This window comes from Psittacula echo, assembly GCF_963264785.1.
Source record: "Psittacula echo genome assembly, chromosome: 7".
Taxonomy (NCBI): domain Eukaryota; kingdom Metazoa; phylum Chordata; class Aves; order Psittaciformes; family Psittacidae; genus Psittacula; species Psittacula echo.
In genome coordinates, this window is record NC_137740.1 from 53,862,702 (window position 1) to 53,968,475 (window position 105,774).

Below are 105,774 nucleotides of genomic sequence, written 5' to 3' on the forward strand. Positions count from 1 at the left end.
ACAATTCAGACTGGAAAAAATGGCAAATTTACAAATCTGGAAGAGAGACCATATTTTTTATACTATTTCTGTTCAAGTACAAGTTAAGGCTCCAGTTCATCTTGAAAACCTTCCCATCTGAAGCAATCACGGTTACTGACCAGTGAGTTTTGGAGCAATGGAACCAAACTGGCGTACTGGAGCTTATCAGTTGACTTACAATTGTGAAACTCAGTTCGGAAGAGAACAGGGTAACAATATGCTGTCCTCAAGAATGAGATGAAGTGCCTAATTCTTCAACGGCCTCCCCCTATAAGATCTGAAAACTAAACTGTTTGTGAAAGAAAGACAATGGGGAACAAAAGGAGAAATGAATTTGGTACAGATTTCCTACAAGTTCTATGTTGCTGAAATATGAGAATAAAAAAGATCTAAATATTAATGTGAACTTTTTATAGTTTCAGTTTATATTTACATGTAAGCAAGAAAACAAAAAAAGTAGTTTTGGTGCCATGCTTTTATTTAAATGAAAGGAAAAAACTACACTGTACCACATAAGTAGCAATGACAATATTTTACAGCACAGCATTTGAAAAAATATGGAAGCTATGCTCCATTGAAGTGGACAAGTAAGCACACAATACACTGTACATTTTTCAACAGTGCCCATTAAATCATAATTAAATAAGCTGAATTTGGCTTTAAACAGCCAAATAATAAAAACTAACAGTCATACTAACATAAAAAAAAGAAAAAAAATATTTCAGTAGCTATTATGACTGTTAGAATATGAAATTTCGCTCCAAAAACTTAAGACAAGAGTTTGGCAATTCAGTTGTAGCAACAATAATAATACCCCTGATGAAAGCACCAGTGTGTTCTGAAAAGGTCAGTGATAAATACTGGCCTTTATGGAAAGCTTTTTTTTTTTTTTTTTTTTTTCTTTTTTTTTAAACATGATCCCAACCAAAGATCCACTGGAATTAGAAAAGTTGCAGGCTTAAAAAGGAAAAGTGTGTCTAGCTTTACTTTTCCTGTGGTAAGTAAAACTTTATACTGCGAGCAATGAAATTTTCAACTGTGTTATACACATTCTACTTTTCGACATTGCACAAATCTTTAACCTGTTGACAAATGTAAATTCCATGATACATTCCGGTATATTTAAAATTACTCAGCGAGTACTCCTGTCATTTAAGCTCACTTTGATTAGATTGAAGCGTGTGTCTTTGTGGTGTTGCAAATCTTCAGTTTTAGAAATAAAAAGCCTCCAATGATAAAACTTCTTTTGAACTTGTTCACTGCACGTGTTTCACTTACTTCCAACCTCCTGGTCTCTTGAATCACTGTATATTGTACACAGTTTCATACTTTTATTCAGGATGTTCCTACTTAGTGTTTGTAGGAACTGTCTAACAGGCAGAATGTGCAAACCCTCTTCTCTCCTTTTTAATATTATTTATATCCTATATACATGATCTGTATACACTTCAAATATAAGAGTTACATATCCTGGTGATATACATGCAAACAGTAGGAATCAGCTAACCACAAATAGTTTTGAGCCACATACATATTAAACATGTATTTTAAAGTGTTTTTCTTTTTTTTTTTACAGTTTTAACAAATATACATAAATATAAGAACATAAATTACAGTAAAACTGACAGCATTTTTGAGAAAATGTTGATAACCAGATGCATTGATGCCTAAGGCCTTATAATAATTTAAAAAAAGTACTGTTCTAACCTGCTTAATGACATCTCATTCCTGTGCATCTTTTGTAGAAGTAAATGAGTACATCATCGTAGTGAGGCAGTTTCTCTCAAAGCAGTTTAATGAGAGAAATACGGACATAGTTTTAGTCTCCTCATGAAACAGAATGGATTACATACTTACAGCACAATACTGTCTTATGTTAATGTAGTTGTCACAACACTGAAACAGAACAGAATCACAAATCATTCAAGTCTTTTCCTGAGAATGAGATTTTTTTCCCCCAACAAATCCTCTGGTGTACACTGTGTACATTACAAAAACTGCCACAGATTTAAGGGAGGCTTCAAGTTTGTAGTTTCTGTTTGTTTTTAATTTTTCTCCCAGAACAGTGCTATGTTAAAAGCAAATTATAAGAGAAACAAACACTGAAACGGAGTAGTGATCTATAAAATAATCAAATACTGTTTTGAAATAAAATGCAGCCCTTGGTAAATAATACTGAAGTATGCCCTAGAGTTTGGTTTTGTAATTGGCCATATTATACCTTACTGAAATGTCATTTAGGCTTTTTTTGCCACATGTATTTAAAATCACTCAGTGTCACAAGACATTGGCTATTAGACCGTGTCAAGAAAACAATTTACTAGGACATACTGAAAATTCTCATCAGATGTACTTGTCTGCACGGTGGGTCTGAAGGCAGGAAGAACAGACAGTGGCCTGGATAGTAAAATCAATGGGAATAAGATAAACAACTTCTGAAATATCTGTGACTTAGTGAATTCTGTGATTCTTTTGAATATTTTTAGTGTTCTGTCAGGCAAACATCAGGGACCTAACTCACAACTTCTTATTCCTTCCCTGGAGAAGCCGTACCTGACCATGTGCTCGCTCTTCATCTGGAACAATGCAGAATAAAGCACATTTGCTTCAACTGTTTTAGAGGCCCACCAAATTTCTTACTTTACATTTTAATGCTATTGTGAACACACACATGGTCAGTCATTACATCTCAGATGGCAACTTACTGAAACAGGAATAACTGCATCACCGAACTATACCCTGAGTTGTTAAATAATTTATTTGAAGGAAGCTTCAAGCAGTTCAAAGGTTTTTCCTTTACTGTTTCGTCTATGAGCAAATCAGTATTATTTAATTGAAAAAGAATTGTAAATACTAAGGGGAATGTATCTTGATTTTGTTACAACATACAATAAGGATATTGCAGAACAGACCCATTCAGATGTTCTTCGGTGATACACAACTTCTCTTTTAGTCTCTACTGTAAGCCTGTATGCAAAGTTCAATGGTATTGAGAATATTAAGAAGTATTCTTTTAGTGAAAGAAAAAATATTTCAAGACAAGCACAAATACAAACATATAAGGCAACAGATGTAAAAAAAATGTAGTTTGAGTCACTAAAGAGGAACATTCAGTGCTTCAGTGTTTCTAATCAAAATACAGAGCGAATATACTCTGTATTAGCACATACAAATCTCCACACAAGTCAAACATTTCTGTAATCACCTAAGTGATAATCTTCTGCACTCCTAAACACTGTGTTTACATTCCAGTTGGACATGATAATAGAACTTGGGTGTCCAGTTTAAGTTCTAAGAGTCTTGTTGGCAACTAGAAATCTACTTCCTATAGGCAGTAAAGATGAAGTGCAAGTTTATCATAATTGTCTGAAGGAAATTTTTTCCCATCTACTATGCCTTGGTGGGTAGAAGTTTCTTAGGAGTTACTGGTCTCTTGGTTTGCCACAAATGGCTGTGAATGGTAATTGCATCAACACTGGCAGACAAAGTTTTGGCAGGTATGTGGCTAAATTGCTTCCTGTCAGAGTTGTATTTATACAGTCCCTCTATCATTTTCTTTGTGATAGATTTGGGACCTATTCCTGTTAATTTATTGATTTCTTCAGTATCAGGGCAGTATGTATACAGAGATCTGAACTGGCAGCCTGAATCCCGGAACAAGATTAAGAAGTTATTGGCATCGGATTTTTCCATTTCCTTTAAAAGAAAGAAAGAAAAAGATTCACAAAATGAATTTTGCATCGTCATTAGAAAACAACCAGAATCATTGGATTGGCATTTTGAATTTGCTTTCTACCAGAGCTGAAACTTGTCTGTAACTCTATCCACTCAAAGACCTTATTTTCAATTATTAGAATTTACTAAGCCTCCCCTACCTTGATTTTGGTAAGGCAGTTATCTTTCTCAGGCAAAACCTTATTTATTTAGACAATTTCACCTTGAGGTGTTTAGTTGCACCTCAAGGACAGACATCCTAGCTGATTTTTTTAGACCCAATAAAAATCCGTACATCAATTTCATCAAGCAGGTCTAATAGTTCCAGGTTTGGGAACAGTAAATTTAGATAAATCTAGATGTGCACGGAAGATCCTCCAGTGGCAAAATGAGATTTCAGACCTCCCTAAATCCATTCAAGTTTGGTCAAACCATAAGGTCAGTTGAGGTGTACTAAGCAAAAGTTCTTTATTAGATGAAATCTTCAGATTCCTATTCCACCCAACACAACTTCTTCTATATGGGTCATGTGCCCTGAACATGTACAGCTTCTGCCAAGTGAGGTATTCTGCATCCTAGAGTTAAGCATGACCTTTTAACAGCTGTTCTTTCCTGGGATTTCTGGGGGTTCTTATGCTCTCAGTTACTTGAACTAAAAAAGGCTGTCTTGATTTCTCACTTGTTATTTCCAAAAAGTAGCAGGAAAGACAGAGAAGGCAGCATCTAGACATGAATGCAGAAGAATCATGAAGAGAAGAAAGGGCAGGAAATACTGTTGTGAAATTTATTCCAGAAAAGAAATTAAATCCAGATTCCAAGTACCTGTATTCTTTGATGTATTTTATCTGTCAAATTTTTCTCAGTTGGTAAAAAGGAACAGTCCCATTACTGTCAATGCTCATACTCTCTGTTACTCCTTTTGCAGGGAAACATATTGGTCCCTGAGTTCTCACCCTTACAGTGTTTGTGTGTCTTCAGAAAGGTTTATACGAGGGTAAGAGAAAAGGCTGGAAGGCACCTTTTCTAGCAGAACTCTTGAATTTGTCCTACTGCTTGGAAACTGGAGAAAAGCCTAGGAGGGATGTATTTCAGTTCTTTCTGTTCACGCGTGAGCTATCCTATTGTTCTAAAGGTCCTAATCTGAGGAGCTCTGTCAGATGGGTACTTTTCATGTTAGGTAAAACAAGTATGTGAGCAAATTATAAAAATCCACATATTGAAGTTCCCACATTAAGCAAGCAGTAATGATTAATCAACATGTCAATTAATGCAACTTCCTATGCTGCATGTACAACACTATTGTTTGTACAGTACTAGAGAACCTCTCTGTCTACACAGGAAGCAAGGCACAGAAGTTACTTAAGCCTTTCACTAAGAGCTGGCATAACCTCAGAAGACTCCTTTCGATAACCGCATTTATACTTGAGTGCCTTCCTAATGCCTGACTATGGTTTAACTCAGGTGTTTATGCTTTTAGGGGAGTATATCCTTACCTCCAGTATCTTTTTCTTTTGACCTTCATTTACTTTTCCTGCCAAACAGCAATGTGCCAGCGCATTCTGAATTATATACTTATTGGATTTAGCACTGGGTTCTTTGAAGAGCTTTGGTCCTATGGAGGAAGAATGACAAATAAGCTAAGTTAATGAACAAGCCAACAAAGAGTTACTTGAAATGCTGTGAAGCATTTCTGGTATGGATCTTATGCATGCATGAAAAGACAAATATAGGAGTAAAATAGAATTAGACTAGAGACCACAAGTTTCACAAGCAAGTAAAATGTCATTCTTTCAACTGTTACTGAATTTGCTTACAAATGTGTCTTTCATTATTAAATCATCATTATCGGCAATCTTGGTAAATACATTTTCTCTCAGAGGGCCTTTTCTGTGAACAGTAAAATGTTTTGCATTTTCTAACTAACATTTCACTCATTCAGGAGGGAGCAAATTCTTTCATTTTCTCCACATACACTTGTGATTTCAAGGGTGAGAGGAGTAACAATGAAACTTGATGTGGTGCTTAGAGTTACTGTAGCCTATCCACCTTGTACTCCAGACATGTTTTACCCAAAACCAGGGATGAGATCTGGCCCGACACTGGCCAGATTGTTCTGTCTGTAAAGAGATTTGATTCATCTGATTGAAAAAGAAATCTCCTCTATTTTAACCTCTGAAAGATATGTGCAATTGTGTCAAGACCATTTAAAAATACCACCAAAAACATGTAAGTACAAATTTGAAGTCTTAGAAAGGAATATTATACATAAGCAATTACCAATTAAATTTTAGATAAAATCTCAGTTTGTCTAGGCTTTGAGGAAAAAAGCCTAGAATCAACACAAAATATCCATATGAAATCTGACTGAGTGAAGATATTAAAACGTGAAAAAAGCCTTCTGTTCAATTCCTACGGACTCCATATTCCTTCATTTAAAAATAAGCTCTACACAGTAGCTATTAAAAGATGATCTTCAGCAGTATGGGTCTTTATGAGAAAACTCAGCAAGACCACCAGGCAAAATCCTGCAATCTGTCCTGTAATTTAATTTCATACGCAAGTGGCACAAACTGACACAAACTGACTGAAGTTTCATGATTCAAAATTATGTAAGTACTTTCTGATGTTCAGAATGAACAATTTGTCCTCCCAGACTGTAGTAATTTCAGCAAAAAGGAGATAAGATTATTTTCAACACTAACATTTGCCAGCAGGCCTGTCCATCAAACCTGATCTCCCTAAAAGTTTATTGAAAACACCAACATTACTTTACTCTTTTATCAAACAATGAGATATTAGGTGGGCAAGAAACAGAGCTTTTGTTTTCATGCTGCAATTTGGTTTTTGCCTTTTGTAACTCTATTCTAAATTTAGCTTAAATTTCAACTGTTCTTGCCTTGCTGGAGTGCCCAGTGTTATGTGAGCCCAGTTGCTGTTTTGAGCCAAACTGCAGTTTATTCTGCTTAGTACAAATGCTACTGACTCAGTACTTTTATTTTGGATTTAAAATTTTAACCTTGTCTTGTTACCATCTTCACATTTCTATGAAAAGCCCTCAATCAAGTTTTATGAAACCAAAGATAATGAAAAACTTTTCATGCATAGAACCACTAACAGTCAGGTTCTTTTCTGAATATTGCTGCCCCTGACCTGTGTATTCTGTAGCAGAGGCGACTGAAGAAGTTGTAGACGCATTTTCCCAATCTTTTTCTCCATTACGACTACCACAGCGACTTGGAGATAAGAATCCTTCCACCGACTCAGACCTAAACATTAATTTTAAAGTCTATTAAAAAAATTACAACGTTCAGCATAGACGCCTTCTAATATGAAAGGAAAGCAAACTGTATTAAGGTAGAACACAATTATTTTGAAGTGTAGACTATAAACCTAAATGTACAATATTTACAGAAGAAATTAATGGATAACTGAGTTCATGTTCCATATAAAGTGTTTTGAGTGATGCAAGAAGTTGGTATTTACATGAGGTGGATGTTAGTAAATTTTTGGGTTACATCTGAGAAAAGAAACCTAATAGATGCTCTAAGCTGTGGAATATTATTACTAAGTGGGAATCTAGATTACGTTTACATTGGTACTAACAAAATAATGATATTTCATGTAGCAAACAAAGCAGTTCTTGATAGAATGATCAATGTGAAGTAAAAATTTAGTTCATTTATACTTACTACAACAACTGGCAGTGAGAACTGCTGTATTTAAGACAGCAAAACAATTTCCTTTCTATTTTTTGTTTTCACAAGCAGTAACTTCTGGTGCTGTAATTCTTCAGGCTGTGCTTGCACTCAAATGTGAGTAGTTACATTTAAAGGTCTAAGCAAGATTTACAAGTTACTCTTTAACTGTTACAGGATATTTAAACATTTTTTTGGATTGCAGCTACTGCAAAAGCCAGTCCAATTTGTAGCTTGGAAATGAAGACTTTTCTAAGTGAGAAAGCACTACCAGCACAGAATACGAAAAAAAAAGAGTAGTATTATAATAACATTTATATACATGCTAACTTCCAGTAACATCAGCAATAGATGAAAATTCAATCTTTTATATATCCTACACCTTTTTTGGGATTAGCATCTGCATGAAGGAGACTTCAAAGGTATCACTGAAATTCACTCAGTGTGATCATCAAAAGACAATTCTGATGCAACAAAAAGCTGATAGCATGGGTCTGGAAAGATACTGAAAATTCCTTCAACTCTGTTCCTTTCAGCAATTTGCACTGAATTTTATCGTATTTCAAAAGTCTCAACTCCCTAAATCAAATACAAGGTACTGTTCATTAGAAGCATAGTACAGCACTATACAACTAAGACTACATAGATAAGGGCCATCTCCTTTAAGTTCTGTGTAAGCTACATCAAGCCTTTTCTAATAGCTCATACAGTTGGAATAAATCCCCCTATCAGTTAAAACAGATAATTTTTAAGAGATCTTAAGACATTTGGATCATTTTGTTACAGTTTCTAATGTAATAACCAGTTCTCGAGTCAGTTCTCAAGACCTCCAGGAAATTGAAAAGTCAACTGAAACCAGCTGCAGGCATGTCACAGTTGATAAGTGATGCATATTGGCCATGAAAACATGATGTGATATTGTAACACAGAGTACTCCTTATCAAACTCCTTTTCCTAGTTTCCCTTTCTTCCCTAGTTCTTTCCTATAGATATAAAAAAGTATTCCCCTGAATGTAATTACATAGTTACACAGAAATAATAATTTTTGTCTGAATCATAAAATAGATTCTGGAAATAAAATTTAAAAAATTATCTTATTTTAATCTCTTCTTATTTAATTTCCATGTGGTTTGTAATGCAAACTAAATTTGGATGTTTGGGAAAGGCTGAAGTCCTAATGAACGTTTAATACTTCCCTGTGTGGCTGCTAAGGGGAAAAAAAACCCAGAAAAGAATGTTAAAATAAAGGAAAGAAGCTATGTAGCTGCACGTAGCATATAGGTTTAATGAAATATCCACAAGTTGAGACTTAAATTCAAGCAAGTGAAATTAAAGAGGCTGTGTGAATAGCATTTTGCTTTGACCTCATTTATAGCTGCTCAACTGGTTTACTGAGTAAAATTTGTAAAACAAATGATCACGGCTTGGTTACCTAATGCCTGACAGTGGATATTATCCATGTCTCAAATCAGGAAAACATACCTGTTCCTGGAGTACACAATATATACATGACCTCTTTAAAATTCAAGCTAGTTTTACATAGCTGATTATCAAATTTTATTAAATGAAACTGTTATTTTAGCTTTACCTTGGTGTTCTCTTGCCTGACTGCACACTCTCATTGTCCCCTGTATTCAGCGATGCCAATGAAAGACTAGATACTGAAAAAACACGATAAAGCTGTGAACCTGGATAAAAACAAAGTTAAGGTGTATAAACCTAAGCAAGTAGTAGAGTCTGTTCATTAGACCCAACACCAGCATCAGAAAGTCAGTAAGAGCTTTTATGTATAAGACTCTTACACCCATACATGATATACCTGCATGCATATGTGGTGCACTGCATCTAAACACTTGTGGACACCCAGCCATTTGCACCCACCTGGGATGGTCTCAAACTAAGCATTAACGTGAAGCATGGATGTAGGAATACTGGCACTATGCAAACTGAAGAATGCAATCAAAGTTAGTAAGTCCTCATGAAAGAGGGCTTAAGAGACTTAATTGAAAGCTTGGAATGGAGTCTTTGGAAGGTGTTAAGGAATACTGCAAAGTATACTGGAAGATGGAGGGAAGCAGCTAGAGAAAATACAGCAGAATAAAAAGGCTATACAATGCTGTAACAAAAAGGATCACTGAGAAGTCTGGTTACTTTTTCTCCACTTGTAGATGGGCAACATTTTTTCCAATCAATACTGCAGTAATGTGGTATCTTAAAGAAGGCCAAATTGTTCCATGCGATTAGGGCTACGTGCAGTAGCTGAGCGAGCAAAATAGAAAAACTGAAAATACAAAATTTACTTTTTATTTTCATTTTGCCTGCATCAAGTGGAAGTTTAAGTACTCTTACCTTACAATCACCATTTTATTAATTGATCTCTTATCTCCCAACTGTTATTCATTCTGAGCTCTACAGGTGTAAGAAGAGATTAGTGAACAATACATGGGTGTGCATGAAACTTGCAACACACATTAGTGCTTCCACTGGGTTTTCATACAGTTAACCTTTTTGTTTGTTGATATATGCATGCATGCATAGCAGGTAAGTGACATTCATCTTTTTGTTTCTATTGGCAGATTTTGCTTTCCAGTTTAGTCACGTGCAGCTTCAGCTTAGCACAAGACACTAATAAACGCACGTGCTTGTTAGTACCAAACCCCAAGCTGGTGTTTTAGCATGAACAGACTCTTTTTCCACATGAACATATGTTACCTGGTGGACCTTTGATTGGTGTCTTAGGTGATTCAATATGATCTCTGTGAATAGATTTTGGACGTGGCTTTTTTTGTTTGATTGAGAGGGAACGTGGCTTTATGACAGTGTCCATGTCTTCCATTAGCTTTAATTGTTTCCTTCTCATATATTCCTGTTTAATAAATTCCCGCCGTGCTCGTTCATCCTCCTTTTTCTGACGTTCTTCTTCTGTTTTTCGTCTAAAACAAAAAAATCACCAAGTAAATTCAGCAGTAGGAACTTTCCACATTAACAGTTTTAGCAGTGAGGACAACACAGGCATTGGATTTTTTTCAACTTTATAAACTCCTCAGACAGCAGTAAGCGGAACTTGCTTTTACGATTTTCAAATCGAAGTTTTTTGGCATACATTTACTAGTAGAATCAAAACCATGCTTATCAACTTGACTGCTGTGAGTAAGCATTTCGCATTTGTGCAGAAAGAAGCCCCAAGTGATTTGCTTTCCCTCAGAATAGAAAGTATAAGGCAGGGTAGCGCTTTGGGAACTTCACCCGGGCCAGCAGGACACATGCGTTGAGTGAGCTACAGACTGATGCCACCTGCTGATTTTGCAGGGCCAGCTGACATGTGTCTTCAGCTGAAATCCTCAGCACATCTGGATTAAGTATCTTGGATATTAAAATGCAATTTTTTGACAGAAAGTTACGTTTTTAACTAAAGCAGACATTTTTACATTCACTGCTACTGACCACGTGGATCAGGACATGTAGTTTTACCTTGTCTCTTCCTTCTTATGTTCTAGTTCGGCTTCCAGCTGCTGCTTTCGAAGCAGAGTCTCTCTTTCTCTTCTCAAACGCTTCTCCAACAATGCTGCTCTTTTCATTGCCATATCATTTTCTGCCTTTTGATCATCCTGGCAGCAACAGTATTTGAAGGAAAAGGACCCCAAAATATCAAGATCAAATTCAGCAACTGATTTTGCCAAGTCATTAGACACTTAATTCTATACACTGGGTTGCAATACCATAAGATACTTATGCAGTATTTGAAACAAGTTTATTTTAAAAGATTTCTCTTAAGATTATGAAAAACTTTTCATATAGGAATTTTTCCTTCTTAAGTCAAATATAAAATTCAGCTCCAATAGGAAAAAAATTATTAAGTGAAATATTTAAGTTTACAGTCAGATCCCACACTGCATAAACTCCTGTATCCAGCTTCGGAAGACTGTATCTGTATAGAGATGAAGGTAATTTATCACAAAAAGCAGTAACTATGTAACATATAGAAAAAATTTATGCTGACCAAGCCAGGTGTTATGTTAGAACTGAGGAATGCTTCCAGACAAGCAAGGCACATCTCAGATGTGCCTCAAGATTTTGAGGTATTCCAAGATGGAAAATTAGTGTTTGTCCATTACAGTTAAATGCACAATACAATGTGCATTATAGTTAAAAGCCTGTCAGAATGTAACTCTTCAGAAAGACAACAGGGAGTGCTCCCAAATACCAACTTCAAAAGGGAGTCTTGGAAGACTATACTTCCTTAGCCAGCCAAGAGAGGCAAAAAGGCTCTCCCAAGTGCAACTTGGAGACATACATACATTTTTTTAAATGTTGAATGTTATGTACTTCAAAAACTCGTAGTTAAGTTTGGGGGTAGGGTGGGGAAGTGACTGTGAGATGTGAGCATATTTGTTTAAGGTCACCAAAGCTTATGCTAAAAAGAAATCTTTCTTCATTCATCTTCATTCATTCAGCATTCATCTTCACAAAAAACTCCAAGCACTCTTCTCCAACTATGAATGGAAAGGGACACTCTGGCATGCTCAGAACTGCAGTACGGTAGAATCTCACTACTCTTATGATGTGAAATTAATCAAGTGCAAAGATATGCTTATACATTTAGAGTTGCAGACCTATCTGCTTTGACATCAATCGAAAATCATCACTGAAATCTTTATGTTAATTAAGAAGTTCCCTTTGAAAGGAAGCTTAATAGCAGACATACACATCCACTAATTCTCTTACCTTAAAAAAGAATCCACAACAGACTTTCTGGTCATCCTCAAATTGCTCTCTGTCACTCTCACCTTCATATTTCTCAACAGATACTTCATTTTTTTCTGGTGGCTTCAAATCCGATAAGGAAACTTCAATTAAGTTAGCTGTTTTGGGAGCTGGTGGTGGTAGAATTGGTTGGCTTAGCTGATCTTCATTTGGGGTGAGGCAGACCGTTTCTGTGATAGGCTGAGATAATACTTCAGAAACATTAGATTCAATAGGCTTAATCTCCTTTTCCTCCAAATTCTTTTCACACCGTTTCAGAAGTTTTGGTCCTTCTTCTTTTGCTACTTCTTCTGTAGATTTGACTTCCTTTGAAAGATTTCCCCTTAACTGAGGTTCACTTATTTGTTCACCATCGTCCCCAAAGCAAACAAATGATCTAGTTTGAATGGGAACCTGACTTGGAGAAAATCTCCTCAAACGGGGAAGACTATCCACAGATCGCGGGGCAGTCAAGGTACGATTGAGAGGTGTTATTTTCAGTTCATTTGGCCTAGGAGTCCTTTGCATTTTAATGTGAAAAGAGGCATTCTTCCTGTTGGAAGACTGTGGAGACTGATGTGTAGAGCGAGGAGATTCCTGTGAGAAAGGCGCAATGGGAGCTGGGGTTCCTGTTTGCCTTGATGAAGGCTTAAAGTCCCGAATCTGCTTCTGAGGAGAAGGCTGAGGAGGAGAAATAACCCAAGCCTGCTGCTCTCTCATCTGCATCAACATCTCCTGTTGAAGGGACAGACGTTGCATTTCTTGTTGCAAAAAGTGTAGGGAAGAGTTTAGTTTTTCAATAGACTTCGTATATTCTAAGATATCTCCTTCATTCAAGTTTTCTTCTGAGGGGCTTGCTAAACTCCATTGCTTTTCAGCATCCATAGGAGTAGCAGGAGATCTGAACCATTTGCTATGAGAGTTTTCAGGGGTTTCTTTAATTAATTCTGAAGTCTTACTAGTTTGCTCACCTGATTTTTGAGTTTCTTTGTCTTTCAACTGATTACTGTCAGTGAATACCTTCTCATCTTCAGCTCCTGCTGCTTCTTCTCGCAGAGGTGATACTCCATCACCTTTCTTTTTCACAACATTAAGAAATGCTGTTCTTCCCATCTTCTGACGCTGCTTCGTGAATGCAGCTTCAACTTTCTTCTTCTGTGCTTCAATGGCTCGCCTCTTTTCCTCTAGCTTCATCCTAAGATGTACCATTTCAGAAGCCAGTAACTGGGTAGTGTCTCTTCCTTGAGGAATAGATGCCTCCTCGGGAATATGAGTCCAAGCAACTACATGAGGGATGTTCAGCTCAGAACCTTCTGGTGTGGTTTTCTGAGAACTACTTCCACTGCTTCTACTATCTGTGTGATTCAACTTCCTGAATTTCTGCTCTGCAAAGCTAGTCATCTTAACCCCCGAACTTGAAGAAGCGCTGCTGCCTGCCTGTGATTTAGTACTTACTGAGCTGGGGCAGGGACTTAACTGATCTCTGTGACTGCTAGCTCGCATGTCGTAATCCTGGAGAAATTTAGATGGTTCTTCCATGTCAGAGTCCATGCTTACAGTATAATCTCTCAAAGAAGAATCCTCATCCATCGTCTCTGGAATATCTTCTGAAGGGACATGTATTCCAGTATCTACTTCTGTAGTGTCAGTCACAGGACTTAGAGCACCTTTTGTGTCTGTAATTATATCAGCAGTAGACTGATTTGGTTTAATGTTTGAATTCAAGATGCTCATTTCCTGATTGTGAAGAAAGAACCCATTTGTAATTTGGTCTGATGGGATAACTCTGGGAGATTTTTCAGTGTTATGAATTATCTGCAAAGCCTCTTCAATGCTTGGTGGCTCAATTCGATTGCCAAAATCATCCAGAACTGCCCTGTTTTGCAGAGCTCCATTTGGAAACCTGTAGTGGCTGCTCTCATTGGCATTTTTTTGATTTGTGTTAAGAGACTGATTGGCCCTTCTGTCCTTATGAGCTACTGTGCCCTTTTCCTCTTCAATATCTTGATTTTCCTCCTCTCCATTCACTGGTTTGAAGGACAGATTTTTTCTAGTATGTTTTGGCATGCGGTTGGTGTTTAGTGTAAGGCCTTCATTGCTCACAGATCTAGTAATTCCTTTGTTTGGAGTAGATACCGGAATGCTTTTTTCTTTGTCAAAAGAAATGTCAAATGAAACTCCATGCAGTGATGACCTAATAGAGAATAAAGAAACTAACTGAGCAACTCATGATTATTACTACTACTACTACTACTGAAACATTCATATTTGGGTTTAAAATTACTTTAAGACTATAGTATTAAAGGCACTGTTAGGTATACTATATTTGCCTATCTTCAAATACAATATAATAATTATACATATAAATACATATATTTGATAAATATAAATAGAATAAATAAAAATGCACATCAAAATGGAATATAACAACATTTTCTTCAGAGACAATACTTCTTATTACTTTGGAATAAATTCTGGGCATTTTAGGAAGATAGCACAGCAGATGAGAAGGAAGGTGTGAAGAGACGCAATTTACAGTTACTGAATAACCCATCACTATAACTCTTACCACTTTAACTTTCATTTACACCTGACAGATTATTTATGACCAGCCTAAACCCCAAAACATTCAGTGTGATCGTTATTACTATTCACAAAATAATACAAGCCCTGAGTTTGTCTTTACTGAGCTCATTAGGGATGTTACTCTTACCACTATTAGCTGATGGCAATTAGTAAATGTGAACATATTTACTGCCAACAATTCAAATACCTAATGCAAACAATTCAAATATATTGTGGCTGCCCCATCCCTGCAGTATTCAAGGCCAGGTTGGACGGGGCTTTGAGCAACCTGGACTAGTGGAAGGTGTTGCTGCCCATGGCAGGGGGTTCTAACTAGATGAGCTTTAAGGTCCCGTCTAACTCAAATCATTCTATGATCTCAACTATACCTCATTTCAATGTAAGAACTAGATGGTTTATTTCTGATTTTTTTTCCTGTTACTGAGTTCTTAATCCATGATACATTTTCTCTTTCTACTTCTTCAAGTCGCTTACAAGAACTCTTATTAGGGGATTCTGAAAATCCAAACTACTATGGAGCATTTATTACCATTTATGACAAATAAATAATATCTTTTTAACCAACTTGCACAGTAGGACTACTTACCTTTTTTCTTTGGGCCATGTCCCTACATACCCATCTACATAAGACATTGATGAGGACCTTCTGATGATTCCTAAGTGAAATTAAAATAGAACCCAAGGTAACTGCTATGAAAAATTATTTTAACATCACCTTCTGTTACTTTACCAAATTAGTTTGCTTCACTACTTAGAACACTGCAATGACAAAAAAGTGTTCCTATATTGAGATTACAAGTAGAACAACTGAGTCAATTTCATCCTGAATATATATTATACCCCTCATTCTTCAATGAATTTACTATTAAAATATACTACAAATACTTGTTGTAAGCCATATTCTACAAAATCAAAACAGAAGGGAAATTAAAAAAATCATGCACAACAGGTATGAACACAAACCTCCCATCCAAACTTTTCAGAGATTACAGAACTCATTCATTAGCCTCTCATGTGAAGCTTTCCCAGTAATTTCTGCATAAATGATGTTTGAATAAACATAAGCAAGATAGCAATTAACTCAGAAGACAGCACCTTGTCTCACTGCCTCTTCCACCCATTTTAAGTGGTTACCTGGAACAGACGAATGAGGCTGCTGGGGTGTATGCAGTTGGTGAGATGGTGTATAAGTTGGACTTTCCAATCTATAAAGCAAGAGACATTAACTTAGAAGTAATGCATCAAAAGCCACATTACAAAAGGACAACCAGACTTCATGTCCTGGATCAACACAAAACCAGATATATTTTTTGTGACAGGGAAGAAAGAGAGGTGTAATTCTCTCCTGGAAATATTCATTTATTCACTGAAAAGAGAATGCTGTAATTACTTTTAACTGGACCTACTGCAGATAGATCAAAAAGTCAAAAAGGTGTTTCTCCTACACAAGCAGCCATAGAGCACTATAGTTTTGTTAACATGTTGCCTCCCCATTTATTCCATGTGAACGCCATTATTAGAAGATTCTCATTTTTAGGTTTTATTTTAGCAAAAACCCCAAACATAAACATGATAAAAACGAGCCAGTTTCTGCTGACCTCGGAACTAAGTATCAGATGCAGGTAGTATCATATACTTTTCATGCACCTCCCTTTTCATTTGCTTAGTCTGAAAATCCTACTTAGTGTCTGGACTGCAATATGCAGTAGAAGTGGATAAAGGAGATTTTGTAACCGACGTGACTTTATAAATACAAACAATATATTAATTACCGAACCACTAATTACAAAGACTTCCTCTGTTTCTACTTACAACAGATACTTCTCTTTTTTTTTGCTTCATAGAGAAGGTCTGTAATACACTGTGTTAATCCTGAATAGGATTAACATGATTTCATGTTTCAATGAAGGTGCTTCTTCAAGAACAAAGACACATGCATAAAGATGCATGTATGTGTATGTAAAACACTTTTAAAGAAGCCAGACTTCACAAACACACTCAATTAAATCCTTTCATGTTTTCAGTTTTGCTCACTGAGTTGAAGAACACACTCCTTAAGTCTCTTTTTTAATCAGTAATTTTCAAACTATTTCTTTACTGCTTTTACAGTTTATATACAGTGTGCTGTAGGAATGTTTCTAAATATCTGTGGGAAGGATATTCTCATCAATTTAAGAAAAATACTCTTGTCTGACAATTACAAAAGCACCTTTCATAAGTACAGGTTAAATTACTCAAAATAGGTTCTCATAAATCCCTCATTTTTTGTGTTAATAACACTACACACTAGCTACATGACCTATATTTTAAATGGCATTTGAGATGTCTGTGGAGGTTTCAAAATCACAGATATATCTCTAAGTTATATTTAAAGAAAGGCATGCTTTCAAAATTTCATCCAGCAGCCTCTGAAAATTTACTACCACAAAGAAAATCTACATACTTCATTTTCTCTCAAGACATGACTGATTTTGGCACCATGACTGTGGTTCCATGGCAACCTCAGACATCCTAACTACTTGCCGCCACAGTCCCCCTCCCTCCTCTGCACTGGATCTGGATCTCCACCCAATCCTCTGAGTCATTTCAGCGAGCTAAACCAGCAGAAAAACACTCACTTTTTCCAGCAGTTAGTTTTTCCCTTTGTGCACTGAAATGACAGTGTCAGACACTCAAGGGGGCAGGAATGTGCAATTGAGACAAGGAGAAAGGCCAGGACCTGCAGGGAACAGGATCCTATAGGGAACCTGCAGCCTGTGTGTTAGATTCCTATCATCTGAGATAAACTTCTCAGGCCCCTCCTTTGTCCTACAGTGCAGTGAAGTATCATCAAGCTGAGTGAAGTACATTGGTTTATAAGGAAAGATATAGCTCTTTATATTACTCACGGCTTGCTCTCATAATACTCCAGCACAAAGCCATACCCATCACTTGTAAAGATGCTAAAACAGTGCTGTGATGAGGTAGTACAATATGCAAAACACCACCCATAAGGGATTCACCAGTGGTTTTACTGTATCTCAGGAAAGATGAGCAATATGACAAAACATGTTGGTGGCAACTTATAGACTTGATAGTTAAATTTGGAATGGTAATGGTACTAAGAAACATAAAGGGGTTTGTAAGTGTTTATGATTTGAATTCAGATGCTTATTGTAAAACTTCCAATCAGTCCTTTTCAGTTTAGAGGCCAAAAACCATCGGCACAGACAAAATGTACACATTTAGAGAAAAGGTAAATTTATTTGGATGAATTTGGTAAATTTATTTGGATGAATTTGGTATTATTATGTTACTGGCAGAATTTGTAAGAGCAAGGATAAATGCATAGTTAATGGCTTCAGCTGTGGGGATTTTTTTATGGTCAAGGCTACAGACAGACTTCTCTTGCATTGTCCAGTATTCATCAGCTAACTTCATTTACATTTAAAGAAAATCTTGTCCACAGTTCTCTACAGCACAAGTATGGCACAAAACTCTTCAGTTTATTTTGGCTTAAAGTGTAACTGACACACAATTTGCTGTCTTCATAGAACTTCTAAAAGATAAGCTACTTAAGCTTTGTTCATGAAGGGCTCTAAAAGGGGGACATCAGGTTGAAAGCCACATACAGTGATTTTTACTGGAAACCTTTCTTTGTTCTGTATGACAGTCACAGTTACAAGCTCTTTGTTGGACTGTATGCAGTGGCTCTGCAATTTCCAAACTGCCTTGGGAACCTCTGTTGCAAAAGACAGATTCAAAACTGTTTCTTACTCTTCTGGCTTTCAAGCTCTGTTTATACTTCAAAGGCTTTCTTCACCATGACAAAGAAAGATTAAAAAGAAGGCCTAACATGCAATTTCTGCCCTTTATCATAGGATTGTTTAGGTTGGAAAAATCCTTTAAGATCCAGTCCAACCATTAACCTGGCACTGCCAAGTCGACCACTACACTTGAACACCGCATCTACACATCTTTTAAATACCTCTAGGGATGGTGACTCCACCACTTCCCTGGGCAGCCTGTCCCAGTGCTTGACAGCCCTTTTGGTGAAGAAGCGTCCCCTAATATCCAATCTAAGCCTCTCCTGGAGCAGTTTGAGGCCATTTCCTCTTGTCCTATAGCTTAATATTTGGGAAAGAGACCAACCCCCACCTCATTACAACCTCCTTTCAGGTAGCTGTAGAGAGCAATAAGGCCTCCTTTGAGAAATGAATCAGAAGTATGATCAGCTAGAGAACACAAGAAAAACAGGATGTTTCTACATTGCTTCCAAATCTGTAACAGTAATACTAAAAATAATGTTTCACATATACTTATAAAAAAATACAAATAATGCAAAACATTTAATAAAACAGTTAGCTTTCCATTTTTGATGCTTACAACACTTGGGAAGTCCATCATAGCATAAGTCTATTTTTTCCTATTTGACCTACATGGTACTTAAGTAATGTTACCAGACCAAACTAAACTCATCACTCACTGGTTTTCTTACCATTATCTGTTCACTTTCTTCAGTTTTGGAAAATCTGCTGTGAATTGCAGAAAAATACTTCTTTCAGAGCAGACTTGGTCAGCAGCCCCACATGAAACTGAGGAGAAGGAGGCCATGTGACATGTGCTGAATGGTAAGGGTTATTTTGGAAAGTGGTAAGACAGCATGCTGTCCAAGTAGCAAATATGAACTGTACAAACATGAACATGTAGCCTGCCATGCAACGGGGCAGTGCAGGAAACAACTGAACTATAGCATCTTCCACAAAATTCTATAGATTGTTTGGTAATTCAACCCCTAAGCACTGCAAAAAGACAGCAAAACTAAATAAAAACCTGTGGGTTTTATGTGATTTGTGTGATTTGTGTGGTTTTTGTGTGATTCTGAATAGAAAGGATAAGATTGTGAAATAGTACTAGTGACATTACCTGGCTACAAAGTCAGAACCAGATCGGCCATCCACATAATTTCTTCTGTTAGCATTCAAGCTGTGAGCAGAAGCTGCATCTTTTGCAGGTTCAGCTGCCAGAAAGAACAAAGCTCAAGTTATTATAGTTCAGTATTCAGTTAAAATACATAGTAGAAAACCAGTCTGAAATAAATTGAAGCAATGATTTCCAAAGATTTAAGACTTTTGATTGGTTCAATTATTTAAATTAAAACCCAGTCACTTCCTTTCAGCTCTACCTCCTCCCAACTTCCCATATTGGCACTATTTAATGGAATGGAGAATGACAAAAATGACAAGAAAAGGGAAGACATAGAAAAAAACTGAAAAAGAGCAATAACATCAAAAACAAGCAATCCTTTTAGAAACAATAAATATGCTGCTTCTGGAAGAAATTTTTCTAATAATTTTTTTTCCCCAAAACTCTTAGACTGGCTTTTCAGCTAGACAATAGTACTTTGGTCATACCCTAAATCAGTTAGCAATACTTAGAAGATTTAAATCAGATCTCTATGTGCTATAAAGCATATAAATTAAAAAAGGTATAAAAGTCACATAATGAAAATCTCTTCCTAGGTCTTGGAGACACAGTCCCATCCCTACTGTATGAATGTTTAAGCTACCATGACTCTGGACTCATTAGCAGATGTGAAGATCTAACCTAGAGGTGGATTTTTAAGTTTGAGAAGTTACTGATGGAAGACTGTGCCTTTGTACTAAGGCACAAATGCAACTTTAAATTAACTACCTGTCTAGTTTCCCCAGATTTATATTCCTTTCTCTTGGTATCATTTCCTCAGCAATAAATTCTGTTCTTGGCTCCTTATTATATCTGTAATCCCTGTATAAGCATAAATGGATTCCAGGCTTATTAAGGTCAGGAAAATTTGCAAGTGATTATACCACAACAATTTATATGAGGTTTTGGTAATAGACAACAAAAGCTAATTATGATTTATGAGATGAGATGAAGATTAACACAAAGAAAGAGTACTTTGCTCCTTCTTTAAGGCGGTTGTACATTGCCAAATCCTGTTAACTAAAATATTCACTGTATTTGTGAACACAATGGCAATCTGTTCACATACATACAAAACCCATGGATGTTAAAATCAATCCTTAATTACCTTGAGGATGCACAACAACACGAGGCTGTACAAATGATGGCTTCACCACTTCAAACCACCAGAACAATTCTGCCATGAACACCATGTAGTTGCTCTACCAATTAAACAGAGAGAGAGAGAGAAATTCATATTAAAACACAATCTTGCAAATAAATAGACTAAGCAGCATTCTGGGTATGCCTTTGCATTTCATCCAGTTTAGAATCTCTTCTCCACTGATTTCTTAGAAAATGAGGTCAGTAAGTCTGATCTGCAGCACCAACAATCTAATACACATAACCTGACCAGATTTTAACTGGTTGGGTTGAAGTGTTTCATAATAAGCATATGCTCAGGCCTGATGTCTTGCAGGGCAGAGAGTACAGAATGGTTGGAAAAAGATGCTGTCAAACATATTATCCATTTCCACAAAAAAGAGAGTAGTGAAAAGCCCATTGTTTTGCAAGGCTAGGAATTAAATTTTCAGAGCTTTTTATCATGAAAAACTGTGGTTGCCCTTAGTTTCAGCGTAGGAATTGTGAATCTGATTTAGGCTTTTGTGTCAAGTATGTGCTTTTTGCCACATTTGTAAAGACTTCCCCAAATTTACAAGTCTTTAATGCAAAACAGCATTTAACACTACCAGCAGCAGCATTTGTTCAATGCAGGTCAGAAGGTGGTTTTAGCTCCAAAGATTTTTTGCACATTTAAAATTTTGTGGATGTATCTTCCTACTGTATTTTACATTACACAGCTATGAACCACAAGTGTGGTAGACACCAGATTTAAATCTGGGGAAGAAAAGGCGTAAAAGAAGAAACAACTGGGAATATGAACTGCAGCAATAAGAAGAATCAAGAGAGGAAAACCAGGCAGAAGCAGAAGTTTCTGCTGCAAGAGTATATAATAAGGAGTGAAATGAGTCCAGAAGGCTTGTTGACTGGCAGCTGAAGAATTCAGAGGCCAAATGATCACAGTCCTAAGATGTTGCATCCACATGGTTTAGTGCTACTTCCTATCTAGAATATCAACTGAGGAAGATCAGCGAGCAACCAGGCCTGAGCTGGCTCAAGCAGGTGCACAGACTTGACTTGTCAGTTTTACGAAGTCTGAAAACAATACAAGAAAAGAATACCAATGTCTACTTAAGCATTAAATTGAGAAACCATAATTAAACAACTTCATAAAAACAGTTTGTTTCAAACTGAATGAAGAGTTTCAAATGGCAGCAATGTCTCTTCTGGGTTTTGTGGCAACAAAGAAGTTAGAGCTGACTTAGAAAAATGTGAACAATTACCTAATTTCTTTCTTTTTAAACAAAGATAAGGAAAAATCTACTTATAAATAAAGGATATTAGTTGAGTACATAATATTTGCTGGTATGGGACAGAATTCTTAAACCCATTTACGATAAAGCCTGTGGCTTGCCCTGGTCTTCTCTACTTGCTCTGCCTTCTGCCATTGCTGAACAGTTGTGGGAAACAGTATCGAGTGCCTGGATGATGTTTGCTTTGAGCAAGGACAGCTGTAAGTTTAGTTTTAGTTTTATTTTATTATTTTTTTTTAATAGATTTGGCTTCCACATTTTCTGTACGACTCAAGATGATCTTCAGCAGCATAGACTTTGCTATTATAGATGTTAATAGAGCAATGTTTATACATATAAAACATTCTCATAGCAGAGCATGGGATATTTTCCTAATTTCCAGCCCTTTGTTAGCAATAAGACCTTCAACTTGTCTCCAAGAAAACCTTGCTGCAGATCAAGAATTGCATTTGGGCTCCTTAAATAAATGCAGAGTCTTTTTTAAATTAGTTAGAATTCACAAATAGTTTACTCATTCAATTTCACAGAAAGAAAGGTGTTGCAAAGAGACCAACACATCAACACGTTATTTTTTTTCTGAAGGATTTTAGAAGAATGAGGGCTATTAAATATCAGATATCAAGCTACAGAGTTGTAAGAGTGTAGTAAATGTTTTAGCTGACAGTTTTTTAACAAAGAACTTTAACAAAGAACTGGCCAGGTTGGATGGAGCCTTGGGTGGCATGGTTTAGTGTGAGGTGTCCCTGCCCATGGCAGGGGGGTTGGAACTAGATGATCTTAAGGTCCTTTCCAACCCTAACTATTCTATGATTCTAAAAATCAGACAAATTCTGAGGAAGTAAAGCCAGTGGTACACGGTTTCTACAGTAACTTTTTCTTTGTTCAACAAAAAATTTTCTGGTTGATTGAGGCGTATGTGGCTGCAAAGTCTAAGCCTTCTGCTGTCAATTCATCAGAGAAAAATCTAAGCAGAAAGATGACGCTTTTTGTGATGCATTAGGAAAAAGAAGAAAACTGCTTTGTATTTGGTGATGGACACATTAACTTTCCATTCTGTAACTACATAAATAGGCAAGAATGCTCATATTCAATGTTCAAACCTATATTCGAGCACACCTGGTGTGTGTCCACAAAGGATGTACTCAAAGACTGTATTGAGACTATGTGAGACTTTCATTTCAGACTTCTTTTGACAGCTTCCTTACGTTTTGAGTCTCTAAAATGTCAAATGCCATTGTCGCTGTAACTTTATTGCCTTAAAAATGCACACTCAAATCTTGGAGTGTGCCGAAATTATGAACAAAATGCTATTTTATTTCAGAAATACACCATAGGCATAGGGCTAAGAACAATTTTTTTTCTTCCTTTTTAAATAAAAAAAAATCACAACAGAAATACTTAGTAATAAATGAGATAACCTCAAATCTGTATCAGTAAATTGGAAAACTTTATTTTCAATATCTGACACTTTTGATTCAGATTTATTTTCTGAATATTTCTAAGGTAGATAAATATTTACTCCAGCAAAGGGTTACTCTTAAACTGAAAGCTGCTCAGACTCTTTAGTACATGGTGAGGAGATCAACCAGATGTTGCCATAGTTATTACATATAAGCTATAAATAGACGAGGAAAAACCCTGTCTCTGCTTATACAGCACAGAGTAACTGAATGAGGAAAAGTTCATAGCAAAATCTTTTCCACTGATTTCATCAAGAAGCAATTTACATGAAGAAAAAAATCAGATGTACTTCTCAGACAAAATATGATTTTTAATACTATTTTTGAGTATTACAATTTCTACAATTTCTTTTAGCATTTTCTGCTCCCCTTTCCTCCCCTCAAACTTCTAACTTGATTTTTTTTAACACAAAAAATGAATTATAAAATCTTCTAATCATAGCTTGTCCCCATCTGAAATAATATGGGTTTTAACACTCCAATTCTTATGTTTATGTTGAAATGCTGCTTTTAATAGTGTGACTGTTCTATGAAGGACTGAGACATTCCTTCTGAGATTATCTTCTACACAGTCTTGAGCTATTGCAGGACAGCTTGTTCTGCCAAAAATCACCTAAGCACTGTTTACTAAAGTAAAAAAATGAAGCTGTTGGTTGCATAGCAGCTTAGAACTGAGGCTGCTCTAGATGTTTGATGGTGAAACATCATGATAGAAACTGCATTTTCTCAAAAGTTATTATTAGTCAGAAAGGGATATTAATCATGGTGATCAAAGGCGAAGACTGACGATCAGTAACTTAATCTTTTGGAAAAGCTAGTTGTGTGTCTGTAGCAGTCCTGCTACCCAGGGCCAGAAAGAACATAGGTATTATTTCCACAGATTTTACCTTGATTATGCCAATAGAACTTCCAAAAGCTAATCATGATTATCACATGCACATATACACAAAAATACTCAGAGGCGTAACAGTATTTTCATAGTAGTAAAAGAAAAACCCTAAGCTCTGAACAGTTCAGATAGGCTCAAAAACACTTTACAGCAGATGGCAGACTTGCAGCTTTATAGGTGCTTTATTTGCTAACCATCCTGATTTATTTTTTCCAATTTGGTATGTGCAGACTGTTCATCGGATGCATGCAGTCAGCTTTACTACTGCTTACATTTTATGTATTCCATCTTCCGGTACTGTGCAATAAAAATCCTTCTGTTTAACTTGTTACCGAATTTTGGAAGGCTATTTTTTGGAAAACGAAACAAAACTAACTCCCATATTCTGAGTATAAAATCTGAAGTCATTACTTGTTTCTGTAACAAACAGATACCAGCCAGCTTGCTTTGTAAAATTTTATACAAAAAAGATGAGTTATTTTAATACATCTATTCCTCTTCCATAATTTTAAAATAATGATTAATTTTAAATCAAATGATCTAACAAAAATAGTACTTCCAATCTTGTCGCTTAAAATAATTTTTATCCCTTCTAATATTTATAGGTTCTAGATCTGCATGTTTATAGAATAGTAACTACAAGGTCATACATACAAATGATACAAATAATTTCTAATCAGGCTTGAATCCACTAAAATTAAACGCAAAAGCACCCACAGATGCTTGTAGAAATTTTCTTAAAATGAACAGAAATACACATTGTGAAATTTCTATCACAACGCACATTAAAATCTCGGTTCCGTAGGCCAGGAAAGTAAGTTATATCAAATGCAAATCCAGAGTTTCTATGTTATGGAATTGCCAACATAAATGGCATCAAGAGTCAAGAAAATTGGAGTGTTTTCAAACTATTCTTGACAAGGCCATATTACAGCTTTGTGTATGATCCCTGCACTACCAGTTTCTCATATCTCCTGCCACGAGTTAATAAATGCCACAGCAACTCAAGTTGAAAACTCCCGTATATCTTGTTTCAGACCAGAACAAAGAAGTGGGAAAACTGGTTGATTAACATAGGTGAAAGCAAACCATGCTGCTTCTCTTTAAATAATGAGTCAGGAACATTTGGTCCCTCTCAGGAGAGACATCTCCTCTACAGAACTGTTCCCTGGTTGAATCTTCCTCTTCATTCCTGATCCTGAATCCTTTTGAACCAGACAGATGGAAAACAAATCATGACTCCCACCATGCATACCTAACTGCCTCACCAAACACAGCCAGCTGCTCTCCCAGGTCCTTAAGGAATACATATGTATGCTTACAGGGACTTCAACTGTAAATTCAGACTTGGGTTAGCAGCCTGATTGCAGGGGCTTTTTTCATTGAGATGGGAGGGAAAGCTGCACATGTGTGGTTATCATTTAGCACTTAATTTCTAGGATTTATCTATATGATGAATCATATAAAAACTGAACACAGTTTTTCACATATCAGAGGATGTGATGCTGATTCCATCTTCGACTTATGTCATCTGTGAAGTCACCATCAACATTACATTGGAAAGTGCAAGTATTCAAAACTGCTCAAGTGCAATAAATATTTTCAGCATAAAACAATCCGTTAGATATTATATTCTCCTGTGCAGTTCAGCAGTGAGGGAGCAAAAAAAGGAAAAAGGAAGTTCAGGAACTAGCCTCTCCATCTTTGACAGTACATGTTTGTTCTGTCTGCTCTGGTCAGTAACACCTTGCAAAAATAAGGTACCTATTCCACATGCTTAGCTGTGGTTCTGCACAATTTAGAGTTTGGCTCACATTTAGGTCAGAGGAAAACCCTTCACAGACAAGAAACAGCAATCATCTCTCAGACTTGCTTCATTTCACACTCAGAAAGCTTTCATTCTGAACAAATGTGCCTTACGCATGAAACAGCAGCCAAAGACAGGGAGCATCCATCCTGTGACCACAGGACAGTACCTGTTACGTGCAGACAAAAGAGTACAAGACTCTATGCAAATACACACCTACAGAGACAAGTGAATACCTTCTGGGAGTTTCTAGACACATTTCCCAAAGCTACTAGTGGGCCAGTATGACCCCTTACTTCTGGGAGGCCACTGGGTTTGACCCTAGCCCAGTAAAAATTATTGACAGTGTGAACTGTGTGAGCAAATGAATGCACTGTTTGAATAGTTCTCTTATTAATAATGGATTCATTCTATTGATAATAGCCCTCGAATTACTAAATGGTGTTCTAATGTTGGTTGTGATCTGTGTCTCATCCTGACTCAATTTTGTGTCAGGGAAAAAAAAAAGTGTATGTGTACGTGTAGATTAAATGAGTAACACAAGTTTACGATCACTATTTAAAAAAAAACAAACCAAACCAAAATCCCCAAACCCACATGTTTTTGAAGGCTCAGCTAAAGGAACACCTAGAAAACACAACTTAACTGTGCGCCAATTGATTCAATGCCAAGTTCCTATGTGCGCTCTCAAATCATGGCAAACATCAAATGATTCAACCTGTCAGTATCCTCTTCGAATGTTAACCTCATAAATCACTTCCTAGACTCAGTTCTTAGATCTGAAATCTATGGTCCTACTGGAATAAACTAGCAGAGAATGATCTAAAAATACAAAAAGTTTAACCAAATACTGCCAAAGATGTGTTTTTCCTCTTACAGAAATACTTTCAACGTGCATCTCATGACAAACTGCACATATGAGATGGACTTTCTCTTCAGGGACCATAGATGTCCATTACAACACTCCTTCAGGAATTATAGATTCCATAAGACCTTTATTCAAACCAGAAATACTAAATACTACTACACTGCAATGCTAATAAACAGTTGGGCCAAAATAGTGAAGTAGTCTTAACCATTCTGCAGGGTGGTTTGTGCTTTCTGTAATAGCACTTCATGCAAGTTCTTCAATTTCTACAAACTTCTTCTTTGGATTGGCTGAACATGTGTGTGTCAACACATAATAAAACAGCTCTGTGAGTTCTATGCAATTTCCTATACGTAGGTGAAGAACAAGATATATAAAAAGAGAAAAATCTCATCTCAGGATAAAACTTCTTAAAAGAGAAGGGAAGAGGGAGGATCAGGTCAAAAAAGCACTCTGCACAACTGAGGAGAGATCCAAGATTTTCTATTTTTTCCTCTTGTTACGTATGCAGAGAGGATTCAGGAAATAATGTGATTATTTTTATGTAATCTCTCTTGACTTGTGTTTGCCTGTCTCAAAGGCAAACAACCAGGAACCAGTACGGTCCCTTGGTGGTGCCTCCAGCATCCATGGAATGTATTCAAGTATTTTTTCTTGAACCTTAGTAGCCCTGCCTTAGTAAACATCTTATGAAGAACTTCACTAATGTATTTTTGTCAGAGGAGAAGAAATAGGCAAGTGAGAAGCCAGAAAACTTACTTTCTGTTTCCTTTGATTACAACGCATTAAAGCTGTCTAGAAATCCAGACAAAGCCTATTTCTTCTCTGTGCTAAAGCACAACTAAGCAAACATTTTCATCTGCTGCAAAATCTGAGAGACTATATTAAAGGCTCTGGATGCTTAAATGAAGTTTTAAATTAATCTGACTTCATTTCTGTGCATTTTGATGGGAAAGCCCAAAAGCGGGCACAGTCACCTTGGTCAAGTCCTGCACTAAATTTCTGTATCTTGCAGTATCTACAACCCACCTTGAATTAATGTAACTGGACAGTGAAGTGTGCCAAGTGAAGAATGTAAGGTATGCACTTTCTGCTAGATCACTTTAAGAGAAAGAGGCTCTGCTCCCTTCCTTCTCAAGGACTAGCATCAAGTCAGGACACCCAGTGTAATTTCTAGGACCACACAAGGCACAGCACTGTAATTTGAAAACCTCAACTGCATTTTTTTCTTTTGAGGCTTTTCCCAGTAACATATCAGCAGTTTTGTTCTTTTTATTCTTTCTGTCACCACTATGACACATAGTAGACTTCTAAATGAAAGCATAGTGCCACCTACTGTGCTTATGGGTCTCCCTGAAAACAAATAGACATTTTTGTTGATGAATGAAGTTACCTGAAATAAAGACATATGCTTCTATAAATCCTAAAACTTGGTAGTATATATATATTGTAGATGGAGATAAAGGTGACTGCTACTAGCCAGTTTAATTCAGTGTATGCTACTTAAAATAGAAATTTACAATACAAGTTTTTTCAAAGTGACAATAAAATTCTTTGTAGAGCATGTACATTTATTAAAACTTACTCTAATCAGATGCATTGGAAAACTAAGAAAGAGCTCCTTTAACTACGATTTTATTTGGAAAGCAAATTAATTCTCAACACTGGAAAAACAGAGTTTAGCACTAGCCAAAATTTACGTGCCAAGCTTCAGAAGAAAAAATTGGCAGCTTTTCTTTGTGGCATTTACATCTAAATAAGTAACCACACCACAGCAACTTGTAAAAACATGATCACAAAAGGGCTTTCTCAGTTCCAGAAATACTCTAAAATATTGAAAACACTCTAAACCCCCTCTAAAAAGAGTGTTCAGAAACAGCAAAATTACTAAGTCAAACCATTGCTATAAAAATGGTATTATTAATTGTCATAAATGAGACTGGGGAATAATGAATTCTATTTATTCCATGTATCTGTAATCAGAGAGAAACAATCAAAATGCAGTGAAGGAGTCTTACTCAAGATCACTAAATATGGTTGTAGGACCATACGCTGGGAAACGACAAACAAGAGGCTGCACTAAAGTAGACATTTTACAAGTATGCAGGTAATCACTGAAATTAAAAAACACCAAAAGCTGATTGAAAGCTGTCACTACGCAACTTTGCATACACAATATAACAGCAACAGCTAAGTAGTCTAGACTGAAGTCCTACTGCCCTTACTTGCACTGTCAGCTCATTACTTAGTTGAAAAGGATTGGGTTCAACCCGACAGGAGACAAAGCTGCATTCAAGCTCTGGCCTCTGTGGCTCTGTTTCTGAGATAGCTATCAAAGCACTGAAATGGCCCAAATATCTAGAAACCAGTTACATCCCATCTGCAATGGATATGACTCCTCCATAAAAATAATATTTCATTCCGTAAAGGCAGGCCAACAAGAATCTTAAGCAAACAAAGGTTGTTTTATATAGAAGAAAGTCTTATAGAAACACAAGACCAAAAAATTAAACTTACAATTAAGCAAGAAATAATTTGATTACGCCTTGTCCTTTCACACAGGCTTAAAAATGATAGAATAAGCAAAATCAGGGTGGTTTTTCCCCCCCCCCTCTTTCTAGAGTGAAATCTTAGAATGACTGAAAACACTTGATTGCTTATTCAAACAACTGTAGTTCTTGGGATCGTGATCCTGCTGTGTTCCAGGCATAAACCCATTAGATTTTATAATGAAATTAACTCAGAAGTTTACATTTTCAGAAAAGTGAAAAAGAAGCTTTAAGGTTTAAAATCATAGTTACTGTGTACGCAGAAATGAGTAAGAAGGGTGAGTAGTAATTCCATAAACAACTCGTAAATATTCTGTCCTTTTGTTAAAGCTTTAATAAATTTAAACTAATGCAGATCACTATTACGTTAACAAATATATCACAGGTTACATTCTTTAGCTAAAAATGAAATTGTAAGAGACAAAACGTGAAATACTTTTGCAAATCAAAGGTTTTATAAATACTGTCCCAAGTGCTTTTTAAAAAATATTTCAGAACTACTAGAACAATGTAACTGCCAAACAAAACTGCAAGTTTTACTTGCTGCTGAAATTTGCATGTTGCATGCAATGCCACGCTTTTCCATATAGCAGAAGACCAAAAAAGACTAAATATATCATTAGCAAAACAGTCCTGCAGACACTGCTTGCAGTTTTACTTATCTATTTATTGGGGTTTTTTTACCTTTACTGAAGAAGCTGCATAGAGCATATCCTCAAGACTGAAATGGCAGCACTGGTTAAGGTATTCCTGGCAAAATTCTTGAATCAACTGTAGATTATACAGACTGTCAGCCAAAGACATTGTCTCTTTCAAACAAATATCTAAAAAGGAAGAACAGAAGCAAAGATTAGATATAGGTACAGATTTGCAAAAAGTGTTTTTTGCTTTGCTGGACTCTTGAGCATTTTCTGGATAAATTCAGACCTCTTGCCCCCAGGGCTTTTATTTTTCTATTTCAGAAACTTAAGAAATGATGAGTCTGTATTTTATCTTTGCAGTATTATATTTTTAGACATTTTTCTGAGCGTTAATATTTTTATCCCTTATTAACAAGTTGTTTTCTTTCCTGCTTTGCCTTTTATGAAAATGGGAGTTATGCTGTAACTTCTGCTATTCCCATATACTGAAAACCCATGTTTGATCACAATATAAATTTTTTTCAATTAGCTTTCCTATATCCTGCCCCTCTACTCTGCTCTCGTGAGACCTCACTTGGAGTATTGTGTACAGTTCTGGTGTTCTCAACATAAAAAAGACATGGAACTGTTAGAACAAGTCCAGAGGAGGGCCACGAGGGTGATCAGGGGACTGGAGCACCTCCCGTATGAAGACAGGCTGAGAAAGTTGGGGCTGTTCAGCCTGGAGAAGAGAAGGCTGCGTGGAGACCTCCTAGCAGCCTTCCAGTATCTGAAGGGGGCCTACAAGGATGCTGGGGAGGGACTCTTCATCAGGGACTGTAGTGACAGGACAAGGGGTAACAGGTTCAAACTGAAACAGGGGAAGTTTAGATTGGATATAAGGAAGAAATTCTTTACTGAGAGGGTGGTGAGGCACTGGAATGGGTTGCCCAGGGAAGGTGTGAATGCTCCATCCCTGGCAGTGTTCAAGGCCAGGTTGGATGAGGCCTTGGGTGACATGGTTTAGTGTGGGGTGTCCCTGCCCATGGCAGGGGGATTGGAACTAGATCATCTTAAGGTCCTTTCCAACCCTAACTATTCTATGATTCTATACAGCAACAGCAGTAGGAAATGTACTCTTTTCCACAAAGTTCTCTATACATGCTTGTTCCCTGTCTTTGCATAGACCTAAGAGTACAATTTAGTGCTATTAATCCCAAGTCTTCCCCCTAAAAAAAACCAGTATTTGATTTTGTGCATTTAGATGTTTGATATGAGATTATACAAGGATCATGAATTATCACTCTCTGTTTTAAAGTGCCATTTAAAGACAAGGAAGTGGTAGCAGTGAACAAGACTGGTGAAGTTATAAAGTAGTATTTGAATACTACTTTTGTCCAGCTAACCTCCTCCTGGTCTCTTTTTATGACTGCTTCTTGGAAAATTAAGTAGCTATAATTTTCTAGAAAAAAAAGACAGTCCTTGAAAAAAGGACAGAAGAAAATTACTGACCTTCCAGAGCATGCATCAGATTTTATTCCTAAAGCAACAGTGTATGACGGAACTCCACTTAAGTTTTAAACTGTTTAGGATAAAAGGTTTCTTCAGACTAGGAACCTACTTTGATGCTATCAGGATAAGCATTCCCATCCTGAGGATATCGGACATATTCCATCATCCCAACCCCACAGATGATGATCAACAGAAAAAAAAAAAAAGTTTGACTAAACTAACAAAATGGGATTAGGTTCAGTAATACTAAATGTGAAGTCATGCATTTTGATCTAACAAATTCTAATGTGATTCACTGGTTGCAAGTGATATAGAGTAGGAAGATACCATGTACTAGCCAATGTAAAGATGTTTATGACCTTTCAGCACCATGCAGCTATGAAAACCAGCAAACATGATGCTAAAATGTATCAGAAGATCTATTTCCAGAAGTGACAAAGAAGCACTGTACGAAGTAGTATTGAGATGCCAGCCTGGATTTCTGTGTACGATTATGACCACCCATATTCAAGGAAGATAAACTGAAACTGGACTAGTTGCAGAGAAGGACTACTGAGGATAATAATGAGAATGGAAATCCACCTCAGAACAGGAGACTGAAGAGGCTTGGTTCAGTAGCCAGGGCAAAACAAGAAAAAGAAAATATGTCATAAAGGTAGACATCAGATTAGAAGCTATTGAAGCCAAAGGGCACTGCTGGAAGAAAAACAAAAAGGTAGGTAGACAGGCTACAAGCACATTTGGGTAGGAAACCAGAGTAAGATTTAAAGCCATGTAAAAAACCATGGAACTCTGCAACAGTGGGTAAGAAAAGTACAGATTTTAAAGAGGTAGGCAATTTTAAAGTGGAACATTATAAACATGATAAATTCATGAAAGTGATCATATAATTTCATACAATAGCCAATTTCTTGACACACTGACATAGCAAGTCCTTTCTAATCCTGTATTCCTTGAAGGAAACCTAGATTTGAAAGTTAAATAAAGTCTTGATGAGAAGAAACACTCTATTTCAGACTACAAAGAACTCTAGGATTAATATTTTTTCTTTTTTGTTAATGCATTTTTATGCATTTTTGCATATGCATTTTTGTTAGCTGCCTTCCTCAGTTCCAACACAGAACCAAATCTCAGTGAAATTTAACATGCATCAAAAATTGTACTATTGAAATACAGGGAAAATGGGGAAAGTCTTTTTGAAAAGCTGCTAGCCACTTCAGAGTACCTCTGAATTTACTTCTGAGACAATGACAGGCACATTTATATATCTTTAGGGAAGATGTTGTCAGGACACCTAACAACAATATTAACACTAAAGTTCCAAAGACAACATATGCCTTGTCTGTTTAAAGTCAGATGCTGGAGCAATCTGCTGGTAAGTAGGTATGTGGTCATGAGAGGTATACAAGATCTTTCGGACTGTCCGTATTTTTAGCTATGCTTAAACAGTAAGAAGGAATTAGGTGTTAGCCTTATTCAACATCGAAGTTCTAATTCTTGCCTAATCACATACAACAGTATGTATTTGGCTACAACATTTATGTAAATTGAAAGTTATAGTTTTCAAAATTCACAAGCCTAAGAAGAATGGTGAATGCATGCATCTTGGCGTCTTTCATCTTCAACGCCTACTGCGCTGGAAGCTTCCTATAAAGCAGTTGTGTATATGAATTCCAATTTGAGTCCTTAGCAAGCTTTATGCTCTTGTTCGTATTCCTGGATTTCTCAGGATGCTTCTTTCTAAGTGTTCCCACGACATCAAAGGCATTATGGACAGAACACAGGAAGAAAATGATGGGTGTTAGCTGACAAGACATTTTATAACTACATGAGGCTCTCAGTTGCCAAGATAGGACTTTAACCAGGCCACTGAGCAAAAGAACAAGATGAAGCTGCTTATTCTCACAGACATCTGTTGTTACAGAACAGCACAACACCAATGCATACTAGACTGCACGTTTTTGTTTACTTTATAAATTATATAGTTAACTATCAGGTGAATTAAATGCCCTGAACAGAGAGCAACTATCAACCATGCAGTGCAACTATGCTGGGCTCGACTAACTCATTTTCCATGTTTTAAATCTGTAACTTCTCAGATTCACAAGAAAGCTTCAAGAATAAAAGTTTTCCAGGTGGTTTTAAGTTTCAGAGCACAAGGGCAAATATGTTGTGACAGTCAGATTCTATAATCATATAACCTACTATGTTTATATGAGTGTGATAACATAAGCACAACATGGAAGGACACTTTGGTTGCTTTTATTTAAATGTAAAAATAAATGGATACAAAGGTAGTATTAAACAAAACCACACTCAAATTTTGCTTCTTTTATATCACATTTAAGCACCTTTTTTCACATAATTATCAAACACAGACATTTAAACTTTCATGGACATAATTTTACAAGCATAGAGACACGTTAGACATACCCTCCAGTTTAACGATATCTGGACAGTAGAAGTGAATCAGAGCTGCTAGAGCACAACCATCTGTGCCATCTTTCAGCAGATTCTCCACCAATGGAATGCAGGGCAGCTGTTTAAGCAATGTCTGTTCCTTCCTGTAACGAGCCTACAATACAGAAAGAAAATACAGAAGAAATTCAGAGAGACAAAGACTCTGAAACATATGAAGAAACATTTATACTGTAGGTTTTATACCCTGTTAGTGGAAAAGCAGTATTCAAACAACTGAATATTCTCAGTGTTAAACCCCTTTAAACTGTTATGCCCCCTTGTGAATGGCAGAAATAATACCTAAAACGAAAGAAACCTATGCTAATATTGAGCCTCTCTTTCAAAACTACCGAATTTTGATGATCTCTGTATAGCACACTGAATTAAATAACATTTTAAACCTTATGTAACGTTCAATACTCATTGTTATACAATTAGAAATTATCTGTGTGTAAACACAGTGAGACAAATCCTTAGGTGGTGTAACTTCAGTTTACTGGCAAGTCAAATGACTCTGTGAACTTAACACACCTAAGAATCTTGCCCTCATCTCATTCATATGACAAATTCAGAAACTAGGAAATCTGATTCGATCAACTCCATTTTTATTACTGGCATTTGTACTATAAGTAGTCGTAAACATAGAGAAGCATTAATGGTCAAGTGTTATGACCATGCAGTGGCCTGTTATAAAATGAAAGCATTTGAAAACAACTTGGTGTATAAAGAGATCATTAGTCCAGAATACCATGATAGCGTTTATCTGTCAGTGAATATATTTTTCATGGGTTTCTTTTTTTTGGAGTGAGGAGAGCGAGGCTTACTTAAAAAAGATATTCATCTCTCTTTCACTTCTTCCTGGGAAAGCAAATGGAGGTGGAAGAAAGTGATAGAGATTTTAACTGGTTAATATAATTTCCTAAGATTTATTTTTAAAACAATACTGAAGGATTACTGTTGTATTCATATCACAGATGCCAAGAGTATTTCTAAGTTAATTTTACACTATTTTCATTCATCTATACGTAATAAACCGGAAGGCTTTGTGCAGAGACCCTGAAAAATCTTCATGGACTTTATTTTTCCCAGCAAAGCTGAAGCTGACAGTCCCTATCTCCTACTCTCCACCTTTTAGCTATGCTGGAGCACTGCTGATGGGGCTGCCTGGCAAGACCCTTGATGCAGCTTCTACATCTCTCTTCTCCTTTGTTTCAGCCGTGAATGAGTGAGCAGGGCTGGAGGTTTTACAAGTGAGAACTGTTTAAGCTAACTTTGCTGGTGAAAGTCTGTGGAACCACAGACTAACCCTGAAGGCTATACTTACTGTCACTGGATTTCTGTCAAGAATCACATGTGATTATCTCTAGTGCATGTCAGTGTCCTCTAACTGGCCCGAGAAGTACGAGTCTAACCTGGCAGCAGCAGACACATCAGTTCTAGAAAAATAAAGGGCTTGTATTTGGCCCACAGAACTTACATTTTACCCAATTAAAACTAAAAAAAAAAAAAAAACAAAAAAAAACAAAAAAAAAAAAAAAACACCAACCCTGAGAGTTAGTCTTTATTTCATACTTGTCACGTCCCGGTGCTTGCGTGTCAAGTATGCTGTATAAATATGAAAATGCCATTTTTGCATGCTATGGGAAATATTCACTGACACCAAACAAAATCATGTTAATGTCTCATGCATTATTAATTTTCCTTTCTCCACGTTAGTAATACTCCCTACTATTTCTAATGAAATAGACCAATTATCTTTGCAGTGAAAGTTTGTTCTTTTTCACTCTATGCCAATCCAATGCCCTACTGTAAGTTTCAAATACCAACCGAATATATCCAAGTACTTCCTCCTCAAAATGACTAAAATTAAGTCTAGGAAATATTATGTCATAAAACATACAGAATACAGATGGACTCAAACCATGGTCCAACAAGCCCTGTGTAATTTATATTATTTTGAATAGTGTCTTTTTATTGAGTATTCAAAAATATTAGAAATGGATAATACAGTGGTCTTGTACACTAAATCCTGTGAAAAAGTCTACTGCCACTTTAATGATGCTTTCACTGGCCTTATGAACAGTGCCTGCAGATGCTGGAAAGTGTGTCATATCATTAAAGTGATATGGTCTAAAGACCTAGAAAGAGAACTTAATTCATTGTAGAGAGTATGCCAGGCACGTTACTTCAAGAAAAATAAACCTATATAACCCAACATGCTACGTTCATTAGGGTGTAACAGGCATCATGTTTCAATTTGGTTGAAAAGATAAAAGTAGTTATACTGAAAAATAAAGAGACACTGGTAATGGCACTGCATTTTAAATAAACTTTTTGAAGAAACTCATCAGTTGCAATGTTTGCTACTAAATATGTATGCAATAACGCAAAAGATGAACCTCTACATTTATTATAAAGCTCTAGTGCTAACTGAAATATAAATGCTAACATAGACATCTTGTTTCTGAGATCCTAAACCACCCTGATTTAACATCTTTGAGCTTATTCCACTTATAACAAGTTTAGGTATAGTTGAGACACTTGGATATGAGCAAGGTCAGTTAAAGATGAACCAACAGCACACCAGCTACTCTGTCATAAGTGCTCATGTGTATTCTGAGTTAATCATTAATAATGAATGCTCTTATCCACTTACAATATAGTAGATAACATGTTATAAATTTACTTCTCAGAGTAAGTTTTCAGTTGTCTGTATGCTCACGAATATCTCAGTATGAAACACTTGCTCTACGTAAAAGGAAGAGATCAGAAGCCTGGCTGAACTGTTAGAGTAGCTTGAGCCACTGTCTTCCTACTATATTATCAGTAGCACTTGCGTTTCAACTGTATCTCCACTAAACTAACAAGCTCAAAGTAACTTCGAATTGCTTATGTACAACTGGCAGGCAAACTGTAGTTAGCTTTTCAACAGATGAAATATCTTCTATTTGGCATCATTTTTATGCAACAGAAGAGAATCATTAGAAAACTAATACTTTCAGCAAAAATAGAACAAAAACATATTCTGAAACTGCTTTGAAGTAGCACCTTATTTTGTGGGAATGATACAAAAAAATGTGCTTAAAATTGTGATCAGACAGTCCTTTTTTTGTGTTTTTGGTGGTTTTTTTTTCATTATTATCTCCTTTTAATTATGCTATCTTAACTAAAAAAAAAAACAAAATTCAGGGACTATACCGTGAAGAGCAGTGTATTTGTGTGTCACAACTGTAATAGATAGCACTACAGAGAAATTGCCCACATAGCATAAACTGTTTATGAATTTGAATACTGATTAGTCTGCTGAAGACAGTACTCTTATACCGGTTTTCCAGACACCAAGTAATTTATGTTACCTACATGCAACTGCCTTGTTATTTTTAATTCTTTTTGCAATGTATGAACAATCTTTTACCAGTTATGGCAACAAATACCTGAAGGATCGCTAGACCATTTATTTGGTAGTCCTTGAAGATAGATCAATATTAGTTCTTTGGAATTCAGACCAGAAGTATGCAATTCCGTATATACCTAAACATCTGACTACTTTGTTCCCAGCCAAACCTGTTAAAGTATAAACAGTCAGAATGCTTTCAGGGGTGAACTATCCGATGAGGAAAGCAACCCAAGGTGACACAGCACAGTGAACACAAACTTTATCATTGTTACAGACCTGAACAGTTACTTTTTATCACTTTTAGTATAGTCTCACTAAAAGTAGACTGCTTTGGGCTACTTTGTGTTGGGAGATATTAAGAGTAGTCTTGAATCAGATGATAAATAGGGCAATTCTAGAGAAATGGTGTGATGGTTGCATATAGTTTAATCAGAAAATTTCAGACTCCATGTGGCATAAACAGTCAAAAACTACTTCTGCAAGTCTCTTACAACAGAGAGTCAGTATCAAACAGCATATGTCTACTGAAAGCTTGATCATTTGACATTAGTTAATAACAGGCAGCACTGCCTTATACAAACACATGAAGAACCTGACTGCCTGAAAAGTAATTCCTTATCCAGCATCACATCTTACATTTATTTTGCACAGACTACCTTGCAAAATTAGCTCCTGAATTATGCACACCTTTGCAGAACAATCTCTTATAAAATTTTCTTGTAGAGACAAATGAAATGAATGACTAGACCAGCATGACATGGACAAAGCCGTTCCCAAAATAAGCTATTTGATCAAAGTGAAGCAGTTGGGCAAACTTACAGGAACCAGTTTCCAAAACCATTTGGTAGGAGACTTCAGAGGAAGCAGTAGAAAAAAGAATAAAAGCAAAAAGCAAAAAAAAAAAAAAAAGGAACATTTTATCAGATTTCATAAATTAATTTTACAAAGCAATTTTTTTTAACATTCTCAGTTTTATATAACAGTGATTTTTAATTTAATGGTAAGCATTCGTGCACTGTAGCCTCTGCGTAATGATCTAATTAGCAGAAATAACACTGGAGAAACGTCTGCAGTCTTCATAGATGAACGTTATAATTTTCCCACATGAACAGGTAAGATTGTCAGATGAATGCCATTTTACTTAATATTTTCACCCAGCTAATTGCACCCTACATATGCAATCTGACTGAAGAATTCATTTGAGACTTTAATCATGATATCACAAGTATCAAAATGAACTCCAACAGCACATATGGGAAAGCAGGGAAGCTAAAGCAATGGAAAAAAAGGTATAAACACACTGTAGTATACAGTACAATAAATTGCAGTGAAGTTTGCATTAGTTACTTCAAGCCAAACAGTTGTGTATAACATTCAACAATATTTTTTAAGAAAGCATATGACAGTTTTCAGAACAAGAAGAGGTGCAGGCAGTTATATTTTTGCAATAACAAATCACATTAGCATCAGCTGCATGACATGCAATGACCTGAAATGCAGATGGGGTTTTGGCTACTGGTAGAGAAATTATCAGAACAGATATATAAAAATCTAAACTCAAATGTGATAAAAAAAAATTGTAAATGAAAGTTTTGCAAATACGAAGTTTGACCTAAAAGCTTAATCCTAAGTACAATGAAGTCAGTGATTTTTTTCTGTAATGCTATACACTAATCTGGCATAATACTTTTACTATTAAGAAAAAACCATCATGTAACAGTATTACAAATACACATAGAAAACTTCAACACTGTTGATTTAATTGTAGAAATAAAAAAAATTACTAATGTGTAGAAAAGTGGTTCTTTTTGGGTTTTTCTTAAGAGAAATACTTTCTGGAAATGGTAAAAAAGTAGTTTTTTAGTATGGAAAAAACTGCTATGGAAGCTTATTATTTTACATAGTTGTCAAAATACTGGGCTTCTGAAAGCGCTTTAAAGCAAGCGTAGCAATGAACCAAGCTTTTATGTAAAAAAGCAAATGTACACAAAAGGGTGTGCATAGTAACACAACTATTCTCAACGTTATTCTCCTCCATTCAACTGGACTGTTACAGTGGAAAACCCCAAAGCCACTTAGAATGAGCTACAAAACGCACGTTCATGTGTGGCTGTAGACATTTATCCAATCTTTTACCGGTTTCTTGTCGCCTTACTGAAATATAGTCAATGTATGGACAAGTACATGAATTTGAGAACAAGCTGTCTTAACTCTCAAATGCAAATCAGGAATTCTAAAACATATCATAATGCAAGGTTTTACATAAATTGGGTGAGATCAGACCTGGGCTGCCTATTGTTCCCTGATAGAAGAATTGTTTGATTTATCAAGGTGAAGTGTATTTCATACCTGGACTCAAAAGGTCTGTCAATACCTATGTAATGGTAGGCTGAAGAACTACTCTTTGAAAAAAACCCCACATATTTGTTTCAATTCCAAAGACTAGCTCTCTGTAACAGTGCAAACTGAACTCAAAACTAGCAATTAAATATATATTTTTACTTGCCACTTGGCCGAAACTTGCTTCAAGAGGCTGAAACACTGAAGACAATGAAGTTTAAATTCAAACATACTGTAAGATTTATAAATACATACTTTGTAAATGCACTTGGAAAGAGATAAGGAAAAGCTGAAATCTTTTGGACAACATAAAGGGGATTCAATGGCTGCTGAACGGGCACTTCATGTCACCAGGAATAAACTTTTTATCCCTGGAACTTTTTAAAAAATTAGATATTATAAAATAGATCAAAGAATCCTGACAGACTTCTCAAAAAAAACCAAAAACCAAACCCCAAGCAATAAAAACCTGAAAAACCTAAACACAGAGCCCCCCAAAACCCACCAACACCCCCCCCTCAAAACAACAACAAAAACAACCCACAAAAGAATAAACAGTACTTCAGGTTGAGGGCTTACCGTTTTACAAGATTGTTTAATCCCCCTAATAAAGCATTTTAAACATGACTATTATAAATTTAGCTCCGTATAAATTCGTTCTATGACACAAAAAAATGATAGTCATGCCCTTCATTAAACACTTGTTTATGCTGTCTTCCTTGCACTATCATTTGTGTTCATGCAGCTGTGCATTAGTTGCATTAATTGGATCAAGCTGATCCTGCTGCAAACTTGTCTTTTTGACAGGTTAGCTTTTGCTAGCAGCGTGGATTTATGACACATTGAATTGGAAGTAGAACTATGGAGTTAGTGTTTTACCTTCACACAAGAAGTTGCACTGTTTAAACTATTAAAAAGACCCAACAACCCACATTTAAGGAATCCATGTCTTTGGATGAATACTCTTACATTTGTTTCTCTCACAAGATTTGCATAGATTTGGCTTAAATCACAAAAGCAGATGGAAAAGTTACAGGGTTTTGAGAAAGCTTCAACTACATTAACAATCAGTAGTTTAACCAGTGCAACCATACATTCACTGCATATTACTCAAGGGAAGCCTGAAAACCAAAATCTATTCACTACAAAACTTGAAATTCTAATTCTTAAAGAAGATGCAGAGACACTACCAGAGAAAGATGAGGTTACCACAAATCACGGGCTGATCAAGATCCACAGGGGACTACCTGGAACTAAAAATCATACATACTCCTTCCTCTCTTATCTTCTACAGAAAGCTAGTGGCAGAAGAAAGTGAAAGAAAACAAAAGAACATCTCATAATCCATTAATACTGGTTTTATCTATGCAGAAATAGAAAATCGGTGTATCTTATCAGTTTTGTCATCTATTCCATGTAAATAATGTTTACAATTTTTAGAAATGTAGAGATTTACTATTTAGTGCAAAAAGATAGTAAAGCATTAATTTGGCAGGCTTGAGGATAATGCTGAAATTATTTTTCACAACTGATAAATTGATGCATTTATGCCACAAGGAAATAACATAATTAAAAAGTTCACATATTAACTTTTGGTCACCTTTCAGGTATGCAACTTTGCTGCTTCTTGGCCAGAAACTAAAACTAAAGAAAAGCTTTCCCTAATAACTAGAATGACCCATTCTCCCCATGTTTGCTTGGCCGTGTCTGTAAATCAGCATAGGAGACATCCTTAAATTAAATTTAGTTCAGGTTCAAAGCCTGACCACACCTTAGAAATTCTGAAACTTAAATATCCAAAGGTGTTTGTTTGGCTAGAGCAGAAGGGAGACTGCAAAGTTTCTTTAATTTTAGGATGGAATCATCACTTTTTGCACTGTTATGTTGGTAACAAAGAACCTAAATTACAAATGAGAGCCCCAGCCTGGTGGAAGGATGGTGGAAGACAGAAAAGATGAATAAAGAAACATTCCAGTTCCCCTTCATGCCAAGTTTTAAAATAAAAATAGACGCAGCAGCTGGGAGTTCGAAAACATCAAAGAAAGAAAATAAAACAATTGAATTCAGATACTGAGAATTAAGCTACAACTGAAATATGAGCATAGAAATGCTATACTTAATATATAGAGGTATAATTTAATTTACCCATAAAAACGGAAAACCATGCAATATTACTACTTCAGCTAATATAAAGGCAGAATACAATCCCCCCTGATTAGTATCTGCTAATACTAATAACTAACCCAGGCATAGCATGAAATGAAGGAAAAAAAAAAAGGAAGAAAATCACACTAATTATTATTCAGATAAAATATAGACATATTTCAGCAATACCGACACCTGGCATAGGAATTTAGCTATAAATATTTCATGTATATGCTGATATATAAAAGCTAGGGTAAATTCCATAAAGTAACAGGACATATCACTGATTCTGAGCTATAAAAGGAAAAATGCATGGACTGATGCAGTATGAAGACAGATAATTAGGGAAAACCACCTGGGTATCTGGGAATAAATACTAGGAGATGCTTGACAGGAGCCACAAATGCATTTCTACATCAACCAACAGACTAGGGCTCTGATTGTGTTACAGCTTCACAATTCATACAAAAAGACTACAAATGCATATACCATTTTTATGTGAAATTTTTATTCCACTGTCTCCATTTATGGAATCAGAGGTACAGAATACACAAGTCTCAAGAGCTGTTTCAAGAATGTTGACTATAAAGATATAAACTAAAATTTATAAACTTTATAAACTAGAAATTTTATCTTGCTATTCCTAATATAAAATGCAAGCTATAAGGGAAAATAAACATTACTGAATGTTTACAAATACAGATAATTTTATGGCATTGCCCTGAATTTTCCCTTTGATATATATTTGTTTACCAAATTAAGACTCCCATGCACTCTGTATTTTAAAAACTATTCTCATATTTCAAAGTGACCTAAAAACCACACAAAACTTCCTAGTATTATTTTCAGGAAAAAGAAAAATCACTAGAGAACAGAGGACCACAGGTTATCTCCCTACCCCCCATTTACTTTGTTTTATCTTAATTTGAGAAATTAACTGGTCAATGATATCTTATTCTCCAGATTTCTATGCTATTATCACTACTGAACAAAGGTTAAATTTTCCATATAAAGATACAGGCAGTAGGGTCACACTAATATTGTGAAAAATACCATTTTCTTTTGCTGAGTCATGTACATACCAATTAGCCTTCAATTATTCTTTATATTTAAAAAGAAGCCACAAGTGGAAAGACATTTCTTGCATTTATACTTTTTGAAGCTGAGCTTCTAATCTAGCCAGGTAACCTGCAGCTCCTTCAGAGTAGCGTTCAAAAGGAGATAGATGCTTACATGAAAATAGACCAGGAAGGGAACTAGGATTACAGCTTTGCAGTAGCTAGGAAATTTGTTCTGTATTCAAGGGTAGGGGTAATACCAAAGAGGGTTCAAATTGATTACCAATTCCCCAATACTAATTATATCACAATAGGGTAAATGATCTCATTCTGAAGCAAGCATTTTAACATACTCTGGAACTGTATTATATCCTTCCGTGTTTTGATGGGTATAATGCTTTTTAATTAACTGAGTTCCACAAACAAAAGGAAAGAACATCCTGTTAGGAAAGAGTATCCAATGTAATCTGTTTTTATCGTATATATAAAACCTGTAATCAACCAGTATTTTGGATCATAGCCACAGCAATGCTTCCCATGATGCCACACACAGAATTTTCTTTTGAGATACATTCAATTCACAAGAAAAAAACATTAAAAATTATAAATAAAAATGCAGTGGTGTTTTTTTAATAAAAGATCTGACTACAGTTTTAATTAATTTGAAAGTATTAAATAACCTTAATACATTCCTTAGGACTAACATAAAAGATGTTTCCTTGCTATCAAATATTTATTTGTCAAAAAGGATAACTGGGAATAAAAAGTGCAACTTGACTTGTGTTACATTTAAATGGGTATATTCATGGAAACAATAAAATTAATAACAAAATGACAGAATACTAAAACTTTGCTTTCTTTCACATGCAGTCAAAAGTTCAATGTCTGCAAATGTATATTTACCTGTACATACTGCATGCACGTAGTTTTTGTTGACAGATGAAATGCTTATTCTTTTTTAAAGGATTTTAAGTCTTACTCCTACCTTTTGAACTCCTGCAGATTCTGCACCATGATGCTCTTTTAGTTTTTGTTCCTGTTCCATTATGTCTTTCAAATGCTCATTTACCTAGACACAAAACAGTTCATTCAGTGGTCTGTTCTAAGAAAGAAGCAGGAATTATAAGTTTCCAAAAGACCTATAAAACACCACCAACAACAACTGAAAACATGAAACAAATTTTTCAGGCTATAGCCCTGAAGACAAATCAGAAAACATCAGTTCAGATACAGTCTGGGGTCACTACTTGTTAGCTTTACATTGTACAAACTAACCTGCCCCTCATTATGTTTAATCATATTTGATTAACAGCACATCCTTGTTACTTGATTTGATTATGCAGTGAAGGTAGATCGCTCCAAGCAACATGTGTTTGAGTACAAACAGAATACCTTGCTTTTAAATCATGATAAATTACACAATGAGGTAACAACTCTCTGAGCCAAAGAGAATCTCAAGCAGCCACCGTCATGACATCTCAACATGACAATGATTGCTAAGATGTCATATGTAATGCGTACGATAGTGTTGTATTTAGACTTCCCACTTTTTTTGTTCATGTAACTTGTTTATTTCTGGAAACTTTGCTTTTTATTATCCCAACACAGCAGATGAAGGAACGCTCTATCAGACACAATCTTCATATACCTACGTACATACATACATATCCTACTCACTCATCTCTAACTGAACCATATAGACTACAAAGAAAAATCACAGCTTGCTTTTCCAGTACACATACCTTGTTTATCCAGTACATGACAGCATCTTCAATGTCATAAGGTAGATCTGTAGCTTGGAAGAAGGATGAATACTGCTGAGTGCATGCAATGACTTTCTCAACGCTGATCATCTCTACAGTGTATGCCATCATAAGAGTATCGATCATGGCCAAGTGAGCACTCTACAAAGAGAAGCAGCAATTGAAAACTACCTAATTAGTTTGCAAATCAAAAGATCACTTTCTTATGTGTCATTTCTGAACACAGCTAGAAGTTTTCCGTCTAGTTGTCAGCATTTGAATGAAAGACAAATGAAGACAAACAAACATAACAGATTTGAGAACGCAACACAGAGCACAAGGACATAAATTAAAAAAAAAAAAAAAAAGTTGATTGCAAATTATAAATAAATTCTGCAACAAAATTAACACCAAAACCAAAGAACTGGAAATGGAAAGAACAAGCAATTTTAATGATTCAAAAATTACTTCACTTTTAATCAAGCTGAAGAGATCTCTTAAACTTGCTACCTGAGTAAAAACAAAAAGCCCCTGTGTGATGAGTGTTATTAGTACTAGAAATAAAAGCTGAAACTGACTGGTAAACAACCTTCATCATCATGAAAATGCTGCATTAGTAAGTGGAAGTTGATCTGGTTTTAAAGGCATAATACAGGAAGAAGATGCAATTATACTAGTCTTGAGTAAAATCCCAACATGTTAGAAAGCATTAAGTTTTCTTCTAGTAAACTGATTGTGTTATGCAGATGCAGCTACACATGCACTAGTAGATTTAAAATAAGCAGATACTGATAAATAAAATACAGCTTCTGTTAAAAGAGGAGATATGTTTCTCGTAGTGTCACTATTGAAAAACAATGGCAATTTCACCATTTGCAATAATTAAAAACACCTCCCCAGAAGTGAAAAAGCCAAACCCAAAACGAAAACAACAGCAAAACAACGCAACAACAAAAAAAGAGGATGACAACCAGGATTTACATTAGATTCTCGTTACTGAATAAGAAAATAATGGCTGTGTGCAGAGGCAGTGCCTACAGCTAAACAGATTTGTTCCTGCTTCATGGTAAGAACAGCAACAGCGAAGTATTAAGCAACATCTCCCATGAACCAGAACAATTTCAAAAGACAGTATTTTTTTAAAACACTGCCTTTAAACAGCTCATGATGCAAAGATCCCAAACACTTAACACCATCACTTCAATTCTATTAACAAAATATTCATATAAACATCTCACAAGGTAGCTGTAACAGCCATGGCAACAGCAATGAACAACGTGAGCCACACAGCAATATGCTTTCTAATCATTATAGTTAAGGTAGTATATGCACAGCATTTATTCCACAACTCCCAGTAGGAAAAAGATGCACAGACCCAGCCTGTGCTGCCCTTAGTACTTGTACCACCAATGAAAGTGATGATGCTTGCCTCAGAAGCAAGCACCACACATTTAATTTTCTTTGTTTGACCAAAAATAAGAGCAATCATTTTATCTACTAAAGACATTTACAAAACTGTTCCTGAGCCAGCCTTCCTGGGATAAACTCATTCTCTTTGGACCCTGGATGTGACCCAAGTGCCACATCTGCCACACACCCCCATGTACGCTCCTAGCACAAGTAGCAGAGCTGGGCTGTGCCTCTTAACTCCTGCCACCAATGACCAGCTTATTCAAAATAAACTCTTTTCACCCAATCTATCTGCCTTATATATTTATTTACAGACCTTCAGTTGACAACTACTGATATGAGTTCTTATGTGCGAATAAAAGAAAGAGCTGGGGAGCTGGATTCTTGCCACCTAAAGTACTTAAGAAGGAAAAGACAGAGTATTGCCCTTCACCAGCCTCCTGAGGAACCTGCACCCCAGTGTGAAATATGACAGTTCTATACACAGAAAAGAGTCACTTCTTTGCTGGCCCAGCAATACAGTGCAGAGAAGGAATTCAGATAAGAGAATCACATTTACTACTAGTAAAGTCCTAAAACCTTGTGAGGGATTTCAGAGCTTGGGTGAAGCATACAAATCCGTGCAGTTTTACAGCAGTTTCCAGCTCAGATTGCTGCATCTTCAGAGTATCAAAAATGACTTAATTATTTTCTTTAAAATCCAGGCAGGATTCTCAAAAGGAGATTTTTTAAAAACTAGTAATAAAATGAAGAATCTGAGTCAACTTGCATTTATCACCCTGAGAAACAAACTGCAAACCTGCTATTTTTCAGTTAGAACCCCCCCCCATTTTATAAGTAATTTCATACTAAAAAAATTAAAAACTATTAACATCTATGGATTTCTCCCCTAGAAAACAGCAAGCAACCAATTGAGCACATGAGATAACTTATACTGAAAAAGTAGTTGTGGTTTTGTACTTTTTTTTAAGGAGGTACAACACAAGAGAGAAAAAACATTTAATTCCACAAACAACTCTGCTGGGTTTCTTCCAATTATTCTGCAAAGAGTCAGATAAACTGCATTCTTTTACATCTTTTAATTGACTAAGCTCAACAAGACAGACTAATTCAAAAACTGCACTACAAAAATAGTATCCCACTCTTCCAGATACAGGCGTTTATCAGCAGTAAATAGTACATAAAGATCCTATTTTTTGGTACATCTCTCATGGAACGGTGTATTTTAGATACAGCTAAAAAAGCAGAGGGAGAGGTCACTTTTACTAGTTGGATCCAGAGTCATGACTGAATTATATCACAAGGAAGCAACCAAGGGGATACTGAGGGGAAAACACAGATACTGTTCTGAGCTGGGCAGAAACTAGGATCAGCAGCTCAGCAATTTCTTTCTCTGGACAGGCCTGTAATACAGTGCCTGAAGGATCTCCCCTGGCGCTGCTGATGACTGGTACCAATATGGTACCCTAAATGCTGCCATTTCCTCCAAGATGTCAGAATTCTGATACGCAGCATAAAAAACCCCCAAGGCAGGATTTCACGCTGTCACACACCTCTCACATCCAGAACTGCAGCAAGGCACATTTGAATAAGGACACATAATTTTGAATATATATATATTTTAGAGAAATAATAATAAAAAAATCAGTAACATATAAAGTTACACAGAATAGGATACAAGCCCATTAGAGAAATATCTTAAGAAAAGAAAATCAACCTCAACACAGCAGTAGTAAACAGCACAGGAAGTAATACACTGTGTTATCACAAAGCTGTTATGCAGAGATTTGGTTTAATCCAATTAAAGAGAAATCTTTTATTTCTTTGCTCAGTACACTGCAATGGTGCAAAGTACTAAAGTCTTACATGGCACACCACAAAATGTAAAAGAAATAAAATGCCAAATGCTGGATTTTTAGAGGTACTTTATATTTCCTAAGACAAGCATGGCTTTGTCTTTCCCAGCTACACCCTGCACCCAACACAAGGGTTTTAATTTACTAATCTTTACAATCTCATGTAATTACTCGTTAGTTTCTGTCCTGTAATGTAGGTTACACAGCATTTAAGCAGCTTACTTAACTGTAGAAGAAAAATTATTCTGAGCACGACTGCTGATCTGTCTGCCTAATTTTGATTACAGAGGTTGCTCCACCTCCCTTGGAGGACTGCAAACAACTTCATTAAAAAGTGTACTAAGCAAAAGGTGTATATGTTACAGTACATGCAGAGACATACGGATAAATGCCACATATTATAGGCAGCTCTTACATTAATACTTACTACTTAGGACATTTCTCATATTCCATTAAACAATATTCAAGACAGGAATTCTCTTTTGACCTGCTCTCATAGACAACACCATTTTCCGCTATGGTACTTGAAGAAAGGGGCAGAAAGAAAACGGAGGATATAACTGTTATCCTTATGCTGAAATAAATGACTCTTGAGTCTTTTTCAGTTAAAGAAAAAGTCCCATAATTTCAGTATGCTTTGGAAAGATTTGATCTTTGATAGAATATGTAAACATGCATTTCTGTTCTTACTGAAGTTAGTCATGTTTCAGTAATTTATTTTTTTTAAGATTTTTTATGAAGAAATTTGGCCATACTAGAAAAAAAAAATAAATACGGGCCTTCACACCACTTCTCACTTGCACAGTAAGCACATATATTTCTAGCTAAATTCCCTGAAGACTTTGCCTACACTAGATCAGGCACTTAAGCAAAGAACAGAGATGAGATCCCTATAATTAGCTTGGTGTATATTTTTATCACCTTTGTATCAACGACTTTGCATGTTGATTACCTGCTGAAAAAAGGAGCTTTGGATCCAGATACTTCTCACAGTACAGTTGGAAACAGTAACTTGAAACAGTTACTTTGAGTTAACAGTAAGGTACAGATTAAATTTAATGGGCTTCATGAAACTTAGTCTGAAGATACTATATAAAAGTAAGCGTTAAGATTACAAATATGTTGACTGTTCCTAACAATAATTTATCCGTTAATGCTAACTTTAAGTAATACTTTTTAAATTAAACCCAAATTCCCATTATGTTCTGCCAGTATATGCTAGTTCTTAAATTAATGTGACATTTCCTTGTATGATTATTACCATAGATTGTTATCAAAACAGAGCAAAGATAACTAGAAAGAAACAAAGCAAGAAAAAAGAATACAATAATTAAAGACAGAGATCACCCCACAAAAACAGTCACAGAATTTGTAACTGCTAGAAGGTGCAGATCACATGGAATAACCATTACAGGACACATGCTTGAGGAGAAAAGGCAAGTAAAAACAGAGTTGTTGATATGCAAAATAAAAGAAAGACAGGAACAACAGGCAAGTAAGGGATTAAACATGCAGAACAATGCAGTTTAAGGAGGCTGAGTAGTCTTAGTCCCCAGGCACCCTTTCCCAAACACCCTCCCTTAGGTAATCCAAGTCTCATAATGAGATACCACCTAAATTCCAAATCTCAACTAAGAGTGGAAAATTGCAGAATTCCATCTCAGCGAAAGCACAGGCCAAGGCTTGATTCCACAGGGGGCGAGGAAGGAATTAATGAGCAGAGCCAATAGATGATTACTACAAGGTTCAAAGCTACTGCTTCATTTCATCAACATTCTTATGGTAAAACGAAGATCGTTCTGATATTATAAAGGAAACAACAGTTTAAAAGATTTCAATCAACAAAATGGAGCAGTCTGAAGTAGTCAGTTCCACCTTTTGTGATGATTTTTGGACTCAGTTCTTCTCTAGCCTCACAGAGTAGTTATGCCTTGCACAATTCTAAAATAACCTCAGTTGTCTAGTTATTCTTGTCCTGCAATGGAATGATCACATCGAATTACCTCCTTGCTGTATTTTCATGAAGAACAAGCGCTTGACTCTGATAAGATGCTTGTTCAGCAAGAACAGGCATTACTGAGTCATGCTCAACATATCGTAGCAGGTTCTGCAAGGTTTTTACCTTCAATATTTATTATAGCCATCTGTTTTTGATTAACTTTTAAAATTTTGTAATCAATTCTATAAATATATATAAAATTAAAAAAAGGATTTGTTAATGAGATACTTGCTTAGCTAAGCATTTTGACAGCACTTTTAAGTTCTTTTACCTAAGGTTTCTTCGTTATGCTTGCCAGGGAATTGAATAATTTGATCCATCCTAACTAAATACATAACAGAGATTCCCAGATTCCTTCTGAATTACATAACCAAGCGAGACCTTGCCCCACTCTAGGCCATAATGATACAAAATACCTGCATGACTTGCACAGGAATCAAAAACCAGCAAATGGTGCTAATCACATTAGTTTCATTTTGGCATATTTTATAGTTTCACACTACCCACTTGGGATTTTTTTCCCCCTTTTAAAATATATTGAATTACTCCAGAAGTTGGCCGCATCTTATTTAGTGGAAAAAGCAAGTGCCTAGTTAATGGCAAAGACCATGAAGGCACTTCAACGCCTTTATGCCAAGTGTCAAATGTTCAAACACATGACATTTCTAGTGGATTAAAGTAAAATGAGAAATTATTGAAAAATAAGTAATAACAAGATAATTATACACATTTAGATGAACAAATAGCACTGGCCTCAAACTTCCCAGATATTTTGTTTTTGAAGATAATTAAGGATTTTCCCAGGTCACACTATCAAATCCTGTCCTGAAAAACCAGAAACAAAAATCTCTTACAAAAAATTATATTCTGTTACATATGTGCACTGTCTCCCTGATCTTAGGCATTTAAACCAAGAACAAGCAGTAGATATAAAAAATATCATCAGAATTTCTTCTGTTACAACAATCTCCACCAATCTTTGACGAATACAGGAGTGGGAAAAGAGAAACAGGGTTCCATTTATAAACCAAGTGTATCCATATATAAATAAAAAATAGTTCCTTCTTCCTGACTCACTCACACCTGCATAGTAATGACATTGAAAGCAGTGGTTTAACTTCTCTGGCAGCTCAGCTAGAATACCTGCAGAGGCAGTTATCACCAACAAGTATCCAAGCCTGTCCTTCTCAAAACATCTGCTCCAGAAACACAGCCTTAGGAGAGGTGGAGAACTACCACTTCCTCATGGAGATGCAGGAGCAGTGACCAGACAAGCTGGGTTGCTACAGAATTTGAGGTGAAGAGTTCAGGTTTGAGGGATGTGCTATAAGTACATAACAAAGGAAGCTTGAAAGGGAGAGAGAAAAGAGCCTGAGGTCCCTCCCCCCCCCCAAAAAAAAAAAAAAAAGTAAGGCTGGGTATTAATTCATAGAGATGAGAGTGGAGGAGGAAACAGAGACATGTCTTCTCCAGTGCATGACTTGTCCTGGCACTGTGTCACAGTATGCTACAAGTCCCACTCATAAAGCCACTCAGAGCCACTGCTCAGTATGTTATCAGAGCAGACTAGTTTTGAAACTCCGCAACATAAGACTTCTGGTTAATCCTCTTCAAAGTTAAATATTGATGGCCATTTTTGAACAGCATTTTTTTGCTCAGATAACTGATAAAACATGCTTTATGACTAATCTACATTTCTGTTTTGCCTTTTTCTTAATAAGAATTTAGTTAGCTACTCTCACACTTTATCTCAGAGTCCTTATGAAGGATTAATGTAAAAGGATAATCTGGTGGAAGTCATACCATCAACTTGATATTACAACAATAATTTATGAGATTTTGCATAAAGTAATACAGATGATGATATTTTACATAATTCTCAACTTTTAACACATCTATTGCCAGTGACCTTGGGTTCTTATGAGCTAAATTCTAGTAATGAGCTCTTCAGCACATAGTACTAATAAAAAAGAGAAACATGATGCTTAAATTAGTACAATAGTACTAACAGTAAAATGTCCTGGTTTGTTCACATTATTGCGTTTGACACAACAGAGATTGGAAGGTTGATTACTCATTGCAAGGAAGGATGAGTCTGTTTGACGTGAAACACAACAAAGTTGTTACTTTCTAGTATTTGCTGGAGAGAAACTCATGAAATCTGACAGAAAGAGCTTAGAAACTTAGAAAAACTTGTATCAAGCCCCTTAACAAGGAGGTCCAACTAGCTCAGGTTTCAAGGACTTCTCCAGCACTTGAAATACCAGAGAATCCACAACCACTCTGGGCAATCACCTAATGCCTTCCATCACGTTTGAGTTAGCTGGTATTAGTACAAAATCCCACCTCATGGTAAAAAAATGGCTAAACTACAATGTAGAGAAAGACTCTATAGCTCTCACTTGCTTCAAATACCTAGATCTCAACATCACTATATTTGTATTGAGGTGTTTTGTTTTTTTTTTTTTCTAATAAAGTTAAACTCAGAATGCTGCTTTCCTGCAAGCAGAGAGATGAAGTTAGCTGTGGTTCCCTTATTTCTCAAACCACAAAAGGATCGAATTATGAATGGACATCTCCAACTAAATTCCAGGACTGTTTCCAAAAACCCTGCAACTCACAGAAAGCCCAGCTGAACACTGCAATTGCCATGCTCCTCTGATACAGTATAAATGCAGAACACCTTCACTACAAGCGTAGAAACATGCAGACTTTAATCTAACATAATTCAGCCTACCATATAAAGCCTAAGTTGTTGCAGGACCGTGTGAGAAACTGAAACCAAACAGGATGCTGTCTTTCAAAAGGGAGAAACAAGTGTGAGTTTCTACATGAAAAGCCAGTATAAAACATTCCTACATTTTCACCAGAAGAGGCTCCTTATAATTGTCATTCTGCTTTTCTATGTATACCCTTACGTGTCATGTTTCAATGTTTCATTATTAACATTGCGGTGAGATGGCTGCATCTGCACAGTTCTGGGACTGGCCTTCCAGGACAAGATTTTAATTCCTCCATTCTACTCAGTTTCCTCAGGAAATGTGCCTCCCAGCTGGAATGCATGTGAGAAACTTGGCAAGACGCAATACTGGAAATACAGACTTCAATTACTTGGGGAATGCATTTTAAGAACAACTTCTAAATATAAACAAGAGATTTGGGGTTTTGTTGCAAACACATCTCTGTTTGAGAGGTGACCACCCTTTTTGGTATAAATTCATATTTTTATTGTATGTTGGGGAAATGTATCTATTGTATGTTGGAGAAATGTATCATACATGGACAAAACACAAACAAAAAAAAAGTGTTGAAGCTAATGCCTCTGACTTGTAAACATCCAAGACCTAGGGACAACTTCATTCTGTCACATGCCAAATATTATCAACTTCTTATGAAGCTGCTCAAGAACCTATGAAATGTTTCTGTGATTTTTGTTAAACTAATAATGTACGAAAATCTATTCTCAGGACAGAAACATAAGAATCTCTCTTAGACTTAGCTCTCTTTGCTAGTCTAGGAGAATACAGGCTCAAGAACCCAAAACATGATGCCTGCTCATTCCAACATACTACCTTTAAAAAGAGGAAAACAAGCTTCAATTTTTGTATGAAGATATAATATGAAATCTTCCTGCATTTGCATATGAGCAGGCTCCTGGCAAATTTATTTGGTTTTTTTATTAACCATAAAAAAGGCAAAGAAATAAGGTCATCACACTCATTACTATAATGGCAATTACATTAAGAATAAGAGTTATTTGACCTTTTTCTCAAAGGTTTGAAGGAATATCACACTTATAGACTGTAACACAGCTCAACAAGACATGAGAGGGAAATTGACCTCATCAGACATTTTCTTCTAAAATAACAGCCAAGGTTAAAATTTCCCAGTGTCTTACTTAGATTAACTCTATCAGCAGCATTAAAGAAATTAAAACAGACACAAAATTATACTCATCACACAAAACCTGTTTTCCTATGGCTGTTAATGTAGTAAAACCTTGTAAGTGACAAGCTGCTAACTAACAGCATAACCAAATTAGACAGCCGACCAACATTTTTTTTTGTCTACTTATTAAAGGATTGTGACAGGCCAGCCACAACAGTGTCTACTAAACAAGGACATGAAGACATGGTCCACAGCAATGTTATAGTAGAAGTGCATTATGGTTGTTCGGATAAATATATTCAAATATTCAAAAGCCCTTCCACTTGTTAGGCTATTCTGGACTAAAAGCCAAGCTTTGAACCTATCTCAATCCTCTAAAGTAAGGTAGGGCTTCTTCAGAGAAAGACTCATGTATATGCACACACACACAGAGAACAATTATTTTACTGTAACAATTATTTTATATATAACTTTTAAAGAAAGAGCAATCCACACACCATCACAGAGATCATTCTGCTCTACCGAAAATCCTTCTTAACAGATGATTTGCACCCAGGGATGTTAACTTCATCCACTGCTGTAGATTTCTGCAGGACACCTGGCTGTAGCTCCCATCACTTAAAGCTTCTGGTAAGCATAGGGTCATATAGGCTATGTCCGCATCAGGAACTGCTGCAGATCAACAGGAGGAGATTGGTAGACAGAAAAGGGTTGTGCTGAGGACAGGATACCTACGATACAGGCTTCTGTTGTTGACCATCAATCCACTTTGAAAATAATCTGGAATTTTAGCAGTCTACTAGTAAGGCAAAGGACTGTCCTATCAGTTTTCACAAAAATGGGAAGGTGAATGAAATAGTAACTAAAGCTTTTCTTAAAAATTACTTTTGTGAAGGCATAAAAAATAGTTACAGATATGGTACCATCTTCAGGAAGTACATTTTCTTTCTGTTCAAAAATGAAAACGGTAACTAGCTTGCGGCCTACACCAGGACTAGAATGTTCTTTTCCAAAGAACTAAGAACTAGAGGCTGCTTCTCACTTAACTGGCAACCAAGGTAAAATGATGCCAGTTTTCATCCTTCACAAATACCTGTTTGCAAACTGATACATTTTATGGCATGAGAATGAAATGGAAAAGTCTCTTTTTTTTCCACCTCCCTTCAGTAATGAAATAACTGCCAGTTTTCTAAGTCTATTTAAAGATTAAAACAATAAACCAGACAGTCATGTTCTCGTTCCTCATGCCTTTTTGGTTCATAACGTTATTCCAGGAGGTGTTGCATGATGAATAGCTCTCAAAACAGTAAAGTCAGTTGCAGCAATAAACTATTCACGTTGTAATAAACAACTGTTTTCTTTGGTAAAAACATCACTCGTCCTTTTCTCCCCCAAATAAGCCAAGCGGAGTAAAGACGACATGGTGATAAATGGAACAAAACAGAGAGAACAGCTCAACAGAAAAAAACAATATAAAACATGAAAAATGGTTAACTCCTTTTGTTTTCAAAGTAATACATTCCAATGACTTAAGATGGTGATTACTAGATTGTAAGTATTTGTTGTGCTCCCATGAACAGGAGTAAATACCAATAGTATTATTTGAAACCTCTGCTACAAGCACAAGATACGCCAACGCATACTGTCCAGAAACCCCACAACCCCTTCTCATAATGATAAAACCTTTGCTTTAGCAAAAGGAATGACCCGCATGTATGAACCTCAACTATTAAATCACCTTGTTAACTGGAAAGTGGAGGGGAAATAAAGGGAGGAAAGGAATGGGTAAGTATTTTATAGCTGCCTTTGAATGACAGATTTGGAGACCACCAACTGTAAACATCAAGTCCCATCAGCAGTGACACATACTGCCATGGAAAGGTCAGTACAGACCCCATACAAGTGACAGGTAGGGGTGTAGTGGGTTTCATTGATTAACTACACAGTTTTGACAGTCAAGAGGGTACAACTACAGAACAAAAACCTTTGCTGGGCAGTTTGGGTGTGGAACATTTAATGGAAGTAAAACCAGGTTTTTTTTGGAAGAGCTGCAGAATAAGGTGGTGTGAATAGTAAGGACTGCAGAGCAACGATATCATGCCAGGCCAAAATCTGGGGAGAGGTATTGCTTTAAGAACTTAATTGATGGATTTTTTTGATTGGACTAAATAAAGCAGGAATTCTTGTTTCCTGATTCTTCTCAATGCCTTTTTTTTGCTCTGTGTTTTAAGGCTGGTTGTGGTTTGTTTTTTTCCTCTTTCTCCTCCCTCCCTTGTTCTCATTAAAATTATAAATTGACTGACATCTGTTCTTTCTTTTCAAGTATCCAAACTCTGTAATCCCATAAGGCTTAACTGGTGTAGACAATTAGTAAGAAACTTCTGCGAACTGTGTGCGAGGCAAATTGCTGGACATTTTAGCAACCAATTTAAAATCACCAGATTCAAATATGTTACATCAGAATTGAAGGCAGCATCTGTAACTTATGTTACCTAAATACCCAAAAAACTATTTACCTATCCTAAACAGCTGGCTGCCTGTACAGGCACGTCAATCTGTAGTATTTAAAAAAGTAAAAATCAATATTGTGAGAGTACAAGATATAATGGACCCTCTTAGAAAAACTGGTATATAATCCTCACTAAGAAAGGAATATTATAGCATATTTGCTGGTCACAGCTAACAGGCAGTATACATCACAGTACCTACCTGATCATCGAAAACTTAAGATAAATCTAATTCAGTAAGCAATTTTAGCAAAGAAAATTCTTACAGTACACATTATAGATATAAAAGACTGGGCAGAAGAACTTAGTCTGTGTTAAAAATTAGACCTTTTCAATATTTTGAAGCTTGCTTTATAACATAATTTAGACAATTTGGGGATTGCTTCATAATGTTAACTATTCTCAATATAGGAGTTATAACGGTAAGTTGAACTGTGGTTGCTCAGTTGGATTCTTACGTCTTAGTGTTTTCAATCAATGAGGATTTTTATTTACTTATTTCCTATACTTTTCGATTGCTGGCAAAAATAAATCTTATAGCCAGTAAGAAATACAAACATACGCCCCAAATATCATACACTTGAATGCCAAGTGATACCGATTTTGATGTTAATCAGTCCTTTGGTGAAATTGTCATTTGCAACATTTTCATGGTAATCGAAATTACACGATACAGCACAAGAAAGCGTCAAAAGTACCCTGATATTTATTTTTTGGTTTTTTTTGTTGCTATTCATTCCAAGCAGAATGAGCAAACAGATGATGTTACTCTGCAGAACACTTTTCAATTTATTTTTTGACCTCATCTTTGCTGCTCCAAATTATAAAGGATGCTCATTATAATTGCTATTCTTTGAGGTGGTTTCCATTTCAATTACAACATTTTGCAGTGTTATCAGTTGTATGTTCTATGTTACTGGAAACACATTACGAAGTGAACTATCATGTATAAAACCTCTTTGGCACAGGATTTTTCCCTACCATTCTTAACACTATCTACTTTCTTTTTCATTTTCTTTCTACTTTCATTTTCTTTTGCAAGTGCATTCTTAAAGTAGATACTGTTACTGTTGATAGCTTCTGTTACCAACTTTCCACTCTGTACATCAAGGCATAACCAAAACCTGCCAGAACATTCAAATGGTAGATTTTAATAAATGCAACCTGCATTAAAACTAAATTCGTGATTTGCAATTACTTTTCAAATCACTATTAACATGGACATACAGCTCACTGCATTCATGCTCAAACACAGAGTAGTTGCCATTTTGAGACATATTACTTAAAAACTATCATAAAAATTCTTTTCCAAGTTGTGTTGGGTATATATGCACACATAGCAAGCAAGGCAAAGAGGCACTACAGGGCTCCAAGAAACAACACAGGCTAGATGAATGCCAAGCCTACAAGAGAATGTACACGTTTTCTCGCTAAACAGAGGGCATTGTGATATTTTAGCTTCCAGTAATGTATACCTAGTATATTAAATGCAGCTACAGTGGATATAATTAAAGCTTTCTTTTACTATCCCACAGCAAATCAAAGGAATAGGTACAGAAGTGAGAGATCTCAGATTACTGAACAACTATTTCACAAATTTATAATTATTGACGGAGATCAATCACACATGCACCTATAGCATTACTTTAAGTATTAAGTTTCATTTCATAAAGACAATTTCAAATTTTCATATTGCTGCAAAGGAAAATTACAAGATAAAATCAAGCAAAATGAACTGATAAGAACATTCATATTAATACACACATCTTCTGCTGTGTCTGGCATTCTTTCTGTTCTCTTTGCACCTGGGTACAAAATAAATACTGGCCATCAAAAAGCATATGGTGTAACACTTGCTGTACAGTTCAGGTACTTCAAAATGAAGTATCAAATCCAAATCCCTTAATTTTGATTGTGGCTTTTGCAGATAAGAAAGTAGCTGTTCAAGTTACTCATTGAAAAAAACAAACAAAACAAAAAACAGTTTTGCACTTGCAGTGAACAAGCACACAGAAGTTGACCTGACCAGACACTACAGACGAAAGGAACATTAACATCTCTCACTCCTTTCTTCTTTGTGCTTTATCACTTGCAACTTCCTTGTACTATCCCAGGATGTGCTGTCACACAACAGGAAATATGCTTCCAGCACCATCCTTCACCCAAGCTAGAAAGCAGCAAATCAGGCTACGTGCTGGGACTTTACGGCTGTGGCAGGAAGCACTTCGAACAGAGTTTGCTGTTCAGATACCAATTTCCCATGTCCGCTGCAGAAAAGGCTGCAAGCTGGCTGGCAGCCAACTGAACCATATTGATCTATCAGACAGCTCTGACTTAATTATGAAATGAATCAAAGTAAAGAAAACGCATTATAATAGTGACTCTTTTAACTTTTTACTTAGATTCTACTTAAAATACTTTTATCATTTATTAACATGACCTTTACAATGGCTTTTGAATTAATCTCTAACTGACTATACTGGGTTCCTCTTCACAAACTATAAATTCTTTCGGCAATTCTAGGTGTATCAATGACAGAACACAAAAGTTATTTTGAATGCTGTCTTCATCTTTGGGTTTTGAACAAAAGTGAAAAGGATGTTACACTGTAGGATAGGCCATAGACTGGAAAAAATAGGTACTGGCCCTAGTAAAGGAAGCATGCAGTCACTAAAACACACTAATCTGAACAAGCTGATATAAAATCCAAGATTCCTTAACTTTCACCACTAAGTGTATGCAAAACACAATCTGCAGATGCTTCTCATCTATTAAATGATGTACAAGGCACATGACAGCCTACCACTCCATCAGTTACTGAATTATATAAAATAGTATAGATTCACACTGTGTCTACAAGTTTTGATGAAGGATGAAGTGCATGCTCATCTAACCCCTCGCACAGTGCACGTCAGCTGAACACTTCTCAGTGGAAGCCCTGAGCTGTGGACTTCATTTTCGTCTTGTTACTTCACAAAGTTAACCTTTGCTTAAACGTTTTGTGACTGAATTCTACTTGAAATTAGTGTAATACTATTAACTGGTATCAGTTATCAGTTTAATGTATTACTAGACTACCATTATGTAATAAAATTTAGAAAGTTCAATTATTATAATCCATAGTTCTCTTTAGTATTTTCCTGTTTTAATCTAAATGCGTTATTTTGCCTCCAGAAATTATGACAATAAGGTAAGAGATAATGGCAGGTCTAGCTGCCAACACATTAGCAACGTATTATTTTAATCTGTAAAGTAGTACCACGTACACTGATGCCATCACAAGAAGCAGAGGAGGAGAGGTGGGAGTTATGCAGTGGGAGAGAAAAAAATTGTCATCCTTCTGGAAAAAGATATTCCTGGCAATAGGTTTTATCACACCATGCCTACACATAGATCTGGAGGTCTCTGCTTTATTGGGGTTGTCACAGATTGATGGTGCCCTTTAGATAAAATAACTGAAGCACTTTCAGGAAGAAGCTCTACGCACTTGACTCTGGTTATCTTTTAGTTACAAAAGGAATAAAGTGGAAAAAGGTCAAGTTGGTCTGTGACAATGAAGCTTTGTGCATTGACGGCCTGTGTGTTTGGTCTCAGTAACTTCACTTCCTTTCCTACCCAGTCATCACTCTAAATTTCCCCAAAGATCCAGTTCCCATCTCAAACCCTTTGATCTCTCCCATTTTTACTCAGGCCTATATCTTCAAGGTTTGCCTTGAACTAACCTCAATATGCACTAGCTCAGGAATGAAGGTCATGAGAGCCTATCGCTGTTTGGTCTGCACTTCAGCCTTTGCTTTGGCAAAGGGGTGAATTTGACTCACCTTCAGTTCAGCAGATATCTCCAATAAGAGCTTGTACAAGAAAGAATTTGTTAAATAAATAACCAACAGAAGACAGATACAGGCCATCCTTAAGTGGAACAAAAGACAAAATCAAAATAACATTTGACTAGGATTACACTTGCAAAACCAGATCATCTTAAAATTCCTTTTCAAAGAAAGGTACAGAAGAAATGCAGAGAACAACAAATCTGCAGTGCATGCCTCCAGGAAAACTTAAAGGCAAATTTAGTTAGTGGTTATACAAAAATAATGGTATGGTTCCAGATAAAATAACTAGCAGGAAAAAAAATTCTAGATGGCTACAGTTGGGGTAAGAAAACAAAAGCAGCAATATGATAAAAAAATAATATACTTAGAAAAAATACAAAAATAGTCTTGCACAATTTCAACTTCAATTTAGCCATCAAGATGGTAGCCAAGATGAATATTCTCTAAAAGTAACTATGAACCAAGAGCTTTGTGCAGTAAAAAGCAATGTAACTGGCAGGAGAGACATTCAGTTATCGCCCCAGTGACTGCAGTACCTTCTTATGTGACACTAAGTGCTGGAAGGCTTTTGTGTTGCTGTCCAAGGTTTCAGCCTTAAAAAGATGGCTACTAGCTCAGTTCTTTGGTAACTGAGGACTCTCATAGTGTTTAAGGATAGGAAATCACAGCCTACAGAGAAACATCTTTCTTCTGTTATGAGTATAGTGACCTCCAAGCTGTTACTAGTATTTTTCACTTTATTCAAGAGAGTTCTAACTCCATCTTCTAAAGTGTTTATTAATTACTGATAGCCTTTAGGTTATCTGTAAGTCTGCCAATTTCATGTATAACCCAATCTTCATCTCAGAGTCTAGAGCAAATAGAGAAAAAATATTATATTTTTAAACTTACAAAAGGATGTAAAGACAAGCTTGCAGTGCATATTGAGCTATTCTTTCCATACCTAAGAACACTGGGAGCATTCCAAAAGACTAGAAGAAATGAAACAATGGATTATTCATTTTTTTTTAAAGTCAACAGAACACAAATAATTCAGGCCCCGCATCCTTCTTCTGATCTCATGCAAAATGATTTCAAAGGCAATAAGCTACTTGATATAGATACATACAAATGATTAATATAAAGATAATGGTAATTAAAACATGACTTTATAGAACATAAGACATTTTTTCAATTTATGAGTGTAACTGAAAAGTTTAAGACTGTTGTTATGAGTGCAAGGCATTTAACATGATACTAATACATTGTGATTAAATAGAATTTTTAATGCTAGATACAGTAAACTTTTCTATAATCTTGTTAACTAAGATGAAAACATAACTCTAAGCACAGAATCACCAATGAATATTTCCAAGAAAACTCATCCCTGTGGTGTAGCAGCCTGACGTTTCTTACTATTTTTACCAGTGACCTGGAAAGAAAACCTCACCGCTGATCAGGTTTAAAGAGAATGCAATTTATGGGTAAAGTAGCTAAGGAAGAAGATGAATCAGAGGAGTAGAGGGATCAGTTCTCCCTCTAAATTTGGGAGGGTAAGAAGAGAATCAAATCAGGCACATGGAAATGGAACCATCTTACCTGAAAAAAAAATTAAAAAAAGCAAGCTATAGTAATCAGAAAGGTACTATCTTCTCTAGTAGAGGAAAGGTTTAAAGTTGTTTAAGTAACCTAAAATAATTCACACTACAGCCATATGTACGATAGGAGCTTAATTGTGTTTAAGTCATTAAGACATTAGATCTTGTTAAAACAAGCAAGGCTGCATTATCCTTCTCCCTCCTCCATAATCAGTACAAGCCAATAATATCAAGCTACATGCAGCCTGTGACATAAGTTTTCAATTTCTCTATGTTCAGGGAACACCAGAGAATTTATCCCTCCATACCTAGAGGCATGCAGGTATTATTACTTTAATCTTTTTGTTTTGTTTTGTGGTTGAGAGTACTTAGGACTTCAGCAGGTTTGGTTTTTCCCCCCACAGCTTCGACTTGGAAAAATAAGAATTTTTAGGCATATGCATGTGCTGACTTAGAGAAAAGACAATTCAGGATGCTAACTAGCAATAAAGAGAACAAAAAAAATGTACTAGAGAGTACCCGGGGACACCCTTAACACCTTAGAAGACACTGGAATAATTTGACTGGTGCCATTATTGCCTAATTATTATACTAAAACTGATAGCAAGTTCAGCAAGTTAATTAATAGGGCAGGACTTCCAGCATCAGAATTTTCTTCTAACAGTTCTTTGCTAGTGCCTATACATACTTTTACAACAACTCCATCATTACCATACTATTTTGCTTTTTTTCTATTTGTTCTTGTTGCTGAAGAAAAATAATAAAAGAATTTGAAGAATCTATTTCTTTGCAGGTACCTATCTATTACACAAATTTTGCCATAAAGAAGGGCAGTCACACCATTTTTTATTTGTTTTACCAACATACACAAACACATCTTTACAGGAAACTTCTAAATATCATTAGACAGGTCTGGTTTTGCTTCTGGGAGTGGGGGAGTTAAGAAAAGGGTAAGGAAGGGAAAAAAAAAAAAAACAAAAACAAAACAAAAAAACCACACACACACACACAAAAAAAAGAGTAAAACCTGTTCAAAATTGTGAGCTGTAACGCCACGTAGTCCTGTATTCCACTTAAATTTTATTATGGTTTTGCACAGAGCAAAGGTGTTAATGTAACACAATGCTAAAAAGTGAATCAAGCTCCTTATAAAAGCTGGCTGCCTCCGCAAAACTGTACTACAGAAACATACCACACAGATTTACAGGATTCTTCCTATGTAATCGACAACTCTGACAAACGCTTTAAAGCATGGCCTTAAAAAAAGAAATCAAGCACAGGGTATTTTCCACCAAAGAAGATGTCACTAATATATAACATGTTCCATTTCAAAACAGAATCATAGAATCATAGAATAGTTAGGGTTGGAAAGGACCTTAAGATCATCTAGTTCCAACCCCCCTGCCATGGGCAGGGACACCCCCCACTAAACCATGTCACCCAAGGCCTCATCCAACCTGGCTTTGAACACTGCCAAGGATGGAGCATTCACAACCTCCCTGGGCAACCCATTCCAGTGCCTCACCACCCTCTCAGTAAAGAATTTCTTCCTTATATCCAGTCTAAACTTCCCCTGTTTAAGTTTTAACCCATTACCCTTTGTCCTGTCACTACAGCCCCTGATGAAGAATTCATCTCCAGCATCCTTGTAGGCCCCCTTCAGATACTGGAAGGCTGCTATGAGGTCTCCACTCAGCCTTCTCTTCTCCAGGCTGAACAGCCCCAACTTTCTCAGCCTATCTTCATACGGGAGGTGCTCCAGTCCCCTGATCATCCTCGTGGCCCTCCTCTGGACTTGTTCTAACAGTTCCACGTCCTCTTTATGTTGAGGACACCAGGACTGTACACAATACTCCATGAGAGCAGAGGGGCAGGATCACCTCCTTCGACCTGCTGGTCACACTCCTTTTGATGCAGCCCAGGATACAGTTGGCTTTCTGGGCTGTGACCACACACTGAAGCCGGCTCATGTTCATTTTCTCATCGACCAACACCCCCAAGTCCTTCTCTGCAGGGCTGCTCTGAATCTCTTCTCTGCCCAACCTGTAGCCGTGCCTGGGATTGCTCCGACCCAGGTGTAGGACCTTGTACTTGGCATGGTTAAACTTCATCAGGTTGGCATCAGCCCACCTCACAAATGTGTCGAGGTCCCTCTGGATGGCATCCCTTCCCTCCAGCGTATCAACTGAACCACACAGCTTGGTGTCATCAGCAAACTTGCTGAGGGGGCATTCAATCCCACTGTCCATGTCACCGACAAAGATGTTGAACAAGACCGGTCGCAACACCGATCCCTGAGGGACACCACTTGTTACTGGTCTTCAGCCGGACATCGAGCCCAATCAGTTGCCAGCACCTATAATAAATGCTTGGAGCGATGTAGAGATATTCCAGCCACTCCAGCCAATGAGCTGGCTTCATTTGGAGCTCGGCTCAGATGCCTCCATACAAACGCCCGTAGCATGGAGAACAAACAAGAGGAATTAGAGATGTGTGCACGTCTACTGGGGTATGATGTAATAGGCATCACAGAAACATGGTGGGATGGCTCCTACGACTGGAGTGCTGGAATGGAAGGTTACAGGCTCTTTAGAAAAGACAGGCCTGGCAGGCAGGGAGGGGGAGATGCTATTTATGTTATGGACAGGCTGGAGAGTATGGAACTCTGTCTGGGGACAGGTGAGCAGTTGACAGAGAGTTTGTGGGTCAGGATTAAAGGGAGAACAGCTATGGGGGACATTACTGTGGGGATCTGTTACAGACCGCCTGATCAAGAGGAGTCTGCGGATGAAGTGCTCTACAGACAGATAGGAACAGCCTCACGCTTGCAGGCCCTTGTTCTCATGGGGGACTTCAACCACCCTGATATCTGTTGGAGGGACTGTACGGCCCGGCACAAGCAATCCTGGAGGTTCCTCGATTGTGGAAAATAACTTCCTTCTGCAAGTAATAGAGGAGCCGACAAGGAGAGGTTCCATGCTCAACCTCATGCTCACCAACAGGGAAGGGCTCATTGGAAATGTGATGCTCCAGGGCAGCCTTGGGTGCAGCGATCACGAAATGGTCGAATTCAAGATCCTCAGGACAGTGAGACTGCCTTGGACGTCAGGAGAGCAGACTTTGGCCTCTTCAGGAACCTGCTTACTAAAGTTCCATGGGGTATAGCCCTAGAGGGCAGGGGGGCTCAAGACTGTTGGTTGTTATTCAAGGATCACCTGCTACAAGCTCAGGAGTGTTGAATCCCAACTAGAAGGAAGTGCAGCAGGAGGGCCAGGAGACCTCCTTGGATGGATAAGGAGCTGCTCAGGAAAATTCAAAGGAAAAAAGAGGCTGGAAGAAGGTGAAGCAGGGACAGGTGGCCTGGGAAGAATACAGGGATGTTGTCCGGGAAGCTAGGGACCAGGTTAGGAAAGATAAGGCCCAGTTAGAATTAAACTTGGCTAGGGATGTTAAGGATAACAGGAAGGGATTCTATAGGTATGTAGCGAATAAAAGACAGACTAGGGACAACGTAGGCCCCCTCCGGAAGATATCGGGAGAACTGGCTACCCTGGATTTGGAGAAAGCTGAGGTTCTTAGTGACTTCTTTGCCTCGGTCTTCACTGGCAAAGTCTCTGACTGTACCACCCAAGTCTTGGAAGGCAAACACAGAGACTGTGAGAATGAAGACCCTAGGCCCACTGTAGGAGAGGATCTGGTTCGAGACCATCTTAAAAACCTAAATGTACACAAGTCCATGGGACCTGACAAAAACCATCCACGGGTCCTGAAGGAGCTGGCAAATGAAGTTGCTAAGCCACTGGCCATCATATTTGAAAAATCATGGCAGTCAGGTGAAGTTCCCAAAGACTGGAAAAAGGGAAATATAATCCCCATTTTCAAGAAGGGGAAAAAGGATGACCCAGGGAATTACAGACCAGTCAGTCTCACCTCTGTGCCTGACAAAATCTTGGAGCAGATTCTTATGGAAGGCATGCTAAGGCACACAAAAAACAACAAGGTGGTTGGTGACAGCCAGCATGGCTTCACTAAGGGGAAATCCTGCCTGACCAGTTTGGTGGCCTTCTATGATGGGGCTATGAAACTAATGGACATAGGCAGAGCAGTTGAGGTCATCTACCTGGACTTGTGCAAAGCGTTTGACACTGTCCCACACGACATCCTTGTCTCTAAATTGGAGAGACATCAATTTGATGGGTGGACCACTCAGTGAATAAAGAACTGGCTGGATGGCTTATTATGATGGAGAAAACTCAGAAAAAAGTCTGTACTAACCTTCCACAACAGGGTGGAGAACACATAAGTATATCACTGATCAGGTGACACTATCTGACATCAGCCAGTGTAACCACTCACATGTGAGCATACAATGAATGCCATGCTGTCACAGCAGGGGCAGCTCACATACAGGTCTCTGTCAACTACAGGTACTAGTTAGCAAAAAAATGCACTAGTACCCGTTGCGCCCTACAAGCCCTGACAAGGTCCAGTTAGAATCCTGGGTCCAGCGTTCAGTACAAACTGTTAAGACAAACTGGCACCAAATGGAGGACATCTGGAATGAAGATAAGGTTTTGGAAAACAAGTGAGGGAGAGAAATCACCTGCCCACACATCAAAGGCTGCTGTAAAAAGGAAGGGAATAAACCTGTTCATGTTCATAGTACACAGAGGACAAAACAAAGGGCTGATACTGCAGAAAATATTTTAGAAGAAGGAGATGGCAGAGTTCTGACTGTTGATACGACAAAATAGAGCCCTCACTGCCCCCGAGTTCCAGAGATTCATTTTTAACCTGCCACTTCTTTATCAAACCAGTTTAAAGAAATTTCAATACACACTTCACATTGTACATCCTATTTTCATAAATGCTGTTAGGTATTCTAAATTGTGTTTCAAACATCCAACTTACAGTGTATAAAGAGCTCTTGCCATTTCAGTTTTCGGGAGATATCACCAGTCTTGACATCTCACTTATACAATCATCTAGCAGTAGCTAGAGATCCAGGTAAGTTATGATAAAGATAGCTTTCTCCAATTTACCAAAAAAATATTAAGTTGTAGGACATCTTCCTGACATAGACTTTTCTACTTCTCCACTGGTCTTAGATTCATGGTTCAGGAAAGCAAATATATGTTTTATACTGAGGAATATCCTTCCTAATGACTTTCTGATGGATGGTGAAAATCTAATAATCTTCCACATTTGTAGCAGACAGTCAATTTGTTAAACAGCCAATTTATAACTCGAATAGTTTAACAAGTTACCAGATAAGGTTTTAATACAAGCATCAAAATGTTTTATTTATATAGGACCAATTCTACTGCATTTTGCTTTGGGTAATTAGGAGATATTTCTGCAAGGTAATAAAAATTTCCTACTAGCTCATTGAAAACCTACCACTTCATATAAATGGTTCAAGTGGACTGCTATTTACTGCATTTCCCTAAGTGTCAAAGACCAGACATATAATGTAGACCTTGCAATACTTTGTTCATTCAACTTCAGGAAAAAAAAAAAAAAAAAAAAAAAAGATAATCCCATAATGTTGTTAAATTCCACAGTTCTTAAGAACAAAGATTTTAATGTTATGACGTACCCGCTGTGATGACAGACTGTGCTCTTTGCTGACAAATGAGGGCAGAGTGCCAGGCCTGTGTGTGCAGATTAACGAACGCACATTCGCAGTGTTCTTTTGTACTATACTGGAGCAGCTGCTGCATTATGGTGAGAACTATATTCCTTCAACAGCCAGTACAGTTTTGTCCCCTGGTTACTCTATGTACTACACAGAGCTGGTAGTGAAGCTCTCCCTTTGTTCACATGACAGACCCACACCTCCTGCTAAAAGCAGCTCACTATTTTCCATAATAGGAAGAAAGCAGTGCTCTTTAACTAAGTGACTCCCCACTACACCCATGCAAGAGTTTTAGCTTTCCCCTATACAGCAGAAGGGTATTAAGAAATATTTCTTAGTATAATTTAAATAAACTGATGAAGACATACTTTCTAGGTTGTCTGTGAAACAATGAATACATCTTTTTCTAAAGAGCATAGTTACTATACTCCAAAATACACTTAACCAAGCAGAAGTAAGACCATTCCTAAACATTTATTCGAATAACTTTTTTACATGAAGACATACAAAGAAAGTTCACACTAGCAAACCAACAGCCAAAATCTGAAACACATTAAACAGTTCCGTTGAAACAGGAAGAAAACGTTTGTAAACTGTGTTTAACAAAACAGTATTTCCTTTAAGGCTAAGGAAAATACTTCCTGATGTGTTTGACCATTTTCTACATAGTATCTGGCATTCTTCATAGACTTGAATTCATACTACCAATTTTCATAATTCATACCTCCTTTTAACTGGTTTTCCTTATTGGGCTTCAGGAGTCAGTATTTTTTGATCTGGTTTTCAGGTTGGGTTTAGTTTGTGTTGGTTTTTTTTTTTTTTAATCGTTTACTGTTGTTTTGGGGTTTTGTTTATTTTTATTTCAAGAACCATCACCATCCCGTTTCCCCCCCCCCCCCCCAGGTTAACAGCAGCATAAGAAAGAACACTAACTAAGAATACTATCAGAAGCTCTTTGGTTCAAAACTGTAGTTTACTCTAGGCAGAAGAATACCAACTATTTTTTTCAGCCCTCACAGCATCCCTTGTTCCTAATTAGCAAGGAAGTGAGTAAGACAGACAACTGTCAATAATGACACACTGCTTTATTTACTCATGAAAGGCATGAGACTTGACTTTGGGAGGTACTACCTTGTCTTGAGGTACACGTTCACTTTACTTCTTGTCATACCGTATCAACAGCAACAGTTTCGTTTATTTAGTATGTCATGTACCTCGATTGAAAGATGTGTTGCAATATTTTCATTTTAGTAAAACATTTATTAAATGTAACTGTCACAGTTTTACATTAAAATACACATAAGAAAAAGTTGCCATTTCTGAACACTGCCTACTATGTTAATATGGCAAAGGCAAATGTGAGGCCAGCTCTGTACAGCGCACAGATTTTAAGTCAGTTCTAAGACCACACTTTCAGTGCAATACAAGCAGCACAGCCTATTCAATAGCTCTGCACTGAAATGAATGCTGCAAGAGTTCTTAAAAAGAACAATCATATTTTGTTAATTTCCATGTAAGAATCCTTAGGGATACAAAACTGAAATGTCAGCCACATTGCTGGAACTCTGAATAAGGCCAGACCCCTACCTTGATTTCTGTAGTAAAATTAGGGATACAGGAAGAAAAAAAAAATTCCACAAAAATAAAAATTAAAGCTAGAGAAATATAAAAGACTTTTGGTTTTCTTTTGTGTTCAGAGTTACAAACATGAAAGCAATGGATAGGATCAATCTTTTATCAGAGTTGCTGGGAAGGAGCAGCAAAGAAACTGTGCTTTGTGTTCCCTACAACATAACTTGGGTGTCAGTAGCTCTGCTACCTCCCACATTAGTTGGAGCACTTGGTGCGCAGCTTGAGCAGACAACATTCCGTGAAAACCTGAAGGACGCTACAGAGGACTTTGTGGTTACAAAGGTCTTCCACAAATTCCTGAGACAGGTATCTACATTATCTTTTGGAGTTAGCTTCTACCTTTTTTTACAGACAGTCCTTGTTAAGCAGATTTCAAAACTGATCTTCTAAGAAAGGCTATTTTCTCCCACGAAAGATCTTTCTAATAAATAATGGTCTTTTACTGCCATTTTCTTTTCAGCTATTCATAATGATGATACTTATGAATAAAAGTAAGCATCAAGCCATTTAATTGTGTATTTTTATTTCATCTGTAGCTTCTTTTAACTGGCTTGGAGAAACACAGAAGTGACCCAATTTGACTGCAGTCAAGCCAATCATTTACACATGCCAAAGAATGGCATAGGTAGTACATATTCAGAGGTCAGTTTCAGAAAACAGTAAGGCCCAGACTAAGACATGCTTCAATCCCATAACAATTACAGAAATAATACAAACCATAGATAATCTGACTGTTTTGCACACACAAAATCCTAGACAAACAAACCATAGAACCCATCAACTCACTGCTGTTATTTACATGACACAAAGAAAAAGCATTTTCTAGGTACAAGACTAACATAATTAAAACCAAGCAGCTGGCTAAACAAAATCCCCAGGCTATGAGTCAACACAAGCTGCATGAAACAAACTAATAGAATACTAAGTTATAAGTTAAGATGGTAAGAGCAGAATAAATTTTCTGAAGAGTTATAGCAGTTACCATGGCCAAAAGCAGTTACCACTCCCTCACCTTGTGCATGAGGGAGCTTGGTTTTCATGTTACTGAATCGAACAGATGTTTGTGCAATGCTGACTAAAGTGTGATCTTATATCCAACACAAGACCAGCAAAACCACTGGATCATTGTTCTCAAGCAAATGAGAATCTTACAAGAAATGTGCGAAGAGAGGAGTCTAGGAGCTGAGCAAAAAGTACAGAACATCTAAAGATTACATTATCCCAGCCCCAAACCACAGCTGAATGGTTCTATGCAGCACATTACACTAAACTCAGCTTCTGTTTCCCCATTATATTTGCTTATTATATCAATCTTTTGTAAAACATACCACTATGCAAGATGCTTCAATATCATAAATCTGTTAATATTAGTTAAATTCTAATATTCTAGATTCTAACAAAGTATGGTATCTATGGGCTTAAGTCAAGTAACTGCAAATTCTTCTTACATGTCCTCATTAACAAGTGATTCACAATAGCACAGCAACGAAAACTTGTTATATCATGCCTAAAACAAAAAAAATAAAACACATTCTGCAGGGCAGAAGCCACATCTTCTCTTTGTTCTACGAAATGTTTAGTACACGTTTTGTTGCTTTACAGAGTTAAAGGAATTCCACAGCATGAAAATGCAGAGGCTGCAGCATGTAGCTGCAAGCTAACTGGGTCCTTCATCAAGGAGAAATAATCCACTGATGAGAGACACTGTCATTTCAAATGAATACAGTCTGTCAGAGACCAAAAGTTTGGACTGCAGGATGAGTTAACAACTCACTGTCTGCTATCTTATCCAGAAGGAGACCCAGATTCCAACTCTGTGTACAAAATCAGCACTATCAATCCCCCTTACTTTCATGTAAGTTTTGCTGACTATGACTAACTTAGCAACTAGTACTTTGCAACACAAAAGCAAAACTGGTGCAAAGGTCCCAGGAATCACCTCTACTCCCTCAGGGGATTCACTTCAACCAGCTCTACTCTAGTCTAGTGAAATACGTACACCTTGGCAAGTGGGCTGCATAACATGGATGCGATCCTAGATCCTGTCTTCCAGTTCACTGACTGAACAAAACAGTTTGTGGTTGCAAAGATGACTTGACAACACAAGCCAAAAGGGCAGTAACTGCGAGCAGTAGGGAAATCTGTCTCAAATGCACACTTCTGACCACCACTAAAAAGGTAATAGAGGCATGCCTAATTATAACTCAGTTATAACCCAGATTCACAAACTGCTAAGGACAGAATTACTGCCAGACTTTCCCACAGAAGACATCTTCAAGTAAGAAGGTAATTTGCAGCTAAATGGATAAACAATTTGGATGACAGCACACTACTTTTTATATTAAAACCTCATCCACATGAACTACATCTCAAAATTAGGGAGGCAGCAATATTTCATCCTACCAGCTATCATGGACATGGTGGGGGTTTGCTGGAACTTCTTATTCCCTTCACATCTTGGCTGACAATTATGGGATCATATGCAGGATTTAGAAGTTCTGGTTTTGGGGGTTTAGTTTTTTAAAGTACTATCACTAATCACTATACATGAGTGTAAATGGAAGGTAGCTGCTCACGTGGTTGACGTTTTTCCACAACAGTATTTTTCCAAATCAGAGTTTGAATTTTAACAGGAGTTACACTTTTTGATTGTGTTATTCTTAGTCCAGCTTCTATTTTTTTCCATGCAAAGAAATATTTAAAAGTATGGCATATTTTCATAGAGACAGTATTTATATACTCAGTAATCCCTAATCTTTTTCTAGTCACTAAATTTTAAGAACTGAATAAATAGTTTTACTTATATTTTTGCATCTTACCTTTCAAACTTTTAAAGCACCAGGTAATTCCTTTTGTACTCCTGATCTGAAGTATAATTTTCATCAGAAAAATATGCTGGTGCTTGGTTCAACACCATTTCAATTCCAAGCTCTAGACTATTTCTGCCTTGTTTAAAGTCTAAGCAGAGCCAAGACCATATAATATTCAACCTGGAGAGTAGTAATACGGTATTTGGTTCTTTTGCTCCCTTACCAAAAATAAGGGCAGCAGGATGATCCTATCAACTAAGATGACTTAATAAACACAGAATTACGTTTTAGTAGCTTGCAATACATGGAACACAGAAATAGAGATACTGCTGAATATTTCTGTAGTGTTATCACAAGATGCAATCTCTCAGGAACAGTTTCAATTACAAAGTTTTTAAATCAGAACAAGCCTAAAGGTTGACCTAGCTTTCAATTTCACCCATAAACCAAGCATAAGACACATGAACAATCCTAACCTAAGAAAGACTACACCAAACCAGACTCTACATGGACTTCCCTATCCCTATGAAAGGGAGGCTTTAACAGAAGCTTTTGTTCCTGTTACTGTGTGTTAATTTCATTAAATTCCTCTTTCCTAATCCCATTCCACTGGAGGAAACTTATTGTTACATATACATACACCTATGTATGTATACACACATACACACAAACACAAGAATTTGCAGCTTCACAAATTAGATACTAATGCAGACAAGTCAGTCATGACTAATAAGGAAATTGCCATCTATTCCAAGCCCAATGCATAAACAAACACATCCATTTCCTAGACTTTTCAAAGACTTCAAAATATAAGGTACTCCCTAAAAAAGCTTGTTATAGCTATCTAAGAAACAGAAAAAGCCAAGATTTAGCATGCCTGCTTTAATAAGTAATATATTTAATAATAATAAGTAATAATTTAATAATAAACACATGAAGTAAATCAACAGCCAATCAATAACCTGTAGTACAAGGAATTCCAAGTTTGTTGACCTTATCTACACACATTATAAAGCACAAGTAAAATTAAATCATTCCATACTCAAATCTCTTTCCATAGTTGGCTGTCATAATAAACTCACCCTTTCTTCAGCAATAGAAACACAGTATATCTGAGCAGATAATAGTAAATGTCCTCTAACACCAGCATCTCTCCCCTATTCATGGGGAAGTCAGGCTAGCAAAGACAAAGACTACCATACTATTTTTTATTACACTACTCAAAATTACACTGAACACAGGTTTAACACCATCTGGCCTACTAGAGGAACAAATGAGTTAATTACATATGCAACCTTTCTGTTCTGTGTATTTCAAAAAGAAAAAAAATCAAATGCTCTAAACATGCTCAGGATATACATTTTACTTTGTAAGACTTGTAGAAACTGTGACACATGGAAAAGTAGGAAAAATTACTGGAAGACATCAAGGGGATAATTTTAAGACTGGCAATATCGCAACAGCCAGATTTGAAGTTCTTTGTCAGCTTTGCTAATTGCATAAGGAAAAAGGTTGAAACTTCCCAACTGAAATGTAGCTCTGCTGCTAGGAACCTGCACAGGGATGTGAGCATGCCATGACAAATGAAAACTTTTGGGCTCAGAATATTAGTACTGAGACTACAGTTTCACAGCCATTCCTTTGGTAGCAATTGTTTTAGACACGGCTGCCCTTCTGCCCAAGCCAGTTTTATTTCCACTCCAGTGTTCCTTCCCCTTGTCACAGCCCAGCTGCTTGTGAGCTAACTCAACAGTATCACTCATCTGTTGCTGGTACTAGAACACAGACAAGTGATCTGGGCAGAGCAGGAATCTGGGTATGTCAATCTGCTACAACACTGATGCTCAAATAACTACTTGCTGGACTATTCCTAAACAATATGTCAAGGAAAGACACCAAAACCCATTCAAGCACAGAGGAAATACAAAACTGCTATTGAAATGCCTTTTAAGGAACATTAATTACTGAATTAAAAAGCAGAAAACCAAACTAGAGAATACTGACATATTTTTCTCCACTGACAACTCTGAAAGCAATGCCTCTTGCAACTGCTCTAGAAAGGGATCAAATAGGAAAACACTTCACGTTTATATATTTTCTATATAAAACACTGAACAATAAAAAGCTGAAAATTTTAAATACTTCAAATACAACTGAATATTATTCTGTCATACTGTTATTTTATAAACAATCACATGTAGCTATCCTTTTTACAGATTTTTTTTTTTTTAACTCCACTCTAAACAAAGAAGGAAATCCATCACTTAGGAGCTTAGTGATAAATCATTCATCCGTAGAACTAATGTTTTAATAAGCAGCTGTATAAAGCAAAGACATATTATTAAGACTCCATGAAAGAATATGCTGTTATGTGTTTTACATTGACTTAATACCTAACTGATGAATACTGAATGTTATTAATGTTATAATTGACTTCCCTATATCATCAAAACCTTTTTTTTTTTTTTGATTGTAACCGAAGATGTTTATAAGAAACAAAACCCCCCAAACTATTTTCTAACCACTTTTCCAACACAAATATTCAGTTACAGTCAGTTCCGTAAAACTGAAATCAAAGTGATCATATTGTCACTGCTACATTTAAAAATGTAACACTTAAACAGAATGATAGGTGTTTTCAAGCATTAGTAGAGAGGAAACACACCTGCACTGTCAGGTATAAGGAGATGGAGAAACAAACCAAAACCATCATAAGCCTGCCAGCAATAAATCACATTTAACTCTTGAGAAAAATTCTTCAACATAATCATGTATGTTAAAAGGTAGATACATACTTTTTGGGAGTACACAGAAGAACAGAAGACATATAACATACAAGTTTAAATCACTCACCATCTGAATTGGTTTTTTGTGAAGATCTCGTTCAGTCACCAACTTTTCTTGGTCAGTAACATAAAGGCCTTTTTGAGCCAGGGCTTGTATAACAGCATCATGACCTAGAAGTGGTTTTGCAGCATCACTCTTGAGAATAAGGCTACCGGCACGACAGTAGAGTTCTGCAGACAGCAGCAAGTTAACAACAGGTGGTTTAATGTGCTCCTGGTCATACTGGTCTGTGTAAAATGGTTCTCGTAGTTCTTGTGGAACGTTTTCTACAAAGAAAAGAAAAGATATAGTATTAGGCTTTTTTTATGTGTCTGAACTCAAACTCATGTTAAAGAAAGCATATTCAAGGGAAGGCCAGAGTCCTTATCAGTCATCACAATATAAAACGCTAGGAAAAACTGCATACAAAGGTAGCATTTGAGCTACAAATAGGAACTTAAGAAAAATTCAATACTAATTCCACACTGCAAAGGCCACACTAGAAGGCCAACCTGTGGCTACAGCATCACGACTTGAAAATGTTCTGGCTTCTCCAAATACATGCCCAAACAGTTTTATTTCCTTTGACATAACATTATACAGTCAGACATACAAAGGCAGAACAACACCCATTTGAATACAAACCCCTGTCTCTATTACGAAAATAGAATGGACTTTGAATGCTATATTTTAGCACAGATTAATTTGAGACAAAAAGGGCACCTTCCACTCAGCATCCTTCTAGATTTCATATATGCAAGAGAAATTTGATTACTATACTTTCCGTTTCAAAGGTCATGCATCACAGACTGATGACAATCCAGCAGCTCAAAATAACGGGGAAAGTTAAAAAATATTATCAGCTTCCTTCTGAAAAATGCTGAATTATTATTTGCCCATTTGTGTAACTGACTTCCCTTAGAACTGTGGCTTTCCTTTCTCAGGGAAGTGGCTTAGCTCCCACAGAAAGGTATGCAAGATTCTGCAAAGCTTATACTGAGATTTTAACCCCCACATTAGCATTCCAAAACAACCTATCAGTTTTTCCAAATACTGTACGTAACACAGTACAAGCAGACTATATTTATAGTTGTCTGCCATAAAAATAATAGTTATAAATTAATTTTGTATAGTACTAGATCAAATTAAATTAAAACACCAGAGAAATGGAAAGTAATTTAGACATGCTTTCATGCTTCACCCTTCTTGACATAGATACTGCAAGATGCTCCATTTTCCCTGTATAAGAATTTCACTCTCCACTGTTATCAAATTAGTTAAGCCAACAGCATTTATGGGATAAAGACAATACAATTCTTTTCCTGAGCCCAAATGGAAAAGTCTATTTAATTGCTACATGGGGGGAAAAAAAAAAAAAAAAAGGTTTAGGAAAATAGTTATGCAGCTCTATGTACCTATCCCCTTTGCCTTCATCTGGATAGATGGTTAGAGACAAGGTTTGAAGCAGAGGGTGGAGTAAACAGCCCAATAAGGGTGGAGCAGGAGAGAGAGAGAAAAAACAGAACATGCCATCACAAGATAATGACAGATTATTTTCTTCCTCATACATATTCTATTGCAGTTTATATGCTTCCATTATAGGCTTTGGAAGAAAGAGCTAGCTGCCTTCTAGCTATGAAAGGAAAAGACACACATTATAGAACGCAAAAAGGGAAATATGTCATCTAAGAAAGTATGTGTTAATAAGGATGGTAAAAAAAAAGATATTGCTTCTTATTTGCTAATTCAGAATATCAAAGAGAAGAGAGGTATTATTTATAATAATAACCAGGAGCCTAAATTTGGCTAGAAACTTGACAGCTCTGTTTCACAATACAGATTGAAAACACAGTCAGCAAAATTACATTGCCCTTTACAATACAAGCCTAATGCCTAACAACATTACTTTTTCCCAAGATAATAATAAAACTATTAACACAAAAACCCACACCAGTGTCAAGCAATGATACTGCCATATTCTCTTGCCACTTCCCAGACTCAATTACTGGCTCTAGAGGACCTACAGTCATCCAAGACCAGGAAAGGCACTCATAATTAAAGAACTTTATGAGCTGCCATTTGCTCATTTCCCTAGGTATTATTTCCATCTATCACAATTCTACCTGTCCTTCTTGCTTTTCCTTGTTTGTCCATATCTTGTCTATTGTCAATATTAAGCTTACTATTTCTGTAGTCCTTCATGATCCATCTCCATCTTGGAATCAGAAGCTCATTCCCCATATTACTCTATCCTCTCCAATTCCAAATGCCAACTTTAAAAGCATCTTCATGCTATCTCCTCAAGCTAGAGAGCATTAGAATTTTTTTATTATTTTTTTTTAATGTCACACAATGCACAGGCAGCAGATTTTGCCTTCTTTGAAACACACCCACTCACCATTCTTTAATCACATAGGAAGTTAGATGGAATGTGGGGCAACAGGGAGGAAGATTAAAGCCATCAGTAATTTCTTAGAAGACCTAAAAAAGCCTAAATGACAATGACAGGTTTCAAGTCTGAAAATTTGAGCCAGAAAATAAAACTAAAGACAGGAAATAACTCATCACCTGTTAATGAGTAATTTCTGATCTTCAGCATCACTGAAACAGACCTTAAAGTGACAAGGTAAGATCACAGAACATCAGTGCAGTGAATGTGTTTATCATGAAAATATGCTTTTACTGGGGTTTAGTAATGAAAAAACCCTCAATACACTAAAAAAAAAAAACAAACCAAACAAGAAGATAACTATCCAGGGCAAACAGAATTATTTGTGAAGGGTATTTCAGCTTCTGAAAAATACAGCAAAAGCAAAGTGAGATGTCTTTTATTTTTTTTTTTTTTTTTTTACTTCACTGGTGTTCACAAAAAAAACCCTGGAATAGAAGCTTCCTGATGTTCATAAAAATAAAACAAGAAAAGAAATTTATTAGAGAATCAGAATACAGAAACAAGGGGCTAGGAAGATAGACTGTGACTACAGACACTCAGAATTTGTAAGAAGAAAATATGCGAAAGCACACAAAATCCCTGCTGCAACAAGATCAGAAGTCTTACCAAAACTCCTGTCACAACTCCCTTTGCACAGACTGAACACCTCATGTACTCTTCCATATTTATAACATATACCAAACTGTTTGGTATCAGAATAGATCTTGATAGAAGAGTCAAACTGTGTTCTCATCTCTGTTACAGTTTAGAAGGAAAAAAAAAACCCACCCAAAACAAAAACAAGCACAGCAGCTAGACACGGAGGAAACTCTTCCTGTTACTGATCTCAAACTAACAGCCCTTCCAAAGCTGGCATGTGTCATCACTGCAGTTCTGTGGAGGAGAATTTCAAGGTTAAGTCCACCTCGTAGCAGATTACCAGAACAACCAGCAGGGTCAAAAGCCTTTATTGACAATTCTGTCAGGACTGGAGATTGTTAAATAGTTCTGCTAGGCAGAGAAGAATTTTAACACTAATTCCCAAGATACACATTTTACCAACCCCTTTCCTTCACCCATTTGACAAGCATCTTTTAAGATAAAACTTGAAGTCAATGAACAGTTTTGAAATAGATACCTTTTTGCACATGCTGCCATAAACTGCCATTTGGCCTTGAAATCTGTGGCAAAGAACAGGATTATGCCAGAGAGATATATCGAGGACAGAGTTCAGGGAGTCAAGCACATAAAATACGGATGAGACCATGGGAACTGGGTCTACTTCTGCTGGAGAGTGGCTGGGAGGATCTCTTTCAGCACTCAATGGGCAGGTTTTAGAAACAGACTTGGACTGTGAAGTGACACGAGGCAGTGGCCACACGCTGCCACAAGGAAAATTTCAACTGGATAGAAGTAAAAACAGTTCTTCACAGCAAGAACAGCAGAGCACAGACACAGGATGCCTGAGGACCCAGCTGTGAAACCACCATCCACGCGGACTTTCAACGCTTGAGTGGACAAGGCTCTGAGAAACCTCTTCTAACTCTGAAGCCTGCTCTTCTTGGAGCAGGAGGTTAAACTGGACAATCTCCAGAGACTGCTTTTACCCTATTTTTTTTTTTTAACTGTCAACAGGACCACAGGTTTCAATTTTGGAAAACTGTTTGAGATATGCACTTAAGAAAAGGTAGCTTGACACAGAATTTCATATTGAACTGTGAAAAGAATAAATTGAGCTATGTATAAGTTCAACACACAGGGAAAAAAAAAAAAAAAAAAGGACATACCACATTAGCCCAAAACAATAATGTAAACTCAATAATCAGGCTAACTTTAAAAGAGTGTTCAACACATGTTCAGGTAATTTTCCCATATATTACAATGGACTGAAAAGTTCTGCATATGCTCTCTTTAGAGAAGAAAAAGCTTTAATGCAAACAAGGGATTAACCATTTCTCCCCATCATGAAATTAAACTGTAAATTAACTTCCCATTTAAACAGACCTTTTTAAATGAAAGGAATATTCTAAAAATAATTCATGGCTACCACCCCTGAATCTACCTTTAAAACATGTTTTATAAACAAAATTCTCTGCTCAGTTCAGTGTGAATTACTCCTTGGAGAACAGTCTGAATTTCTCTTTTGGAAAAATTTCTTTTATTAGTATGAAAAGCCTAAAGTTAAAAATAAACTGGTTTTTTGTAAAGTTTCCACACATGAATACAACCCTTTGAGTTATATGACTATCGAGTTTTTCAAATTTACAAGACTGAACCCTTCCAAGTTTATCAATGTTTGCACTAAGGAGGTCCAAAAGTTTAGAAGTCTTTGTCAACAAGGTCTCTTTTTATTTTTCTTTTTTTAATCCTGAGGATAATATAATCAAGTTAAAATGTTTCACTATGGGCTAATTAAAATATAGATCATTCCGGAGAGCCAGAAGGCCACATTAAGCCTCAGCCTAGAAACCTTCAATCTTTACAGGTTACTGACGTCAATCAACAAAGGCATTAAGGAAAAAATTGTGCAAGACTGAGACTTAATACAGAATTACTTTATGAAAATTCTAATACCTTTAATCACTTCCTAGTGCAAACTAGTTGAAGAATTTATGCCAAATCTTAATGGACTCAATTACTTGACAGCTTTCTGCAAGGCAGCAAAGGTACGCTTTTGCCATAAGGTAACAGTGTTACTTAATTCAGACTCCTACTTCACAACGAGAATTCTGGTGCCCCATTAGCCAATAGGGCACCTGAAAGCATAGCTTTGCATGGAACGCAAGAGTCCAAGGACTGAGAACAGGTCAGAGAAGCATGACTTATATTATTTTGCTTCTGATGATTTTTTGTAGTTGCCTTAGTAGAAGAGGGAGACATTTCAATTTGCTGTTTTACATTGAAGCCACCTTCAATGGCGCTGATGAGTACTCCAATTCTAAGTTTTACGTCAGGTTAGTAACCAGTGAAGCAAGCTGATGCTACCAAAAAAAGAAATCATGAAACAAGACTTTGAATCAGGAAGCAGAAAACAAAATGAGACAGTTGATATAAAAAGAATTTTTACTTTTTGGTTTGCTGAATCAGTTTGCCACTTACATAGTTCTTGGCTAGCATGCTGTAAGCGTACTTCTGCCTATGGGCAAGTGTCTAAATGGTCAACCTCTATAAATTTACAGCAGGCAACTTCAGTATCACAATTCTGAACTCTGCTCAGCTAACTAAAATGAACACGTGAGATTCTTAGATTCAACATCACAGAAGTACTATGAATGAACAGACCCTACCCTCTTGCCTCTAGATGTCAAAAAAAGTTAACCGCTATCCACTGCTTTGACAACAGTTTTGCACTTATAAGGGATTCCTTATGAAAAGCAAACAAACAAAATACCACAAAAAACAAAATCACAAAACATCTGAGGAAAAAACATGCACAGGCTCTCCGTTCATAGCCCACCCAGATTTTAGTTATTTCTTTGAACCCTGAGAATCACATAAGAAATGCTCGACAAGGTCACACTAATGTCTACCCCATCCAGTATTCCTGTCTTCAGTAGCACAACAGGAAGTGCTACTCACAAAGCATAAAGAATTTGACTGGCAGAGGCATTTCCTATTAAAATGGGAAAGTTTAACATCTACTGTACTGAAGCCTACATATTGATTAAGGTTTTGATAAACAAAAGAATGACTTAGAATTCACCCTGGCAATGAAGAGATCAATTTGTATTAGCATTAATACCTTCAGAACTTATTTTTGGGAAAGCCAAGACATTTCAATTCTGTAGCAAAATAATAAATTTACCACCAGAACCAGTAATTATGTATTTTCCAAAGGGGAGGAATTGTCCCATTTTCCAGAACGATCAGCAAAAATACTCAAGATCTCTGTGTTTATATGCACCAACTACAACCTCAGATGGCTCTACCGAACCTAATAGTTCCGGGAGCTCATACAATTTTATTTATTTACTTTTAAAAAGTGACCCACAGTCAAACCAGAAAGGAGTGATACGATCAACTTTTAAGTAGACCATCTCAGGAGATTATTAGTCCAACCAACTTATTTTAGCAGGATTGAGCGAAGCACAAATTTGCAAGCACACAATTTCAAGAGATGATGGAAAAGAAATCTATTAAACAATATGGTCTCACAAGATTCTCAAAAACTTGCTTCTGTACTTCCAACTCTTATGCATTTTTGTGCTAGTTGCCAAACTGAGTAGCAGTAAAGAGATTTGATCTGCTATGAAAAGATTCAAAGACCTTCTGGCCTGCAAAAGTCAACATAACAAATGACACTATTCAGTTAAAAATTGTTGCCAGTAGAACCATGAAGGGAGGAAATTAACATTGTGTATCTGACAGAAATATCTGCAAGCAGCAATAAGGAGCTGCATATGAATTCTGAAAGTATTAATCAACACTAGAAAACTATTTTTAAGTTTCTTGAGTAATGTTTCATTAAACATGATGCAATTTGTAATCAATAGCTTCAGACATCTATAAAGGATAAATTTAATGTTAAAAGGTGGATGGGCTATTTTATTTTGACTGCAGAAAACACAGTAAATTTCAGGACAAGCATTCACATTTGTGCAGCTTTTATTTAGCTTACTGCTGTCAAAAATACTTCATGCTAAACCAGTGAAATTTATTACTGTAGCAGGACAATATGTTGTATAGCAGAACAGAAACAGATTTAACCTGAGTTTAAAATTACTCCCATAATTTTCTGAGAATCATACATGTCACACATAGTCTTAACTCAGTAACTAAAAATTGGATGCAAAGCTGCCTGAAAAAGAATTTTCCAAGAGTACTCAGATATCTCCTATCAAGCAGGAAGAATGCGTACGTCAATGTTCAAAAATTAGGACCTTCATCTGTACTGTGGTTCTAGAGAAGCAATTCCAAGCTACAATGGGATTGAAAGCATTTCCCAGGATAAAGTTATAATTCAAGATGATTTTGGTAAGTGGTAGAAGTGGTTTGAAAATAGGATGCAGTTATATAAGTATAGCTGCAAAGCAGGAACCTACAACTGTACAATTACAAGATGGGAACAACTGAGTAGGCAGCAGTTCTGCAGAGAAAGATATGGAGCTACAGTGAATCACAGACTCAATGAGTCAACAGTTCTACGCTGATGCAAAAGTGACAAACATCATATTCTAGTGAATAAATGAGTATTACAGGTTGGAAAGATGAAGTAATTTTTCACATCTACCCTGTACTGCTAAGAGTTTAGCTTGTCCATTAGATCTAGATTTAAGTACAGAATTCATGCAACACCTACCACAGAAAAAATACAGGTAAAAAACCAACCAAACGAAAAAAAACAAAACCAAAACACCCAAAAAGAGCCCAAAAAAACTTGACTTACAAAAATGAAGTTGAAAAAAAAAAAAAAAAAGCCTGTTTTGTCTAAACAGCAGAACAAAGAGGATAAAATTTTTTATTATGTGAAAGATGTCATAAACAGGTAAGATGCCCACCAGGGAACAGGATATATCCACCAGGAATAGGATAAGTAATCGTTTACAGTGTAGCAAAAGACATCAAGATTATCATGATGTTCTAACATCTCGAGGTAAATAAGGATTCAAATTGTCTAGCAGACATACTGAGGAATCTCTGTAATTAGAGATTTTAAAAAAACAGGCTAAACAAACATCTGTCAGGAATGATGTATATTTAGCTCAGCATGTCTTTAGGATGGTGGATGGATAACAAGCTTTCCAGCCACGTTCTGAGAAGACACAAACTTCATACTACAAAATAATGAAATCTACATTCATTGTTTTAGGAATACAAATGACAGAGTAACACAACATCAAGACCTTTTTAAAATTATTCCTATTAATTATGTCCCATTATACTTTTAAGCTGAAGCATACAATATCAATACAGTTCAACAACCTCTTTGAAAAGCAGTTTTTCCATACTGAAATGGTTAACTCCCAGCACTGGAAGTTAATGCTGCAATTTAGTGTCTGCAGTTTTAATTTCTAAGGTCAAACATTCCCACTTTCATACTTGCAGCAAAACATGAAGGCAGAAAATTCTACACTCCCTCTACACTTACATATGAATGTTATCTTCAATTGGCATTTCTTAAAAAAAAGAAAATATATATATAATCATACAAGATGCCTTTGACAACTGTTAGTATGCCCTTACTCTCTTAAGAGACCTTATTAATAAGACAACTTGCTTTGACTTGCTTGTGTTGTAGGCCAGAGCCTACTCTTGCAGCTTCACTGAGGACAACAACAACAACATGAAATTGGTGTCTCAGTTTTTGGACACTAACAGACATCAATTAAACACAAAAAGTCACTATAAAATGTTAACGAACAGCACTTATATAAAAATCTCTTATATAAAACAGTCTCTTCACAACACCTAGCAAAGCTGTATCCATAATTCTGATTGTATTAAAATTTGCTTTTAAGACTGTGAAATATATGACTGAAAAATATGCCCATTTGATATACAGATTTGATATACAGATAAAAAGATTTGTTTTTTTTCAGTGAATATATGATTGCAACAACTCAGACTTTTCATTAATCAAAATGACTGGCATTAATTTATTTCAGAGAGGGTGGGGAGAAAATCCTTCGCTTCCCCAGCCCACTTAAGGAATTCCAACATTTCAGGGATAAAAAAAGAAATAAAATGCAGCACCCATAAACACACTAATCATCCTGTCTATGTCCTTTGTATAAATGTGTATCACAACAGGGATAAGACATGACTGAGGTTCTGATCTATTCCAAAGAACTAAAATAATTTAACAACCCCAAGCTTCCTTCTTGGAAAAGGCTAAGGTCAGTCCTCCTGTCTTGCTCCAAGTATAAAGGAACCATTTGTATTGCAGACCTGCAGGTCTTGTATACTGTGTTTCCTGACTTCAGCCGCAAAGTCTTTTTTGAGGCTACTAATGATATTAACCTAGTGGAAGAACTGTGAGATCAGAAACACTACAATTGTGTATGTTTACCCCTCTTCCTCCTATTACATTATGGCAGTATTTAGAGGGCAGATGGAGCTATTATCTCCTCTAATCATGTTTCATTTGTGAATCTCAGAACAACCATGGTAATGAAGAGAAAGACTAAGGGAATTTGTTTTGGATCACGCTTTCTATAGAAAGTAGGAATAAGGTACCCTGCAAGTTGCTTTATACATCCAATAGAAACTCAACCAATATAAACCAAGACATTTCAACCACAGGCTGAGAATCTGTAAGACTCCAGTAGAAAACAGTTCTCAGGTTAGAATGCTGGGTTATATAATGGCATAAGCACTGTACATCCAGAATCCCATGAGTAGAGTCCATAGAACCAAGCTACCTAAAAAGATCTCTGAAAATGCTGAATCAAGGTATTTCAAGAATTTTCACTACTATGATTTTATTTCTTCTATCTGCATAGCTAATAAAAGCATACATAAAAATATATTTACCCAGATTTCACAAAAGAAAGTAAACAGAGTTAATTAACAAATTTTTATATGCAAACAGTATTTTGATCCTTTTCTTCTTTCTGAACTGACAAACATTATTTCCATGGCTACTGACCTTACTGAAATTTCACTAAGTTCAACCACTTTGAAAGCAGCTTTTGGCTAGCATCATGTAAAATATAAACAGCTCCCTGAGGCCTCATAAAGGTACACCTTTAACCCCATTCAAATACATAACAATCCTCTGGCCCTAAACAAATGCAAAAGGTGCAAAATTCCAGAAAAAGGAACCTTTTCTGCTTACTCTATGAAGAATAGGGGTAAAAATATCAACTGTTATTTTGTAATTCAATTTCAAAGAAAAATCCTATTTTTAACCTGCAGAGCATCAAGTGATATACATCAAGTGATATACTACAGCTATATTCAAACAAAAGCAAGAAACAAACAAAAAGCACAGACAAAACAAAAAAAAAACCTCCACAAACAAAAAACCCAAACAAAGCCACAGCTTGGTAAGTTTTCAAAATCCTTCCCTCAGAAGACTTCTGTAAGTCTGGTGTACTCCTCAAGGCCCAGCAATATTTCAGGCATAGAATAATAGGTCTGGTATTCTTCACGGCCCAGGTTTTCAACGACAGAGCAGTGATGCCTTTCGGAGGCATTATAATCAATTCCATTTAGGCTTGCAGACAGGGAGAGCCTTCTGTATTGTGCAGGCCAAAACCTGACATTAAACGCTCTTTTTTCATGAAACCCTTCTTACTGCTTAACCACTCAAATAGCTACAGGCTACTGTCACGCATGTCAAAACAGCGCACTTCCATTTCCACTGCTAGCCCCCAATTCAGCTCTTAAAACAACATTAGGAAAATTATCGAAACAACAGACAAACACGGATTACATGGCTGTTTAAGGCTTTTTTGCATTCTAGAAGTGTGACCCGGGGAGTAAATAAAACACCATTTACAGAGTGTGAGTCCTCAAATAAAACTGCAGTAACTTCAATACACAAAAATTACTTGCCAACAGAAAATGTGGTTTTCCAAAAAGACTACAGATAATTAAAACACACACACACAAAAGCAAAATCAAAAGCACACTAAAAACCCCCACAAGGTATAAAGGGAACTAAAGATGAGGGAATAGACCAAAGCCATTTCCTACGCACCTCCTACCCCCCTTTCCCAGCTCCCCAGGGAAGGGCTCGCACGTTCTCAGGAGCGAAGCAACCAAGCAGGAATCAGCATCAAAGAAAGGGAAGAAGAAGACGCCACCTACCTGTCCCAAAGGCTTTGGCTACTAGCCAGGCGAGATTACAGGCGATTTTCGCTCGAGAAAAATCATAATGGTCAAAAGGCTTGATAGCAGGAACAATGAAAGTCTTCCTCATCTCCTTGGCGTCTACGGCATCCCCCATCTTCTCACAGGACCCCTGACAATTGGGAACTTACATGATTCTTCCTCCTCCTCCTCCCGCGGCGGAGAGAGACGTCTGTAAATACGCCGACAGCAGCTGAGGCCAGCGCTGAACCCAGCTGTCCGTAAAGGGCTAACACCGCCTCCCGCCTTCCTCCGCACAGGAATGTAGCAGAGCCCGAGTGTCCTCTTCTTCTTCTTCCTCCTCCTCCTCCTCGCTCTTTGTCTCAATTCAATCTCGCCGCCCCCCACCCTTCGAAAAACTGCCCCCGGCGGCCCCGGCTCCCCCTTCCCTGGGGAGACCCTCCGGCCAGGGCTGGGCTCCCCAGGCCGTCGCCAGCCCCTCGGCGCAGGTCGGGAGCCGCTAGCAAGGCCCCCGCAGCTGCAGCAGGCCGTGATACGGCCCTACCCGGCCCCGGCAAAGGCGCCGAGATGTCAAAACGCCGGGGACCAGCCCCAAAACGCTGCGCAGCCCGCCGCGCCACGTCTCAGCAGCGGCCTGCAGCGCGCCGGGAGCAGTGCCGGCTTTCCTACCGCTGCCCTGCGCCCGGGTGCTGCCCCACCGCCCCTCAACGAGGGGACGCGCTCCCGTCAGCCGCCGCCGCTGCGGTTCTCCACCCGTGGCTGCCGCACTGGATGGGCGAGAAGCGGCTGCGCACGCGCTAACGCCACGGCCGCCGCCACCGCCTCTCAGTTCGGGCGCCAGAGGCAGGGGCGGAGCGAGGCGGGGCGGAGCGGGCCGCCCTCAGCCGCCCGGCGGTCACATGGCGCCACTTCGGCAGCGGGGGGATCTTGGCGCCGGGCCGGGTGTTGGCTTCGAGCAAGATGGGCATTGCCTCAGGTCTGGGGGAGCTCGGGCGGGCTGAGCTCAGCAGGAGGGAGGCGCGGAGTGTTTCCCGCCGGTAAGGGGGGCGTCCGGCTGTGGGGAGAAGGGCGGTGTCCCTCGGGCGCGGGGCCCGCCCGCTGCCGGCATCGCTGCTTCCCACAGCGAGGGCCTTCCCGCTCGCGGCCGTTGGCTTTTGGTGCTGCTCTGTGGGAAGGTCGGGACCAGCCCCAGCAGTGGGTGCGAGTGGGGCTGAGGAGCCGCGGCCGCTTCTGTGGGGCGGGCCGGGCCGCGCCGGCGGGCTTGTCGTCCCTCTTGGTGAATTGGTCCCTCCTCTTTTAAATTGCGTCTATATATAACTTCTCGAATGCTCGGGTAGAAAAATGACAGAGCCTTAAAATGGTTCAGGCCCTGCTCACGTAATAACCGTAATAACAGGCAGTGGTAACAATTAGCCCTAGAGACCATACGCTGCCTCACTCACCTGAGCCTGGGCTGGTTTTGGAAATGTGTGAAATCACTTTAACAGCAGCCTGTGTGGAAATAAGTATTATTCACAGTAGGAACTAGTACCTGGGTGATTAATGACTTGCATTTGTTGAGATGAGTTGGCTTGGAGGTGCGGGTCTGTGGGTGTGGCAGTCTTGGTGACAGCCTCATGGTGGTGACCCTGGTGGAGAGGCCCTGCCTCTGTTCTACATGGCCACTGTGTAACTGGGTGACCCACAGTGCCAGGGGGTAGTAAATTTGTGCTTTTTGGCAACAAATAATTATTAGGTTGGTGTAATGTAGAAATGTGCCCTCCTTCGCCACCAGCCTGGGTGCCCCAGTAAGCTGTGTGGTGACGCAGTTAAGGAAGCTGATCTGGACACGTTTTTGGTTGCTGAAGGACCACTTCTGACTTACATCAGTACAGCTAACCTGCCTTTAGGGTGGGTTTTTTTGTTGGTTCCCCTCCCCACCTTATAGTAAATTAGTGCCTTCTCACTGATGCAGTCTGAGGTGGGTTGGATTTTGGTTTGGTTTCTGTTGAGTTGGGTTTTTTTTCAGCCCCACTGAGTCTGGAAAAGAATATTTAGTCACAGTCTTAGCATTTTACTGTAAGGTTTCGAATAGTATTTTATCCAGACTGTTATTTCTTTGTGTTTAAAGTGGACTATGGATTGATCTGGACAGAGATTTTCAACTGCTACAAGGCTGCGTATGCTTCTAGCACTTCATGTGCACAATTATACAAATACTGTGATGATGAAGTCATAGTGTACTGTACAGTTGTACTGACATTAATCTATATTTACTAGGAATGAGAAAATTAAAGGGTTATGGAGGTCAACATTTGAAGAGATTATTGCTGAGTATTTCCCCATATGGTCTCTGGGATGGAATTCCCAAACTGTCATGCATACCTCTCATAAGTGGTACATAGCTAGTTACAAAACTAGGAGCTGCTGCTGGCAGTATTCAGCAAATGGGAGGGGAGAAGGAAACTTCAGAAATCCTTGCTTTAGCACACTTACGACTGACATTCCCAGATCCTCTACAGCAGAAATGGGAAGAATAATACCAAATTAACATACAGGTGTGAATTGAGAAAATGTTCTCTATTCAGGAGGAGTATATCCTTAGTTTTCAACAACTAAAGTAAAACCTGTATTTGCACATTTTCCTGAATTATTTTTTATATTGACTTTTGAAATAAGTTATATTAGACATTATTTTAATTTTTTTACAGTTGCCACTAGAAAATGAGTTTAACCATAGAATCATAGAATAGTTAGGGTTGGAAAGGACCTTAAGATCATCTAGTTCCAACCCCCCTGCCATGGGCAGGGACACCTCACATTAAACCATGCCACCCAAGGCCTCATCCAACCTGGCCTTGAACACCGCCAGGGATGGAGCATTCACACCTTCCCTGGGCAACCCATTCCAGTGCCTCACCACCCTCTCAGTAAAGAATTTCTTCCTTATATCCAATCTAAACTTCCCCTGTTTAAGTTTGAACCCGTTACCCCTTGTCCTGTCACTACAGTCCCTAATGACGAGTCCAACCCCAGCATCCTTGTAGGCCCCCTTCAGATACTGGAAGGCTGCTATGAGGTCTCCACGCAGCCTTCTCTTCTCCAGGCTGAACAGCCCCAACTTTCTCAGCCTGTCTTCATAGGGGAGGTATTCCAGTCCCCTGATCATCCTCGTGGCCCTCTTGTGAACTTGTTCCAACAGTTCCATGTCCTTTTTATGTTGAGGACACCAGAACTGCACACAATACTCCAAGTCAGGTCTCACAAGAGCGGAGCAGAGGGGCAGGATCACCTCCTTCGACCTGCTGGTCATGCTCCTTTTGATGCAGTCCAGGATATAGTTGGCTTTCTGGGTTACGAGCACACACTGAAGCCGGCTCATGTTCATTTTCTCATCGACCAACACCCCCAAGTCCTTCTCTGCAGGGCTGCTCTGAATCTCTTCTCTGCCCAACCTGTAGTTGTGCCTGGGATTACTCCGACCCAGGTGTAGGACCTTGTACTTGGCATGGTTAAACTTCATCAGGTTGGCATCAGCCCACCTCACAAGCGTGTTGAGATCCCTCTGGATGGCATCCCTTCCCTCCAGCGTATCAACTGAACCACACAGCTTGGTGTCATCGGCAAACTTGCTGAGGGGGCCCTCAATCCCACTGTCCATGTCACCGACAAAGATGTTGAACAAGACCAGTCCCAACACCGATCCCTGAGGGATGCCACTCATTACTGGTCTCCAACTGGACATCGAGCCATTGACCACAACTCTTTGCATGCAGCCATCCAGCCAATTCTTTATCCACCGAGTGGTCCACCTATCAAATTGATGTTTTTATTCCTGTATATTTAACATCAAACACTTGGAATTTTTATGCTTTAAAACCTTACATGAAAAAAATATATACGTCCTAGATTCCAACTCATTTATTTTTTGTATGACTAATAAAATACAAAAAAATTAGATCAGCCTACAGGACAACATGTTTAGGAAGAATATAATGTGATGATTTAAGTATGATGGATATAGGATCCTTCTACCTTCAGGGCATAAGATCACAAACTAGTGCCTATGAAATAATATGAAGCTTTCAGAAACAGCTTTCTTACAGAAACGTGTCATAATCCAAATAAGAAGCCATTGGATATATTTAATGTACTCCTGTATTTATCATCTGTTCCTGTGCACTTGCAAAACATCATATATACAACTGCACTGTACCAGACACTGAGACTAGTGACACTTCCCTGAAGCAAATACAGATGTGTCCTAAATTCTTGCAATTGCAAGCCCCTTCTTACTTTAAAAGTGAATACTGTTTTAGGGGATGCATCTCAAAAGTGGCACTAGATACAACTATGGGTAGGTACATACAACATTGCTACCAGTCAAATTTAAAATGCAGAAATTCTTGTGGGTGCAGAGCCTTTGTGCCAATGAAACCTGTTCAGTCACTGAACAAAATCTAAAGAAGCTGTGTTGTGGTAACTGCAATCAAAGTGGGATTTTTTAATTTGTTCAGTGCTCTTAGAAGTGAACGTATGAATACAAAATCAAATATGTGTGAGTGAAAAAGAAGACATCACCACCAGTTGCTGGAGTTCTTGTGCCAGATCTTCTGCTTCTGCAGACATGCTAAAATGCAGTGTTGCTTATTGCATCATCAAAGATACCAGCAGTCAACATGGCAAATTATTAAAATTTGCTCTAATTTTTAAGAGTAGATAAACAGAAAAACTGAGTGAGGAGTCGTCCCCTTCTGCTCCTGTTTATCCTCAAATATTTTAAATAGTGATAATCTCTTCTGCACGCAATCTTTCTGCTGCAAAGTGTTTTATACTTCGAAGTTCATTCCAAGTGGAAAGATAAAGTGTTACAGATTAAAACGGGCAACTCACACATACATTTTTTTTTTTACCTTCTTTCTCCCTTCCTTTCCTCTCCCTCCCTCTACCCCAAATTAGAAACCCATTTGACTAGTTTTATCATGTAATTACATCATAAACCTGATTCTTCACTGTCATGTGTCTAGGCGTTTACACAGTGGGTGTACCAAGCCTGTAGTCAGTGTGGGCAACAAATATGACAGTGAAGCTGTGAATAATAGTGTGGATGGCAGTTGTTACTAATAGTCGTAACCTTGGGACATAGTTTTTTGTTTGGTTTGGATTTGATTTTTTCTACTTCTTTTAAGATTTACTTGACTTCTGAAGGGGTCATGTAGAGAAGATGCCCTTAGACTAAATTCAGGCTAGTTGTAGATTACAGTGAGCATTCAAACTGGAATAATATTTCATGCATAACTTCATCCTTCACAGTAGTTGATGATAAAGGTAAAATGTTTGAAATTAGCAATGCCATTACTGGCTTTGCTGTGGCACTATCTGTAGCCAGACTTCGCATTAGTGAACAATTTATCATGCTACCTACAAAAGGTAGTAAAACATTCCCTTTCAGTTGGTTTTATTAGGGCAAATCCACAAACACAGCAGTTAACAACAAGTATTCTGCTGTGTAATGCTTCAGTCTTGGTGGTGAAAAAAGGCTAGGAATAACACTGTAGGGATAATTATCTTTAATTGCTGCTATCAAATTTGCCTATTTAAGATGATCCCATCTATTTGCCTTAGCTTAGAGGATATCAGTCATGGTAGACGTGGTAGTGGCTGACGGGAAGGGTGTGCCCTGTGGCCTGTAACCTCTGGCAAAGAGGCAGCATGCACAGCTTGATGTGGTACTGTCAGTCTGTCAACATACAGACCTAGAAGCAGTCATGTCCCAGTGTGATCCTTCAGAAATGTGCTTTAGCAGGTTTGGTGTTGGGTATGTGAGGTTGAACAGGTAATCTATAAATGATTCTGTAAGGCTATTACAGCATAGGATGATTTATGAACTTGAACAACAGATATTCCAGTCTCTTAAACTTCCGAGTAATTGTGAAAAATGGTAGAACTATAAGAGTGAAGAAATTATTTTTTTTAAATATTTGTTATCAAGAGAGTCTCTGAATTATTAAACTTTTTTGGCATTATTACTGAAATGCATGTATGTAGTTTTTGCAAGTTAGGAGTTTTCTCAGTGCATGATTTTGGAGGGGAGTATGTTCTTCCTGTTGCAGGATGATAACAAAAGTACAAGAATAGTTACATACTTATTGTCTCTCAAATACTTCTATTAATTTGTAACCAGAAAGTGCTGAGCCATTTAAAAGTGAAGAAAACAGCTTACAAACTTTTCAGATCCCAGTAGAGTCATGTGTCAGAGGGAAAATAAAGCTTTGTGTGACAGTTTAATTGGATTGCCTGTGATTTTTTTTCCTTTATACAGGTAAAAAATGGAAAACAGTGGAGTAATAGCTACTTTAGCTCATTTACTACTGAAATCTGGACAACCAAAAAGCTGCCCAATGAGAATTAAATGTGGTACCTAAGTCACTTCCCTTAATACTTGGATGCTATGGTTTAATTTCGTGAACTTGGCTTTGACCTAATGTAGCTCTGTGAAGGGAGGAAAAGAATTTCCATCTTCCTCCTGTTGATTCCACTGGGTCTAACCAAGCAACAGATCTGTCCCTTTCCTGTGGTCTGTGAGAGGCAGTGTCTTTCATCTCATCTGACACTCATGGCTGGTTGGTTTGTTTGTCTTTTTCTCTGGTCACTTGGGCATGATCTTTTCTGAGGGTAAATTTATATTTAATTTTTTTAACCTGGCTTTCACACTGGCTGCTCTCATGTTCTGCCCATCTCCTGGAATTGCACTCATGCTAGGGGGTTTTAGATTACTTTTCTTACCGAGTGTGCTGTGCAATGCTCACTAATACCAGTCCTTTCTCCTTGACATTCCGCCGTTGCCAGGTTCTCTCTGAAGAGCATGAATACCCTGGTATAACTGATATTTTCTATTATAAACTTTAAAACATGTGGAATAGATCTTAGCCACTTTCACTAGGTGAAATTTGTGTACTGTCTCTTTCATGGCCACTTGGTGCTTCATGTGTTTTCTAATGAAAATCCTTAATGTGATTTTATGAATATAACCTTTAAATACTAGAACAGTAAAATAAATGTCTGGGGAGAAACTTATGTTCAAAAGACCAGTGTGAACAACAACAACAACAAATGTAATCTTATTATCATTATGGTAGCTGTTGGATAATGCTTTATTTGCACCTCAGTTCAGAGAAAAATGGGCATGACTCTAGTTTTCCAATTTGGCATTCAGGTCTAAGAATAAATCAGTTAGCAAGGGTTAGTGAAAAAGTCTGAATGAGAGTAATACTAAGTAGTGTACTTTTTCCTGTTGAACTATAGTCCATTGAAGTGACTGGCTGGGATTTTTTTTAAATTCTGCTTCTACATATGGAGAAATATCTGAATGTTCATAAAAGCTCATTTGTTTTGAGCATATGCATGATTTCTCAGTAAGGCATGAATAGACTTCAGTTCCCCATCTTTTGGCCCTGCTTTCAGTTTCCACCGAAGCCCATGTGTGTCTGAATGAGAACAGCACTAAATAGGAGAGAATTCTGTGTTCAAACAGTAACATTCTGGTGTCATTTAATTGCAATAAAGTTGTTGTTTGCAAGGGCTGGTTGTGAAGATGGCTGAGGAGAGGAAAGCAATGGAACAACGTAGGAGACTATCTGATGAACGTTTGGGGTTTTTTTCCCTATATATCTTCTTAGAAACTTCATGATCCAATTTTTCACTGATTTATTTTTGTTTGGTTGGTTTTTGTTTTTTCTTTTGGCAGTTTCCCTTAACTTCGTGAGAAATTGCATGTTATGGATGAATTTTTGGCGACTACTTTAGGGAGCAGGTGTAAATAGCCGGTACACTGTTTAAAATGTGTCTGTGGAAAGTGTGTAGCAAAGGTGTTTATTGTAACCATTTATATACACAGTGACCCCTTATGGCTCTGGAGATTTTGAGTATGCATGCATGGTAAGGTCATCACAACCTGAGTACATAGAACTGTTTAATTTAGGATTTTTTTGGGCGTAACTTCTTTATTTATAAAATTTTCTGAGTAGCTTTACAAGATATATGCTGTAGAGTTCATTTGGAAGCATGTGCAATATACAAAAATGTATAGGATGTCTAAGCCTCATGTAGAGCATTTGATTTAAAAATACTCCCCTATTTCAATATATATGAGAAACATGGAAAGAACAACAATTATTTTAATAGTTGCCTTAAACTAAATGGGTATATATATATATATTTAATAATAAAAAGTTGGATCTAACAAGGATTTTTTTTAAGCTTTAGGTTAATCAGATAGGTGTGTAGTTCCCTTTTGAATTCTCTGGCACTACAGACATGATTAAATTTAAGTGTGGATGTAATTGTGTTTCTGAATTAAGGGTGTCATGCAGAATATTTGTATTTGAAGAAAAAATCTGCATGATTTCTTTCTTCTAGAAAGCCTCAAAACATAAATTACATACAAAAGGTTTATACATCTCTCTGGTTATTCTGTCCTCATATGGTATTCTTGCCATATAATATACATGGCTCTGCTAAAGCATGGGTTGTTATCTCAGCTGTCTCACTTGGGTGGGGAGCAGTCGTGGTCCCACTTGTTGGCAATAGAAGTGTCCATCATCATCGTGGGTGTCAGAAAGAGAACTCTGTCTTTGTATTAGCCAGTGTAGTTGGATACGTATGAAGGAAGGGGACAGGCAGGCTGAAACTTGCTGTTCAGGGAATGTTTGAGCCCTTGTGATGGCTGCTGCTCTGGAGGCAGTCTGAGACATGCAAAGTGCACAGGAGAATCCCACTTCTGCACTTCATAATTGTGCTTCATAATCACCCATAATCCAGGGTCTGTTTTAACAGCCACAGTACAGTCCTTACAGATGATAATTTACTAAATGAGGGAGGAATCAGTGAGGGGAAGAGTTAGTTAGCAGGCACTGTTTCCCATTGGTCTAGCAAGTCTGTGTTTGTGTCAGACTCTTTCCTCCTTTTCTATTTGTTCTTAACAGAAAGGAAGCAATTGCCTGATTGGAGAATGTAGGGGAACAGAACAGATTTTGTTCATGAGCGTCCAGTTTGTTCAGCTGAGTATTTTTGCTATGCATAGAGTAACTGTTGAAATTGGATACTTGAGAGTCTTTGCCCCAGCTGATGATTTGCTCTTGAAAGAGTGGGAAAGCAGTAAGTCCTGGTTAGAAGAGATGGGGAAACAAGTGGATTGAAGGTAGAGGGCATGCTGCCATGTTTCTTCTCTTTTACCACCATCTTAAGTGGTATTGTACTGGTATAATTAGGAATAGAATCATAGAATAGTTAGGGTTGGAAAGGACCTTAAGATCATCTAGTTCCAACCCCCCTGCCGTGGGCAGGGACACCTCACACTAAACCATGTCACCCAAGGCCTCATCCAACCTGGCCTTGAACACCACCAAGGATGGAGCATTCACAACCTCCCTGGGCAATCCATTCCAGTGCCTCACCACCCTCTCAGTAAAAAATTTCTTCCTTATATCCAATCTAAACTTCCCCTGTTTAAGTTTGAACCCGTTACACCTTGTCCTGTCACTACAGTCCCTGATGAAGAATCCATCCCCAGCATCCTTGTAGGCCCCCTTCAGATACTGGAAGGCTGCTAGGAGGTCTCCACACAGCCTTCTGTTCTCCAGGCTGAACAGCCCCAACTTTCTCAGCCTGTCTTCATAGAGGAGTTGCTCCAGTCCCCTGATCATCCTCGTGGCCCTCCTCTGGGCTTGTTCCAACAGTTCCATGTGCTTTTTATGTTGAGAACACCAGAACTGCACACAATACTCCAAGTGAGGTCTCACAAGAGCAGAGTAGAGGGGCAGGATCCCCTCCTTCGACCTGCTGGTCATGCTCCTTTTGATGCAGCCCAGGATACAGTTGGCTTTCTTGACTTCTGTAAGGAAAGAGATGAGCTGGAGGCAGAATATTTCATTAGAAGCAGATGACAAAATAAGAATTATAAATGCTATTTATGTTGTAGTAGGTCATAGAAATTCTAGTCAGAGCCCAGGATATCATGGTAGAAATGCAGAACAAAGTGATGAGCCATTTTAGTTCATAGTTAAAATGATAAAGTTTTAGATATTGTAAGACCAGGCAAGCAATAACTAAAAAGGCTTTGGTATTATGACATTGCTCTTGATTTCATTATTTAAGAAAGCCCTGTCCCACAGAAACATCCTCACTGCTGCTAGGGAGCAGGTTTCCTGTGTATCAACAGAATATTAAGAGCCATCTGCATGGAGATATTCTGTGTCTGTGTTTCTGCTGGCTCTTTAATCATTAAAGGAAGACATGTCATGCTTCCCAGGGCCAACACCCTCTTGTAACCACTGACTACCTTTGTGGCTTCTTGCAGAGTAGACAGCCTCAGTAATGCAGGAGCCTTTTCTCTACCTTGTCTTTTTGCTCCATGTTCCACTGATCTGGTAGGAGCTCTTTGTTCTTATGTGTCTGTTATCTGGCTAGCCATATTATTTCTTTGTTCAGGTTGTATAGCGCAGTAGTACTCTATTTTTCAAGTATTTACATTGGTAATGTCAAGAGGAGCTGTTTCTCTGCAGCTTTACTTAACTCTGGAGCTGAGCAGAATGAGAATCTGAGTATGATGACTTACTTCAGTTCATAACAACTCCTCAAGAATGCTAAAGTCCTTATATACTGAGCATGTTTGGCTGAATTACGTATCTTCTCAGAGGAACTGTTGTTTCACGGGGTTACTTGTTTATTATTTTTGTTGAACTGTAAGGTAGGGAGAGATATTTGGGGGGATAATGGGCTCTGGACAAATTTTCCTGAGAGAAAACTCAAGTTACTCAGGAAAATGAGCAGAAGCATTTCTAAGCTACTCTGTCTCACGGTATTTGCTGGCCCTGTTCCTTTGAAATTATTTCACTGGATATATTCAGAAAGGTTTTATAATTTTTGATAGGTTTTTATTGTCTCTCTTAGTTTTTAATTGCTGGGAGGTTTCCTCCTTTAGGTATAAACCTAAGCCACCACTTTTTCACAGCTCAGGCAACTATCATAGCCTTCTTGCTTCTTGACACTTAGCTGTTGCTTGAAAGAGAGCTTCCTTAGCTTGGGCTACAATCTGTGTTGTGCCTGGAATCTAATTTCTACATATCTTGCTGGTTGCCACAGGAAACAATATTGCTTTGGCAAGGAACTGAATAAAATTACCTTGTCCTAATGGGTCATGTTCAAGAAAAGAAAACGGGAACACTGAATCTGTGCTTTTGAATAGCTCAAAGCTTTGAAGCATTTGGTTAAAAACAAAAAAACAACCTGACATAATTTAACATGGAAATTCTAGGATTATGTTTTGTAACAATGGTGTGTTAGCCGATTTTTTCATAACCTGGCCTTATACCCAAGTCAGCTGAATGGTATTAAGAATTAGCACAGATTTAATCCACTGAATTGTACTGAATTGTACAGAATTGTACTGAATTGTACTGAATAGCAGATAGAATCCCATGAGTGCTTCATATGTGTTTCATACAGTCTTCCTTAAAAAGAAAATACATGTCAGTGGAGATTTGACCATACACACACAAGTCTGCTTTCATACTGAGAGGGTGGTGAGGCACTGGAATGGGTTGCCCAGGGAGGTTGTGAATGCTCCATCCTTGGCGGTGTTCAGGGCCAGGTTGGATGAGGCCTTGGGTGGCATGGGTTAGTGTGAGGTGTCCCTGCCCATGGCAGGGGGGTTGGAACTAGATGATCTTAAGGTCCTTTCCAACCCTAACTATTCTATGATTCTATGCTGCAGTTCTTCAGACTTATTTGATACCAAGGGGTTAGAAAACATATAATGATCTGGGGTGCAAACTTGCTAACCAGAGTGGTTTTTCCATAAAGCAACTAAAAAATATTATGAAGTGCTATTTTTTTTAATGTTTACTCTAAATTTAATGTATTAATAATGAAAACATATTTTAAAACTTGTAACCTGAATTCTTTTGAATTGGGCATTATCATGTTGGAGTTTTTGCAGCCAAGTTAGAAATCCCAGAAAAATAAGGTTTGCATGGAAAGTTCTTGGCAGATCTCTCTTGGAACAGCACAAACAAAATGCTTAACAAGGAGGCATTCATTATTTCTGTCTTGTTACCCTCTGTTATTGCAGTCACCAGCTGTAAGATTACTGGCATCTTTGAATCTTTCTAATAGAAAGCATAGGGAGCAGTCATTCAAGGCTGGTAGTGAGAGATATGATGCAGTTTTGAGGCTTGCTTTCATTTTTAATAGCTATTGTGTTTTATCAAGCTGAGCTAATGCATTGTCTGCATGTTCTCACAGCAGACAGTTAAGGAAACTAGCTGAATTTCAGCAGGACAAGGTCTGTGGTCCTGAACTGTGCAATTAAACCACAGATGGGCAGTGTTACCATGTCATGAGAAGTGGAGGTTTGTCTGCTTAGTATTTGTAATGACTAGTTGATAAATTCTGCAAGTGATTAACAGAAGCAGAAGCTCAAGAGAGAGTTAAAGGATTTATGTTTTTTTTAACATTGTGGTGTATTCTCATCTCTTTTGGTTATCTTAAAAATGGCAGCCTCATATAATTAGTGTTTATTGGTATTTTCACTTACTCAGTGCTTTGAAGTCCTCAGTTTTATCACACCTTGACTGTATTTGCTGGTGTGTCTAGCTTAAAAGAGAAAACATTTTCTGTCTTATGCCATAAAACTTAATTACACATACCGGGCTTTAAATGGATCCCTTAAGAAAAAAGTACTTTTATATTTTCATATTTAATAGTATACTACCTTACAGAGCTTTATAAGAACATTTATGAGAAAAATCCATACAGTATCCAGTGTGTGGTACAGTGCCATCCTCTGAATGGTCAGAAAAGCCAAGTCATGTTTTGAGAATGTCTCTCCATCTCATTTTGGGTAGGTGGAAGTTTGGCTGGCCTTACATGAACATTTTGAGTTGCAGCTGTTTCCAGATGAGTAATTTTTGCTTCTTAGGTTCGGATTTGAAGGGATGTTTTTTAATTGACGTGCTGGTACCAGCAAGGGCTGATTTAGCTGGAATTGAACTAGAACTCAGTCAGTTCGTCTGAACTGGGTTTCTCAGACGCATATAAATAAAAAAGCTGCCTCAGGAACCTGTAAGAAGAGCCCAAGTTAGACATGGTAAATATTGAGAGGTAGACTGTTCAGGCTTAAGGTAAGGTCAGTTTTAGATTTACACAGACTTGGTCCCCTCCTTGTTTACAAAATCTTTCTTCTGACTGATCTTGGTATTCCAAGATTGAGATATGCCCCAAAGTCTTTTGCTTCCTCAAAGACCAGGGACTTTATGCCAGAAGACAAGTATAAATAATACTGAGACCTGCTTTTCAGTCCTGTTATTTGTCATTCTTTAATCTGTGCTTTTTTGTCTCTGTAGGATGACTGTTAAGGAGAATTTGCCTGGAAGGACAGTGCATCTCTGCCATGAGTGAATATCTAAGTGAGAGGATGAATTTACTTTAAATATATGATCAGATTAGTTCTAATTCTTTTCATTGATGGACCAAGAAACATAAATTAGCAAATGGAATTGCTAGAATTTTAAGGTATGTTTTCACTTAAAGATTACATAGGTGTTTTAACTCCTTAAAATTTGTGTAGTGTAGTGGTTCTGTGATGACTTGATATGGCATGTTGAGCTATATCAAATGCATTTTTAAAAAAGTAGCTCTATTACATAGGAGGCTACTTTAGTTCATTTTTACAAATAAATGTTTAGAAACTTACTTGCTAAAGCATTAAAGGGGTAGAACAGTACTTGAAATGATCATTAAATGACACAGTGAATCATTTCTCAAGCTAACAGTACAATGTGATGCATACCATTTGTCCAGTATGTAATCAATTCTTCCATTGCAAGTTTCAGCATGGTAACTTTCTGTTCATAGGTTTTACCCCGAGTTAGGTGTTGTCCATACTAGTGCAACCACCATAAACACTGTATTATGTATTACGACTAATGAGACAGAAATACAGTCATGCTAAGACCAGATCCAGATTGCTTCTTTAGCACTATTTTATTTTCAAGAGCTAATGAAAACCAAAGCCTGCCAGGTGATAGAAAAAGCTTTCGGCTGTTGGAAATAGCTATACGTTGTTCAGTAGGGAGGAACTGGCAGGAGACTTTAGCCCTGCTTTTCCAGCTTCCCAGGTTTATGGGTTTTAGAGTTCATGAAAAGGAAGGTGAAGGGGGAGGAAGAGCATTAATCATAGCAAATGTTAACTATCTTTTCACTCATTCTTTTCTATGCATAAGAGAAGTAAACAGGGAAGAAATTCATCTAGGGAAGGAAGATTGAAATTGATGCACCTAGTTTAGAGATAAGAAAAAGTAAAAAACCATTTTGCCTTTTGAAATGAAAGCCATCTGCTATACTTTACTATTAAAAAATGGACAAATGGCCTACCTGGTGACCAGTTATTTGTATTTTATCACAGTCCTTTTGGAAAAGATTTTAGCTGAAGCGGTAAGTTTTATTTTTGTAAACTAATTCACAATTCTTCTATCCTCTATTTTGCTTAGCAGTCGTGTCCTGGGTTGTAACAGACATCATGTACAATGTCTTTTTATAACACATGACAAAGATCTGTGCTAGTGAAATTAATGTCAAGTACGCCAAAGGTCTGCTAAGCTAATACTGGAGATCCGCAATATGAGTCAGTGGAAGAAAATATGCACTGTATATAAAAAGGTGTATTTTTTTTAATTAAACTATTAAGACTGTAATCAAATGCTCTGTACACAGGGAGTGACGTTTGAGAAATTTAAAAATTTATTGCGCTAGAACCCAACAACAACAGTCACTTAGAGCAGTGATGAAGGCTGACATAAATGAGGCCTTTGAGACCTGAATGCTGCATAGCCACCAAGCCTGCCGCTAGGAGTAAGTACAGGCACTGGAAGGATCCTCTGTTTTCTAACAGCTGCCGGTAGCTTCCAAAGGCAGCAGTCACAGCTGGCAGTCTCTCAGTAGCGGGGGCATCCTGAATTTGGCTTCTACTCTGGTAGCAGTGAGTCGGCTTTTTGTAGATACAGTTATAGCCTTTCCATGTCCTTTAATAATAATTTTTGTGTGAGGGATTCAGCTAGGCTAATTTAAGGCTTCATGCAGAGACAAATAGGGACCAAATGTAATTTTAGGAAGTACTCAGGTTTAACCTAATGATTAGTATTGGCATAGATTTTAACAAGATGACTGGTAAAAAGTCTAGTTTCTTGCATGTTTTCCAGACCCTTTATAGTACAGTACTTTCTGTTCTCAAAACTAGAAATGCTGGTAGGAGCTTCAGAGCTGGAGAGAAAAATTTATTATCCATTTACTCAAAAGGCTTATGTTGTAGATTTTTCCTTCAGTCTGTCTCATTAATGGATTATAACTCTGTGCCTCTTCCACCCTGTAATGCAAATACAGTGTACAAGAGCATAAACTGTTACGTTTATAATTCTTGTTGATTAATGAGAAAGGTCTTCATCTCTTAATAAGTGATACAATTGGAAAGAGAGTTTATTGAGGGAGCAGGTGGTAATACACATTGAACACTGGTCATCTGGCAAGCTGGAACTTAATGATTCCTGGTGTCTTCTGTGGATTTTCTTTTCTTCCTTTCCCATCCTTTTGTCTGGGACCCTGGGGTAGGGGAGAAGGGAATATGGTTTAATTTCAGTAAGTGCATGTTTTGGGAGTGTTATCTTGTTTTTGAAATAAATACCAATCTTATATGCTGCCAAACAGCCTTATTAATTGGAGCACAAATCTAAATGGCAAACTGGTAAGCAGCTTTTTAACATAGTATTTTATATCCTTTCAGAAAGAAAACTAGATTAACATGAAAGCAGAGATTTTTACTTCTTAATTCTGCACCTCTAATTAAGTTATTTCAAGATTTATTTAATCCTGTTAATCTACACCTGAATTCTCTAAGAATCTGGGTTCTGGTTTACTGCTTACTGAAGTCCCTGGAAATTTGTGATTGTCTTTGTAATCTTTTGATCAAATATTTGTTCTGTAAGTCTCAGAGACTTTACAGAGATTTTTAAATTGGTTTAAATGATTCTTGTACATTAAAGTGAGTCCTTTTAATTGGAAAAACTACTCTGTGTCTTCTACAAAGAAGTTGGTAATTGTATTTGCTGTATTTTTTACAGTTGTGCTAAGGCTATAGTGATATTAAATCAGAGATTCCATTGATTCTCAAAGTAAATGTTATACACAGTATCTGAGCATTAACCACATATATTAATTATGTTCATAATTATTGCATGATTTGCCCCATGCAGTTATTTCCCTAGGGACTAGTGGCATTAAATGCCAGAGCTTCAGGGCAGGGCTGCTGGGTTTTTGGTTGGTTGGTTTGTTCTTTTTTTTTTTTTTAAGCGCTCAGTAATATGCTTTAAGAATGCTGATTTAAATAATTTTTTACTTCTAATTTTGCCACATATTTCTTCAGAGACTAATATTGACCAATATTTCCTTAGGGTATGGCTCTTAAAACAAAGAGAATGCTCAGGAAGCCGGAAAATCTTAGTCTAAGACTTCTTTTACTGATTATTTACTTTCAGAAAGCTTAGGAGTTGGGTTTTTTTTGATTAAGCAAAATGAGGGAAACTAGGCCTCATAGTAAGTGTACTCCGTGCAGTATCTGTACTAATCAGGACATTTTATATTATATATATTAGCAGCATTGACTAGTTAATGGTTAGCCACCATTATTTGTTTTTAGATTATCTGGATTTTTCTTGTGTGGTTTCTTTAAAGCTGTGATTCAGAAACCAGTGGAGTCACTGACTCACCAATTCCTTCAATCAAAGAACTATTCATTAAGTATGGTTTGGGTTGGAGCTGCTGTTGACAACCTACCTACAGATCTGCTGAGTGGCTTCAAATTCCCAAAACATTAAAGAAGCAGAAAAATAGTTTGTTTCATAGCACCAGGTGGAGCAGACACAGACGCCAATCCCTGAATAAACATGCTTTGACTCCCATGCCTTCTGAATGGAAAGACATTGCCCCTCCCTTTCACCCAAGCAGTGGATGTTTGCTTAACTCCAATTATAAGTATTGTGGCATGCTTTAAAAAAAGATTAAAAAAAATCAGGGAATACTTTTTATTCTTTAAGCGACATCTTCATAAATGTCTTGCTCTTCATCCATTATAACATTAAAGAACTGGGATTCCTTACTTTAGAATAATGATGCATAACATATATCTTGAGCTATTTAAAATAGTTAATAGCATAAAAAAAAGCCCTCTAGCCCCCCTAGAGCCTATTCCTCTTGCTGAGACACATTCTTTTGAGGGACTTCTTATTTTCAGATCCATTGGTGCTAATACTTGACACTTGAGGGAATGATGCATTTGGTGCTATTGAGTCCATTCTCAGTAGTTTTGCATACACTGGGAGCTCACTCTAAGTGGAAATTTGGACATCACATGAGGCTATTTTGGCTACAAAGGGAACTTTAAATACAGTGTATTAAAATATTTTTGACACTTTCCCTTTGGGATGTATTTATCTGTTAATGAAATCTGTGTGGAACTTGTGTACAGATTCATGGAGAAGTACCCAAAGGTTGTGCTCTAGTACAGGTTTTAATTAATGCGGTCACTCTGGGAGGTATTGCTGTGGAGAGCCAAGGCATATGGTACAGTCAAGCAGCTCTTTGAAATGTTTGTGATACCATCTCTGAATTAGTATGCAGAATGCCTGTTTCTTATGGGTTTAGTGTGCCTGGGAGTAGAGGGATTTCAGTCTCCTGCTTTAATCCAATCTTGTTTTATTGAATTATTTATTATTTGCAAGTGATGGGAAAGGCTGGTTCATGCTTCTAAGGAATGGCTGTGAGATGTTGTAGAGCGAAGTGCCTGGTTTTAAACTGAGGGCAGGAATCCAACATGCCACACTTGCTTTCTGTATAATTGCTATAGAAACCATGAGTGAATATGAAAAGATCTTCATGATATAATTTAAAATAGACCAAAAAATGGAATACCTTAGTATTAATAATTTGTGCTTCAATTGTTTTCATTATTTATTTTTACTTTTAATCTATAGTTACTATCTTTGTTATTCTAATAGAAATTTGATTACAGTTGAAATAATAAGTTGCTGTACATCTATGTAGTAAATCTGTGTCAGTATATATTAGGGTTTTTGTACATGTGGGTTTGTGTATGCATTGTTACATTTCTGTAGCTTTTAATACTTATTTTAAAAGTTACTTTGAAGAGGCACATTAATGATATAAGGACTATACTTGAACAGGAGTTTCTAATGACAATGTGTGATACTTTCCTAGGCAGCTGTTGCACTGGGACACATGCAGCATAAACAAGATGAGAAAACTGTAATTTCTTGATGTTTTATCAAGTAAGTCAAATAACAATAATACAGATGCTACTTTTTTGGGTTTCTTTTAACACAGGCTGGAAACTTTAAGATTTTTCCATGATGACATCCCCAGATAAATTGCCCAGAATGTGTAAAAATGAATGTCCTAATTGTTTGTGATTTTTAACAGGACTTAAACCCAACTTTATTCAATCAGCTTGAACTAACTAGATTTTATAAGGAAAAGTACCAAGACAAAACCCTTGTAGGATATCTGAGAGCATCTTGTCTGGGGAGAGTTTGTACAGTCTGGTGAACTTTAAATGTACAAAACTTTAAGTTCAGAAATCTTACTAAAATGTCATTTGCCTGAGATCTGATTAGCAGCATCAAGAGCTGAAAGGATGGGAATTACATTCACAAAGGCTACCCATTACTCTTACATATTTCAGCATTCTAAAAAAGCTCAGGGAAGTGGCTGGACTAGAATGTTTATGCTTTATTCCAGGAAGAAAAAAAATTATTTAGTGAGCTCACAAAGCACAGTATCTGTTCCAGAAGAGATTTTGGTACATGTATCCTGATTAACTTCTCCCTGTAAATAAAGAATAACATACTACATTCAGTGGAAGGTTGCACTCCTTTTTGGTTGTAAGTGCTTACTATAAAGGATATTACAACTTTTATTGGAAGAAAGAATGAACTATCAGTAGCTGCATAGCATCTATAAGCCACTCAAGGTACTATTATATATAAGCCACTACAAGGTACTAAGATCTATTGTATCTGTTCCTCAGTCATCTCGTTTTCAGACTGACAAGTTTATATAATTACATCTTGGATGGGAGTCCTTTCATGCCTCTGAATATCTGTAAAGTCCTTTTCTAAAACTGAATTTCAATATCTAGCCCTCAGACAAGGGAAGTGAGTGATGGGGAAACACCAAATACAAGGTGCATTCCTATATGTGAACTGTCAGTTTACAAAGTAGTGTTCTCCAGACCTTTCTTACTATTTTGTACCATGTAGCTTTGTTTTTTCTGACAACTGTTACATGCTGAACTGATGCTTTAACAAAATTATTCCTATTAATCCTCACATTTTTCTTGTGAATAATAAAGGCCAATTCAATGCTTATCATTCAGTACTCAGTGTCAAGGTATCTGTCTGTGTGGGTTTGCATTTGTCTGTCTGAATATTACCTGTCATCATAAGCAAATCCTCTAAGGCTGTTGTAAAGCTCTTTTGTTGGCCCTTGTGTTAAGCATCTAAGATCTCCTTGCTGGCTGATTTGTCAGTTTCTTGATCTTTAGG

The 105,774-nt window shown here is 37.3% G+C and overlaps 1 protein-coding gene across 6 annotated transcripts; it reads right to left on the reverse strand.

Annotated features, from left to right (window-relative positions):
- Nucleotides 1–349: 349 nt before the first annotated feature.
- Nucleotides 350–86,519, reverse strand: CAMSAP2 (calmodulin regulated spectrin associated protein family member 2). Of its 6 annotated transcripts, none has more exons than XM_080622561.1 (18): nucleotides 86,123–86,519; nucleotides 74,965–75,224; nucleotides 44,965–45,126; nucleotides 44,208–44,291; nucleotides 38,499–38,531; nucleotides 34,256–34,397; nucleotides 30,375–30,514; nucleotides 20,812–20,905; nucleotides 19,665–19,758; nucleotides 15,894–15,964; nucleotides 15,346–15,415; nucleotides 12,156–14,367; nucleotides 10,902–11,038; nucleotides 10,143–10,363; nucleotides 9,019–9,091; nucleotides 6,886–7,001; nucleotides 5,229–5,347; nucleotides 350–3,717 (listed from the first exon to the last, which is right to left on the reverse strand). In XM_080622561.1, exons 1-18 carry the CDS (start codon nucleotides 86,259–86,261, stop codon nucleotides 3,412–3,414), a joined length of 4,473 nt encoding a protein of 1,490 aa, XP_080478687.1. In that variant the 5' UTR covers nucleotides 86,262–86,519; the 3' UTR covers nucleotides 350–3,411. The 6 variants fall into 6 exon arrangements, with proteins under 6 accessions (XP_080478687.1, XP_080478686.1, XP_080478691.1 ...); XM_080622560.1 differs by having other exon boundaries at nucleotides 9,019–9,118; XM_080622565.1 differs by lacking the exon at nucleotides 38,499–38,531.
- Between the last annotated feature and the right edge of the window lie 19,255 nt (nucleotides 86,520–105,774).

What these genes read in the sequence shown, in the direction of transcription:
- CAMSAP2 (XM_080622560.1), bottom strand. Translation starts at nt 86,261, where the DNA reads ATGGGGGATGCCGTAGACGCCAAGGAGATGAGGAAGACTTTCATTGTT. An exon ending in AATCTGCAGGAGTTCAAAAG is followed by an intron (nt 38,532 to 44,207) that starts GTAGGAGTAAGA and finishes CTTCCTCTGAAG; the next exon opens with TCTCCTACCAAATGGTTTTG. An exon ending in ACATGGCCCAAAGAAAAAAG is followed by an intron (nt 14,368 to 15,345) that starts GTAAGTAGTCCT and finishes ATTCTCTATTAG; the next exon opens with GTCATCACTGCATGGAGTTT.